This window comes from Nicotiana tabacum, chromosome 19 (assembly GCF_000715075.1).
Source record: "Nicotiana tabacum cultivar K326 chromosome 19, ASM71507v2, whole genome shotgun sequence".
Taxonomy (NCBI): Eukaryota; Viridiplantae; Streptophyta; class Magnoliopsida; order Solanales; family Solanaceae; genus Nicotiana; species Nicotiana tabacum.
The window spans coordinates 103,027,296-103,171,474 of NC_134098.1; the positions used below are offsets into that span (position 1 = coordinate 103,027,296).

General features: G+C 38.3%; 6 protein-coding genes across 10 annotated transcripts; 2 read left to right on the top strand and 4 right to left on the bottom strand.

The window, feature by feature from the left end:
• The first annotated feature begins 51,248 nt into the window (after nt 1-51,248).
• On the top strand, nt 51,249-61,612 carry LOC107789439 (uncharacterized). 2 transcript variants are annotated; one of them, XM_016611252.2, is made up of 3 exons: nt 51,249-51,820; nt 58,388-58,792; nt 60,497-61,612. In XM_016611252.2, the coding sequence occupies exons 2-3, from the start codon at nt 58,510-58,512 to the stop codon at nt 60,763-60,765; spliced, it is 552 nt and encodes a 183-aa protein (XP_016466738.1). In that variant the 5' UTR covers nt 51,249-51,820; nt 58,388-58,509; the 3' UTR covers nt 60,766-61,612. The 2 variants fall into 2 exon arrangements, with proteins under 2 accessions (XP_016466738.1, XP_075094425.1); XM_075238324.1 differs by having other exon boundaries at nt 51,253-51,820; nt 58,382-58,792.
• On the bottom strand, nt 54,576-56,428 carry LOC107789427 (uncharacterized). The gene is made up of 3 exons (XM_075239248.1): nt 55,649-56,428; nt 55,390-55,549; nt 54,576-55,288 (listed from the first exon to the last, which is right to left on the bottom strand). Exons 1-3 carry the CDS (start codon nt 56,426-56,428, stop codon nt 54,576-54,578), a joined length of 1,653 nt encoding a protein of 550 aa, XP_075095349.1.
• Nucleotides 61,613-61,948: 336 nt separating the features above from the next.
• LOC107789419 (F-box/kelch-repeat protein SKIP4-like) lies at nt 61,949-64,606 on the bottom strand. Its single transcript, XM_016611228.2, has 3 exons — nt 64,449-64,606; nt 62,984-63,549; nt 61,949-62,621 (listed from the first exon to the last, which is right to left on the bottom strand). The coding sequence occupies exons 1-3, from the start codon at nt 64,470-64,472 to the stop codon at nt 62,024-62,026; spliced, it is 1,188 nt and encodes a 395-aa protein (XP_016466714.1). The 5' UTR covers nt 64,473-64,606; the 3' UTR covers nt 61,949-62,023.
• Nucleotides 64,607-65,720: 1,114 nt separating this feature from the next.
• Nucleotides 65,721-84,931, bottom strand: LOC107789411 (acyl-CoA hydrolase 2). Of its 4 annotated transcripts, XM_016611208.2 has the most exons (17): nt 84,684-84,931; nt 84,384-84,476; nt 83,656-83,723; nt 83,475-83,556; nt 83,114-83,160; nt 82,878-83,003; nt 74,670-74,747; nt 74,455-74,542; nt 72,970-73,082; nt 72,183-72,245; nt 72,045-72,100; nt 69,303-69,407; nt 69,113-69,169; nt 68,447-68,548; nt 66,433-66,481; nt 66,255-66,323; nt 65,721-66,183 (listed from the first exon to the last, which is right to left on the bottom strand). In XM_016611208.2, exons 1-17 carry the CDS (start codon nt 84,697-84,699, stop codon nt 66,109-66,111), a joined length of 1,287 nt encoding a protein of 428 aa, XP_016466694.1. In that variant the 5' UTR covers nt 84,700-84,931; the 3' UTR covers nt 65,721-66,108. The 4 variants fall into 4 exon arrangements, with proteins under 4 accessions (XP_016466694.1, XP_075094423.1, XP_075094424.1 ...); XM_075238322.1 differs by lacking the exon at nt 68,447-68,548; XM_075238323.1 differs by lacking the exons at nt 65,721-66,183; nt 66,255-66,323; nt 66,433-66,481 and adding an exon at nt 66,853-67,047.
• Nucleotides 84,932-106,602: 21,671 nt separating this feature from the next.
• On the top strand, nt 106,603-110,216 carry LOC107825164 (uncharacterized). The gene is made up of 2 exons (XM_016651992.2): nt 106,603-107,580; nt 109,912-110,216. Exon 1 carries the CDS (start codon nt 106,751-106,753, stop codon nt 107,570-107,572), a length of 822 nt encoding a protein of 273 aa, XP_016507478.1. The 5' UTR covers nt 106,603-106,750; the 3' UTR covers nt 107,573-107,580; nt 109,912-110,216.
• Nucleotides 110,217-114,680: 4,464 nt separating this feature from the next.
• On the bottom strand, nt 114,681-116,403 carry LOC107825165 (large ribosomal subunit protein eL36y). The gene is made up of 4 exons (XM_016651993.2): nt 116,278-116,403; nt 115,396-115,499; nt 115,041-115,240; nt 114,681-114,903 (listed from the first exon to the last, which is right to left on the bottom strand). The coding sequence occupies exons 2-4, from the start codon at nt 115,495-115,497 to the stop codon at nt 114,873-114,875; spliced, it is 333 nt and encodes a 110-aa protein (XP_016507479.1). The 5' UTR covers nt 115,498-115,499; nt 116,278-116,403; the 3' UTR covers nt 114,681-114,872.
• Nucleotides 116,404-144,179: the final 27,776 nt, after the last annotated feature.

Sequence of the window (144,179 nt, forward strand, 5' to 3'; positions counted from 1 at the left end):
TAAATGTTAAGCTTACCTAGTACCTAAGACTAGGTGCCATCGCGACGTCCCACGGAGAGAGATTTGGGGCGTGACAGTTAGCTAATAATGTTATATGTACTTATTGTTTTAGAATATAAAATGTGGTCATATCTTATATACCTAAGCTATTTTTGTAAATAATATCTTTTGTGTATATTCCATTATGACGCTTTAAATGCTCTATCATGACCAGAATCTTATTGTCGATATTGATATTCCTCTTGAAAGTATAATACATAGTTGATCGTGTGAAAACATATGCTATAACAAAATACAATCATTTTTCTCTTATAAATAAGGTATCCATCCTTTCCTTACATTGACTAATTACTAACTGGTCGAGGATAATGACTTACATTGGCTATGTTTATGCACAAATATGTTGGACGATAATTTTCACATGGATCTTGCATTATATTCTTGTCAACCAACTCATGCAAAAAATAGATATTCCGCTTTATCAAAAAGGTACGTTATGGTGTAATAAACGTTTCATAGTAATTTGTTGATGTTATCTTATGTCTCTTTTTTAAGTATTATTAAAAGGTGTATATTGTATAGGTTTTTTTTTTTAATTCAATCACAAATACATGTGTTGTAACTCCCTTAATCTTTGTTTCTTGAATATTTAATCCTTTAAATCTTGCAATTTTACTTTAGTATATCATACTCTTTAATTTTTTTAGTGTCACGATCCGGAATTTCCACTGTCGGGACCGTGATTGCGCCTAATATTCCACTTGCTAGGCAAGCCGACATTAGAGAATTATTAAGGCAATCCTTATTCAATTCAGTAAATAACAGCAAATAAGCTAAAATGGAATACGACAAGTGCGGAATAATTTAAAAGCTTCATTAATTACTACCACCCGGATCTGGAGTTACAACTCACGAGCTACATTGATTTACTACAAACAAAGTCTGAAAAGGAAAAATACATTGTTTTGAAGTTAGAAACAGTAAATGATAAAACTAGGAAGAGACTCCAGGGTCTGCGGACACCAGCAGATCTACCTTGGGTCTCCTGATAGTAAAATCCAAGCTGCTAAGCCTCACAATCATCTAGGACCGATACCAAAATCTACACAAGAAGTGCAGAGTGCAGTATCAGTACAACCGACTCCATATACTGATAAGTGTCGAGCCTAATCTCGACGAAGTAGTGACGGGGCTATGACAAGACACTCACATAATAAACCTAAGCAGATAACAATATATGTACAAGAAAACAACAATAACAGTTAAACATGTATTATTAGTAGGGGCATGCTAAAGGGGCACATGATATAGGAGATACAACGGAAATGATAACCAGAACAATCAACATGCTTTTAAAAAGTGAAAACAACTAAACACAATGAAGAAAATTGCACGGCATCACCCTTCGTGCTATTACTCTCAGCCTCACAATATAAATCAATAGATACGACACGGCATCACCCTTCGTGCATTAACTCTCATAACGTGGCACAGTATCAGCCTTCGTACATTAACACTCACAATATGGCACGACATCACCCTTCGTGCATTAACACTCACAATATGGCACGACATCACCCTTCGTGCATTAACACTCACAAAATGTCACGACATCATCCTTCGTGCATTAACACTCTCCCTTACCATAATGCAATGAACAAATAACAACATGGAGATAGAATAACAAGTACAAGCCTTACTTCAACATTTGGTTCCACAATACCAACCTCAACTTCGAAATCAATACTCAATTATCACCAGAAAATCCGTAAACATGATAAGAACGATCAATTTAACAATACTAGTCTAAACATGGATAACATGAACAAAGGAATCTATAATCGAAAGAAACCAAGCCCCCACCCGCATGCTTTAACCCGACTATAACGCATAAGTACTCGTCACCTCACATATACGTTGTTCCCCAACACCTAAACATGTAGCAAATAGACAAATAAGTCTTATTCCCTCAAGTCAGGGTTAGACACAACACTTACCTTGCTCCAAAGGCCACTCAATGCTCAATTACCGTTTTTCCTCTAGAATTCACCTCCAAACTACTCGTATCTATCCACAAACTACTCAATAATATCAAATATTGCTAAAGAAATCAATTACAATGCATACATTTAGATTCCCCAAACTTTTCCCCAAAAGTCAAAAATCGACCCCGGGCCCGCTTGGTCAACACCCGAGGTCCGGAACAAAATTCATTCACCCCCAAGTCCGATTATATAATTTATTTCGAAATCCGACCTCAATTCGAGGTCTAAATTTCAATTATGCAAAAATTCCTAATTCTACCCAAAACCCCCCAATTTCCACCATGAAAATCCTAGATTTTAGGTTGAAAACTCATGAAATGAAATGGGTAATTGAAATAAAGTAGGTTAAAATCACTTACCAACAAATTAGGGAAGAAAATCTTTTAGGAAAATTGCCTATAGGTCTTCTAGTTTTGAAATTTTTGAAAGAATGGCAAAACCACGTAATTGGGAATGTTTTAAGTCACTGGTGTCAGGTGTTCATCGCGTTCGCGTGAAACCTGACGCGTTCGCGAAGAGCATGGCCCACCTAGCTTATGCGATCGCGAGTAACTCCACGTGTTCGTGAAGGTCTAGCCCGCCTCACCTCCGTGTTCGCAAGACTGGGCTCGCGTTCGCGTAGAGTTACCTCTACTCCCCTGCCCCGGCTATCTAACGCTACGTGTTCGCGTGTGGATGGTCGCGTTCACGTAGAGCAGGCCCCCCAATGTTCCGCATTCGCGTACAACAAAACCTCCCCCAACCCATTTTACCCTTCGCGATCGCGGGAGTATATTCGCGACCGCGAAGAAGGAAATACCAGAAACCAGCAGAAGTGAAAACCAGCAAACTTTCTAAGTTCAAATTATCCCGTAGCCTATCCGAAACTCATCCGAGCCTCGGGGCTCTAAACCAAAAGTGCACACAAGTCCAAAAAATATCATAAGAACTTGCCCGCGCGATCAAATTGCCAAAATAACACCTAGAACTACGAATCAGACACCAAATTAAATGAAAATTTTCAAGAAAACTTTAAAACTTCTATTTTCACAACAGAACATCTGAATCACGTCAAATCAACTCCGTTTCTCACCAAATTCGACAGACAAGTCATAAATATTATAGTGGACCTGTATCGGGCTCTGAAAGCAAAATACGGACCCTATATCAATAAAACCAAACATCAGTAAATTCTTAAAATCATTAAACTTTCAACTTTTAATTTTCTATCAAAATTCCATATCTCGAGCTAGGGACCTCGGAATTCGAATCCGGGTATACACCCAGGTCCCAAAATACGATACGGACCTACCGGGACCATCAAAATACAGATCCGGGTCTGTTTACTCAAACCACTGACCAAAGTCAACTCAAATGGTTTTCAAAGCAACATTTCATATTTTTCATAGTTTTTAATATAAAAGTTTTCCGGAAATACGCTCGGACCGCGCACGCAACTCGAGGAGGATAAAAGTGAGATTTTTAAGGCTACGGATCACAGAATTAGGTTTTAAAATATAAGATGACCTATCGGGTCATCACATTCTCTACCTCTAAAATAATCGTTCGTCATCGAACGGACATAGAAAAGTACCTGGGCTGGTGAAAAGATGTGGATATCTACTCCGCATGTCTGACTCGGACTCCCAAGTAGCCGCCTCAATGGGCTGACCTCTCCACTGTACTTGAACTGAAGGATAACTCTTAGACCTCAGTTGTCGAACCTGCCAGACTAGAATAGCCACTGGCTCCTCCTCGTAAGTCAAATCCTTATCTAACTGGACAGAGCTAAAATCTAACACATGGGACGGATCTCCGTGATACTTCCAGAGCATAGACACATGGAATACCGTATGAACAGCTGCTAAACTAGGTGGCAATGCAAGTCTGTAAGCCACCTCGCCCACTCTCTCCAGAATCTTAAAGGGCCCGATATACCTAAGGCTCAATTTGCCCTTCTTTTCGAATCTCATTACACCCTTCATGGGTGATAACCGAAGCAACACTCTCTCTCCGTCCATGAATGCAACATCAGGAACTCTACGGTCGACATAACTCTTCTGCCTGGACTGAGTTGTGCGAAGTCGATCCTGAATAATCTTGACCTTATCCAAGGCATTCTGTACTAAGTTTGTACCCAACAACCGAGCCTTCCCCGGCTCGAACCACCCAACTGGCGACCGACACCTCCTACCGTATATTGCTTCATAGGGAGCCATCTGAATGCTCGACTGGTAGTTATTTTTGTAGGCGAACTCTGCAAAGGGAAAGAACTGATCCCACGATCCTCCGAAGTCTATAACACATGCGCGGGGCATATCCTCCAAGATCTGAATAGTGCGCTCAGACTACCCGTCCGTCTGAAGATGAAACATTGTGCTCAACTCAATCCGCGTGCCCAACTCACATTGTACTGCTCTCCAAAGGTGCGAGGTGAACTGTGTACCTCAATCAGAAATGATAGACACAAGCACACCGTGGAGACGGACGATCTCGCGGATGTAAATCTCTGCCAACCGCTCCAAAAAATAGGTAACTACCACAAGAATGAAATGCGCTGACTTAGTCAGCCTATCCACAATGACCCAAACTGCGTCGAACTTCCTCTAAGTCTGTGGGAGTCCAACAACAAAATCCATAGTGATACGCTCCCACTTCCACCCAGGAATATCTATCTTCTGAAGCAAATCACCAGGTCTCTGATGCTCATACTTTACTTGCTGACAATTTAGACACCGGGCTTCATAAGCAACTATATCCTTCTTCATCCTCATCCACCAATAATATTGTCGCAAGTCCTGATATATCTTGGATGTGCCCGGATGAATAGAATATCGGAAACTGTGAGCCTCCTAAAGAATCATCTCACGAAGTCCATCCACATTAGGCACATAAACTCGACCCTGCATCCTCAAAACTCCATCATCTCCAATAGTAACCTGCTTGGCACCACCGTGACGCACTATGTCCCTAAGGACTAACAAATGAGGGTTGTCATACTATCGATCTCTGATACAATCAAACAAGGAAGACCGACCAACTGTACAAGCTAGAACACGGCAGGGCTCTGAAATATCCAACCTCACAAACTGGTTGGCCAAAGTCTGAGCATATGATGCAAGCGGCCTCTCACCGACTAGAATGAATGCAAGGCTGCCCATACTCGCTGCATTTCTACTCAAGGCGTCGGCCACCACATTGGCCTTCCCGGGGTGTTACAAAATAGTGATATCATAGTCTTTCAATAGCTCTAACCACCTTCTCTGACTCAAATTGAGATCCCTTTGCTTGAACAAATACTGAAAGCTCCGATGATCCGTGAAAACCTCACACGACATACCGTAAAGATAGTGCCTCCAAATCTTCAGCGCATGAACAATGGCTGCCGACTCCAAGTCATGGACAGGGTAATTCTTCTCATGAATCTTCAACTGCCGCGACGCATACGCAATCACCCTGCCATTCTGCATCAATACCGTACTGAGCCCAACACGGGACGCATCACAATATACTGTATAAGATCCTGAACCTGTGGGCAACACCAACACCGGGGCACCCTTCTGGGTCAACCTGGTCAACGGGGCTACTATAGATGAAAATCCCTCCACAAATTGACGGTAATAGCCCGCCAAACCCAAGAAAACTCATGATATCCGTAGCTGAAGTGGGTCTAGGCAAGTTCTGAACTGCCTCAATCTTCTTAGGATCTACCTGAATGCCCTCTGCTGATACATTGTGCCCCAAGAAAGCGATTGAATCCAACCAAAACTCGCACTTTGAAAATTTAGCATACAACTTGCTGGCTCTCAGAGTCTGAAGTACAATCCTGAGATGCTGCTCATACTCCTCTCGACTGCGGGAGTAGATCAAGATATCATCAATAAATACAATCACAAAGGAATCCAGATAGGGCTTGAACACCTGGTTCATCAAATCCATAAACGTTGCTGGGGCATTTGTCAGCCCAAATGACATCACTAGAAACTCATAATGTCTGTACCGAGTCCGAAAAGTTGTCTTAGGGACATCGGATGCCCTAATCCTCAACTGATGGTAGCCAGATCTCAAATCAATCTTCGAAAATACCTTGGTACCCTGAAGCTGATCAAATAAATCATCAATCCTCATCAATGGAACTTGTTCTTGATGGTGACTTTGTTTAACTGCCGATAATCTACGCACATCCTCATCGATCCATCCTTCTTCTTCACAAACAACACAGGTGCACCCCAGGGTAAGACACTAGGTCTAATGAAGCCCTTATCAAGCAAGTCTTGCAACTATTCCTTCAATTCTTTCAACTCTGGTGGGGTCATACGGTATGGCAGAATAGAAATGGGCTGAGTGCCCGAAGCCAAGTCAATACAAAAATCAATATCCCTGTCGGGTGGCATCCCCGGCAGGTCTGCAGGAAACACCTCTGTAAACTCACGAACAACTGGCACCCGACAGGTCTGCAGGAAACACCTCTGTAAACTCACGAACAACTGGCACTGAATCTATGGAAAGAACCTCCGCACTAGAATCGCGGACATAAGCCAACTAAGCTAGACACCCCTTCTCGACCACATGCCGAGCCTTCACACAAGAGATAACCCTGCTGGTAGAATGGCCAGAAGTCCCTCTCCACTCTAATCGAGGCAACCCTGGCAAGGCTAAGGTCACCGTCTTGGCGTGACAATCTAATATAGCATGATAATGCGACAGCCAATCCATACCCAAAATGACATCAAAATCGACCATATCGAGAAGTAGAAGATCTACACGAGTCTCAAGACTCCTAATAGTGACCGCACACGAACGATAAACACGATCTACAATAATAGAATCTCCCACAGGTGTGGACACATACACAGGAAAACTCAAGGAATCACGAGGTGCAACCAAATATGAAGCAAAATAGGGTGACACAAAGGAGTAAGTAGATCCCGGATCAAATAGAACTAAAGCATCTCTACTGCAAACTCAAACAGTACCTGTAATAACAGCATCAGATGACTCAGCCTCAGGCCTTGCTGGAAAAGCATAACATCGGGGTTGGGCCCTACCACCCTGAACTACGTCCCTGGGACGGCCTCCTAGTGCTCTAATACCAATATGTCACAACCCGGAATTCCCACCGTCGGGACCGTGATGGCGCCTAGCATTCCACTTGCTAGGCAAGCCAACATTAGAGAATTATTAAGCCAATCCTTATTCAATTCAGTAAATAACAGCAAATAAGCTAAAATGGAATACGACGAGTGCAGAATAATATAAAACTTCATTAATTACTACCACCCGGATCTGGAGTCACAACTCACGAGCTACTATGATTAACTACAAACAGAGTCTGAAAAGGAACAATATACTGTTTTGAAGTAAGAAACAGTAAATTATAAAACTAGGAAGAGACTCCAGGGTCTGCGGACGCCAGCAGATCTACCTTGGGTCTCCTGATAGTAAAATCCAAGCTGCTAAGCCTCACAATCATCTAGGACCGGTACCAAAATCTATACAAGAAGTGCAGAGTGCAGTATCAGTACAAACGACTCCATATACTGATAAGTGTCGAGCCTAATCTCGACGAAGTAGTGATGGGGCTATGACAAGACACTCACATAATAAACCTAAGCAGATAACAATATATGTACAAGAAAACAACAATAACAGTTAAACATGTATTATTGGTAGGGGCATGCTAAAGGGGCACATGATATAGGAGATACAACGGAAATGATAACCAGAACAATCAACATGCTTTTAAAAAGTGAAAACAACTAAACACAATGAAGAAAATTGCACGGCATCACCCTTCGTGCTATTACTCTCAGCCTCACAATATAAATCAATAGATACGACACGGCATCACCCTTCGTGCATTAACTCTCATAACGTGGCACAGCATCAGCCTTCGTACATTAACACTCACAATATGGCACGACATCACCCTTCGTGCATTAACACTCACAATATGGCACGACATCACCCTTCGTGCATTAACACTCACAATATGGTTGCGGCATTATCCTTCGTGCATTAACACTCTCCCTTACCATAATGCAATGAACAAATAACAACAGGGAGATAGAATAACAAGTACAAGCCTTACTTCAATATTTGGTTCCACAATACCAACCTCAACTTCGAAATCAATACTCAATTATCACCAGAAAATCCGTAAACATGATAAGAACGATCAATTTAACAATACTAGTCTAAACATGGATAACATGAACAAAGGAATCTATAATCGAAAGAAACCAAGCCCCCACCCCCATGCTTTAACCCGACTATAACGCATAAGTACTCGTCACCTCACATATACGTTGTTCCCTAACACCTAAACATGTAGCAAATAGACAAACAAGTCATATTCCCTCAAGTCAGGGTTAGACACAACACTTACCTCGCTCCAAAGGCCACTCAATGCTCAATTACCACTTTTCCTCTAGAATTCAGCTCCAAACCACTCGTATCTATCCATAAACGACTCAATAATATCAAATATTGCTAAAGAAATCAATTACAATGCATAAATTTAGATTCCCCAAACTTTCCCCCTAAAGTCAAAAATCGCCCCCGGGCCCGCTTGGTCAAAACCCGAGGTCTGGACCAAAATCCATTCACCCATTCACCCCCGAGCCCGATTATATAATTTATTTCGAAATCCGACCTCAATTCGAGGTCTAAATTCCAATTATATAAAAATCCCTAATTCTACCCAAACCCCCAATTTCCACCATGAAAATCCTAGATTTTAGGTTGAAAACTCATGAAATAAAATGGGTAATTGAAATAAAGTAGGTTAAAATCACTTACCAACAAATTGGGGAAAAAAATCTTTTAGGAAAATCGCCTCTAGATCTTCTAGTTTTGAAATTTTTGAAAAAATGGCAAAATCCCGTAATTGGGATAGTTTTAAGTCACTGGCGTGAGGTGTTCATCGTGTTCGCGTGAAACCTGATGCGTTCGCTAAGAGCATGGCCCAACTGGCTTACGCGATGCGAGTAACTCCATGCGTTCGCGAAGGTCTAGCCCGCCTCACCTCCGCGTTCGCGAGACTGGGCTCGCGTTCGCGTAGAGTTACCTCAACTCCCCTGCCCCGGCTATCTAACGCTACGCGTGTGGCTGGTCGCATTCGCGTAGAGAAGGCCCCCCAATGCTCCGCATTCGCGTACAACAAAACCTCCCCCAGACCATTTTACCCTTCGCGATCGCGGGAGTATATTCGCGACCGCGAAGAAGGAAACACCAGAAACCAGCAGAAGTGAAAACCAACAAACTTTCTAAGTTCAAATCATCTCGTAGCCTATTCGAAACTCACCCGAGCCCTCGGGTCATCACATTTAGTGTTTCCCGCATTAAAAAAGTAGCTGAAATTGTAGCTACTGTAATTATTTTTTAATAGGAATTTGATATTCAAAACCTTATATCAAACGCACTAAATAATATAACCAATTGAATTTAGAAATAATAATACAGGTGTCGTGATGGCACTTAGTCTCTAAGACTAGGTACGCCAATTACAATTACAATTCAAACCATTTTTTTTAAACATATAATTTAATACACGTGTTGAAACCAACAGCGGAAATAATTATTACAGTTTTCCAAGACTGGTAATACTGAGTCATGAACTCTAACTAAATACATGCAATGAATCTCAAAGATCGAATATACAATATTGTTCGAATAAGAGTTGACAATATAATAAAATGGAAAGACTCCAAGGGACTGCGACAATCAAGCAGCTCTACCTTGAATCCTTGCGATCAACACACTAACTCTACCTGAGTCTGATATCTCCAATACCTGGCTCTACACAAAAATGTGCAGAAGTTAGTATGAGTACACCACAGACGGTACCCAGTAAGTATCAAGACTAACCTCGGTAAAATAGTGACGAGGTACAGTCAAGACACTCACTAGTCAAATAACTTGTGCAATATAGCAGTATACAATAGTACTGAAAAATAACTAGCAATGATAACAACAAAATCAACCAGTGATATAACAGCAAGGCAACAAGAACATCATAATTATTGCTCAGACGAATAAGGAACACAAGTACAACCAATTAAACATGTCCTTCAAATATAAATCTTTCACATATAATTCTTTCGAATAAATACCTTCCGAATATAATTCTTTGAAATAATATTTTTGAATATAATTCTTTCAAATAAAAGTCACCTTGTGACACCTCATTTCAAAATCATAAACATACGGGTCTCAGCCCACTTTTATATTTTCACAGTACCTCGTGCCCATATTTCTATCACCACTGCACGGACAACTCACGTGCCAATAATATCAATGTATATAAGATCCACATGATCAATTTATTTCCGCTAAAGTAAGTATAAAACTTTTAAATCAAGTAAGAAATCAACAAAGAAATAAATTTATTTTAGAAATTATTTGGGTAAAGAAAATAACATTGCACTTAAATTAAAGCATCAGATAAACTACTAACTTGAATGTAAAACTATTTAAATTAAAAAATAATAATAATTTCTTTTATTTAAATCAACTCAATAATCGAAAATCAGCAAGAAAAACCAGAAATATACTTTTTCAGAGTCTCGTGCTAAAACTCCAAAGCCAACACAATACAACTAGGAGCACAAAACACATAATAATAAAGTCAACTAGTACATCACGGAAGAAGACAAAAATTTACATATTAAATGAAACAAAATCACCCAAGACAAGAACATAAATAAAGAAATATCAATAGTGCACTAATGAGGTACCGCCTCGTAGTCCCAAATCATAAATAAATTCACAATATCTCATTTTCTTATATCACCGCGAGAGCCTTCATATTTAATTTTTTTAAAGAAATTATTTTTTCCGAAATAGCATCCAGCATTTTAGCCACCCTTATCACACCGCATGACTTCTAGTAATTCCCCTACTAGCCACGCGTTTCAAGCCACCCTTATCTCACCGCATGCGTTTCAACACTCTGACCTTATATCATCGCATGTGTATCAATATCACAATATTTCATAAATCGCACCTCAAGTGCCAAATATCATAGCATAATACAACTTGCACCTCAAGTGCTCACATACCACAACATATCACAAATTGCACATCAAGGGCTCAAATATTACAACATATCACAAATTGCACATCAAGTGCTCAAATATTATAACATATCACAGAAATCAACAATACATTATTTTTTCACAATAAGGAGCTCACGACTCGATCATAATGCGTACAAAATCTTAATAAAATATTCGGGAGTGAACAACTCAACCGAATAATATTTCTCAATTTGGCACTTTGCCTCAATATGATTCACGACCTTTATAATTCAATTTCAAATTTTCAACAACGTGAACCGAAAAGTAATTCATCAAGGAACAACGCCTCTTTTAAATCACAACTTCAAGAAATAAATAGATTTATTCATCTTATTAACTAAAATTTTCCATTTAAATTATTTGTAAGTAAAAATCAATAATGAAAGTGTTTTTCATAAAAATGGCAACTCAAACAAACACAGAGTTCACATAAAAGTCAAGTGGCAATCACACCAAATTATCATATAAAAACAACTTCGGCAAATAAGGAATGAGGCATGACAAATAAGGGATTTAATAAGTTACAACAATTTTTCAATTTAATACTTAAGGGCGTCTACGAATTTCAACCGATATAATATGCACATATAAACCAAGTACGTACTCGTCACCTCTCGTACATGATTTCAATTACACAATTTTCACATAAGACTCAATGCCCAAGGGGAAATTCCCCCACTCAAGGTTAGACAAGATACTTATCTTTTTGAAGTTAGGCCGATATTCCAAAATCGCCTTCTTGCTTGAATTGACCTCCGGACAGCTCAAATCTAAACAAATTAAATTCTATTCAATGAATACTAATTATAGGAATTAATTCCATTTGAAAATACTAATTTTCCAACAAAATTCGAAATTTAACTCAAAAATCGCCGTGGGGACCACGTCTCGAAATCCGACGAAACTCACAAAATCCGATAACCCATTCAATTACGAGTCCAACCATACCAGTTTCACTCAAATCCGACTCCGAATCGACACCGAAATCTTAAAAATTCATTTCTATGATATTTCTAAAATTTTCCCAAATTTTAATCTCAAAACACTAATTAAATGGTAAAAACAAATGATGGATTCGGGTAATCTAAACCATAATTGAGTTGAGAACACTTACCCCAATGTTTTTTCTGAAAATCTCTCAAAAAACCGCCTCTCCGGAAGCTCTAATTTGTCAAAAATAAAAAATGGGACGAAGTCCCCTGCTTTATAACTCACAATTCTGTCAGGCTGCCCTCGGTCCTCGGCCTTCGACCCTGGCCCTCGATCCTAAGCCTTGATCCTCAGCCTCGATCCTGGACCTCGGTCCTCGGCCTTCGACCCTGGCCCTTGATCCTCGGCCTCGATCTTCTTCCTTCGACCCTGCCCCTAAATTTCCAGCAGAATAAAAATTGCAGCAACTGTTTAAGTCCAACTTTTGATCCGTTAACCATCCGAAACTCATCCGAGGCCCTCGGGACCTTAACCAAATATACCAACAAGTCCTAATTTAACTACGGACTTCCAAATAAAATTTCAAACACGCTCCTAAGTCCAAAATCACCATACGGAGCTATTGGAATCATCAAAATTCCATTCCAGGGTTGTTTGCTCAAAAGTCAACTTTAAGCTTCAAAAATGAGAATTGTTCTTTAAATTAAATTCCGAATCTTCCGAAAACCAAACTCGACAATACACACGAGTCATAATACATATTACGAAATTGCTCGAGACCTTATGTAGCTGAATGGGGCATAGATTCTTAAAATGACAAGTCGGGTCGTTACATTCTCCCCATCTTAAACATACGTTCATCCTCGAATGTGCCAAGAATTATTCTGATGACATTAAATTACAGAGTGCATTATTTCACACATACTCACGGGTGATTCTACCTCATCGTAAATTTAACAAGGGTCCAACAACATCATCTCTGTGGAGATTATTTCTTTTATTCACACTTATAAGCTTTAAAGCCAATTCCTTCCACTCCAATTAATTTCAAATTCCTTACATCAACACACGGTATTAGTCTCAATTAGCTATAGCAACTCGTGCCTACGCACACATCAACTTTCTTGATAGTGTTGAAGTACTTCAAAAAACTTTCGGGGTGTTACATTCTCCCCCACTTAGGATCATTCGCCCTCAAACTCATAACATAACTTATCTCTTCTTTCGCACGTCTCAATCCCCCAAATTTTACTAACTCCCAAATTTTTCAGAAAATTTGGCAGAGTCTCTCCTATAATTGGGCCTATCTACCTGTCAGAGTAACACCAAAACAACTCCTAACAACACATCCACAACCCAACAAAGCACCACAATGTATATATTAATAACATTAATCTCAGTATTACAAGTATTGCATTATCATAATGATATCTGGACACGAAACACATCATATGTATGTCCATAACCACATCTCTGGTCATAATAGTTGTTTATAATTAACTTCAGCATCCTCAATTAATCTTCTCTTAACCAAAATCTCATATCTAATTTTTCACAATACTGACGGCAACACGCGAGACATGAAGACCTCATAATTATTTACTCGGGTTAACGAGTCACATTTAAAGCTACCTGGGCGGGCACCTACCTCGTAGGTTAAAACTCAATAATTACAACACGAATTTGGCAAGTATGCACAGAGAATTTCATATAAGAATTTTTAAATAAGCCTAACAGACATGATTCCCTATTAGTACTATAGTACAAATTTAATTTCATAAGGGAGAACTTAAACACAAGAATTTTTCTCACAAGGATCTCGTCCTTATATAACTTCCACCGCAGCTCGTAGCCCGATTTAAACATATCAATTTATATTAAAATGTGAGAATCTCGTCCTCAGTTCTGAATCACAAGTATTTTGCACATCATGCCAACAGAAGTTTTTTCAATTTCCTTTCTTTCTTCTTTTCAATATATTCCGTAAATAGTTTTCACAAACATAATGAACCCACATATCGGTAGGGCATATAATTCATAAAACTGAACTCAATTATTCTGAAATCACATCAAAATCCATTGTATAGAGTAATAGAAAGTCATTTTTGGACTTATAGTCATCAATGGTGTACAAAATAAAAACGATAGACACGGGCTAACCTCATCGAATCTCCCAACAGGGATAACATATAAATGATTCACAAAATTATGAAGCTCACCCATAAGCGGAGCATAATAGGAGGACTCGCCTCAATATTCAGAACCGAATCAAATTAAGAAAAAATATTCTTTTATAACAGATCAAGATCATACCTGTAACGATACCATCTGATATAGTGGCTTCAGCCACACCATAGCAAATATATCAACGGGCTGGGCCTCCCCTTTTAGGGCGCCCTTTACCCGCATGTCCTCCACCTCTAACTGGTTGTGCACATGGAGTATTAACTGGAATAAAGCTTGTAGCTTGAGTGCTCTGATGAAATTCACCCCTCCCAAGTCTGGGATAATTTCTCTTGATGTGTCTAGTATCACCACACTCATAACAACCCATATGCGGGTTCGACTACTCATACTGAGTCTGTGCTGGATAACTGGAATAACGATTATAGGAACCCCATGCAGGTGGTGCATTAAAAGAACTTACTGGAACACCCCGAGTATTCCGAAATTGTTTCCATGACCCCGTTGATACTGAAATGTAGAATTATTAAGGACGCAGGAATACCGCAAGTCCTAGCATCATCCCATACAAATCTTAGCTCTTAATCATATACAAGTTTCGGAGAACCTTTCAATACCACATAAATACATCTCAGGCCAAAAGTCATATAACACATGACCCCGTAATCTGATCGTTGATAGTGGACTCCCTTCACTTGGCGCGAAGCCATAGGACACAGTCTGATGATCCACAATACTAACCTTCACCATTCATACGACACCAGTCATAACTCATAAGAAACCTCATACCATTTATTTGGCGCATGTCATCCTCGTAACAGTTAAACTCGCTTCCTCCAGTGCCTTGACTGCTAGTATGTACCCTTCACTAAATGGAAATCCCATACGAACCACATAGTCTCTAATACCACCAACTATCTTCAGAATTACATCCACCTCGTGACCCTACCACAATTGTGACGATTAGGCAACTAATTAAACCTTCTTAAGATCGTACTTATCAACCAGATGTCAGAACCTGCTGCACCCCCAAGTGCACAACTAAATCATCTCTCAATACTTCCGCATCCTCGATCTGGACGACACGTGGTAACAATGGTTGAGCAACCCCGGCTCCCTTATAACCCCTTTGTAGTATCATAAACCATTGGCGCATAGTTGATACCGAGTGCGTAATTTCATACACAAGTGGATGCAAAAGAACATAACATATATGCTTCAAGCTCAATAAATGTCATACGATAAGGAATGAAAGAAGTGGAAATTTTTCCTACTAGCTCTGTAGCCTCTCGAAGATAAGTACAGACGTCTCCGTACTGATCCGCAAGACTCTACTAAACTTGTTCGTGACTCGTAGAACCTATGAACCTAGAGCTCTGATACCAACTTATCACGACCCAAAATCCCACCACATGCGTCTTGATGGCACTTAGTCTCTAAGACTAGGTAAGCCAATTACAATTACAATTCAAGCCATTTTTTTAAACATATAATTTAATACACGTGTCGAAACCAACATCGAAAATAATTATAACACCTTCCCAAGACTGGTAATACTGAGTCACGAACTCTAACTGAATACATGCAATGAATCTCAAAGATCGAATATACAATATTGTTCGAATAAAAGTTGACAGTACAATAAAATGGAAAGACTCCAAGGGACTGCGACGACCAAGCAACTCTACCTTGAATCTTTGCGATCAACACACTAACTCTGCCTGAGTCCGATATCTCCAAAACCTGGCTCGGCACAAAAATGTGCAGAAGTGTAGTATGAGTACACCACAGTCGGTACCCAGTAAGTATCAAGACTAACCTCGGTGGAGTAGTGACGAGGTACAGTCAATACACTTACTAGTCAAATAACCTGTGCAATATAGAAATACACAATAATACCAGAAAATAACTAACAATGATAACAACAAAATCAACCAGTGATATAACAGCAAGGCAACAAGAACATCATAATTATTACTCAAACGAATAAGGAACATAAGTACAACCAATTAAACATGTCCTTCAAATATAAATCATTCACATATAATTCTTTCGAATAAATACCTTCCGAATATAATTCTTTGAAATAATATTTTTGAATATAATTCTTTCAAATAAAAGTCACCTTGTGACACCTCATTTCAAAATCATAAACATACGGGTCTCAGCCCACTTCTATATTTTCACGGTACCTCGTGCCCATATTTCTATCACCACTGCACGGACAACTCACGTGCCAATAATATCAATGTATATAAGATCCATATGATCAATTTATTTCCGCTAAAGTGATTTTACAATTTTTAAATCAAGTAAGAAATCAACAAAGAAATGAATTTATTTTAGAAATCATTTGGGTGAAGAAAATAACATTGCACTTAAATTAAAGCATCATATAAACTACTGACTTAGATGTAAAACTATTTAATTTAAAATATAATAATAATTTCTTTTATTTAAATCAACTCAATCATCGAAAATCAGTAAGAAAAACCAGAAATATACTTCTTCAGAGTCTCGTGCTAAAACGCCGAAGCCAACACAATACAACTAGGAGCACAAAACACATAATAATAAATTCACAATACAACTAGGTACTGCCTCGTAGTCCCAAATCATAAATAAATTCACAATATCTCATTTCTTTATATCACCGCGTCAGCCTTCACATTTTATTTTTTTAAAGAAATTATTTTTCCTGAAAAAGCATCCCGCGTTTTAGCCACCCTTATCACATCGCATGGCTTCTAGTAGTTGCCCTATTAGCCACGCGTTTCAAGCCACCCTTATCTCACCGCATGCGTTTCAACACCCTGACCTTATATCACCGCATGCGTATCAATATCACAATATTTCACAAATCGCACCTCAAGTGCCCAAATATCATAGCTGTAATGACCCGGCCGGTTGTTTTGAGAATTAGATCCCCGATCCCCTAATATCCGATTTCCCCGCATTTGTTTCTGCTTTTGGTATTTGCCGGAGTGATTGGTTATGGAATTCGGGGAGTTTTGGGACACTTAGTCCCTAGTTGTGAGTTTAAGCCTTAGAAATTGGACCGTAGTCGGAACTGTGTGAAGACGGATCCAGAATAGAATTCTGTTGACTCCGTTAGCTATGTTGAGTGATTTTGAGCTTAGGAGCACGTCCTGATTGTGTTTTGGAGGTCTGTAGTAGATTTAGGCTTGAATTGGCGAAAGTTAGATTTTCGGCGATTTCGGCCGATAATGTAATTTTTGATATCGAGCTCGGAATGGATTTACAAAAGTGGTTGTAGGTTTGTAGTGTCATTTGTGACCTGTGTGAAAAATTTGAGGTCATTCGGACTAGATTTGACGTGGTTCAGCGTCGTTTGTAGAATTTAGAAAATTCTAAGTTCTTAGGCTTGAATCCGTGCTTAATTCATGTATTTGGTGTTGTTCGATGTGATTTAAAGGCTCGACTAAGTTTGAATGATATTTTAGAAAGTATTGGTAGGTTTGGTTGAGGTCTCGGGGGCCTCGCGAGTGTTTCAAATGCTTAACGGAAGGAAATGAGACTTAGGAAAAACAAGTCTGGTGCATTGCTGGTTCTAGTGTTTTGCACTTGCGGAGGGGAGGTTCGCAGGTGCAGACTCGCAGGTGCGCATAGGAAGATCGTAGATGCGGAAATAGGCTTGTCAAGCTGGGCTCGCAGTTACGGCTGGTTGTCCGCAGATGCGGCCCAGGGGTCGCAGGTGCGGACCCAGCCCAAGTAAGTGAACTTCGCACATGCGATGTGTTTGTCCGCAGGTCCGTGACCGCAAGTGCGGTCCTAGGTCCGTAGGTGCGGAAATCGCTGGGTTGAAGAGGCAGATTCGAGGGTTCATTCCTCATTTTTCACCAATTCGAATTTTAGCTGAGAAGGCGATTTTGCAAGGGTTTTGAAGAGGAAATCAGTGGGTAACAATTCTTAACTCTAATTCGGGTATATTTCATTAATCTATAGCAATTTTCCTCATTTAATCAAGGGATTTAAGTGAAAGAGTGTGAATTTAGGGGAAAAGTTCCCCAATTGAATTTTTGGGTTTTGATCAAGTTCTAGGTGTCGGAATTGGATAATTTTTGGACGAGTGAACTCGTGAGTGAATGGGTGTTCATAATTTGTGATTTTTACCAGATTCCGAGATGTGGGCCCGGGGAGACTTTTTGGGTGTTTTTACCAAATTTCACGCTTTAGCTTCTTGTTAATTAGTTAAATTAGTTACTTGTAGTTATATTTACATTATGCAATTAATTTAAATAGTTTCGGTCATTTGGAGTCGGATACTCGTGGCAAGAACGTGATAACAAGTTGATTTGAGCGGTCGAAGTAAGTGGCTTGCCTAACCTTGTGTTGGGGAACTTCCCCTTAGGATGTTTGATATTAATTGATGTGTGGGCGATGTGTACGTGAGGTGACGAGTACGTACACGGGCATTTATTGCAAAAAAAATCTTGTTTTCCTTTCTAAGTCATGAAATTGTTTTCCCTTATTAAATTGCACTAATAGGTTTAAATTGTTTAGTTTAGATTAGGGAAGCATGCTTACGTGTTTAAACTGCCTATTTGTCATTCTGTGCGCCATGCTTAGTTAGACCCCTATTTTCCTTATCTGTGTTAGTCTAAATTGTATAACTGGATGCCATACCTGTCATATTATCTTGCGTTGCATATTTAAATTGGGACTACGGAAGTATTCCGGGAGATCCCCCTGTCTTGCATATTGCAGAATTATTCAGAACTTCGGGACGGTATCCCAGGAGATTCCCCATTGTGCTTACCCTGTTCTGAGCCGAGGGCTCCCTTAAGTGTTAAATTTTCGAGAATTTCTTTAACTGTGTTACCGTAAACTTTACTTATATCTTTTACTGTTTAATTTATTATATTAACTCCGGTAGGGCCTTGACCTGACCTCGTCACTACTCGATCGAGGTTAGGCTTGGCACTTGCTGGGTACCATTGTGGTGCACTCATGCCCTTTCCTGCACATGTTTTCGTGTGCAGATCCAGGTACGAGCTATCAGCCTCGGGGTTAGTGCGTGCTGCTGATTCTAGGAGACTTCAAGATACTTCTGCTTGCATCCGCAGATCCTTGGAGTCCCCTTCTACTCCCTCGCCTAGAGACTTTCTTTATTATCTTCAGACTTTTGTATAGAGCTACATAGATTATAGCAGCTTGTGACTTAGTGATATTCCGGGTCTTGGGAAATTATTTTGTATATGCCGAGTGGTACTACTTTTGGTTATTCACAATATGCTGTTTTTCTTTAAAATGTTGTGTTTTCTTTACATTTTTCGTAATATTAGGCTTACCTAGTCGTAAAGACTAGGTGCCGTCACGACACCTTACGGAGGGTTAATTTGGATCGTGACAAGTTGGTATCAGAGCACTAGGTTCATAGGAGTTGCGAGTCACAAGCCGGTTTATTAGAGTCTCGCGTATCGGTGCGGAGACATCTGTACTTATCTTCGGGAGGCTATGTAACTATTAAGAACAAACATATTTCTTTGATTTCCTTGTTGTGCGTTCTATTCTATTCTATTCTTTCTCACAGATGGTGAGGAACCGTACTGGGAGGACCGACAATCAGGCACCCGAGCCCCCTGCCAGAGCCGCCAAAGGCCGGGTCGGGGTAGAGGATGACCATGCGGTGTAGCCCGAGCACCTGCGATAGTTGCGTCAGAGGAGCCCCCAGCAGCTCCAGCTGGAGGGCCAGCACCGGAGATCCCTATTGCTACTCCAGCCCTCCAGGATACTTTAGCTCAGTTCATGAGCATGTTCAACACTCTGGCTCAGGCTGGACTATTTTCGATAGCTCCCGCTACATCTCAGGCCGGGGGAGGGGCACAGACTCCCGCAACCCGCACTCCTGAGCAGAGGGTCCAGGTTGATCAGGCGCCAGAGTGTATTCCTATGCCCCCAGTGGCTCCGGTTCAGCATGAGACCAGGGTAGCTGCTTCTAAGGTAGAGCAGCTCAGACTTGAGAGGTACAAGAATTACCACCCACCTACTTTCAGCGGACTAGCTTCAGATGATGTTGTGGGTTTTCTTGAGGAGTGTCATCGTATTCTCCGCACTATGGGCATTATGGAGACGAGTGGGGTTTCTTTCACCGCTTTCCAACTGAGGGGAGCGGCATATTAGTGGTGGCGTGCCGATGAGATGAATAGTTCGGACGAGGCAGCCTCACTCACTTGGACTAAGTTTTCAAAAATATTCTTGCGTGAGTATATTCCTCAGAGCCTCAGGGATGCTTGGCGCGCAGAGTTTGAGCATCTGCGTTAGGGTGCTATGACTGTGTCGGAGTATGCAGTCCGTTTCAGTGAGTTAGCTTGCCATGAACCGGCTCTGGTTGCTACAGTCAGAGAGAGGGTTCGTCGCTTCATTGAGGGACTCCACCCCAATATTCGGACCAGTATGGCCAGGGAGTTAGAGATGGACATCACTTATCAGCATGCAGTGAACATTGCTAGGAGAGTGGAGGGAATGTTCGTCCGGGACAGAGAGGAGAGAGAGGCCAAGAGGTCTTGAGAGACTGGTCATTATTCAGGAGCTCATGCACCAGCAGCACGCTATGATAGGGGTTTTGTGAGTCGCCCTGTTCATTCAGCTCTTCCAGCAGCCAGTGGTGTTCCAGCTCCTCCTAGACCTCAGGAGCCCTATTATGTACCGCCAGTATCCAGTATGCCTCCTACTCGAGGTGCTATTACCGGCCAGTCCAGCAGGCCAGGTCCGAGTCAGTCTCAGCCGCCGCGTCCTCCGAGGGGTTGTTTTGAGTGTGGTGACACTCCTCACATGGTTAGAGATTGCCCCAGAGCCAGGAGGGGTGCACCTCCACAGACTTATCAGCCTCCACGTGCTCCGCCGGGTCCTCCGGCCATTCTTCCAGCCCCAGCTGCCACTCCACCTTCTCAGACAGCTCGAGGCAGAGGTCGGGGAGGTAGATGTCGCCCTAGAGGGGGAGGCTAGGCCAGGTACTATGCCCTTCCAGCCCGTTCAGAGGTCGTCACTTCAGATTCAGTCATCATAGGTATCGTCCCTGTCTATCATAGGGATGCATCAATATTATTTGACCCAGGCTCTACGTATTCATATGTGTCTTCTTATTTTGCTCCACATTTGGGGATATATCGGGATTCTTTGAGTTCCCTTGTTTATGTATCTACTCTTGTGGGAGATTCTCTCATTGTGGACCGCATATATCGGCCGTGTTTGATTACTCTTAGTGGTTTTGAGTCCAGAGCTGATTTGTTATTACTCAGTATGGTAGATTTTGATGTTATCTTGGGCATAGACTGGTTGTCGCGCTATTATGCTATTCTTGATTATCACGCTAAGACCGTGACGCTGGCTATGCCAGGCTTGCCGAGATTAGAGTGGAGAGGTACCTTAGAGTATACTCCTCGCATGGTCATTTCATTTCTTAAGGCTCAGCGAATGGTTGAGAAGGGGTGTGATGCGTATTTGGCCTATGTGAGAGATGTCAATATTGATACCCCTACAATTGAGTTAGTACCAGTAGTGAGGGACTTCCCTGATGTGTTTCCAGCTGATCTTCCGGGTATGTCGCCCAATAGAGATATTGATTTCGGCATTGATTTGTTGTCGGGCACTCAACCCATATCTATTCTTCCTTACCGTATGGCTCCTCCTGAGCTGAAGGAGTTGAAGAAGCAGTTGTAGAAGTTTCTTGATAGGGGTTTCATCAGGCCTAGTGTATCACCTTGGGGTGCTCCGGTCTTATTTGTGAAGAAGAAGGATGGTTTTATACGTATGTGTATTGATTATCGACAATTGAATAAGGTTATAGTGAAGAACAAGTATCCTTTACCTCGCATCGATTATTTATTTGATTAGTTACAGGGTGTCAGGGTGTTTTCCAAGATTGACTTGCGTTCTGGCTATCATCAGTTGAAGATTCGGGAGTCGGATATCCCGAAGACTACTTTCAGGACCAGATATAGTTACTATGAGTTTCTTGTCATGTTATTTGGGCTGACCAATGCCCCAACAGCCATTATGCATTTGATGCACAGTGTGTTTCGGCCTTATCTTGATTCCTTCGTCATTGTGTTTATTGATGACATCCTGGTATATTCCCGGTCTCGGGAATATCATGAGCAGCACCTGAGGACCGTGCTTCAGACTTTGAGGGAGAAGAGGTTGTATGCAAAATTTTCTAAGCATGAATTTTGGCTTGATTCAGTGGCATTCTTGGGCCACATAGTGTCTTGTGATGGGATCAAGGTAGATCCGAAGAAGGTGGAGGCAGTGCAGAGTTGGCCTAGACCGTCATCAGCTACGGAGATCCGCAGTTTCCTTAGTTTGGTGGGGTATTACCATCGCTTTGTGGAGGGATTTTCATCCATTGCAACATCTATAACTAGGCTGACCCAGAAGGGTGCTCCGTTCAGGTAAACCGAGGAGTATGAGGAGAGCTTTCAGAAGCTCAAGACAGCTTTGACTACAGCCCCAGTATTAGTATTGCCTACAGGTTCGGGGTCCTACACTGTCTATTGTGATGCCTCGAGGATTGGCCTTGGAGCGATATTGATGTAAGACGGTAGGGTGATTGCCTACGCATCTAGACAGTTGAAGGTGCATGAGAATAATTATCTGGTCCATGATCTCGAGTTAGCAGTTATTGTTCACGCCCTGAAGATCTGGCGTCATTATTTGTACGGTGTTCCTTGTGAGATCTACACTGATCACCGTAGTTTGCAGCATTTGTTCAGGCAGAAGGACCTTAATTTGCGTCAGCGTAGGTGGTTGGAGCTACTTAAAGACTATGATATCACTATATTGTACCACTCGGGTAAGGCCAATGTAGTGACCGATGCCTTGAGTCGCCGGGCAGAGAGTTTGGGGAGTTTGGCATATCTTCCGGCAGCTGAGAGGCCCTTAGCCTTGGATGTACAGGCCTTAGCCAGCCAGTTCGTGAGATTGGATATTTCAAAGCCTAGCCGAGTATTAGCTTGTGTGTTTACTCGGTCTTCTCTTTATGACCGTATCAGGGAGCACCAGTATAATGATCCTCTTCTTCTAGTTCTTCAGGACAGGGTTCAGCGAGGTGATGCCAGAGATGTGACTATTGGTGGTTATGGCGTGATGAGGATGCAGGGCCGGATCTGTGTGCCCAATGTAGATGGGCTTCGAGAGTTGATTCTCTAGGAGGCCCACAGCTCGCGGTACTCCATTCATCCCGATGCCGTGAAGATGTACCAGGATTTGAGACAGCACTACTGGTGGAGGAGGATGAAGAAGGAAATAATTGGGTTTGTGGCCAAGTGTCTCAACTGTCAGCAGGTCAAATATGAGCACTAGAGGACGGGTGGATTACTTCAGAGGTTAGAGATCCCAGAGTGGAAGTGGGAGCGGATCACCATGGACTTTGTAGTTGGACTTCCACGGAATTTGAGAAAGTTCGATGCTATTTGGGTGATCATGGATCGGCTGACCAAGTCAGCTCATTTTATTCCAGTGTTGACCACTTATTCTTCTGAGAGGTTGGCTGAGATTTATATCAGAGAGATTGTCTGCCTTCATGGTATTCCAGTATCCATCATTTCAGACAGAGGTACACAGTTCACATCACGGTTTTGGAGAGCCGTACAACAGGAGTTGGGTACTAGGGTGGAGTTGAGCACAACCTTTCACCCTCAGACGGACGGGCAGTCTGAGCGCACGATTCAGATTCTTGAGGATATTCTCCGTGCTTGTGTGATGGAGTTCGGAGGGTCATGGGACCAATACTTGCCACTTGCAGAGTTTGCTTACAACAACAGTTACCAGTCCAGCATTCAGATGGCACCGTATGAGGCTTTGTATGGTAGGCGGTGTCGGTCCCCAGTAGGATGGTTTGAGCTAGGCGAGGCCCGATTGTTAGATACAGATTTGGTCCAGGATGCCCTGGATAAGGTGAAGGTGATTCAGGAGAGACTTCGCACAACCCAATCCAGGCAGAAGAGTTGTGCGGACTGGAAGGTTCGTGATTTGGCATTTATGGTTGGTGAGCGGGTCTTGCTTCGGGTATCGCCTATGAAGGGCGTCATGAGATTCGGGAAGAAGGGCAAGCTGAGCCCGAGGTTCATTGGTCCTTTTGAGATATTACGGCGAGTTGGGAAGGTTGTTTATGAGCTTGCCTTGCCTCCCAGCCTAGCAGGAGTTCACCCGGTATTCCATGTGTCTATGCTCCGGAAGTATCACGGTGATCCGACTCATGTATTGGATTTTAGCTCAGTCTAGTTAGACAAGGATCTATCTTATGTTGAGGAGCCAGTAGCCATTTTGGACAGGCAGGTCAGAAAGCTCAGGTCAAAGAATATTGCTTCAGTAAAGGTCCAGTGGAGGGGTCAGCCGGTCGAGGAGGCGACTTGGGAGACCGAGCAGGATATGCACAGCCAGTACCCTCATCTTTTCACAGTTTCAGGTATGTCTTTATACTCGTTTGAGGATAAACGATTATTTTAAGAGGGGGAGGATGTAATGACCCGGCCGGTCAGTTTGAGAATTAGATCCCCCGATCCCCTAATATTTGCTTTCCCCACATTTGTTTCTGCTTTTGGGATTTGCCGGAGTGATTGGTTATGGAATTCGGGGATTTTTGGGACACTTAGTCCCTAGTTGTGAGTTTAGGCCTTAGAAATTAGACCGTAGTCGGAACTGTGTGAAGATGGATCCGGAATGGAATTCAGTCAACTCTGTTAGCTCCGTTGAGTGATTTTGAGCTTAGGAGCGCGTCCGAAATGTGTTTTGGAGTTGTGTAGTAGATTTAGGCTTGAATTAGTGAAAGTTAGATTTTCGGCGATTTCGGCCGATAGTGGAATTTTTTATATCGAGCTCGGAATGGATTTCCAAAAGTGGTTGTAGGTTCGTAGTGTCATTTGTGACCTGTGTGTAAAATTCGAGGTTATTCGGGCTAGATTTGACGTGGTTCGGCATCGTTTGTAGAATTTGAAAAATTCTAAGTTCTTAGGCTTGAATCCGTGATTAATTCATGTATTTGGTGTTGTTCGATGTAGTTTGAAAGCTCGACTAAGTTTGAATGATATTTTAGGAGGGGTTGGTAGGTTTGGTTGAGGTCCTGGGGCCTCGGGAGTGTTTCGGATGCTTAACGGAAGGAAATGAGACTTAGGAAAAAAAATAGGGTGCATTGATGGTTTTGGTGTTTCGCACCTACGGAGGGGAGGTCCGCAGGTGCGGACTCACAAGTGCGCATGGGAAACTCGCAGATGCGGGAAATGGGCTTGTCAAGTTGGGCTCACAAGTGCGGATGGTTGTCCGCAGAAGCGGAACCGCAGATGCGGCCCAGGGGTCGCAGGTGCGGACCCAGCCCAAGTAAGTGGACTTCGCACCTGCGATGTGTTTGTCCGTAGGTGCGGAAATCGCTGGGTCGAAGAGGCAGATTCGAGGGTTCATTCCTTATTTTTCACCAATCCAAATTTTAGCTCGGGAGAAGGCGATTTTGCAAGGGTTTTGAAGAGGAAATCAGTGGGTAACAATTCTTAACTCTAATTCATGTATATTTCATTAATCTATAGCAATTTTCCTCATTTAATCAAGGGATTTAAGTAAAAGAGTGAGAATTTTGGGGAAAAGTTCCCCAATTGAATTTTTGGGTTTTGATCGAGTTCTAGGTATCAGAATTGGATAATTTTTGGATGAGTGAACTCGTGAGTGAATGGGTGTTCATAATTTGTGATTTTTACCAGATTCCGAGACGTGGGCTCGAGGAGACGTTTTGGACGTTTTTACCAAATTTCACGCTTTAGCTTCTTGTTAATTAGTTAAATTAGTTACTTGTAGTTATATTTACATTATGCAATTAATTTAAATAGTTTCGGTCATTTGGAGTCGGATACTCGTGGCAAGAACGTGATAACAAGTTGATTTGAGCGGTCGAAGTAAGTGGCTTGCCTAACCTTGTGTTGGGGAACTTCCCCTTAGGATGTTTGATATTAATTGATGTGTGGGCGATGTGTACGTGAGGTGACGAGTACGTACACGGGCATTTATTGCAAAAAAAATCTTGTTTTCCTTTCTAAGTCATAAAATTGTTTTCCCTTATTAAATTTCACTAATACGTTTAAATTGTTTAGTTTAGATTAGGGAAGCATGCTTACGTGTTTTAACTGCCTATTTGCCATTCTGTGTGCCATGCTTAGTTAGACCCCTATTTTCCTTATCTGTGTTAGTCTAAATTGTATAACTCGATGTCATACCTGTCATATTATCTTGTGTTGCATATTTAAATTGGGATTACGGAAGTATTCCGGGAGATCCCCCTGTCTTGCATATGTAAATTGGGACTACGGACGTATTCCGGGAGATCCCCCAGCATTGCATATTTACTTTTGGCACTACTGACGTATTTTCGGAGATCCTCTTGTACTGCATAATTATTCGGAACTTCGGGACAGTATCCCGGGAGATTCCCCATTGTGTTTACCTTGTTCTGAGCCGAGGGCTCCCTTAAATGTTAAATTTTCGAGAATTTCTTTAACTGTGTTACCTAAACTTTACTTATATCTTTTACTGTTTAATTTATTATATTTACTCCGATAGGGCCTTAACCTGACCTCGTCATTACTCGACCGAGGTTAGACTTGGCACTTACTGGGTACCATTATGGTGTACTCATGCCCTTTCCTGCACATGTTTTCGTGTGCAGATCCAGGTACGAGCTATCAGCCTCGGGGTTAGTGCGTGCTGCTGATTCAAGGAGACTTCAAGATACTTCTGCTTGCGTCCGCAGATCCTCGGAGTCCCCTTCTACTCCCTCGCCTAGAGACTTTCTTTATTATTTTCAGACTTTTGTATAGAGCTACATAGATTATAGCAGCTTGTGACTTAGTGATATTCCGGGTCTTGGAAAATTATTTTGTATATGTCGAGTGGTACTACTTTTGGCTATTCACAATATGTTGTTTATCTTTAAAATGTTGTATTTTTTTTATATTTTTCGTAATATTAGGCTTACCTAGTCGTAAAGACTAGGTGCCGTCACGACACCTTACGGAGGGTTAATTTGGGTCATGACAATAGCATAATACAACTTGCACCTCAAGTGGTCACATATCACAAATCGCACATCAAGTGCTCAAATATTACAATATATCACAAATTGCACATCAAATGCACAAATATTACAACATATTACAAATTGCACATCAAGTGCTCAAATATTATAACATATCGCAAATTGCACATCAAGTGCTCAAATATTATAACATATCACAGAAATCAACAATACATTATTTTTTCACAATAAGGAGCCCACGACTTGATCATAATGTGTACAACATCTTAACAAAATGCTCGGGAGTGAACAACTCAACCGAATAATATTTCACAATTTAACATTTTGCCTCAATATGATTCACGGCCTTTATAATTCAATTTCAAATTTTTAACAACGTGAACCGAAAAGTAATTCATCAAGGAACAACACCTTTTTAAATCACAACTTCAAGAAATAAATAGATTTATTCATCTTATTAACTAAAAATTTCCATTTAAATTATCTGTAGGTAAAAATCAATAATGAAAGTGTTTTCCATAAAAATGGCAACTCAAACAAACACAAAGTTGACATAAACGTCAAGTGGCAATCACACCAAATTATCATATAAAAACAACATCGGCAAACAAGGAATGAGGAATGACAAATAAGGGATTTAATAAGTGTCACGACCCAAATTTTCCCTCCGTATGACGTCGTGACGGCACCTAGTCTCTATGACTACGTAAGCCTAACATTTGCGGAATAATAAAATGAAAATATAATTTTAACAACTAACTGTTCAAAAATACACAGCAATCCCCAAACCCGGATTGCTATCAAAGTCTATCAAAAGAAAATACAGAAGATAATGGACATGGGGAAGAGTAGAAGGGGACTCTGAGGTCTGCGGACGTGACAGATATACCTTGAAATCTCCATAGCTATCCCGGCTCACTGATAGTGCGGCTGATAAGGAGTACCTGGATTTGCACATGAAAACATGTGCAGAAGAGTAGCATGAGTATACCACAATCGGTACCCAGTAAGTGCCAAGCCTAACCCCGGTAGAGTAGTGACGAGGTCAGGTCCGGGCCCTACTGGAATATGATAATAAAGCAAGGCAAGAATGAGATATCGCAGTAAAATAAAGACTGAAAGTTAACAAGAAAGAATTCATAGAAGGTAACAGCTCAATACATAGGAATACAAAAGGGGATCTCCCAAGATACCCTCTCATAGTCCCAAACGTAAATATGCAGGAAGATCTCCCGGAATACCGTTACGTAGTCCCAAAGTAAATATGCAAGACATGGGGGATCTCCCAAAATACTGTTTCGTAGCCCCAAAGTAAATATGCAAGACAGGGGGATCTCCCGGAATACCGTTTCGTAGTCCCAAAGTAAATATGCAATACATGGGCGATCTCCCGTAATACCGTTCCGTAGTCCAAAAGTAAATATGCAAGACAGGGGGATCTCCTGGAATACCGTTCCATAGTCCCAAAGTAAATATGCAGCTAAACAATAGAATTCAATAGTCACGACACGAAATTCTATAATTCAACCTAAGTACCAGTTAAGGAAAGACAAGTAAATTCACTAAACATGTTGCACGTAGTTCAAGTAAACAGTTAAGGCAAGTAGACATGCTATTCTAATCTAGCAGGATACTACATATGCTGAGGAAACTCGAATAAGAAAGAAATCAGGTTATTACTTAGTAGAAAAATCGGGTTTTTACACAATTAGCCAATGTACGTACTTGTCACCTCACGTACACGACGCTCATATATCAAAAACAGTACAAATCCTACGGGGAGTTCCCCCACACAAAGTTAGACAAGCCACTTACCTCGAACCAAGCTCAATCAATCGGTCACAATGCCCTTTACGCGAATATTCAACTTTGAATGGCCCAAATCTAACCAAAAATAATTATATATCATAAATACAATTATAATAGACTAGTCTAATTAATGAAATCAAGATTTTTAATAAAAATTCCGAAATCCGTCCTAAAAAGTTGACCTAGGCCCACGTCTCAGAATCGGGTAAAAGTCATAAAATACGAATACCCATTCACTCACGAGTCTAACCATATAAAAATTACTCAAATCCGACCACAAATACCCTTTCAAAACTCGAAATCTTTGTTGAAGAAGTTCTTCCAAATTTTTCCCAATTTCAACCCCTAAATTCGAAATTAAATGATGAAATCAACCCTAGATTAGTGGAATATAACCATAAAAGAGTTAAGAATCGTTACCCAATCGATATCTCTGAAAATCCCTCAATACCTCGTCCAAAATTCGAGCTCCCAACTCAAGTTTTTGATAAAATGGCAAAACCCTTGATTTTGAAATGTTTAAGTACTGCCCAGGTAATCCTTCTTCGCGAACGCAGCCATCTCCTCGCGTCCGCGTAGAACAAAAATCCACTGATCGAAATTCCTCTTTCGCGAACGCGAGAGTCCTCTCGCGAACGCGTAGGTCACGACCCAACTGGAGGGTCATGACTAGCACCCGGGCCATACTTGCCGAGCACCAACGTACATTTTATCTAACCTTCCTTATTATCTTTAAGGGCCGACAAGATCAATATAAATGGTAGACATGGATCATGAACATCCAACAATGAAAGATAATGTCATGAACATACATAACATGGGACGACAAGACTGTCAAGAAACTATATATAAGGTACGAGCTACCATGAGTCGACACCTGTCTATGAGCCTCTAAAAGAACATAAGTGCTACAACATTGCCGGAACAGGGCCCCGACATACCCATAAGGTCTATAACAAAAATGCATACCAAGACCACGGCAAGTCCGGAGAAAGGATCTTGCCAATAACGCTGAACCGGATAGCCTACTGTGATGGGGGAGCTGTGTCTACCCATCTATCAGGACCTGCAGCACGACATGCAGCGTCCACAAATAAAAAGGACGTCAGTACGAATAAAGTACTGAGTATGTAAGGCAGAATAGCATAAGTAAGAACAATAATGTAAACAGTGATAGGGAATATACAACCTGTGACATCTGGGTACCTCTGAGGGCTACTGACATGAAATACATGATACATACATATATATATACATAAACGTTTAAAACATATGCCTTTGTGGGCATCATCATCATCATATCGTACCCGGCCATAATAGGCTCGGTAAAACGTACCCGGCCATCATAGGGCTCGGTAGAATCGTACCCGGCCACGTGGAGCTCGGTAAAACCCAACTGATCAGTGGTTGCACAATAGGTGCCATACCCGGCCAACTATAGCGCGGCTCGGTAGAGTAAAATAGATACATATATATGATGCATGCTGGACTCATTGGAATCACATTTTGAACCTTTCGGAGTGACGTAAGGTCGGTATCCTTCGTACACGTTATTAGGATTAACTCTTCATCAAGAATCTTATAAGAATCAGGAACTACCAACAACATTGATAATATAAGAATAAGAGAAGTAACATCAATATCAATCGTTTCATAAGAAAGGCAGCAATGTAAGTACTGCTAGCTTCTAAGAGTAGAGTATCTTTGGGAGCTCGTCATTACATTATGTACAATCGGAGTCGTGCAAAAGAATGAAGGGGATAGACTCACATACCTTGTATATACTGCCCAACCTCAAGCTATGCAAATATCACGACTCCTTAGTCTACAATAAGACAAATGACACTATCATTATCGTTTAAGCGTCGTAACTATTATGTATCGACCACAACCTATTTTACGATGAAACGGACAGCACCTCCCCTATTTATATGACTTCCCACAAGTCAATACAATCACCAAACAGCCCAAACAACATCATTAATAATCATATTGAGCCTCCAAAACAGTCCACCAACCAACAACATTACTACCAAGCTTTTCGATATATATTTCACAAGTTCTAGCTTCAACGACTTAGCTGCAACTTGGATAATCTTAAATATATATAGAGTAAGAGGTTACTTACCTTTAAACAGAAAGAACAACTCCAATTTGACCTTAATTTTCCACGAAATATCCCTTCAATTCTGCCACAAGAACAAGGAAGCGAAACTAGCAATTAATTCGGGTTTTTCGGCACTAGAATTACTTTAGAAGACTTGAAATCACCTAGGGTTGATATTAAAAACTTGAAGGTGTATTTACAGGACATAAAACACTTAAAACAACCTCCCACACGAGCTGGAACAACACAAAAATCAGCAACAACAAGAAGAACAAGAAACTTACTAGCACCACGGGATTCCCGACATTTGATTTGTGTTGTTTGCCCTTTGTTTGGGTCTTGGATCATGAGAGAACCTTGAGAGAATATTTTTAGGGTTATAAGGTCTGAATATACTGAAAAATAATGACTTAAAACGGGGTTGAGTTATCTTATATATGTCCAAATGTCTTAAACCGCCTTTGTGGGCCCCATAGAGAGCAGCTTGGCGCACTCTCGCGAAAATGCCAATATCTCTCTATTCCGAGATCGTATCGACGAACGGTTTAACGCGTTGGAAACTAGACTCATAGATCTTCAATTTGATAGGTAGATCACCCCATAATTCCAAGCACATTGGGAGAAAAATGCAATAACATTTGACCTAAAGTTTAAGTAAAATTATAAACCTAAGTTGCGACAACTTTTATCAACTTTTGTTTCATAACTCGCTTGACTTCAAGACTTATGATGCGGATATTATATGATTCAAATACATTAAAACAAGACCTCTTGGGACAGTTAATCACCTCTAGTGTTATCCAAAAATACGGGTTACAACATCCTTGATTAGCTTAACTTCTAATATTTGTTAACCACTCTTATACACCCTTGTATCGTTTAAGACCAATAGGATTAACTTCTTATCATCTCAAAGATAATCTCTTCTTGGATTTACGTCGACTAACTTACGGCGTGATCTAAGGTACGCGAATTTGGGTTGTAACATCCTCTCCCCCTTAGGAACATTCGTCCTCGAATGTAAGGGTTTATGGGGTGTCTAACTCATCGTGGATTCCGACGGAGATTTCTGGCTGTGTTTCCCCCATAAAATGGACACTAGCCAAACTTGCAAGCAGTTAAACCCAACCTATGGCCTTACAAGACTATACAAAGCATTATGGATATGTACATTATCTGCATATCACCATTTTGTATTAAAAAAGAGTATTCACAAGCTATTGCTTATCTCATAGAGCCGTTTCACCTTATAATGCGTCCTTCTTTCCCCCGGCATCCTCGTTATCTTCACTCTGGAATAGGTAAGGGTATTTAGACTTCATCTCCTCTTCTGCTTCCCATGTCATTTCTTCTATATTCTTGTTCCTCCATAATACTTTGACGGAAGCTACATCCTTTATTCTTAGCTTGCAGACTTGTCGATCTAATATAGCCACTGGCACTTCATCATATGATAGATCCTCTGTAACTTGTACATCTTTGATAGGGACGACCCGAGAAGGGTCTCCAATACATTTCCTCAACATAGATACATGGAATACCGGGTGTACAAATTCCAATTCGGATGGCAATTCTAACTCATAAGCAACCTGTCCAATTCGTCAAAGAATTTTGTACGGCCCAATATACCGCGGACTCAACTTACCCTTTTTCCCAAAACGCATAACACCCTTCATTGGCGAGATCTTCAGGAAAACCCAATCACCAACCTCAAATTCCAGATCACGACGTCGGACATCGGAATAAGACTTTTGCCTACTTTGTGCCGTCCTCAGTCGCTCTTGTATCACTTTCACCTTCTCAATGGCTTGGTGAATCAAATCTGGCCCATATAATTCTGTCTCACCGACTTCGAACCATCCAACTGGTGATCTACATCTCCTCCCATACAGTGCCTCATACGGGGCCATTTTAATACTGAAATGGTAGCTATTATTGTAGGCAAATTCTATAAGTGCCAGATGGTCATCCCAATTCCCCTTGAAATCTAGAACACATGCTCATAGCATATCTTAAAGCGTCTGGATGGTACGTTCAGCCTGTCCGTCAGTCTGCGGATGGAATGCAGTGCTGAGATTTACTTGTATGCCTAAACCTTTTTGAAAAGACCTCCAAAAGTTAGACGTAAATTGAGCTCCTCGGTCTGATATAATAGATACCGGCACACCATGAAGCCTAACAATCTCCTTGATATACAACTTCGCATAATCTTCAGCCGTGTAAGTTGTCTTAACTGGTAGAAAATGGGCAAATTTTGTAAGTCGATCAACTATCACCCAAATGGAGTCAAACTTATGATAAGAGCGAGGTAATCCAATAATGAAGTCCATATTAATCACCTCCCATTTCAAGGTCGGAATCTCTATATTCTGAATCAATCCACTGGGTTTCTGATGCTCGATATTTACTTGTTGACAATTAGGACACTGGGCTACAAATTCTGCAATAGACTTCTTCATGTTATCCCACCAATATTGCTCCTTAACGTCATGATACATCTTTGTCGAGCCAGGATGGATAGAATATCGGGACTGGTGAATCTCAATCATAATCTTCTCTCGCAACCCTGCCACACTAGGCACACATAATCGGCCCTGGTATCTCAGTGTCCCATCTCCTCCGATCTTGAAAGCTGTAATCTTACACTGCTGAATTCCCTCTCTCAATCTTACTAAGGTAGGATCTTCATATTGCCGTGCTTTTACCTCGGCTACCAAAGATGATTCTGCTGTATTCTGTACAGTAACACCTCCATCATCAGAGTCCAACAATCTGATTCTCATATTGGCCAGCTGGTGAAGCTCTTTGGTCAACCCTTGTCTACCTGCCTCAATATGTATTAAGCTTCCCATTGACTTACGGCTGAGAGCGTCTGCCACAACATTGGCTTTACCAGGATGGTACAATATCTCGACGTCATAGTCTTTCAGTAATTCAAGCCACCTACGCTGCCTCAAATTCAACTCCTTCTGCTTGAAGATGTATTGTAAACTCTTGTAATCTGTGTAGATGTCAACATGGATGCCGTATAAGTAGTGCCGCCATATCTTCAAAGCATATATTACTGCAGCCAATTCCAAATCATGAGTCGGGTAATTCTTTTCATGCTTCTTCAATTGTCGTGATGCATAAGCAATCACCTTCCCACGTTGCATCAATACGCACCCCAAACCTATACCTGAGGCATCACAATATACCACATAACCTTCTGTTCCTTCTGGGAGAGTGAGCACTGGCGCAGATGTCAATCGATTCTTTAGCTCCTGAAAACTATGTTCACAAGAATCAGACCACTGGAACTTGGTAGTTTTCTATGTTAACTTAGTCAATGGTGCTGATATAGAGGAAAACCCTTCTATAAACCGCCTATAATATCCTGTTAGCCCCAGGAAGCTGCGGACTTCTGACGGTGTTGTAGGTCTCGGCCAATTCTTCACTGCATCGATCTTCTGAGTGTCGACACTAATAACCTCATCAGATATCACATGGCCAAGGAATGCTACTGAGTTCAGCAAGAATTCACATTTAGAGAGCTTAGCATATAACTTATGATCCTGAAGGGTCTGGGCATAAGCCTGAATACGGGAAATATCCATGCCCTCTACCAAGGAGGCTGTTGTGCACTCATTTATCAGATGTGGTCCCAACCCGTTCACGAACAGATGCACCCTATCACTCATCTCGGCCACCATATGGGGAGCATACCTTGCTAAAGAATCAAACTGTATACTATACTCTCGTACACTCATATTACCCTGTCGAATGTTCAAGAACTTATCAGCTCTAGCTCGTCGTATCTCAACTGGCAAGTAGTGACGAAGAAAGGCCTCAGAAAATTCCTTCTACACGGCTGGAGGAGCGTTCGGACCCCTAGATCTCTCCCAACTATCATACCAAAAAACCGCTAAATCTCGTAACCGATAAGAAGCCAACTCTACTACCTCCGTATCACTAGCATGCATAACCCGTAATGTACGATGAATCTGATCAATAAATGTTTGTGGGTCCTCCTTGGGGTCTGATCCGGTAAACACTGGAAGGTCTAGATTAATAAAATCACGAACTCTCGCACTAACCGGTTTATCAGCAGCACCGGTATTCTGCCTCTGAGCCTGAGCAGCTACCAAGATAGTCAACAATTGCACCGCACTGCGCATATCATGGTCTGTAGTGCTAGACGGAGGAACTGGATGTACTGGGTGCCTCCTAATATCCTCTGGAGGAGACGGAGAGGTATGAGACGGCATCTCACTCTGAGCCTCACTTTGGCCTGCTCTGGCTGGAGGCACCTGAATGTTACCCTCTCCCACAGTTGTATCAAGCCGTTTAATAATCGCTTGCTTCCTAGTCGAAGGCATCGCTAAAAGAAAACAAGGTGAATATTAGATATGAACACATACGACTCAACTCTACGCACGATCTAGATTCAGGAAGAAGGTAACAACCCTAGATGTCACGTAGCCTCCTGATTATAAATGTGGCGCGCTACACATCCATAATCAAAACTCTACTAGACACGGCTCATAGACAACCCCTAGGACAGACTTGCTCTGATACCAAGTTTGTCACGACCCAACTGGAGGGTCATGACTAGCACCCGGGCCATACTTGCCGAGCACCAACGTACATTTTATCTAACCTTCCTTATTATCTTTAAGGGCCGACAAGATCAATATAAATGGTAGACATGGATCATGAACATCCAACAATGAAAGATAATGTCATGAACATACATAACATGGGACGACAAGACTGTCAAGAAACTGTATATAAGGTACGAGCTACCATGAGTCGACACCTGTCTATGAGCCTCTAAAAGAACATAAGTGCTACAACATTGCCGGAACAGGGCCCCGACATACCCATAAGGTCTATAACAAAAATGCATACCAAGACCACGGCAAGTCCGGAGAAAGGATCTTGCCAATAACGCTGAACCGGATAGCCTACTGTGATGGGGGAGCTGCGTCTACCCGTCTATCAGGACCTGCAGCACGACATGCAGTGTCCACAAATAAAAAGGACGTCAGTACGAATAAAGTACTGAGTATGTAAGGCAGAATAGCATAAGTAAGAACAATAATGTAAACAGTGATAGGGAATATACAACCTGTGACATCTGGGTACCTCTGAGGGCTACTGACATGAAATACATGATACATACATATATATATATATATATATATATATATATATATATATACATAAACGTTTAAAACATATGCCTTTGTGGGCATCATCATCATCATATCGTACCCGGCCATAATAGGCTCGGTAAAACGTACCCGGCCATCATAGGGCTCGGTAGAATCGTACCCGGCCACGTGGAGCTCGGTAAAACCCAACTGATCAGTGGTTGCACAATAGGTGCCATACCCGGCCAACTATAGCGCGGCTCGGTAGAGTAAAATAGATACATATATATGATGCATGCTGGACTCATTGGAATCACATTTTGAACCTTTCGGAGTGACGTAAGGTCGGTATCCTTCGTACACGTTATTAGGATTAACTCTTCATCAAGAATCTTATAAGAATCAGGAACTACCAACAACATTGATAATATAAGAATAAGAGAAGTAACATCAATATCAATCGTTTCATAAGAAAGGCAGCAATGTAAGTACTGCTAGCTTCTAAGAGTAGAGTATCTTTGGGAGCTCGTCATTACATTATGTACAATCGGAGTCGTGCAAAAGAATGAAGGGGATAGACTCACATACCTTGTATATACTGCCCAACCTCAAGCTATGCAAATATCACGACTCCTTAGTCTACAATAAGACAAATGACACTATCATTATCGTTTAAGCGTCGTAACTATTATGTATCGACCACAACCTATTTTACGATGAAACGGACAGCACCTCCCCTATTTATATGACTTCCCACAAGTCAATACAATCACCAAACAGCCCAAACAACATCATTAATAATCATATTGAGCCTCCAAAACAGTCCACCAACCAACAACATTACTACCAAGCTTTTCGATATATATTTCACAAGTTCTAGCTTCAACGACTTAGCTGCAACTTGGATAATCTTAAATATATATAGAGTAAGAGGTTACTTACCTTTAAACAGAAAGAACAACTCCAATTTGACCTTAATTTTCCACGAAATATCCCTTCAATTCTGCCACAAGAACAAGGAAGCGAAACTAGCAATTAATTCGGGTTTTTCGGCACTAGAATTACTTTAGAAGACTTGAAATCACCTAGGGTTGATATTAAAAACTTGAAGGTGTATTTACAGGACATAAAACACTTAAAACAACCTCCCACACGAGCTGGAACAACACAAAAATCAGCAACAACAAGAAGAACAAGAAACTTACTAGCACCACGGGATTCCCGACATTTGATTTGTGTTGTTTGCCCTTTGTTTGGGTCTTGGATCATGAGAGAACCTTGAGAGAATGTTTTTAGGGTTATAAGGTCTGAATATACTGAAAAATAATGACTTAAAACGGGGTTGAGTTATCTTATATATGTCCAAATGTCTTAAACCGCCTTTGTGGGCCCCATAGAGAGCAGCTTGGCGCACTCTCGCGAAAACGCGAATATCTCTCTATTCCGAGATCGTATCGACGAACGGTTTAACGCGTTGGAAACTAGACTCATAGATCTTCAATTTGATAGGTAGATCACCCCATAATTCCAAGCACATTGGGAGAAAAATGCAATAACATTTGACCTAAAGTTTAAGTAAAATTATAAACCTAAGTTGCGACAACTTTTATCAACTTTTGTTTCATAACTCGCTTGACTTCAAGACTTATGATGCGGATATTATATGATTCAAATACATTAAAACAAGACCTCTTGGGACAGTTAATCACCTCTAGTGTTATCCAAAAATACGGGTTACAACATCCTTGATTAGCTTAACTTCTAATATTTGTTAACCACTCTTATACACCCTTGTATCGTTTAAGACCAATAGGATTAACTTCTTATCATCTCAAAGATAATCTCTTCTTGGATTTACGTCGACTAACTTACGGCGTGATCTAAGGTACGCGAATTTGGGTTGTAACAACGTAGCTCCACTTGCCAGACCCTTCGCGGACGCGTTCTCCTCTACGCGAATACGTAGAACAAAACCTTGGGGTCCCAGCTGTTCCATTTTTCCTCTATGCAAACACGTCCTACTCCTCGCGTTCGCGATGCTTCCACTGGCCACACCTTCGCGAACGCAAAGAACAAACTTCTGCAACAAAAACCAGAAAAATCTACTATCTTTCCAAAGTCCAAAATGATCCGTTGAGCATCCGAAACACACCCGAGGCCCCCGGGACCTCAACCAAACATACCGACAAGTCCTAAAACACCATACAAACTTAGTCGAGCCCTCAAATTACATCAAACAACGCTAAAATCACGAATCACCCTCCAATTCAAACTTAAAAAAACTTGAAACTTCCGAATTCGACAATCGATGCCGAAACCAACCAAACCACGTCCGATTGACCTCAAATTATGCACACAAGTCATATTCAACACTACGGACCTACTCCAACTTCCGGAATCGGAATCTGACCCCGATATCAAAAATTTCACTACCGGCCCAAAACTCCAAAAATTCGACTTTCGCCATTTCAAGCCTAAATGAGCTACGGACCTCTAAAACACAATCCGGACATGCCCCTAAGCCCAAAATCACTCAACAAAGCTAATGGAATTGACGGAATTCCATTTCGGAGTCGTCTTTACAGAGTTCTGACTACGGTGCCAGTCCTAAGGCTTAAACCTCCATTTAGGGACTAAGTGTCCCAAACACTTCCAAAAACCAAAATGAAGCCTCCCTCCCGGCAAGTCACAATAGCAGAAAAAGATACGAGGGAAGCAGTTAATAGGGGATCGGGATCTAACTCTCAAAATAACCGGTCGGGTCGTTACAATAAGTTACAACAATTTTCCAATTTAATACTTAAGGGCGTCTACGAATTTCAACTAATATAATATGCACATTTAAACCAAGTACGTACTCGTCACCTCTCGTACATGGTTTCAATTACATAATTTTCACATAAGACTCCATGCCTAAGGGAAAATTCCCTCACTCAAGATTAGGCAAGATACTTACCTTTTTGAAGTTAGGCCGATATTCCAAAATCGCCTTCTTGCTTGAATTAACCTCCGGACAGCTCAAATCTAACCAAATTAAATTCAATTCAGTGAATACTAATTATAAGAATTAATTCCATTTGAAAATACTAATTTTCCAACAAAATCCGAAATTTAACTCAAAAATTATCGTGGGGTCCACGTCTCGGAATCCGACGAAACTCAAAATCCGATAACCCATTCAATTACGAGTCCAACCATACCAGTTTCACTCAAATCCGACTCTGAATCGACACCGAAATCTCAAAAATTCGTTTCTATGAGATTTTTAAAAATTTTCCAAATTTCAATCTCAAAACACTAATTAAATGGTGAAAACAAATGATGGATTCGAGTAATCTAACCATAATTGAGTTAAGAACACTTACCCCGATGTTTTTCTGAAAATCTCTCAAAAAATCTCCTCTCCCCAAGCTCCAATTTATCAAAAATGGAAAATGGGATGTAATCCCCTGCTTTATAACTTAGAGTTCTGTCAGGCTGCCCTTGGTCCTCGGCCTTCGACCCCGGCCCTCGATCCTCGGCCTCGATCATGGGTCTCGGTCCTCGGCCTTCGACTCTGGCCCTCGATCATCTGCCTCGATCCTCGATCCTCGACCTCAGTCCTCGGTCCTCGGCCTTCGACCCTGGACCTCGATCCTCGGTCTCGATCCTGGCCTCGGTCTTCGGCCTTCGACCCTGCCCCTAAATTTCCAGCAGAATAAAAATTGCAGCAGCTGTTTAAGTCCAACTTTTGATCCGTTAACCATTCGAAACTCACCCGAAGCCCTCGGGACCTCAACCAAATACACCAACAAGTCCTAAAATATCATACGAACTTATTTGAAACCTCAAATCACATAAAACAACGCTAAAACCACGAATCATACCCAATTCAAGTTTAAGGAAACTTAAAAATTTCCAACTTCTACATTCGATGCCGGAACCTATCAAATCAAGTCCGATTGACCTCAAATTTTGCATACATGTCATAAATGACATAACGGAGCTATAAAAATTTCGGAACTGGATTCCTACCCCGATATCAAAAAGTCAACTCCCCGGTCAAACTTCCAAACTTAAATTCCTATTTTAGCCATTTCAAGCCTAATTTAACTACGAACTTTCAAATAAAATTTCGAACACGCTCCTAAGTCCAAAATTACCATACGGAGCTATTGGAATCATCAAAATTCCATTCCGGGGTTGTTTGTTCAAAAATCAACTCTCCGGTCAACTCTTTCCATTTAAGTTTTAAAAATGAGAATTGTTCTTTAAATTAAATTCCGAATCTTCCGAAAACCAAACTCGACAATACACGCGGGTCATAATACATATTACGAAGTTGCTCGAGACCTTATATAGCTGAATGGAGCATAAATTCTTAAAATGACAAGTCGGGTCGTTACATTTTCATTCGTCCAGGAAACTCCACGAAACCAAGAACATATAGGAAATCCAATTGAGAAAATAGACGTACCATAAGATCAAGCTAAACAGTTATGTAACCATTTTATACGATTCACTAAAAACATAAAAGGAGAAAAGAAAATTCGTAGATAGGTAAATCACAAAACAAAAAGGAGATCGATTCACTGAAATGTTCTTAACTTTCAGTGTAAAAGTCCTAGACTTAGAGCCGTTTGGACATAAGAAATTATTTCTTTTTTAAAAATTTTTTTTTACTTTTTTCGAAATCGGCGTTTGTTCATAAAATTTTCAATTTTCACTTGAAGATGTATTTTGAAAATTTTCGAAAATTTGAAAAACTCCAAAAAGTTATTTTTCAAAATTTTCACTCAAATCACTCACAAAACTTAAAAAACAACTCAAATTATATTCATGTCCAAACACAACTCTAAATTTCAAATATCATTATCACATTGAAAAAATAATTCCCCCTATTTTAAAATTTTACAATTCTTATGTGCAAACGCGCACTTAGTATCATACTAGATATATATAGAAATAATAGAATATAATTATACTGTATATAATATAATTCTAGTAACCTCGCAGGTCATGCGTGGCACTATCATGGGAACCTCCAGAATGATGCGATGAGCGCATCTTAGAATATGCAAATTAAATAGTTAAATCATAAATGTAACCTTGAAAGTTGGCGTACAGATATTGCAGGAGAAAGATTATAGGCTTTCAGCAAAGACAAGGTAATGTTTGTGAATTTTTGCTTTAAACCTAGTAGCGAAAGAATGAAAAATATTTGACGATGAATCATTTAATCCTATTCAAACTAAAACTCTTTAGGAGGAGATAGAACGCATTCTTGTAAAAAAAAAAAAAATGTAGTTAGAACTCATTACAAATTAGGCATGTCTTTTCAATAAAAGTCTTAGTCGAATTGAAAATCCTAACATATGGGGTAAAATCTTAAATACCAACTACAATTTTTATTACTGACTCTTTTACCTTAACGTGTAGTATTTCCAGTTGTATCCCTTTCTTATGACTGATTGTGGAAATTAATGTAAATTATTAAGGGTGTAAAAGCCGATTAATATTTTAGGGATATTTTTGTTGTCCAACGTTTAATGTTGTTTTCGTGATATATATATATATATATATATATATATATATATATATATATATATATATAATTATAAAAACACGAATAATTTATGTTAAATGTTGAACGACTAAAATATCCTCAAAATGTTGATAGACTTTTATAACCTTAAATATTTATATAACTTGAGAATACAATATCACCAATAGTTGAAATTTTTTTCCCATTTAAACTACACTTCACAAGCCTACAAAGTAGATTTTTGGTCAAACTAACTTGGAATTTATTTGAATATGTGCTTCAACTTGGATATTGAGCACAATTATGGAAGAATAAGAAAAATTGACATAAATTGAGAATTCACTATTATGACCACTTTGAGAATATCCTGCTCACGAATATTCAAGTGCTGCTGCTACCTTTTTTTTTTAAATTGTTATTAAGTTTTATACATAGCGAGTAACAATTTAGAATATCTATACAATTGAAATTTTATAACTTTCGATACACACTTCGTAATATTTCACACCTCTTCACTTGAATTTTCTTTTATGTCAATGGAATTTAACAACTTATACATAATTAAAAAAATTAGTTTTTCTCTGTTTGTAAATATAATTTTCAAACGAAGGAGATTTACTTGAGTCTCCATTCTTTAACCTTGCTCCGCCACTAAAGATATTCGTGTGTTGCAAGAACATAGAGAATAATTATATTAAAAGTACAAACAATAATGTTGGTTGATAAAAATATACTTTAATAATTAAGTTCATATGGGATAAAATTGCAATAATATAAACTTTGACTTCAATTGAAATTTCACCTACTATTTTGAAATGAAATGTCATCAACGAATTCAAGTATGCAAAGGAAACTTTATGCTAAATCATAATTAAATTAGTAAGCATTACACTCTTTGGTTGGAAATCGAAATAAACCATAATAGCCAATACATTTATGATAGAATTAGATTAGATAAAAAAGAGAACAAGGCATGCTGGAAATATTAGATTACGTGAAGATTATCTATGGACAATATATCCTCCTGTTCTTCTATGATCTGGAATTTGAATATAAGCTATCATATTTGATTTTTTCTTCTGCTTCAAATTATGTACGAGTTCAATTACAAGGCCTTTTAACGTGAAAACAATTCTAGAGTTACTTAAATTCTAAGACTTTATTCTCTCCAAATAAAAAGATCTCCTCCTAACTCCATGCTAAAATGTTGCTAGTTATTTTGGTGTCCGCAAAATAGTTTACAACTAAACAAATTGCTAAAATATGATCCATGTTATACGAAAAATCAAATTATGGTGGATGTCTACTCTTCCTCCATGATCTTCTCAAATGCTTAATGACATATTCAATGACATATTTCTATGCTTAATGACATATTCAATGACATATTTTTCTTCACTTTTTATGCCTATATAAAGGCCTTATAATAGATAGGAAAATATACACAATTGAAGAAGAAAATCTCTTCTTCCTCTCTATCTTCATTTCTTGTTCATGTTTTACTAAATTGCTTTTATTTCATAACAACATGTCTTGTTCATGTTTTACTAAGTTGCTTTTATTTTATAACACGTTATCTGCACGAATTTCTCATTTCATGATCTTCTACGTCAAGACTATGTAAATTATAAGCAGGCAATGAGATCAAGTACAATGAAAAATGTCTTGGATGATAATACAAAGATAAGTTTTACATCCATCTAAACCCATTCATATTTTCATATCTTTGCATTAACTTTATGTGCAGTGTTTAGTAAAAATATTTTTTTCAATTGTATCCAGTGAAATAAAGAACTGGAAAGGTATGTCTTTATTTGCTACATCTCTTATAGGACAAAGATAATATTCTAACGTATATATATGTTCTGACCTTTTACATACTATGATAGATAATTATTAAGGTAATTTAGTAATAATATTTTTACCATCACATGATGTATTTCATTGAAAGCAAAATTATCAAATATGTAGGCGATTTTACAGTACCTTGCAAACGCATTATCTATCAACGCATTATGGCCTAGCATGCCTTTATATGGGTAAAGCATTGGGTTTGAGTCCTAATGCACCATATTAATAATAATAATAATAATAAATAAAGAAAAAATAATATAATTTTCATGAAAAAACATTAAGCTTGTCCCACTTGATTTGCTCCATTCTTGAAGTGAATGTGATAGCAGTGCATGATAAGTCTAAATAAAGACAAAGTGGTTGACCAATGAATGCGGGCGTGCGAAAGGCCAAAATAATAATAGTTATCACTATGATAATTATAAAAAGGGAGAAATTCTTTGAAGAGAATGTGACTTGTGATAAACATTGAGATTGCATACTCATTCGTGAAAGCGAATGTGAAAATATATATATGATAAATATTATGCATAATAATGTACTTGTGCATAGTTGGATAAATACTACAGCTCACCTCTAAGGGAGGTTTGAGACAAAGAAAGATAATGAATATTATTGTGTAGTTACATAAATATATCATAGGTCGCATGCATGTGATACGCCAAAAAATATTTTGTCATGCCTTATGAAAATTATTAAAAGCAAAATTAAAGCAAGAAATTATTTTGCTTGTGATGATTTTGAACATGACAATTATTATGATATGATTCTCTTTCTGAAGGAGACATTCATTATATGGATGGTGTGACAAAAGATCTTGTAGTACAAAAGCAGTTAAGAGTTCTGAAATAACTAATTTGTTACTACCCGGATGAATGAAATTGTTCATGACATTAATATTGTAGTAAGTATCAAAAGAAATATTTTGATTTACAAATATATTAGCCAAAGTGGTTGGCATATTGAGACTATAAATGAAAAGAATATTGAATATCTTTATATTACTATAATCATACCGGGTAAATATGAAAGGTTACCTGACTTTTCTTCTATTTGTACTACACAAGTATAAGCATGATGATGCAATCACAAGCCACAAGTAAACTAGAGGTTTACTGAAATAAATATTAGTTGGCATGACCGGTTGACCATCTCGGTTCAATTATGATGCGAAAAAATTAATTGAGAATTATATTGGCATATATGGAAGAAATATAAGATTCTTCAAGAATTTTCTTATGCTGCTTATTCTCATGATATACCAGTTAAGGTTGGGATTGAATCCTTTGATTTCTGGAACGAATAAAAGGTGATAAATATATGGGCCCAGTCACCTTTCATGTGGACCGTTTACTATTATATAATTTTAATAGATGCATCTATTATATGGTCACATGTGCATTTGTTATCAACTTGTAGTTTGGCTTTTGCAAGATTGGTTGATCAAATGATTAGAGCACAGTTCCATAATATAAATTATGATGATTTATCTTGATAATACTGGTTTAAATCCAAGTTGGTTTAGCAGAAATTGTATGCCTCCAATTATATCTAAACCATTGGTTATGAGAACAAAATTGCCAAAATAAAATTTGGTATGTGATGTATTATTTAATATACAACAGCACTTGTACGCATCTAGCCAAGTTATGATAAGTTTTCCCTATCATAATCGGTTCAGGGTCAGGAACCAAATAATTTCCATCTAGAAATATGAATATGCTATATGATTTAATTATTCCACCACAATGCACAAAGATGGATCCCCAAATAAGGCTAGGGATATGTGTTGGTGATCTCAACAATAGGGGGAGAAAATGGGAAGCTGAAAAAGTAATGCATGTAATGAATTATTATGAGTACATCGAGATCCTCGTACGAGAAAATGTGAACTTGAAGTTCAAGTGATAATTCATTTGCAAAATATTGCCAGACATATTTGCTGACCCAAAGCTAAATGTCATATTCAGCTGCTAATGCTCCAAATAAAATAAAGTTCATAATGAATAGAGTCCATGGCATGCATAAAGCATAATGGACTAATCAGTTCCAAAGATAAAACTCCTTGAAGAAGGAGAGGAGCAAATGTTCAAGATGGTCATAATAAGGAGGTAAGTGCTCTAGAAGAGTACCACGACATAACACTGCATAAGACCTCATGTGAGAGGCTCAGGTACCTGAAAATAATAAGATAAAGAGATCTCAATAAGTTATGTTTTTATTGGGTAATAGTAGAACCGATATAAAATGATCGTCGACGATATTGTTAATATAATATAGCGTTCAATATTATTAATATTGACGAGGATCTTGAACTCAAATCTGTCATGAAGTTTGGACAGGTAAATGATTGGCCAAATAAAAAATACGCAATGAAAATTGATTTCACCTGAAAAATATGAAGTTGGACGGGTAGTCCCAACACCTGAAAGTATAAAGTCAGTGGAGGTATAAATGTGTTCTTGTGCGAAAAAAAAAGGTCAAGTCGATAGACATAAATACGACTTGTGTCACAAGAAGATTTGTAAATATCCTGGCATTGATTATATAGAGACATGTTCTCTTGTGGTGGATGTTGCCATTTCAGATTTTAATCTGGCAATACAAGAAAAACGTGATATGCGTATAATGGAAATCATTGAATGATTTAAATTGTTCTGAAGCATATTAAGGTTTCCAAGAAATTTATTAAATAAAGCTTCAAAAATCCTTATACGGATTGAAACAATCAGGGCGCATATGGTATAATCGCTTGAGTGAGTACCTGTTGAAAGAAGGGTACAAGAATGATTCAATTTGTCCTTGTGTCTTTATAAAAAGATCTGGATCTAAATTTGTTATAATCACCGTGTATGTTGATGATTTAAATATCATTGGAACTCCTAGGGAGCTTCCTAAAGCAGTAGAGCTACCTAAAGTAGTAGACTATTTAAAGAAAGAATTTGAAATGAAAGATCTTGGAAAGACAAATTTTGTCTTGGTCTACAAATTGAGTATATGAAAGATAAAATTTTTGTCTATCAATCAACATACACTAAAATAATTTTAAAGCGATTTTATATGGATAAAGCACATCCATTCCGACCTCATGAAAATAATGAAGAGCTTCTTGGTCCCGATATACCATATCTTAGTACAATTGGTGCACTAATGTATCTTTCTAACATTACAAGGTCTGACATAACTTTTTCAGTTAATGTCTTAACAAGATATAGCTCTGCTCCCACAAGGAGACATTGGAATGGAATCAAACACATATTGTAGTATCTAAAAGGGACTACTGATATGAAATTATTTTATGGCAACGATTGCAGTCCTGATCTTGTTGGTTATGCCGATGATGGGTATTTATATGACCCACAAAAGGTTCGATCTCAAACAGGCTATGTATTTACATATGGAGGCACTGTCATATCTTGGCGGTCGACTAAGCAATCAATCGTGGATACTTCATCTAATCATGCTGAGATAATTGCTATTCATGAAGCAAGTCGAGAATGTGTATAGTTGAGGTCTATAATACACCTTATTCGAGACAAATGTGATTTGAAGTGTGACAAACTACCTACAATTTTGTATGAAGACAATGTTGCATGCATAGCCCAGTTGAAGGGAGGATTCATAAAAGGGGATATGACAAAGCACATTTCACTAAAGTTATTTTTCACACATGATCTTCAAAAGAATGGTGATATCAATGTGCAACAGATCCGTTCAAGTGATAATATGGCTGATTTGTTCACCAAATCTCTACCGACATCAACCTTCAAGAAACTAGTGTACAAGATTGGGATACGAAGGTTCAAGGATATTAATTGATACTCTCATCAGGGGGAGTTAATACGCGTTGTATTATTTTTCCGTACAAGGTTTTGTCCCACTGGGTTTTCCTTGCAAGGTTTTTAACGAGGCAACCAAAAGGCGTATTTCTAAACATGTGTACTCTTTTTCCTTCACTAGAATTTTTTTGCCATAGGGTTTTTTCCTAATAAGGTTTTAACGAGGCACATTATCTATGGACATCCAAGGGAGAGTGTTATAAGAAAAATCAAATTATGGTGGATGTCTACTCTTCCTCCATGATCTTCTCAAATGCTTAATGACATATTCAATGATATATTTCTATACTTAATAACATATTCAATGATATCTTTTCTTCACTTTTCATGCCTATATAAAGGCCTTGTAATAGATAGGAAAATATACACAATTGAAGAAGAAAATCTCTTCTTTCTCTCTATCTCCATTTCTTGTTCATGTTTTACTAAATTGCTTTTATTTCATAACAACATATCTTGTTCATGTTTTACTAAGTTGCTTTTATTTTATAACAATCCAAACAATGAACGACCACATCACTTATTTTAGGGGGGAAAAGAAGGAAAACAGTATATATAGGTACACATGTCATACTCATATCTGAACATAGTACACCATCTTATGCATGGGGAAATATACTAGTGGATGAGGCACATGATTTTGAGTTAAATTAATCAAATTTAGAGTTGAATCTAGAAACAACAATAACCCAATATAATCTCATTAGTGGGGTTAGGGGAGGGTAGTGTGTACGCAGACCTTACCCCTATACTGGGATAGAGAAGCTGTTTCCGATAGACCCTCGGCTCCCTCCCTCCAAGAACTCCCCACCTTGCTCTTGGGGTGATTCGAACTCACAACCTCTTGGTTGGAAGTGGATGGTGCTCACTACTAGAGCAACCCACCCTTGTCAAATGGAGTTGAATCTAGAAAATGGAGTAATATCTAAATGACCTTTTTTATCTTAGTCTAATGAATATGACTTCCATATACCTTAATCGTTAAGGCTTAACTAAATTAAAAAAAATCAGTGAATATCACGAAAATAATATTAAGTATTGTTGAATTCTTTAAATGTTTACAACTTTAATCGCGTAACTGTGTGATTGTAGAATGTTTAGTTCCATATTGACCTTTGATTGTGTCAAAACATTATTAATGAGTTGGTTTGAATTATATGCTATATTTTAAGGAATTAATTGTTGAACGCCGTACATGTTATTAGTTTTATAATATCTATGCAATTGAAAGTTTATTACTTTGGAACATGCATGATAAAATTTGTCACAGGATCTTCGTGCATCGCACAAACATAGATACTAGTTATATTAAAAGTACGAAGGCCTTTAGCAAAATGCCGTTCGCCTTTTTTACTTCTTAAAATAGATTTTACATTGGACAAAATTATAATTTAAATTATTTTCCAAATATTTAGAAATCTGAGATTATCTAAAATTGTGGTTATTAAATATTTCTTTATTTGAGTTAAATGAAAGCTCCTAATATTTAGGACCATAAGTTCTATTAAGATTTTACCTTATATAATATCTTTCATATTAATTAACTTAATATTTATGCCCAACTTTTTGTTTCTTTATAAAGAAACAAGTAGCGACTTCACAAATCAAAGTACAAGTGGTTGGCTTCAAATTTTGGATTTTAAGTCCTTGATACTAACGGGAAAAAATTTCTTGACTTTTGGTATAATATTTCTCTAGAGATATTGTTTTTAAAAAATCATACTAATTACCATTTTATCTAATCTAATATAAGAATGAAAAATTAATCAAACATTTTGTTTAGAACGTCCTATATTGATAATACATTTTAATATAATATTGGGACTATTTTTATACTTATTCAATATTTTCTGTTTATTAATATTTTTATAATATACAAAAATTACACTTAATAAAAGACAAATAACCTTTTTAAAGAAACATTTAGCGAATTCACAAATCAAAGTACAAGTGGTTGGCTTCAAATTTTGGATTTTAAGTCCTTGATACTAACATGAAAAAATTTCTTGACTTTTGGTATAATATTTCTCTAATGATATATTGTTTTAAAAAAATCATACTAATTACCATTTTATCCAACATAAGAATAAAAAATTAATCAAACATTTTGTTTAGAACGTCCTATATTGATAATATATTTTAACATAATATTGGGACTATTTTTATACTTATACAATATATGTTGTTTAATAATATTTTAATAATATACAAAAATTATACTTAATAAAAGACAAATAACCGATAAATTCTTATTGAATAAAGAATAATTATGATTAAATATTTAAAATAAAGGATAAGCTAATAGTAAGAATTTGAATCCAAAAATGTTAAACTATATTTAATATCGAGAAAAAAATTAGTTAAACTCTATTTAATATTGAGAAGAAAATTAAGTGTTTACATAAACTAAATAAAAAATCTTTTTTAATTATTTTTCAAATTCATCATACAAGTAAGAATATATTTCGGGTTGATAAAACCCTAGGATACATAAATTTATCTCCATAAGAAGAACGATGAAAAGAACTAGAAGATAGAGCAAAACTAGTTATAGTATAATATTAAGAGTCATTGATAAAAAGGTAAACTTGAAGCAATAAGCATAAAATAGAAGAAAAAATATATTCTAAATGAGTTGTCATTAGTTTGTTTTCCTTTTTGCATTATTCCAACAAATGACATGTCCCAATGTTTTCATTTCACATTTCTAAAAGGCCAAAAGATTCATTTTTTAATTTGTTTTATTTAATAAATCTTTGAATACTTGTGATAAAAGTACTTTTATGTTATTTCTTTGTGTTTAGTATTAGGTACCAGGAACAATAACAATTTTCATAAAATAATTCTCTTAAGTCCAAAGAAATATTTTGGATAACTTTTTTTTTGTTGTTTTAGATGATAGCAATAACAACAAATTGGTATTTATAAAAATTATTTATGTGATTTCTTAAAATTACATACTTATTGAAATGAGGTACACACAAAAAAACGTACCTGAAACTAATTACTATAAAAGTGGAAGGATCTAATGTAAAAAAAAATGATAGACCAAAATGCATGCATATATAGAGTTGAACGATTTTTTTTATCTTTTAATTAAACACTCATTCTATAATATTTGTGTACAAAAATATTAGTACATATTCTAATAAATACTACTCCCTAGATACAAATTCTCTCACTACCTTTTGGTAAACTCTTTAACTCAACATCAACTTATAGAAGAACTTATGAAAGGACATCACGTCAAGTTCGGACAACATAATTTTAGGGAATAAGAATAGATTATGTTATAATTTGTTATTGATTTTTTTATCAAGTATATTTTATTAATTAATACCACAAGAAAGAAGAAAATCAGATAACTTCAATAATTGGAGACAAAGCTTGAAGTTACTATGAGGCATCTGAAGTATGAGGGGTTGGAGCAAGACTTATTCATTTATTAAGTTAGCTAAATCGGATCAATTCAACATTTTTCAGGAACCTATAATTTTTTATTTTGATATTTATTTTATAAGTTATATATATTATTTAATAACGTTATATGTAATTTCTTAAAACCGATGTACTCAACAGTATGAGGTACATATGCAATTTATTCTTTTTATATATACTTTATATTAATTAATACTATACACACGTTGTCAATACTAGTAGATATAAATATATATATATATATATATATATATATATAACCAATACAAGTTCCTACTAGTATACACCCATCACACATTTAGGGGGGAGCACGAGAAGGGGGCTGGGGCACGAAAAATAAGAGAGAGAACGAGAGGAAAAGAAAAAGGAGTTGGGGTTGTCGTCTTCCTCCTCACAAAATCAGCCGCCTAAAACTCACCAAAACCACCGAGAAAACGACCTCAAAATCCCAGCACCAAATTTCAGCCTTTCCATTGATTAAACTCATCCAAAGCCCGATTGTTTTTCCCCACAGAAATAAGCTCAACAGTAGCTCCCCAAAACTTCACCTTGTACAGCTGCAAAACCCACCTCCATTAACACCAAAATTCTCCTCCCCAAACCAGTCATGGAATGCAGCTCCAAATCAACCTTAAACTACCCCTAAACACCCACAAAACGCAGCAGTTCTCCTCACGAAATAGCTCCATTAACTTCGCTAAAAATTGAGGTTCAGTCAAGTCGAGTTCGCCGACGAGGTTTCCGTTCAGCAGCTTCGGTTTAGTTCGTGAGAGTTTCCTTTTTGTACATTTGAAGCCATGTCGATTTGTTCGTAAGCTTCTCATTTTCAAAGTAATAAAGGAATCTCTGGCTAAAAGGTCCATTTCTACTTTAGTCCTTACTTCCCTCTGTGCTTTAATTATTCTCTGTTAATTGTTTATTTAGTAATTAGTTGGTCTGTGTCATTCACAATTGGTTTGATGAATACTGATGTTTGAGGTTGTTTGTTCGTCGGGTTCCTATGGTATTGTCGAGGTGAGGCCGTCTACTCACAAGAATGAACTGATAGTTAAGCAAAGATATAAACTAATAAAGGGTCGAGAGGATCAAAAGGCCATTGTTTGGTCGTTTCTTTAATTAGCATTTTTGTGTTGTTTCACGTTAGTTGATTATGTGGATTCATTTATGGCTATAACTTGTTTTTTTGGTTAAATTGAAGTAACAGATGTTATTAATTGGTTTCATTGATTTCTTTTGTTATAGTTGAAAATGGTAGTGAGAGAGGAAGACTACAATCTGTTTAAGCAAAACCGACCATGCTCATAGATAAAGTGACTTTTGGGTTTGAGAATAGTGGATTTGGGCCAAAAAAAATCTTGCTAGCAGCTCATCGCAAATGAAGCCAGATCTAGGTCACCTCTTCCACAACAAATTTTCATAACTCATGACCCACACATTTGAATCTTAGTTTAGGACAATAATTCAAGAATATTCGTAGTCTGTTTTAGGCGCGATTAATAATGAATCATCGTGACTACAGGTACGGTTCCCGTGGCATAGTCATGATACGTAATTCCAAATTCAAGTGCACTCCCGTGTGACTTGACCCTAACTTCAAAGTAATAATAAAAATAAACATGTCGTAAATTGCGGGTGCGTTTCACGTAGCGCGATTTGCGATGTGTATAAAACGACAAGTGTACGATATCGTAACTTGTTCAAATAAATTCCATAAACACTTAAAATGGCCGAAATACAATAAAAGTGGGAAAAAGGTAAAGATGCATAATAGGTCTAAAACAGATAAATAATCGGATAATTAAGCCAGATGTAATTGTAAAGCGACCGTGCTAAAACCACTGAATCCGGGAGTGCATCACACCTTCTCACGGGTTAACAGAATTCCTTACCCGGTCTTATGTGTTCGCAGACTTTAAATAGAGTCAATTTTCCTTGATTTGGGATTTAAAATAAATGGCGACTTGGGACGCCGTAAATAATTATTCCAAGTGGCGACTCTCTTCAATAAATAAATAAAATTAATCCCATTTCTAATAATGTCACTTTAATTGAAAAAACTCCTTATCTTCGCAAAAAGGAGGTGTGGCACATGTATTAGTTTATTCATCAATTTAAGTATAATTTTATACCACCTACAAGGTGGAATAACAATAAGTATTGCCTATACCCGGATTAAATTTCCATAAAAACAAAAATAACCATGATTTAACACATCATGTTACTTTTGTACTTTGAACTGGTGCTGGAATTCGTTTCATAATGTAATTAATGCTGGAGTTAGGAAACAGTGGCCGTCTAACTAATCTGACGGGAGTTGGAAGTGAAAGGAAAACTTCTACACGCAATCTCCTAATTTCAAATAGAGTTAGATTTTACATGACCTCGTATCGGTGTTAGAGAAGATAAAATTGGTACCCGTCTTGAGATTTACTTGGGTGTAAACCAACTTTAATCTCTTTTGGGATGACTATTTAACAAAAAACAATTCATGAAGCTAGCACCTCAATTCGTGGACACTGGCTCATGCACGTTTTAAGGCTTTAATTATCCTAAGCTAACACCTTAAACATCTTTTGACTTACTTAAACAATGTTATTTGATATATACTTCTTATTTCTTGGGTTTAGTTTGTTTAATTGAGAATTGAGATAGAGCAGTCACAGTATTTTGGATAACGTGCGGCGACAAATAGCGACGAGGGCCCGCTTCACTGAGGCGAGAGGCGCGCAGCGAAGCGCTCGCCTTTTTGATGTGAAGCGACAATTTATACAAAAACATAAAATATTATATACATATAACTAAAAACTCAATAACAATAATATATTAATAAATATATCATTCAAAAATTAAAGACTCAATAGATAGTCATAGACTCATAGTAGATTCATAAACTAAAGTCTAATAATCTAAAACAAGCAACATCTATTCTTCTTCAAGATTTTCAAATTCTACAACTTCATGAATGTTAGCATTATATTGGCTATCATCTTCTTCATCCTCGGAGTCTTCATCAATTAGGGACCGGCTTGAACTTGCTACTCCCTTTCCCTTGTAACTTGAAGAACTCCCTCTAAGACCATAGATATTCTCCTCAACTCCAGCCACCATAGAAACAGTACCCCAATCAAGATCATCTCCTTCATACACTTGTTCATATGATTTTGGGGGGCTCCAGTTAACCATTCATTTGCCTCGTCAATGTTGTCCAACAAAATTGGATCAATGGTATTGCGAGCTTCATAACGTCGCCTCAATGTTCTATTGTATTTAATATACACTAGATCATTGAGACGCGATAGCTCAAGCCTATTCCTTTTCTTGGAGTGAATCTGCGCATAAGTTGTTTAGATTAATTAATCGATACTAATAATAATACAATATAAAATATATTAATATAATAAATCTACTTCTTACATGCTCAAATACGCTCCAATTTCTCTCGCATCCAGATGCACTACAAGTTAGGCTTAGTACTTTGATGGCAAACTTTTGCAAGTTTGGAGTTTGATGTCCAAATTGCTTCCACCATTCAACTATAGAAAAATATTTTAAAAGTTAATAAGTATAAATCAAATAAATTAATTTAAAGTTATAAGGATATCTATATTAAAGTTAGTTACCTGACGACCTTATGTCTCTGGCTCTAATGGCCGCTTGTAAACCAAATAGGCCCTCTGCTTGTGAGTACCTACCAAACTCCTCCCCTATTTGATCTATCGTCGCTGAATTAGGGACCAACTTCTCAAGACATGCATGGTATCCAATCCACACCTCTGAAGTCAAAGTTTCATCTCTAGTGTTCTTGTAAAATAATCCCGGGTTCACAAGATGGCCTGCTGCATGCAAAGGTCGATGGAGTTGATTCTCCCACCTGGTATCAATTATCTCAAAAACTTTCTCATATTTCCTAACATCTCCCTCAAATGACGCTGCAATAGTCTCTTTGGCTCTATCCATAGCTTCATAAAGATAGCCCATTGGTGATTTTTTCTCCCCATCCACCATACGAAGCACCCTAATCAAAGGACCACCAACTTTAAGAGCTCGAACGACGTCATTCCAGAATGATGGAGAAATAAGAACTTTGGCAGTTTCTTTCCCCACAGCTTCCTTTGCATATCTATTATCTTTCCATTCATTTGAAAGAACTAGCTTTCTCAAGTTTTTCTTTTGCAAGTAAAAACTATGCAAAGTTAAGAAAGCCGTTGCAAATCTAGTCTTGACCGGTCTCACCAAATTTCTTTCATTTGTGAATTTCCTCATCAAATTCAACATCGGCGGCCTCTGACTGATGTAAGAATATACCCTGACGGCCTTAGTGAAAACTGTAAAAGTAACAATAACAATTTTATAGTTAATACTTAATAGGATAGGACATAAGTATAAATAAAGTTAAAGGCTTTAAAGATAACTATATTAAAGTTACCTGAAGCATATGGGTTTTCCTTGAATATGTCACCAAACATCAAGTTGATACAATCGGCAGCACATGGAGTCCAATAAATGTGTGGATACATTGCTTCCATCATCCTATCCGCACTAACATTCTCACTAGCATTATCTGTAACAATTTGTACAGCATTTTCCTTTCAGATTTTATCAATAGTTTTTCTAAACAAGCTGTACATTTTGCTTCCATCCGTAGAAGAGTTGCTAGCATCGTGAGATTCAAGAAAAATACTTACTCTTGGAGAGTTCACCAACACATTTATGATTATTTTTCCATTCCGTACTGTCCATTTATCCATCATAATGGAACATCCAAACTTGTTCCATTGCACTTTATGCTCCTTAATAATTTGGTCTATCTTCTTCACCTCTTTTTTAAGATGAGTTACTCTAACTTCATGATAGTTAGGAGGCTTCATTCCTGGGCCATATTGTCCTACGGTCTCAATGAATTTATCAAAAGTTTTGTAGTTAACACAGTTGAAAGGAAGCCCTGCATCATATATCCATGCTGCAAAGGCACTTACGGCGCGGTCCCTCAAAATCTTCTTGGCTTCTATACCTAGACCTTCTTCACCTTTTCCGTTTTCTTGTTGTTTTGCCGAGAAATAAAGATTGAGAGGACCTTTTGTCGTACGTGCCGTCGTGGACGACCCACTAGAACTATTTGAAGATATCTTATGAGTTTTCTTTTTGGGGGGGGGAGGTCTCATTTCACCATCTTCATCCATTTTATCATCTTCATCAATTGGATTCACCGATGCTTCAAAATTCATTTGAGTTCTTGTCACATTTTTCTTATCAACAAACGCTTTTACTTCCTCCCTAACCTCGGGCGGACAAAGGGGACATTGTACTATATTTTTAAATCCACCTATCAAATGTTGCTTGTGACGAGTTATCCCACCATGATATGTTTTTTCACAAAACACACATTTAATTGCGGATCTTGATGAGCCTTGTATAGCATAATTCCAAGCTATATCATTTCGTTTATTACTATCGGATGACGCCATTTCAACGCTGTTTTATAGAAAAAAAATTATCAAGTCAATATGCAATTAATTCTACTCTATAAGACTATAAGTCAATAATTGAAAAAAAGGCAAACAAAACAGGGCCTGAAAAAAACAGAGCGTTTGTTAAGAGAAGAAGCAGCCTCTGTTATTTTGCCAAAACAGAACCAAAAAAAATAGAGCACAAAAACAGACCTCTGTTTCTGTTAAGAGAAGAAGAAAGACCTCTGTTTTTGCTCGAAAAATAGAGCACAAAACAGACCTCTGTTTCTGTTCTTTTCGACAAAAAACAGAGGAAAAAAAATAGAAAGAAGAAGAGAAGAAGAAGGAGAAAGGAGAAAGAAGAAAGAAGAAAGAAGAAAGAAGAAGAAGCATACTTGGTTTTTCAATGGCAGGAACCTCAAGCTTCTGAAAGAAGAAGATGATGGCAGAACCCTAATCGCGAGTTCAGAACGTCAAAGAAGCTCTGTTGTTTTGTTTAAGTTGAAGAAGCTTTGTTGTCAAGCCCTAATCGCGACCCTTTTTGTTAAGTCTTTGCCTTTTTTTTTTTTTTTTTAAAACAAAAGGCGACGCTACGGTCGCTTCTCGCGACACTGTCGCCTCTCGCCACACAGGCATAGGTGAGTGTTATTTTGAAACGCAACGCAACAGATGGTCTGTAACGACACTGTCTCGCCTCGCCTCACGCTATTAGCGCTGAGGCGAGTGCTATTTATAACACTGAGCAGTCATACAAATTTTCTAGTTCTAGTATAGAGTTGTGAAGAAATGGTTGTACAGTTTTAAACTAAATATAAGTTTTAAGTTATATATTCAATACTTAATTTTTAATACAATGAACCAAACACTTGATAAAAAAATAATATCTGTATTATATCCTTGAAGAGCTAATCTTTGCATAAATTGTTTCTAAACCAAACGATCAGTAAAACTTATCCGCATCGGATGTTTATATCAAACTATGTTAATTCATCATGCTTAAGTGATTTAATAAGGCGAGAATGCATATAATTTACCATGGTTAAGTGCTTGAAGTTCATGGGCAAGACACATGTTATGTATCTATTGGTTTAGAGTAAGCACCCGATACGAATAAATTTTTACCTCAACCCTTAAAAGTATTAGTTCATTGCGTAATAATTGGGTTGGTTCATTGAGATATATGATTTACATGTGCTTGACTACCATTGCCGCAATTGTTCACTACCCGTATACCTCTCTTCTCACCACTTTAAAGAGGTGAATAAAAATTTTGCCACTTAGGGACACGTGGCAGCGCCGAAGGCTAATCCTTTTTTTGCTAATCAACGTAATTAGGAAATAAGTTGAACAAAATAATACTTCATCCGTCTATAAAGGGCATAGATAAGCTCTTTTGATAACGGTGGGAACTTATTTGATCCCAATTATAACCGAGAGCAAAAGTCATTTCAATTAAGTTGACGTTGAGGAAGGGTGAAGTAAGACAAGAGTGGGTTGCTCTAGTGGTGAGCACTCTCCACTTCCAACCAAGAGGTTGTGAGTTCGAGTCACCCCAAGAGCAAGGTGGGGAGTTCTTGGAGGCAGGGAGCCGAGGGTCTATCGGAAACAACCTCTCTACCCCAGGGTAGAGGTAAGGTCTGCGTACACATTACCCTCCCCAGACCCCACTAGTGGGATTATACTGGGTTGTTGTTGTTGTTGAGGAAGGGTGAAGTAGAACTTCTGTTCATACTTAGGGACCATTTCGGTTAAAATTTTGAAATGCCTTAGGACTATAATTGCAAAAACTAAAAAAAGTTATATTATCTAGGTTAATTTGTGTGTCTTACTTATAGTTTTGATGTGCTTTAAAAAATAATTATTTTTATAATATTTTCATTTTATCTTTAATGATACACAAGATTCCAAAAGTATATTTGGAATGTTAAATTTAAGAGAACAAGATTGATAGTGTTTGTTACATTCTTAAAGTTACAGAAAAGAAACGGAAGGAGGAGGAGGAGGAGGAGGAGGAGGAGGAGGAGGAGTAACAATTACTTAAAATGCGGTCCTCAAAATTCATTTAAAAATTTTCAAACTCGACCAATCCCCGCTCTAGAATGTTGGGTCAAGCTCAGCAGCAAACTGTAGAGCAAAACGATGACGTACCAGAGCTGGAAGAAGCAGGAATACTGGAGGAAGAAGCAGGAATACTGGAGGAAGAAGTAGGATTACTGGAGGAAGAAGTTAAGCAAAAGGCTGAGAGAATAGCGGAGTACAGGGGCATAATTCTTGGTCAGCTTAAAACTGATATCTCTTCCATTTTTGCTGCTCAAAGACCCGTTTTGGGGACCCGTTTTGGCGATGGATCCGAATCTCAATCCGGTGATCCATGCAGCTCCGGTACGTTTATTATCAGAAGAATGATGTTTTAATTGTATATATTTTGCTCATTAACGTTCTAGAACTACTAGTTCTATAATTTATTGTAGTTTTCTTTATCTGGAGGTGAAATTATTGAATATCTGTTGTAATTTATAAGCTCATTCTGCTGTTTCTGGTACAATGTTAGTGTAGAAAAAGACAAAACAGGTGAATAGAGGCTCAAATTTTGGTTGATTTATTAAGCCGAAAAGAGCAGAATGAACCCTAACTAGTTTGGGATTGCAGCAGAGTTGTTTGACAAAACCTAAGAACACCATTGTGTTTATTTCAAGTCATTTTGTGGTGTTTGACTAGAATTTGGTGGAATATAATATTAGTGGAATTATAATGGAACAAAATCATGGAAATCTATATAGGCAATACCAATTAATTGAACAAAAAATAAGGCGTAATGGAACAAAAAGATCTATATAGGCAATACCAATTAATTGAGATTAAGTTTTAGTCATACTAGCACGTTTCTTCAGGTTCTATGTTTGTGGTGAGAGCCGAATCCTCTCGTCCCAAATTTTTCAAAGCACATCGGGGAGAATGGCGTCATGAATGAGTTTGAAAGGATATCAGGTGTCTCTGTCTGTATACAAAATTGTCTCCTTATTCTTCTGTCTATAGTTAAATTCTTCAGTTAGCATGTACCCATTATAAGAATAGTTAACCTGGAAAGAGGGTTGGTTAAAGCTTTGATCTTCAGGAATCTAGTAAATCACTGTATGAACGTGCCACACTGAATTGGAGGAAAATATAGTTGGCGAGGAATCTTGGATTAACATCATTGTTTTGAAACTTTCCATCTGTTTTTTCTCCAATTTGTTGAATCATTGTACTCCCCACATGTGGGAATATACTGGGTATGTTGTTGTTGTTGTTGTTGAATCATTGTGCAGATGGTATCATAATTATCCCTTACACTGCTTTTTGGATAACTGCGGAATCCCCGAGGGCGAGCTACTTACACGGTTCGAAACTCGATCGTGAATGGCTCAGCCTCTCTACACTTGTCCACTTAAATAATCAGGTTTTTATCCATGGCAGGGTTCGAACTTGTGGCGTGCCATTAACCCACATATTGTGAACCAAAGCCCTCTGGACTGCACCTTTAGGAATAATGAATGGTTGCTCGATATCTCTCTTAGGTTGTTCACTACTTTCACATAGCAAGTTCTTCCATGTTCATAATTGTATGATTGATTGTTCAAAGCTAACTAGAAAACCTGAGTATGTAAGAGGTAACTTCTTGAGACTAATGAAAAATGTCAAAAACAGCATTTACTGTGGCAATAATGATTTGGGAAAAAAATGAATACAGTCTGGTTCCACCTACTGTCCCAAATAAATTGATACATTTTTCGACCACTCACAGAAAAGGGCATTGAGCGCAAGGGGTAGTATTATAGTATTATTTCCAATTTGGAATGATCAAGTCCATCGTATATTTGAGAATTAAAAGGCTTGAAATATACACATAGTGTGATGAGTGCTAAATGCACCCTAGTCAAATCTTCTCATTAGGTTTTAATATTGACATTATTAGGAGCCTCACCTTTTCTGTATAAAGTTTTAATATGACAGTCTAAGATTATCTACCTTCAAGTTAAAAGCTCACTAAATTATTTTTAGGAACTCTTTGTTTTGTTTGTAATTGTTATCCTGGTCTCTTTGCAGATGTTGGAGGACCAACTGAATCTGGTAATATTGCCATGTTAGCTGGAGAGGAGCAGAAAGAAGCTGAGAAAGTACAGCTCCTTAAAAAGAAGAATTTGGAGAGTGCTTCTGCTATACCTGTTGTATTGAATAGGATGAAGGAATGTATGGCAAGGATTGATAAACTACAATCATGCAACGGAGTCATACATCCTGCCTTTAAAAGGAAAAGGACTAGCTTACAAGCCCCTGCTAAATCTGCTTGGTATGGTATTGACTATTTCGCTTAGACTATCCTAAACAGCACAGGACGCTGCAAAATTCATGGAGAATTATTCTAAAGAAATGGAGTTCTAACCAAGAGCGACCACAGTTAAGGAACACATTCTATTGTAAGGGTGCGTTTAGCTAATGGAAGTCCTTTTTCCGTGTGTGGTATATACAGTGGAAGTCAATTTCCAAGGGAAACATTTTCCATCAGAATGGGAAAAATGACTTCCCTAATCTGACAGCCAGAGTTTATTAAATATTTGACGGATAAAAAGTGCTCAACTTTGGCAAACTTAAAGGACCGAAATTACTTTTCTCTAAGCTGTTTTATTAAGGTTATGATTTTTGCTATGCTATCTGCCAAAATCTTTTCTACCTCTTGACATTGTTGTACATAGGCCGTGTTTGGTTGTCGTCAGGCATGTGGTTGGCTGATCACTAATTCACTATACTCCTTGTTTGCAAATGGTCCAATATTGATGCCAATGATTGTAATTAACAAGGTTACAAGGACAACTGAATTTCAAGGGTTCTGTTATTCATGAAGGTAAATCTGCCCGTGTGAGTTTCCTGAAGCAAAGTCGTAATAAAAGATTGCAGTGGGCTGATGGTCAGCATATAAAAAGATCAAAACCTGGAATACCTACAGGTATGATTAGCATGGAATGGTTACAATGGATTTTTGCTGTCAGCTTTAATTAGTTTGAGATTAAGGCATAGTTGATTGATTGATATGATTTTAGCTCACAATCTGGAAGATTTTCAAGATCTGCATTCGGCGTAACAGTATAAAACTGTGAAGCTGACATGAGCATAAACTGACTGTGTAATTCTTGAAAAGGATGAAGTGTTTGGTTTGTTTTTGGCTATCCGAGTCGTACACTTATTTTAGCACCAAATGGCCATATATTGCATTCATGCTATTCTTTTCCTTCGTTTATTTCACCTTTGTTTTTTCTTCTATCATGCTCGCAAGTTGCCACCCTAAAGAGAGCCCTTGATATCGATCTTCTTCTCATGTAGCCATGCCAAATGGTGCGAAGTTAACATGTCATCTGCTAGATTCTTTCAGTCAATTGCTAAACCATTTTAGATAAGCAAGTATGATCATAACGAAGATTCCACACCAAATCTTAAATGCTTTCAATGGAAATTCATTGTATGAAGAGATACTAGTCGACCCAACACAATGTGTACAATAACTACAATTTATGAAAATCCATTAAACCAAGAACGTAACAAGTCACAGCAAGCTGTTACACTTCAATATTCCTAGACTTAGATTGTGATTGCTTTACAACTTATTACATCATCATCAGATATTGACTTGGGAATGGAAGTGCTCATCAAAACCCCATCCATGTTCCTTGCATTTTCAACATTAAATACCACAGTGCTAAGCCCCTTTCCAATAATAAATATGTTATTCCCAACGGCCACCAGCCGACAGGGAGGCTTTGTCAATAGGGGTGACAATCTCCCCACTGCCACCCACTGCCTTATATCCTTTTGCCACATCATCAACCTGGTACCTGAAGACTGATCTAGCACATAAAGCATTCCATCTACAACGACTGCTGGACCATGCCAACCTGATGCTAAGTCAAAAGCTGCCGGCTGCCACGTGGTGCTGGATGGTTCAAAGAAAAATGCAGGCACTGCAGGTGTTAGAGGTGAAGAAACACCGCAAATGTAAATTTTCCCATCCAAGACTATGGAATCTTCAATATCAGGAAAAATGTTGGAATTTTCACGCAAAGTCCAATTCAGTGTTTCCGGGTTATAAGTCTCCCAGGAAGGTACATTACTGGAATTAGGCCCTATGCCCCCAATTGCAAAGATTTTTCCATCGAACACTTCAGACACACAGTAGCACCTGAAGATAATAGAATCAGATGAGCTCTGACATATTTCGCCAAACAGTGATGAAATGACAGAAGGCTAACTTGAATGAATACAACAGTATGAAAAATGCTTAAATGGTAGATTCTTCTTATCAGTAGGATAAGGGTGAGGCGACTTGGCAATAACCATGAAAACTTATAGAACAATATAAATGCACCAAAAGAGAGAGACCCCTGCATCGGAGGAAACAATAATCACAACAGTGCTCTCAGGAAAAAGAACATACAAGCATTTAGAAATTTGAAGTCATAAAAGATTCGATTGGCAAGTGAATATTAATAGATTGACTCTACAAAACTCAAAATACTCCCAAGCAAAACAAGGATAAAATACCTTGGAACCACCAAGGAAGCAGCTTGATTCCACTTATTCATGGCAGCATCATAGCAATAGACTTCATTTGTAGCATCTTCGATCCAGCCACATCCACCGAATAGGAATAGTTTCTTCCCTAACACTTCAAATCCCACACCTTTTCTCCTTATGCAGCGATGCGGAAGTCCTAGAATAGGCTTCCATCCCCTTTTTAAGCGAGCCGGGTCCAATACATAACAGCACAGCTGTTCAGACTTGTCTCTACCTAAGGCATATATCCAACTCTCCTGGAGATGATGTTTCTTTCTGTAGGAGTACCACTCTTCACCACAAACTAAGTCTCTCCATTTTCTTGACACACACTTGAGAAGCGCATGATACCTTCTAGGAACCCTTGCCAAGCAGAAAAGCGCAATGTCGTCAGGAAGCCCAGGAATTAATGGTGATACCTCTGGATCCGATTCACTATTTCTCCCCGGCCCACTGTTCTCAACCTCCACCGACTGGTCATTATCCAGCGTATTTTCTGTCTGAACAAAATTCTCCGACTCGGAATAAAATCCTTCCATGTTTGTTTTTGTGCCCTATAAATCAAAGATCCACAAGCTAATCAATATCAGTAAAATCGCTCAATCTTTTGCACGAGCCGAAACCAATCATCTTATTAGATCCAAAGAATATTAGGAGTATGTTAAGACCAAAGAAATATAATTCTTTTTCTCCTGGCAATCAAGAACTCGAAAAATATTGTAACTACAAATACCAGAAGCACACTGCATCCCTTTCCCCGAAAAAGAAGAGTAAAGGTCATTGCAAATATCAGATTAAATCAATCAATCAACTAAGCGCCAATCCCAAACTAGTTGGATCCTTAATATTGATTCAGCCCTTTTCAAACTCATTTCTCTCCAATGCTCAATAGTCAATAATGTAGTAGCTTTAAGACTAGGCATTCTCTAACAATACGAGTAGTCTAAATCTCACACTTATCTTTACACTGACAGCCCAATTATCTTGGGTGGAATTAAGGTACAGGAAATTCAGATATTGTAAAATCTCTAGCATACCAATATAACTTGTATTCAGAATAGAATCAAACGAAAAAACTTAAGAAAACAGGATAACCTAAATTTTGATCACAATATTCAGTATAACTTTTTAAAAAAATTAAAACATAATAGAAAAAGAAAATCTTGAATGATTCGCAATTATCTCAGATATGCTCAAAAGAAGGTCCAAAGTTCAGATCCCTCAAATTCAGAGATCCAGAATTATATTAAAAAAAAAAAAACATTCAATAAAAAGTTAAGCTAATTCGAAGACCTTTTGAGTAATTGCACAAAAATCAACAGATCAGGTGAAGTAATTATATTTACATCATATTTTCTTCCAAGACTATGCACAAATTCACCTCTGAGTAATTCAAATTTCCAGCAAAAAAGAAAAAGAAAAAGAAAGAGAAAAATGAATAGCAAGAACTGACCTTTGGATTACTGCATGACTGCATTTGACAATCTCAGATGAAATACGGAATGATGAAAGTACGAAAAGGAAAAATTTACAATTTGTTCAGGAGGAAGGTACGTAATTTGCAAGTCTTCTGGGGTAGAAAATAGAAACTATAAAGTTGTAGAAGTTGTATGTTGCTTGGGCTGAACCAAATATAGAGGGCCTTAAATTACGAAATTACATCAATGACCTTAAAATGGATAATCTTTATTGTTTAACTCTCACTTGCCCAATGGCCAAACCTTTAATGTCAAAACCCAAAAGTGTTGCCCATAGGCCAAGCCAGAGAGACGACAATTATTAACTTTGAAATTCTGCACATTCTTCAAGCATGGTCAAAAAATCAATAGTGGCATCGAAATGTTCTATTTATGCATATCACCCAAAGAGAAATATTTAACTTTAGCCGCTTCAAAAAAATAGCCGACAAAATATTCTTTATATATATATATATATATATATATATATATATATATATATGTATATGTGTGTGTGTGTGTGTGTGTGTGTCATATACATATTTTATATATTTTTCTGCTAGCAAATGCGATTAATTTCGGTGGGCCGATTTAATTTTATATTTTGCCCCACTCCATTAGATTATTCTTGGAGTAACTACTAAAAACCGAAAATTAGTTCTTAAAAAGTATTTTTGAAAAATAATTTTGGGGGGATAGATAATTTGTGCGTTTGGATTAGTATTGAGATACTTCTTTCGAAAAATATTTGTGCTTAGATTATGATAGCTAAAGAAATGAAAACTACAATTGCAACCCACAAATTATGAACTATTTCTATTTCACAGTACTTGGAAGATGAATTATTTCAAATAATTCTTTTTTTTCAGTATTCAACTTCCAGTTATAGAACTCCTACAATATTTTTCCAAGTAAACTTCATAACTAAAAGCTATTTGGACTTGTATACTCCTTTTCAACTTCAACTCAGATTTGTCCAAACGCCTACTTAGTTTTCCAACAGTTGTGTGAAGTGTGTACTGTGAAACAAAATGCCAAAAAAGAAAAACCGAACAATCTAGTGTTGTTTTCAGGCTATTAAAATATTCAACATCATCTCAATTCCAAATTAAATAGATCCCACTACACAAAGCTCGTTCTATGGCTTTGAAATGGTAAATAAATCTACATCTAATATAAGTTGACAAAACTTCCGAATCTTGTTTGACACTTAAATGTCAATAAACGAGTGAACTAAAGAAATTTAACCAATGACATGAACTAACCTCTTTGAAACCAAAGCATTATTTGCAAACCTTTTATTTCTAATGGTGAATGTAGAACAGTATATACCCTGAGATACATCGAGAGTTTCTTTGGTGGAACTTGTAAAAACAATAATTTTAACAATCGTAGGTTGATCAATATAATAATTTCAATGCCTCTTTTGGCGGCTCAGTAATATATAAAGGTGAGGTGAGAGGTATAGAAACAATGGCGGACCATTTTGTATAATAACATGTAGATACAGTCATGTCTCATTTTCTGGACTCGTCCACAACTTAAGTAGCTGTCTTCACTCGCAACCTCTGTCGGACTTATTTGAGCAGTTCTGCAGCTAAACTGTTAATCAACCTGTAGTAACTAATCCTCTTTTCTCATTCAACTTGGCATGAATTAGAGCTTTGGTCGGACAGAAAGTGGTTTTCTGAACGGTCTCAATAAGCCCTCTTGAGTCAATGACACTACAAGCTGGAGATCAACAATCATTAAAAATAAGTACATTAACAAAAGCAAGACACGTTACAGATCAAGCGCTTTACCTCTCCCTTCCTATTAAACAATTCGCCCGACACAAAGCCACGTGCATTATAAGCAGCAGGACTGGTGATCTATAAAATGATAAACAGTTAGAACTCCAGCTGCAAATAATGGAAACCACTAGTAGAAGGATGACCTTTCTTAAATAACATCATAAGTACTTTAGTTTTTCCTTCTTACCACAAACAATATCCAATCATCAGCTCTAAAAGGTCTGTGGAACCACATCCTGGGAAAAGGAAACAAATGTGAAAATATAAGTACAGTTGCATATTAAAAGCTCTGCTTTTAACAAGTCCAATGAAAGACACTCACAACTCAAGTAAGAATATCAACCCTGAACTCTATTGAACTTCAAACTCCACGTAAACAATACGGAAGCCCCACTTTTCAACAATTGGTTTTTGAGTAGCAGGTCATGGGAAATTCCATCAAACTCATTTCAGAATCTGAAAGATCTGATTTGCAGATCTTTCATGTCGATCACAGAAATCACTACTTTGGATGCATTAATTTTTCCTCATAAAGACTATCCGCTGGCAGCTGTAATTAGCAAAAAAGAGTCCAACTGACACCATCTGGGAAAGGTTAACCCCATTGCGGATGACTCATCACCACTTCAATGTCACTCCAGCAACTCTTCCCACCGGTAAAAGTAAAGCTAGTTTTGGACCTCCATTACCAACATCACTCTGCCATCTCCCTCCACTGCCACCTTATGTTGTCTTTCTACCTTTCTATTTCTTTTCCCAACCGAAGGCAGGGATCAGCCATGGGTGTGTCAGGTGGGGGCAGCTGTACCATCAGAGGGCAATGGCAATTGCTTCAAAAGACCATAGTTCATGGCTGAGGAATCAATGGAAGAAGGCATGTATAGGCATATATGTAGTATAGAATAAATATGCTTTCCACCCTTCTCAAAAACAAATAAATAAATATGCCTTCCACTACCCTCTCCTGTTCTTCTCATTAACTCCCTGTGCTATTCCATTATGTGTGCTGCAATTTGACTAGGCATGGAGTTTTAAGGTGACTTAGAGCTGTGCTCTATACTTGTATGAGTAAAATAAAATATAAAATAATAGTTAAGTGTGATAGCAAAAACACCATAATACTGTTTTGAATTAAAATTACTAATCAGAATTGAATTCTTAAAAGAAGTGAGTGGTATCTTTTAACGATTTTCTCACACACCACCAAATTTTAAAATCTCTAGATCAATTTAGCTCTAGTAAAAGGTGAAATAGCCGATGTGGTGGCTTTATTTCCCTTTTCTTTTTTAGATAAGGTATGTGGTGGCTTCATTTCCTCTACCTGTTTCTTGGCATGCATCTTGTTACAATAAAACTAGCCAAATTTTTTCAAAAGCAGGTTCTTGGTAATTTATTTTCTCTTTAATTTCCTTGACAATTCAGTTTTGTTTGCTTAAGGCTCAAATATTTTATTTCTTTATATTCACATTGATATTTGTACCTAAATGTTTAAATATTGGACTGATACGGGTCTAAATAGAGTAACATAGCTGGTGAGAAATTACATAGCCGACCTCAATTAGCTTGAGATTGAGGCGTATTTGTTTTTATTATAATTTATACTCAAATTGATTTTTGTGCTCTCTTATTCTTCATTAAGTTGTGCATTTATCCATAGCTGATGCAATGGTTTCACGGACTCATGGCGGGCTGCTTAGAATAGATTTTCTCACCTGATTTAATAATTTTTCTGATTAAATGTGACTGGTTATCGCCCTTTTAACTAATAATAATAACTACATATTTCTCATATAAGAAATAAGAATCAGCTTTATAATCCAGACCAGACATACCCAAAGAAAAAGGAGAAAAGGAAGATGAAAAGGAAGTGAGAGATAAGATGGTATGAAAGTTCTCTCTGTGGTTAGGCATGCCCGAGGTGATCAGAAAGAACAGAAATGGGAGGTAAAGAGAACCAGCTGTGAGAGGGAAAGGATGCGGCTATTGGACTTTGACATTTGAGGGGCCAAAAGGAATCATGGAAGCTTGATGTTTAAGAGTTGGGAATCATTTCCCGAAGAACTTCATTAAGCTGTCTTAGAACAGCATGTATCAGTGTATCCATATAAGCTCGCTTAGGCAAACAATGACATATTCCCCATAAATATAAAGCTGGTACATAAAATAAAAAACAAAAAGGTCTAAAAATTGTCGGAACTCACGAATGATCCAGACTAACAGAACTTGTCTTGAAATCCTTCTTCCGATGAGGATTCAGACTGACAGTAAGAAAGATTAGATCTGATGCAAATGCTGCAACACATCTGCAACCGGCATAAATATTGCATTAAAAAGATGCAGATAGCATTATGGCCTCATTCCACTTAGATGTAGAAACTTCTGTGTGCTAACTGCTAAGAAATTACATGTTCCCAATTTCAATTTCTTTTTATGGTAAATATGCACCGATAGGGAAGAAATACTGATTTTTCTTTTAAAATAAAAATAAAAATAATTTTTGAACTGATATTAGTAATACACCATCCCAAGAGGGAGTCTACATAGAAGTGCAGATACACAAATTCGTGTTCATTTGTGTACCTCAAGTGTCCTTTAGAACTCTTTCATTTTACAACTAGAGCTATTCTAGTACAATGACAGATCTAACTCACGAGAGTCTCTAAATGAGATACGTTAAAAGAATATTCTATTTGAACAATTTCAGAATAATAATTTTGTGGGAAATAGATTGTGCAATAATTTTCAAAACAATAATTTTGTGGGAAATAATTGTACATAAGATGAGGCTGCTAAACAGCCTGCTTTACTCCTTGTCATAACAAGCTCAGCTAATTAGATGAAAGAACTGATAAAGAGGAATCACTTACCTATGTAAAGCTTGGTCATCTGAAAGTTTTCCTTTTGCTCTGAACCAATATCTCAAACTGCATTACATTGAAAAGAGATGATGCAAACATGAAGAGGATACACTACTAAATACAAGCTAACATGAACTGTCCAGTTGAGTTAATTACAGTCCCTCGGAAGGGAAATTAATAGCTGAAAGCAATGACTAACCTTGGAGGAGACTTGGTCTGATTAGTGGCATTACTAGGTTCACAAAACCTTATTTCTATTGGCCAGGGTACAAAATTTGCAGTAGCAACCTTATTACGGTATGTCCTGTCAAAACTCACTGTTAGCATTACCTAACCAAAGATCCCATAAATAAGTAACCACAAAATGAATAAAAAAGCTTTATGCAGCTCCTAATTTACAAATCTTAAGATATAGTAGGAAAATATGCAACTCACTGAATCCTGATATATGTTGTCCCTCACATTAATTAAATCTAGAGTTGTCAAAAATAATTTGAGGCTTAAGTTAGTGTGCTAAGATCAAGAATGACATGTCTATTCTCAATTAAACCTTGCTAAAGACAAGATAATTATTGTCATGCCAAGGCCTAAACAGTTACTTCCACCACTTCATGATGCCTTCCATAAGATGGCAGCTAATGAACGATTTGAATTCAAAGAGGAAAAAAAGGTCAAGTTCCAACTTGTTCTGTTTTCTTTTTGAAGGAACAATCAATACAAGAAAAAAAAAAAAACTAATTCTCTCACAGTAATCCCAAATCGATTCCCTAAAAAAAAATCCAATTGCTTACGAAAAAACAAAAGAAAACAAATGCGTTCCTTTGTTCACATGGAATGAGCTCAGGCAGTTGAATTACATATCTTAACAGCTAAATAAGCCATAGCTCGGTGGTTGGACTGGGAGCCAGAATGATACCACAGAAGGATGCTCCTATTAACAAGAGACTTCCAGCAGCATCCTTACTCATATTGCTAAATTGTGCATGCAGATCTAGCATATCCCAACCTCCTTCTCTTATGATGTTTCTTTTCTTTTTCTTTTTCTTTTTCTTTTTTCTTTTTTCTTTTTTTTTCGGGTGGGGGGGGATGGGACTGAAATGAGTTTAAATGGAGCGACATGGTCAGTGAGGTTTCTATACCTGAACCCAAATTACTTAGGATTGAGGCGTATTAGTAGTCTAATAGCCTGTTTGGCCAAGCTTATTTTTGGGCCAAAAGCACTTTTGGCCAAAAACTGAGGTGTTTGGCCAAGCTTTTGGAAGGAAAAAAAGTGCTTTTGAGGAGAAGCAGAAGCAGTTTTTGAGAAGCAGAAAAAAGTAGCATCTCTCCAAAAGCACTTTTCTGAGAAGCACTTTTGAGAAAAATACACTTAGAAGCAGTTTTCAAAAGCTTGGCCAAAGACTAATTAGTGCTCAAAAGTGCTTTTCAAATTAATTAGCCAAACACAAACTGCTTCTCACCAAAAGTAAAAGCACTTCTCAAAATAAGTTGATTTTATAAGCTTGGCCAAACAGGCTATAATTTTTGTGATTTTCTCCAGGGTTTTTATCCTTTGTAGTAACTTTTTTGGTTAAGATTCTTTCCTAGGTGCTAAGCATGAAAGTCCGAGTAGAAGTAGCATAAAGTGAATTAGGCCAGAAAGGATTGGAAAGTGTAACTATGACGTATTTGTCACAAGAGGTACCATCTTGCTATACCAAAGTATCTTAGATTCACTATAGAACATTATTATTAGTTTTTGTGTCCATCCCTGTCAGTTGCTTCTATCTACAAAGAAACAATTTATAGGTGTTCCATTATATTTAGCTTACATCTTTGAAAGCAGCAGAAAGGAGCTGATTCTTTGAAGCCTTGCATTAATGGCCTTAGCTAAAGGCATTTTCCTCCAAAATGGGAGTTAAACTACCTCGTTTAAGGATGAGATGAGCAATGTCAGCGCACAAATTTGTGGAACCATGTTGCAGATATTTCCTCCCTCTTGTTATTCCCTTCTCTTGTCCAATTCACTTCTTCTCTCCTCCGCCTGTACCCTTTTTTCTTATCTGTTTTCATCCAAAACTGCAGCATCTATACTAATGGATACATAGTATGGATCTCATGGTTTTAATGTGTCGAACCGTGTTACATATATCTTCTCCTCCCTCCATCATCCCACTTGAGGGCTCCTCCCAATGCTGCAGCATCTATTCTCCTCTTTCGTCATCTCATTCTCCTTTTTCCTGTTATTCCTTTTCTGTCACAAGTCCAGTTTCACTTCTTCCTCCTCTGCTAGTACCCAGCCCTATTTCTCATCTCTTTTCATCCAACACCGCCACATCTTTTATACACCTCTTTCTTTATCTCCCTCCAGCTCCAAGTAATTCTGCATTATTTCCATTTCTTTACATCTGGACAGATTTTTCCCCAGGTCTTTTCTCTTCTATCTAAACTGAAGCAGCTCTGCTCCATCAAGTCATTCATTATTTGGTACTCGGTCTTCATTCAATTTCAGACTCACAGGTTCTAACTAAACCTTAGCACTTCCGATTTGAGAAAGAACCCATGCAACCCCAACTGAATGTCATTATTATTTCATTTCTTCTAAAAGTGAAGATGTGGTTAGTCAGGCTTGCCGTGAGAAATGTGTAATAAGATTCATGACTAACCAAAAACTTGTACTACAACATCCACTTTGAAGCCAAAGTATTCAAGAGATATAAGACAGTTCAAGCTGGAGAAACTACACTTCCAAAGGCATACATTCAGATTCAGTAATGTATCCCATACGATTTGGTAAATTACTTCCTCTTCCACCAGATAATTTTAAATGGTTTTCTCGAAGCAAGCCTAGCCACCACACTAATTTACAAGAAGTTCCCAGAGAGTATACGTGCACACCAAATTATAATAAATACTTAAAACATTATAGTGACATAACAGCACTTAGTAGGCAGAGTCCAACCTGGGAAGCCGAGGATCAGTCTTGCGCATTTCTCTCAAATCTTCCATTGATAAAAGCTGTAATTCGGTTTCAATAGAAGTGTAAGAAGAAGAGGTTCCGAACAAGGTTGCAGAGATAACAGAACTATAAGCACGTTACCGTTTCTGGATCAGGCACATCAGGCATTTGTGCTTGCTGGTGATCAAATCCATCTTCATCTTTCTGTCACATTATTTTACCAATAGTACATGCAGTTTCAAAAACAATATTACAAACATAACAGCCAATCAAAAATAATGGTGTAATGAAAACATAAAAGTGCATCACATAAAGTTGCACCTAACCAGAAAGTTACTGCAATATTCCAGGCAAAACAAGTGATCCATCAAAGTACCCGTTCATCATTGTAAAGTGTGGGGGTTTTGTGGGAGGGCAGCAGTTGAATCAAGAAGAAATTAGAATAGTTATTCCGTGGTAGGACTTCAAAATGAGCAGAACAAGCATTTGAGAAATGACTGAAATTTGAAGAGCTGATCCAATAGTCTTCCCTAGTGAAGCTTGCTAATTTTCTTGAAACTTTCTCCGTTATAATGTGAGATTAGAAGGTTAGAAATTAATGTCAACATGTGATGCCAACATGATATCCACAGATGACGAATAGGAACAACGATGCAACAGAAATCCAAGTTATGTCGAATTCACTCACAACTATGCTTTCTAAGCTGATACTTCTCCTGAATGCATTTTCTTCAGGGTTTGTTTTTTTACCACAAATCCTCGTTACATAGCATGCACGTTTATGCCTTCACATGAATGTATGCTGAATAATCAACTTGCTATATACAATCATATTAATTAGGTTACATATTTATGCTGAATTACAAAACCGAACCATAAAAATGGGTATCCTAAGATGTGACCAATTTGAAGAAAAGTTGATCATCACCTGAAATGAAGCTAGCAATGTGAATACGACATTCCCTTTCTGAATCGCATCCACCCTCCGTGTAGCAAAGCTCTTTCCATCACGTACACGGTAAACTTGATATATGATTGGAACTACAGTCATAAGTGTGGGACGGGTAAGATACGAGTTTTTAGACAACTGGATTTACATTGGCAAACGAAAAAAGAGGTCTATATAGATACTTCTGATTGGGATTAAATACTCTTTACCCCACTGAGCTGACTCCTCAGTCTGGAACACATGAGAAAGACCAGAACAACTAGCCATGAAATTAGTGAACTGTCCTCAATCTAACGGCAATCATTTAGAAAGTCAATAAACAAAACATATTTCATAAATAGTTGACGACTTTAAATCCTAAGACTTCCGGAAGGAACAGCACATGCAGCAAGTTAGCAACAGAAGACGTTTGTTTGAAATGAGCGTATGATCACAGCAAAAGAATCACAGCATATTATACGAGCCTTCACCAAAACACCTTCAATCCTAAGAAAAGTTAGCAAGGTGGTTCATTTTAAATTGCGTAAAATCCTACAAATAAGCAGAACTTGGAGCTTCTGAAAAATACCTAATGCCTGCAGATTGGATGTTTATCATTCTCCTGGCCCCACACTGGGCCTCTCATCCTCTTTCATTGGCTTCTCTTTGGGGGTTGGGTGCAGGGAAATCATTCTAGTTTCTAACATCCACCTTAGCACACAATAAGTGGACAAAGGAAAATAAAACCGGCTAAATGATTTAACTGGATAAGAAACTTTATGTAATTGTTGAGTGCACTAAAAAGCTTTATCATTGCAAGTTGATTCTTTTCTTCAGTAGTCTTAATCCAACCTCTGCTCCAAATGTTTAGGGTGTTCAAATTTTAAAGAATACTGACAAACTGAAAGTCGTAATACGTTTATCTTTTACTTAAAAAGTTAAGGTTATTAACATAGACAAATCTCTCTTTTCAGTTCCGCATTATGCAAACCCGTAATTGTGCACACATTGTACCTCTTGGAACCTGAACGCAAGCAGACATAAAATATTTCATGCACATCCACTCATAAATAGGGAAGAATATCCGATTCTCCAAAACAACACTAGATGAATGGTTAGCTTAAATTTCTCTAACTTTATAGGGAGGGGAAATCCTCAACATTAGGATGAATCCTTAAATTTGAAAGTCATACGACTGTTCTCTTAAACAATGAAAAACTGAAAAGCTTAATATTACTGTTGCATCCACACCCCATAATGAAATGACTGCATGTGAGAATTATCTTAAGCAGAAATACGGATAAGTTTCATCAAATCATACAGCTGTGCGCTTTGGCAATGATTCCCAAGGAATACAAAGAAACGAGTATTAGCTTAAATTGGCTGTTTATTTCAGATGTAGCATAGCAGTTATGCATCATTAAACATTAGAAAGGTTAAAAAAGAGGTGCTTAAAGTATCAAATAATAAAGAGAAGTTACTTACTGTCAAGATCCCCAACGAGAAGGAAATAGGCATGCAAACTATGAACAATCTTGAGAAAATCAACAGTTTTTGATGCTGCAGCCAATGCCTGCATATTAGAGTATAGAGAATGAAGCATAATTATTCACAAAGAGGTCTTCGGTCATATGAAGCTAAACCACAATAGAAGTGGGTGATCTACGGTGTGGTGGAGAAAGAGAACATTTCAATTTTACCTGCCCAAGAAACTGGCCTCCAAACACTTTCCCAAATTTGGGGGCATCTGGCAATGTTATACCTTGGAAAATGTTCACCTTCAACAAAACATTTTGTTAGAATTCCCAAATATTCCTCATTTGGAGGGGGACACTGAACTGGGAATACAGTGAAACATCAAAACTTCAGAAAAGAAATGTTCCGAAGGCAAACAATTAGCAAGTGCATGGTGATAGAATAGCAATTATCCTGATCTACCAAATAATCTTGAATAACACATTCAAACATGCTTTATCAAAAAACACATTCAAGCAGTCATAAGAACAAGTATCTACTTTCTTAAGAAAATCGAGCCTTTAACAGATCTAGCTAAAGGAAGCATTTGAAATAAATGGAACCATGATCTCACAAAAGAAAGACAAGTGACTAGGAGTTCAATGTGCAATGGTAAAGAATGAAATAATATCACCAGCTATCCCCCAGGAAGTTCCTTTTTTGGATACTGCCAACAATATGTTAGGCAAAAATCACTGATGCTTCAATTTAAACTATTGGAAGGAGGTCAAATGTTGTAAATGATATAGAAATTGCATTGGACTTCATTGACTCCTTGCCCACATAAAGGAGTCAAGTCCTGTGAGATTTTCTGTATACACTCATTACCTCCTTGGTGCTGCAGTTATTTTTGAATAAAATTGTTTCTTAGAAAAATAATATAAAAAGAAACTTAGTAGTTTTTTCCTAGTAGTTAGAAGTCCATAATGGAACATCTAGAGAGAGATGCTCTAACCTCTCACTAGAAATTTTTCCTCTAACCTAATATACCAACTCCTTTCTTCTTCAACAGCACCATGACAGATATTCCTCCAATAACCAACCCAGAACCCCCAGATCTGAGTCTCATGAATATAGATGACTCAACCACCAATAACAACCACCCTTCATTTATGCAGACACTATTAAATAACCATACTATGTCACTACCACCAATTTCTAATACCCAATCACACATTAACATGTCTGACGAAGTTTTACAAGAACCGACGGACAATTTTATACCCATCTCCAGTACAGACAAATCCAGACTTTATCATCCTTGGAAATACTCTACTATAGTTAAAGTTTTTGGACGCAAAGTGGGTCACTTATCTCTCAAGCAAAAACTGCAAACTATGTGGAAACCTACTGAAACACTATCACTCATTGACCTAGGAAATGAATTTTTCTTAATAAAATATCAACATGAGGAAAACATGAACAAAGCACTGCACAATGGACCGTGGTTTGTATTAAACCACTTCCTTTCAGTACGACGATGGGAACCTAAATTCCTAGCATCAACAACGCATCTCACATATACAGCAATTTGGACTTGACTCCCTGAGCTTCCAACAGAGTTCTATGACCTTGAAATCTTACAAAAAGTAGGAAACAAACTCGGCAAACTATTGAAAATTGATACATGCACATCGGCTACTTCTCGTGGCCGTTATGCTCGAATTTGCATCGAAGTGCCACTAGAGCAACCATTAAAGTCCCATGTCTTTATTGGGACATACCGTCAACAAATACTATATGAAGGTTTAAACATGTTATGTGTTAGTTGTGGAAGACTAGGTCACACACGGATTATTTGTCCCCATAGTCCAGTACACCCCCCTTCAAATACCATACTACCACACCAATCGTCAACTCCCAAGCTTACATCTGAAAATCCACAAAATGACTCAGAATGGAAAACTGTAGTCTTCCCTCGAAGATCCACCAACCAACAAGGGAGACACCAACATATACAAAACAGGAACACCGCAGCACGCACATCACCACAGCGTCTAGACCCTAATGGGAACACTACCACAAGGTCGAAGTCAGAGGAGACATACGAGACACTCCCAGGTATGCTTCCTAAATCTTTCTCCCCAAAACCTAATGCCCCATCAACTACTAAACAATCGGTTAAGCCAACTGGATTAGTGCTTAATAACAACTTTAATATTCTAAACGAACACACTACCTTAATAGAGATGACTAATAACGAGCATCAGAATAGCCCAGACCTTGAATTAGAGGCCCAAGCTGAAGCAGCCCACACAGACTCTAGCCAGCCCAAAGAATCACCACAATTGTCTTACTCACCCAAAGAAACCCATATACAAACAAACCCTAATTCACACGTTACCACTATGAACAGTGACTACATGGACATTATGCACACGCCACAAACTGCCACGTTAACACCACCTCCACGCACCACCAATCCCATTCCGTTAAACAACCACCCTCTACCGGATCACACAAGCCGGCAAACATTACTAGTAGGCAATCATGACCTAGAAATGGTAGATCAAAAGCCCAACACACCACTCCATCTACAATCTACTGCCTCTATGCAAATAATATCCCACAAAAGCAGCCCACGTGAACAGCCCAAAACACAAGAACAATATACTCCACCGCCTTCCTCCACCTCCATCCACTACTAATACTGCCACAAAATCATTATTCTCCTCTTCTCACACGCAACAATTCTCTTCTTCTATTTCAAACACTCTCCATACAATGCACCAACATTCCCACTCAGAACTCATCATCAACGTCCCTCCCAACTCCCATACAGACCACTCAATCTTCAGTTCCTCTCTCCACCAACAATGGCCAACCAAACTCCACCACCCCAGAATTACCCGGTAATCTACACCTCTCAAACTCCAAATCCCTTCACTCCACCCCAATCTTGGCTCGAGATTGGGTTACAAAATCACGCATTGACCTTCTCAATGATAGTGAACAACCAAGAAGTGATCATTCGTCTCCAAAATCCCCAGGACCTAGCACAGAGAGTAACGAAAGGAATGACGGCTGCCATGAACCTATATGAACAGTACCAGTGGGCAAACACACAAACGAATCCTTCACCCATATGGGGGATACACCATCAACCCCAGCCATACCACTACACATGGAACACCCCTCCACTTCAAAGCAGCCACTATCAGATGAACATTTACGAGGAGTTACCATTCTACCCGACAACACAATTTCCCATCCCATGGATACATGACTACGCTTACATGCAGCAACCATTGATACCACTGTCACCAATGAGCCCATTCGAACCACTTACCCCCACACCAAGCTCCATGAGCCCACAACCACCAACTCCAAACGACCAAGAAATTCTCACACCCCAGAAAATCGTAGCAGTTATGGACGAGATGAGGGAAACAAGAACGGAACCAGTGTGGCTAGGGGCTTGCCATATCTCCGTTCTAAAGGAGCAATACGACAAAAAATACTACTCAATTGCCCTTCAGAAGTGATCCAAATGCTTGATCAAGCTACGTCCAACAGTAAACCCGGAGACAGGGAAATTTGTTGTAGTGATAACCCCAACGCTCAGGGAATTGACCCCATCACACATGGAGGAGACACCAACTCTGGAGGAGCCTCATCAGACTCTACTAGCACCACCCACACGCACTAAGTCTATGAATTTGTCATCTGGAACTGCCGAGGGGCACAGTCTTCGGAATTTAGGCAAAACTTTAGATCGATGCTCAATTATTATAAGCCACCACTGGTAGTTCTCTTAGAAACACACCTTGCTGATCATGCCATGCTACGAGACGATTTCGATTTTCACAAGCTCCAGCGAAGGGCCAAGCAGGAGGTATAGTGGTTTTGTGGAATAACAATATTGTGCATGTCACTGAAACTGCCCTCACTAATCAGGAGATCCACTGCATGGTGCAGGTATGTCCTCAAGGCCACTCCTTTATGTTATCAGGCATATATGCTAGTAACATCTTAAATAATAAGAAATTACTATGGCAAAATCTAATGTTTATAGCAGATACTTATAAGGGTCATTGGTTAGTGGGGGGTGATTTTAATGAGATACTATACTCTAATGAAAAATTTGGTGGTTGTCCTATAAACAACCCTAGGGCAGACTTAATATTAAATTGCTTTAATTATTGTAACCTACTAGACCTAGGTTTTAGAGGTAGTAAATATACGTGGACTAATAAACGTAGAAAGGGTGCCTTAATTCTTGAAAGATTAGATAGAATAGTAGCCAATTATGAATGGCTTAATATTTTTCCGGAGGCACAAGTGCAACACTTACCTAGAATTCACTCTGACCATAGTCCGTTATTATTAACACTCCAAAAAATGCTCCGCCAAGAACTAGTACCATTAGGTTCGAAACGATGTGGTTATCCCATCATGATTTTCCTCAACTAATCAACCATGTGTGGAATAAAAAACCTCCCTTGATAGAAATTATTGAGGAGTTTATTGACCTTGTACAATTCTGGAACAAAGATACTTTTGGGAATATTTTTCACCAAAAAAAGCATATTCAAGCACGTTTAGCGGGCATACAAAAATCAAATAAATACCCTACCAGTAACTTTTTACAAATGCTCGAGCAGGACCTTCAAATGCAATTCAACAATATCTTGAAACTTGAAGAAGATTTTTGGAATTTGAAATCTAGAGTGAACTGGCTTAATGATGGCGACGCAAATACTAGATTCTTCCATTTATCAACCTTAAAACGTAGGAGACGCAATCACATAACTGCTCTATAAGACAATATGGGTAATTAGATTACAGATCATGTCGAATTAAAAAATTTAGTAGTGGACTATTACCAAGCATTATACACTACGTCTCATACTAAGGCTAAATATAAGCACCCAAGAGCTTCTTTTAATACAATTCCCCAGGAAAAAGCTAACTCTCTAGTAACTCCAGTAGCTGACAAAGAAATCATTGACGCTATTTTTTCATTCCAACCTTTAAAATCGCCAGGCCCAGACGGACTACACCCACTAACTATTCTTCCAAAAATATTGGTCTCAAATTAAGCACTCTGTACTTCCTTTCTGTAAAGACATCTTTCAAAATGGACACATTACTCAACAATTAAATAAAACTTATATTTGCTTAATTCCTAAGATTAAAAGCCCATCCACCACTGCCCACTTTAGACCAATTAGTTTATGTAATACCATTTATAAGGTCATTACAAAAACTATAGTTAATCGTATTAAGCCTTTACTCGATAACATTATTCACCCAACTCAGTCTAGTTTCCAAAAAAATCGTAGAGCTGCAGACAATGCAATCATCGTGCAAGAATTGCTTCATCACTTCCGTAACTCGAAATCAAAAGGCTCTAACATGCTTTTAAAAATTGACCTTGAAAAAGCTTTTGATAGATTTGAATGGACTTTTATCCGTCAGACCCTAACCTACTTTAACTTCCCTGACCATTTAATTACACTCATCATGTCGTGTGTAACCACACCAACAACTTCGATAACTATCAATGGCACCCCAACACATTTCTTCACTCCCACCAGAAGTATTAGGCAAGGAGACCCCCTCTCACCATATCTCTTCATAATGTGCATGGAGATGCTTTCACGCAACATTAACATGGCTGTCGATTACAATCAATGGAAGCCAGTCTCTCAAACCAAAGTCCCCCCTTATATCACACTTATTTTTTGCAGACGACATTATATTAGCCTCAAAAATTACTAACACCAGTTGCCATGCTATTATCGACCAACTTGAACACTTTACTCATATTTCAAGCCAAAAACTTAATTTTGAAAAGTCAAAAGTTTTCTTCTCCAAATATGTAAAACCTGCAGAAAATTATTTGGTCCTTACATCTTTTAACATGGTGGAAGGCAAGTCTTTTGGAAAATATCTAGGATTCCCAATCTTCAATGCCAAACCAACCAAGCAGGATTTTCAATTTATTATCGACAATTTCAAAAACAGACTAGCAGGTTGGAAAACAAACCATCTATCATTGGCAGGGCGTACGACTCTTATCAAAGCAACCCTTAATTCCATCCCAAACCATATAATACAATTCATAGCTCTCCCAAATTATATAATCAATCGATTAGAATCATTTCAAAAGAATTTTCTTTGGGGCACAACAGCTCAAAAAAAACGACTTCACTTACTAAAATGGGACTATGTTACTAACCCAAAAGATCATGGGGACTAGGAATCCAAAAACTTAGGGGAAAAAATAAAGCACTACTTGCGAGTACAGCCTGAAGATTATTTCATAACCCCCAAACACTTTGGGCTTCGATACTTTTGTCCAAATATATACACAATAATAAGAGGCCATTGGCAAAATCATCAACACTTTGGAAGCACCTCACCACTGGATGGCAAGCGTGCCAAAAAGGACTAGTGTGGCATGTCACACAAGGCACCCACATAAAGTTTTGGACAGAAAATTGATTAGCCTCAAATATGATATTCGTACACTTATTGAGGGCCCTCTACAACACAACGAGGACCAATTAACCATCCAAGAGGTACTCAATAATGGCCATGACACATCCCTAGCCACCTCCTTTGAGCTACCACCAGCCTTAATAGAAAAGATCAATAGTGTTTATTTACCGTTCAATTCAATTCGCCCAGATTGCATCATTTGGGGCCTTAGCCCAATAGGCCAATTCACAGTTAGTTCTTGCTATAAAGTGCTCACACACTCCACTCAATTTCCAAATCTTCATGGATGGATATGGAGGCTAAACTTACCACCAAAAATTAAATCATTCCTTTGGTTAATAAGCCATAACCGTCTTCCAACCAACTCCTACCTACATAGACTCGGAATCCTCTCTTCCAACCTATGTACTCTATGCCAAGTACACAAAGAACAATTAGCCATATTCTATTCAACTGCCCTAACGCAAGACACTGTTGGCAGGCCATGAAATTGGGAAGTTTCATACAAAATATTAAGTATGCAACACTTCCCAACTATGAGCGGCTCAAAAAAATTATCTGACCACATAGTTTCACCACTAGAGCTTCAATACCTCATCATATAATTTTTCCATTCACTTTATGGCATTTGTGGAATATTAGAAATAAAAACATCTTCGAACATTCCAAATGTACACCCAACATTACTTCTATAACTCAACTTGCAACCGAGTTTTATTATCTAACCAATAGTTCCACATAAAAAACAATCATTACCAATGTATATTAAATGGGAACCCCCTCCAATGGGCTATTTCAAATTAAACAATGATGGGGCACTCAAAGCGTCTAATAATAATGCTGGGTTTGGGGGTGTTCAGAGATACAAATGGGGATTGGGTGATGGGCTATGCTAGAAACTATCCCGCAACTAACGTCATTAATATAGAACTCATGGCACTGTTTCGAGAATTACAACTAGCAGCAGCTCACAACCTCACACCACTTCAAATCCACACGGACGCCACAGAGGTAGTTACCATGCTTACCAGTACATCCACAATACACTCACATTTGCTTAATGATTGCAGATCCCTGATCCAGTCAATGAGTGATACGTCCATAGTTCACACTTACAGGGAGCTGTACACAGTAGCAGATAGACTAGCACATTTTGGAATGGAAATGATGGGCAGCAACATCACCTTTTTGCCAACTCCACCAAACTTTCTACTGGAAGACATGCTTGAAGATAAATGGGGATGCCGCAGACGTAGGCACATTCCTACAACCACTCCTACAACACCATGCTCAACAGTTCCTTTTTGTAACCCTTTTTTGGTAGCTTCTGTAGTAACAACAAAAACCATCTTTTTGTAATAGAGCAGTAGCTCAACATGGCGCTGACCATCCACATGCAAACAGCAACAGTAGTGTCGTTCAAACTTTTTGTACAACTGCTTCTAAGCAGATGCTCCCTGTATTACCTCGTTAATTAATAGAATGTAGTCTTTTAAACCAAAAAAAAAAAAGGATCCTCTATTAGTTCCAAGTAGTTAAGAACTCAAAGCCACTTATTAGCAGTATCTTCTGGATACAAGTCAATGAAGTCTCTTTTTTCTAACATGCAGGGAAACCCATTTGCCTTTACAATCCGAACTACTCGCTAGTTAACACCATCAGCTAACAGGTGCAGGCCCATATCTCTAGATGGGGAGGAAAGGGGAGAGAAAGCTTAAGCATTGAGAATCATGCGTACAGGTTCCAAAGCCAGAAACATGATGGAGATTAAACTCCAAAATTTTGTTAAAGGCCATAGCATCTCATAGGAGGCTAACTTAGGTACATAAATTGGCATAGATAAGTAAGTTTAACAAATAGAAATAAGGAAAGAATACAAAAACTTCATGGCCAACATATTAAGTAAAAGGAACGGGAGGTCAATGATTAGGTTATGAATAACATACTTCTATAGAATCCAAGTGCAATATGCGCTCCACAAGTGGGCACTTATCTCTTTCTTTGTCTGCGTTCCAGATTGATTTGGGCTGGAGCAGATTATTATGCTCATGAGGCAGCACAAAGCATGTCAGCTGCCATTAGAGAAAGTTTAACATAACTACAACATTAGATGCAGAATGCTTTGGACATCATGAAGTAAATACGGAAAGAAAACTGTTGCATAGTTGGAAAGAGACAGTACCTTAGACAATGCGATCACCTCGGCTTGCTGTCTAGATGTCGCTAAACCTGCCATAACATCGGAACCGTGTTATCACCCACCACTTTTGATTTAACCAAACATTAAGATTGAAAGTCTAAAAGTGCTAGAACATCACTGTACTACTAAGAGAGGCCAAAAAGGAGACCTGCAGAGGGATAGTAACTGAATCTGAACTCTAAAGAGACATATAAAATATTATACAGCAAATAGTTATTACACTTGAGTAGCGGCCATAACAGGGCAAGATAGTCAATTTAAAAATTCCTCGAATTTGGAAGTTGGGATTGAGAGAAAATCAAGAGACACAAAATATATATGAAGATGAGAAAGTGCATCTCACCATGACCAAAATAATCAAGTTTTTTCAGCTGGAATTCAGGACGATTTTCATCATCAGCCTGGCTGAAACCCCGGACTTCAGCCTGGAAATAGTATTACCATAATAATAGAAAAGTTCAATCTCATGACTTATATTCATATACATCCAGAACAACTACAGCAAAAATAACACTCAGATATACCTCTCCATCCCATATGAAGTAAACTCCATCCCCAGCTTCCCCTTCGCGGATTACATAATCTCCACGATCTGCAATGAAAACACAAAATGAATTGGAAAAAAAAAAAAAGAGATGTGTCAATCATGATCTTATATCTTTTATCAGACTTATTGAATTGCAATATCTATGTCTTGCTCCAGCCTAGCAATATGGCCAGAAGACAACCCGAAAAAATGGATTCTCCAACTGGTATAGGCCACATGACCAGAAGCAAATGCCCCAAGTCTTTCTGTTACCCCCTAAAGGAACAGCAACCATTCCACTTCCAAGAAGTAGAAATAAGAGCTAAAATGTGTTAACTCTCCAAAAAGAGAAATAAAATAGCTATAAATTGGCAGATAAAGAATCTTCATTGTCTTGTTATAGTTATAAGGAAAATAAATCCACTATAAACTATAATTATTTCATTTTAGGTAGAAGATTCCTGTATAACAAGAGAGATTATTAGACTTTATCAAACATTGAGCAACCTAGTAGAGAAGTACTATAGCTGAAACTCTGATACTATCACGCTGTGTCATTAACTATACACTGATTAGTCAAATATTAAATCCTTCACTGTTATGTTAATACAACAAACATAAAATTCAGTTCCTGATAACTTCTGAAGGTCATACCTATATAGGACAGTATAAAAAGTACTAAGTTCAAAGTTATGGGAGACTCGGGAAAAATAAGAACGAAATTACCATAATGTTTAACCTTGACGAGTTGGGCAATTTTTCTGAGGGAAGAACTAGGCAGCCTCTGCAACAATGGCACGTCACCCAAGAACTCAATCACTACACAAAACCCAAATCCATCAGAAATTTTTACATGTGTTTTTCTTACAGAATTCTAATAATTACAAAGAAAATAACAAAAACAAGACCAAGAAAGAACTCTAATTAATCAATTAGATCAAGTGAGTTCCAAATACCGAACTAGTTCGAGAGGCTAATGAATAATTTAACGTGGAACAATTTCACAGAAATAAGACAAGGATTTACCCGATTCAGTATCCATGTTTGAATCACCAGAGGGATAAACCAAGAAACTGTCGAAAAGGGTTAACACTCAAGAATTTCAGTGGAAAAAAGAAAGTCAATATAAAGAGTGATTTTAATACAGTAACGGTTGTTGCCAATGGAGCACTGCCAGTTATTTAGGCTGAATTTAGAAAGGATGTTAATACGAAGGCCTACATATACCAGATGCGGCGGAAAAGACACGGTAAATTTAAATTTGCCACACGTTTTTGCATTCCTAATTAGAGTACCAATTTTAAACGTGTCCCAATTTGGAAAATTATTTACAAATAGGACAATTACAACAAATATGTTTTCACTTCTGGCTTTTTTGAATTCTGTGCCCATTTTTTATCTTTTGGATGAGGGCGATGTGGGGTATGGTTTTTTTAAAAAAAATAAAAACTTATTACCCCAGAGGTGAGGAAGGATGGAAAGGGAAAAGGAATACTACTACTTACTATGTTATCGATGGTGTTTAAGCATTTCACTTCACTAGTGAAAGACGGGAAACTCACGAAATAAGCTAGACTTTAATTTCGGATGTTAGTAAAATAGGACGATAAAAATTTTAGTAAGTTATGCACATAATAATATAGCATACAAGAAAAAAAAAATTTACTCCAAACCTATAAGATACGTGTTATTTGTATGAATTTTAATGTGTAATAATCTCTTTCAAAAATTGAAGTTGTCAGGGAGTGCATAGTATCTTGAACAATTAACTCAAATAATTGTCCATCTAATTTGTTAAACTCAAAATAGCTGACGAATAATTTATGAGCCCGTTTGGACATAAGAAATTTTTTCCTTTTTTAAAAAAAAAAAAAAAATTCACTTTTTTTCGAAATCAACATTTGTTAATAAAATTTTCAATTTTCACTTGAAGATGCATTTGGAATTTTTAAAAAATTTCAAAAAGCTGTTTTTCAAAATTTTCACTCAGATTACTCACAAAACTTCAAAAACAACCCAAAATTATATTCATGTCCAAACACAACTCTAATTTTCAAATATCATTTTCACTTGAAATTTTTTTCACTTTTTTGGAATTTTACAGTTCTTATGTCCAAACGCACAATATATATACCTACTACAAAAAATAAACAGTAAATATGATTTGCTATTTGTGTAACAACCCCAAAGATAAAGACGTGTAAATTACTTTTGATAAAGAGTAGATTTAGATTTATGACCTAATAATATGTTGAATTGTATTATCATCACATGTAAGAAATTAAAATCTTAGAGAAGGTATAATTTTTATTTACTCGATGATTTCCTTAATATTCTTTTTCGGTCATGATCCTTTTCCATTTACTACTTAATTGTGATTAACTGGTAGTATATATTTTCACTTTAATTTACAACTTTTAACTTTCAGAAGTAAATTATTTGATATCAAACATCCAATATTGGGAACACACCTATTTTGGATCTGTATGCGTGGATTGAATGTACCCATTATTTTTCTCTTATATTAGAAGCAACAGTTTGGGTCCTGCATGTATTTTATTGACCAAGTTTCAAGAATTTACCCACAAAACTCGATGATTCAGTGATACGTGGAAGAAGTCAGGCACCTTTTCCCTAAAGCATATGTTACACCCTATATTTTTTTATTTTTTTTTTTATGTAAAACTGCATCGTGAGCAAACTAATGTAGGATCCAAAAATGAGATCATTTTTAAAAATATATAAAGCAAGTTAATCATGTTACTTCGAAAGTTAATAATATTGAATATCATGAACAATAAGTACAAAGAGAGTTGGAAGGTTTAGAAACTAAAGGAATTGAAGAAAATAATGTTTCGTCGAAAGCCGACAAATTGAGAATGTTATAGCATATACTTTTGGGATGAGACCAGAGTGTTTTACATGATAAGGAGGTTATGTTACGAGTTATGTTATTAGTATGATAGTCGTGTGTTATGTTTTGAAGTCAAACGAGTGGTGGAACAAAAGTCGATGAAAGTCATCACAAGTTACGTTCATAAGTTTTACTGAAACTTTAGGTCAAATGTAACTGCGATTTTCTCCCAATATACTTAGATTTATGGGGTGTTCCACCTATCAAATTAAAGATCTATGAGTCTACTTTCCAACGCATTAAACCGTTTGTCAATACGAAATCGGAGTAGAGAGATATGTGCATTTTTGCGAGACTGCACAGACTGTCACCTACTTGCTTAAACGAGAATCCAAAACTGGGTCAGTTCGGGTCGTCCAAAACTGGGCCAGTTCAGCTCGCTCAAAGAGGCCTTTTTAAAGGCTTATCCCCTTCATATATTAGGATGATAATAGGGCAAAATAACCAGACTTAATTTCTGCAAAAATCCTCCTAAAGATTTCTCACAAACCCCAATTGATTTTCTCTCCCTTTCAAGTTCTAATTGGAGGTAAAGCCTAGAGTTTGAAGAACCAAGATAGGAACTGAGTTATCCCACAAATAAGGTAAGTTTACTGCTCTCTTTCATTCATTCTTTACAGTTGTAGATGCATGGAAAGTTATTCTATATTTGTAAGAACTCACGGGACGGTAATCGGAAGCCGTGAGTTTGAGTTATTCACTTGTAGCGGACTGTTTTGTGGACTATTTTGTGGACTGTTTTGTGGTGCTGTTGGACTGCGTGTTTTACTACTGTTTTGTGGAGTTTTGGAGGAGGAAGGGTGTGGAGAAACACCACATAAATGCAGGATGTTGGGCTGGTCGTTCGTCGTAACATTTTCGGGTTGTTGACACTACTACGGTGGTCGTTTTGTGTATGAAGAGATTGGGGTGTGTTGGGCTATTTTGTAGTATTGTGTGGTGTACATAAGGTTGGAAAATAATGTATATATGTTGTTATTGTTATTTTTGGTGTTGTTGGTATTATCTTGAATTTGGAGGAAGTAAGGATTATAGGGGAGATGTTGTCCGTTTTAATACAAAATAAGCATGTCGTTCGTTGTGCGATAGTTGTACTTTTCGTAACTTAATGATAGTATTATTATCGTTGTTGTAGATTAAGGTGAGAAGTATTATTATCGTTGTTGTAGATTAAGGTAAGAAGAGGCGAGTTCAACTTGGTGATTGAAAAGAGTGTGATAAGGTATGTTAAGGCTAAGCCTTCCTTCATTTTGGCATGATCTCGTAGCTACATGTGTTAGTAATGAGACATAAAGAGTAGTTCGTATTCATGAATTTATTCACATTATTCTAGTCTCATAAGTTACAATATTATTCCTTATCGAGACTCTATATTCAATTTAGTATTGTCTTCTTCCAATCAAGAGAGCAGCAAGCCTATATATACAGTATTACAGTATTTTCATTACCATCGAGCTATAATCGATGGGCAGGCCCCTATTGGGCAACCTCTGATCAGATGGAAAGTTATATACCGAGCCTACTGTGGCCGAGCGCCTATGAGCGAGCCCAGCATGGTCGAGATACATAGCCTAGTATGGCCGAGTGCCTATGAGCGAGCCTACTATGGCAGAGCAGTTATATATACCGAGCCTTATAAGGCCGTACAATTATTTTACTTACTATATTGAAGGAGCTGAGTCAGTATCAACAAGTAAGTATATCTCCAGATCATCTTTGACTCTCAATTACTTTCAATTATTAAATTATCAGTTCAGTTTTAACTTTCAGTTATGGTATTGCCTTATATACTCGGTACATTATTTTATACTAACGTCCCTTTTCTGGGAACGCTGTATTTCATGCGTGCAGGTTCAGATAGACAGACGGGTAGACCTTCTTAGTAGGTGTTTTCAGAGTTCAGCCTGATCGGTAAGCTCCAAGTCCTTCGGAGTTATCGGGTCTAAGTTTTCGTCTACATCTTTTGTATGTATGTATATATGTTATGGGTAGGTCGGGGCCATGTTCCGATCATAATATATCCATCAGTAGAGGCTTGTAGACATATCTTGTCAGTTAGTGCACTATGTTGGGATTCTAGGCCTGGTATGTATATTTTGGTGGTTTGTCAGTTGTAGTAGTTATGACGGCCTTGTCGGGCAAACTTTATATTGATGTTTAGTCAGTACTAGTTTCCATTCAGTTTTATATTTTGCTTCGCAGATTATCTTGCAAGGTGGCCCCATGGCCAAATTATGACATTATATGTTTAGAGTCCCTTAGTCGCAATTTGGTACACTAGGTTAGTTGAGGCACCGGGTGCCAGTCTCGCTCCCAGGTCGGGGCGTGACAAACTTGGTATCAAAGCAGTTCTGTCCTAGGGAGTCTACAAGCCGTGTCTAGTAGGATCTTGTTTATAGATGTGTTGCGCACCACATTATATAAGCATGGAGCTACAGGACATTTAGGAGTTGGTTACCCTTCTTTCAAATCTAAATCGTGCTGTAGAACTGAGTTATAGGAAATTTGAGTTAAACTTACGTGTTGGTGTTTTCATACACAGATGACAGTGACTAGGAAGACTACGGCTAGCCAGAGGGGAGATACAACAACAGGTGAGGGGACCAGCAGGGTACCCCCAGTAGATGGGTCCCAGTCTGAGGCCCAAGGCAAGACCCTTACTCAGCCATTACCGGTTCCTCCACCACCTGAGGAGATTCCTAGGGATACCGCACATCCAGTTCCCCCTCCACTTTCACCAGATCAGGACTTGAGGAGTGCGGTGCATTTGTTGACATAATTGGTAGCTACCCAGCAGCAAGCTAGGGCATCAGCTAGTGGAGGATCTTCTGAGGGGTCTGGGAGTTCAAGGGTCCGAGAGTTTATTGCTTTGAGTCCCCCAGATTTTACGGGGTCAGATCAGAGGGAGGACCCGCAGGATTTCATAGATCAGCTTCACAGGATCTTTCGGGTTATGCATGCCACAGAGAAAGAAGCAGTTGAGCTAGCAGCTTTTTGACTCCGAGATATAGCCATCCTTTGGTACGAGGGATGGGAGAGGTCCAGGGCACGTGATGCACCTCCATCTAGTTGGGAGAATTTTTCAGATGCTTTTCTTGACCAGTACTTATCGAGGGAGATCCGACAGGCTCGGGTCGATCAGCTTCTAGCCCTTAAGCAGGGCAATATGAGTGTTCGAGAGTATAGTCTCTATTTTGACTCATTAGCCAGATATGCACCATCCATAGTTGTTACTATGCGTGATAGGATCCACAGGTTTATAGCAGGGTTAGCCCCAGAGTTGACCGAGGCATGTGCCACCGCTGCATTGCATGATAATATGGATATCTCCCGGATTCAGGCATTCGCTCAGAATATAGAAAGGGGTAGGCGTCGACAGCAGGGTACAGAGAGGACTGAGCAAGGGCAGCGTAAGAGGATGAGATTTCCTAGGTATCAGGAGCAGTCTCAGGGTAGTTATAGGCCCCAGTACTTCGGACGGCCACCTAGGCCTCCGCTACCTCAGTTACAGGGTTACAGGTATGACCGCTATACTCAGTCAGGACCAAGTGAGAGCTCACGGGCGTCGGTTTTGCAACGACAACGAGGTTCAAGGCAGACATGGTCATTTCCACCGCGGTGTGACATCTGTGGTAGAGGACACTTGGGCCAATGCTGAGCAGGTTCTGATGTTTGTTATACATGTGGGCGTCCGGGGCATATGATGCGAGATTGCCCAAATAGAGATTCTGGGGGTATGGCACAACCAGCAAGTTCAGCGACAGGATCATCTATGTCTGTGCATCCTTCTGGGCGCGAGTCTCAATCTTCGGCTGGTAGAGGTCGAGGCAGAGGTAGAGGTTCCATTTCAGGTGTTAATCAGAATCGTATTTATGCTTTAGCGGGTCGACAGGACCAGGAGTCTTCACCAGACATTGTGACAGGTATATTGACCATTTGCTCTCACGATGCTTATGCCTTGATAGACCCAGGATCTACTTTATCATATATTACCCCATTTGTCGTGGGGAAATTTGGTATAGTGCCTGAAATACTAAGTGATCCTTTTGCGGTATCTACACCGGTCGGAGAATCGATTATTGCTAGACGGGTTTACCGAGGTTGTACGGTGACAGTTTGTAGTCGTCAGACCTCAACTGACCTAGTTGAGCTAGAGATGATGGATTTTGATGCTATCATGGGCATGGACTGGTTATCAGCTTGCTATGCCATAGTTGATTGCCGAGCAAAGGCAGCCAGATTTCATTTTCCAGGTGAGGCAGTCCTTGAATGGGTAGGTAATACAGCGGCACCCAGAGGTAGGTTTATTTCTTATATGAAGGCGATGAAAATGATTGCAAAAGGGTGCATTTATCATATTGTGTGAGTTAGAGATGCAGATGCTGAGATATCTACACTTCAGTCTATTCCCGTAGTCAATGAGTATGCAGATGTGTTTCCAGATGAGCTTCCAGGTATTCCTCCAGAGCGAGAGATTAATTTTAGCATCGATTTGCTTCCAGGAACTCAACCAATATCCATCCCTCCGTATAGAATGGCACCTGCCGAATTAAAGGAGTTGAAGGAGCAGTTAAAAGATTTGCTGGAGAAAGGTTTCATCAGGCCCAGTACCTCACCTTGAGGTGCACCGGTACTCTTTGTGCGAAAGAAAGACGGCTCGTTGAGGATGTGTATCAATTATAGGCAGCTGAACAAGGTAACTATTAAGAATAAGTATCCACTTCCAAGGATTGATGACTTGTTTGATCAGTTGCAGGAGGCTAAATTCTTTTCAAAGATAGATTTGAGATCGGGATACCACCAGCTCAGAGTTCGGGAGAAAGATATTCCGAAGACAGCCTTCAGGACCCGATATGGCCACTTTGAGTTCCTTGTCATGTCCTTCGGGTTGACGAATGCACCCGCTGTATTTATGGACTTGATGAATAGCCTATTCCGGCCATTTGTAGATCTGTTCGTGATAGTATTTATTGATGATATTCTGGTCTATTCAAGTTCAGAGGATGAGCATGTGGACCACTTGCGAGCGGTACTCCAAACCCTCCGTGATCGTAAGTTGTATGCTAAGTTTTCTAAATATGAGTTCTGGTTGAAGTCTGTAGCATTCTTGGGGCATATTGTATCCGATGAAAGTATAAAGGTAGACACTCAGAAGATTGAGGCCGTGAAATCTTGGCCTAGACCTACCACTCCGACAGAGGTTCGTAGCTTTCTAGGCTTAGCAAGATACTACCGGAGGTTCGTAGAGGGTTTTTCTTCCCTTTCGGCACCATTGACGAAGTTGATGTAGAAATCAACTAAGTTTCAGTGGACGGAGTCTTGCTAGCGGAGTTTCCAAGAGCTTAAGAACATGTTGACCTCAACGCCAGTTCTAACACTTCTAGAGGATCCAGAGGGTTATGTCGTGTATTGTGATGCCTCAGGTGTCGGGTTAGGATGTGTCCTGATGCAACATGGGAAGGTAATTGCGTATGCTTTAAGGCAGTTAAGGAAGCACGAGAAGAATTATCCAACCCACGATCTCGAGTTAGCTGCGGTTGTCCATGCACTTAAGATATGGCGGCATTATTTATATGGTGTTCATGTTGATGTATTTACAGATCATAAAAGTCTGCAATATATATTCAAGCAAAAAGAGTTGAATTTGCGACAGAGGCGATGGCTTGAGTTATTGAAATATTATGATGTTAACATTCTCTATCATCCAGGGAAAGCTAATGTTGTAGCAGACGCCTTAAGCCGCCGATCTATGGGTAGCTTAGCACATGTAAAGGCCGAGAAAAGACAATTAACTAGAGAGATTCATCAAATGGCTTGTTTGGGGGTTCGGCTAGTAGATTCCAACGATGATGGAGTTGTACTCCAAAACACTACAAAATCATCTCTCACAGCTGAAGTCAAGGAAAGGCAGTACAAGGACCTAGAGTTGGTCGAGTTGGGAGAGCGAGTTCTGCAGCAGAAGAATCCATTGTTAGAGCTCAAGGGAGATGGTTTCTCAGATACATGGGTCGTTTGTGTGTTCCAAATGTAGCAGGGCTACGAGACAGGATTATGTCAGAGGCACATTATTCGTGGTACTCCATTCATCCTGGGTCGACGAAGATGTATCATAACATTAATGATGTGTACTGGTGGAACGATATGAAGAAGAACATTATAGAGTTTGTCGCCCAGTGTCCTAGTTTCCAGCAGGTGAAAATAGAGCATCAGAAGCCCGGAGAGCTAATGCAGACTATAGAGATCCCGACATGGAAATGGGAGGCGATAAACATGGACTTTGTTACGGGTTTACCTCGTTTTCATCGTAAGTTCGATTCTATATGGGTGATAGTCGATAGGCTCACTAAATCAGCTCATTTTCTACCGGTCAGATCTACATATACAGTAGAAGATTATGCAAAGTTATATATTAAGGAGATAGTGCGGCTACACGGAGTACCAATATCTATTATATCTGACCGTGAGGCTCAATTTACAGCACATTTTTGGAGGTCATTTCAGAGAGGTCTAGGGACTCAGGTGAATCTCAACACATCTTTTCATCCACTGACTGATGGACAAGCTGAGTGCACAATTCAGATGCTCGAGGATATGTTACGAGCATGTGTGTTGGATTTTAAAAGAAGTTGGGATGAACATCTACCTCTTGTCGAGTTTGCATATAATAACAGTTACCACTCTAGTATCTGGATGGCTCCGTATGAGGCTTTGTATGGGCGTAAGTGCAGATCTCCTATAGGGTGGTTTGATGTTGGAGAATCTGGGTTACATGGGCCAAACCTAGTTCAGCAGGCCGTAGAGAAAGTAAAGCTTATCCGGGAGCGACTGTTGACAGCTCAGAGTCGCCAGAAGTCATATTCTGACGTGCGGCGACGAGACTTAGAGTTTGAGGTTAATGACTGGGTATTCTTAAAGGTATCCCCTATGAAGGGCGTGATGAGGTTTGGCAAGAAAGGCAAGCTTAGCCCACGGTATATTGGGCCTTACAGGATTATTCGGAGAGTGGGCCAAGTAGCTTATGAGTTAGAATTTTCCTCAGAATTGGAGTCAGTCCATCCGATTTTTCATGTATCTATGCTACGGAAGTGCATTGGCGATCCTACCAGAGTGGTGTCCACAGATGATGTACAAATTACTGAGGACTTGTCATAAAAGGAAATTCCAGTTGCCATCTTAGACCGACAAATTCGCAAGCTACGAAATAAGGAGGTAGTCTCCGTGAAGGTTTTATGGAGAAGCAATAATGTGGAAGAGATGACATGGGAAGCGGAGGAAGAAATGAAGTATAAATACCCCCACCTATTTCAAACTGAAGATATGGCTCGAGATGGGATGCTACAACATAACTCTATTCAGGCTAGTAGGTCATCAAGTAAGCTCTTATTTTCTCACTTTCAGTATTTATGATTTACGACTCTTTGAGGCAAAGTGTTGTTATTTATAGACATTGGCCATGTGTGGCATGCATAGTATATTTTCTGGCTGCATGCAAGTTGGTTATAGTCTAGTGTACGAAGGAAACTCTGGCAAATTTTTTCCAAAGTCTCTAAAAGTAAACATTCGAGGACGAATGTTCCCAAGGGGAGAATGATGTTACACCCTATATTTTTTTGTACGTAAAACTTCATCGTGAGCAAACTAATATAGGATCCAATAATGAGATCATCTTTGAAAATATATAAAGCAAGTTAATCATGTTACCTCAGAAGTTAATAATATTAAATACCATGAACAACAAGTACAAAGAGGGTTGGAAGGTTTAGAAGCTAAAGGAATTGAAGAAAATAATATTTCGTCGAAAGCCGACAAATTGAGAATGTTATAGCATGTACTTTTGGGATGAGATCAGGGTGTTTTACATGATAAGGAGGTTATGTTACGAGTTATGTTATTCGTATGATAGTCGTGTGTTATGTTTTGAAGTCAAACGAGTGGTGGAACAAAAGTCGATGAAAGTCATCACAAGTTACGTTCATAAGTTTTACTGAAACTTTAGGTCAAATGTAATTGCGATTTTCTCCCAATATACTTAGATTTATGGGGTGTTCCACCCATCAAATTAAAGATCTATGAGTCTACTTTCCAACTCATTAAACCGTTTGTCAATATGATATCGGAGTAGAGAGATATGGGCATTTCTAAGAGACTGCGCAGACTGTCACCTACTTGCTTAAACGAGAATCCAAAACTGGGCTAGTTCGGGTCGCTCAAAGAGGCCTTTTTAAAGGCCTATCCCCTTCATATATTAGAATGATAATAGGGCAAAATAACCAGACTTAATCTCTGAAAAAATCCTCCCAAAAATTTCTCACAAACCCCAATTGATTTTCTCTCCCTTTCAAGTTCTAATTGGAGGTAAAGCCTAGAGTTTGAAGAACCAAGATAGGAGCTGAGTTATTCCATAAATAAGGTAAGTTTACTGCTCTCTTTCATCCATTCTTTACAGTTGTAGATGCATGGTAAGTTATTCTATATTTGTAAGAACTCACGGGACGGTGATCGGAAGCCGTGAGTTCAAGTTATTCACTTGTAGCGGACTGTTTTATGGATTGTTTTGTGGATTGTTTGGTGTTGCTGTTGGGCTGCGTGATTTACTACTATTTTGTGGAGTTTTGGAGGAGGAAAGGGTGTGGAGAAATACCACATAAATACAGGATGTTGGGCTGGTCTTTCGTCGTAACATTTTCGGGGTTGTTGACACTACTACGATGGTCGTTTTGTGTATGAAGAGATTGGGGTGTGTTGGGCTATTTTGTAGTATTGTGTGGTGTACATAAGGCTGGAAAATAATGTATATATGCTGTTATTGTTATTTTTGGTGTTGTTGGTGTTATCTTAAATTTGGAGGAAGTAAGAATTATAGGGGAGATGCTGTCCTTTTTAATACAAAATAAGCATATCGTTCGTTATGCGATAGTTATACGTTTCATAACTTAATGATAGTATTATTATCGTTGTTGTAGATTAAGGTGAGAAGAGGCGAGTTCAACTTGGTGATTGGAAAGAGTGTGATAAGGTATGTTAAGGCTAAGCCTTCCTTCATTTTGGCATGATCTCGTAGCTACATGTGTTAGTAATGAGACATAAAGAGAAGTTCGTATTCATGAATTTATTCACATTATTCTAGTCTCATAAGTTATAATATTATTCCTTATCGAGACTCTATATTCAATTTAGTATTGTCTTCTTCCAGACAAGAGAGCAGCAAGCCTATATATACAGTATTACAATATTTTCATTACCATCGAGCTATAATCGATGGGCAGGCCCCTATTGGGCAACCTCTGATCAGATGGAAAGTTATATACCGAGCCTACTGTGGCCGAGCGCCTATGAGCGAGCCCAGCATGGTCGAGATACATAGCCTAGTATGGCCGAGCACCTATGAGCGAGCCTACTACGGCAGAGCAGTTATATATACCGAGCCTTATAAGGCCGGACAATTATTTTACTTACTATATTGAAGGAGTTGAGTCAGTATCAACAAGTAAGTATATCTCCAGATCATCTTTGACTCTCAATTACTTTCAATTATTATATTATCAGTTCAGTTTTAACTTTCAGTTATGTTATTGCCTTATATACTCGGTACATTATTTTATACTGACGTCCCTTTTCTGAGGATGCTGCATTTCATGCGTGCAGGTTCAGATAGACAGATGAGTAGACCTCCTCAGTAGGTGTTTTCAGAGTTCAGCCTGATCGGTAAGCTCCAAGTCCTTCGGAGTTATCGGGTCTAGGTTTTTGTGTACATCTTCTGTATGTATGTATATATGTTATGGGTAGGTCGGGGCCTTGTTCCGATCACAATATATCCATTAGTAGAGGCTTGTAGACATATCCTGTCAGTTAGTGCACTATGTTGGGATTCTAGGCCTGGTATACATATTTTGGTGGTTTGTCAGTTGTAGTAGTTATGACGGCCTTGTCGGCCCAACTTTATATTGATGTTTAGTCAGTGCTAGTTTTCATTCAGTTTTATATTTTGCTTCGCAAATTATCTTGCAAGGTGGCCCCATGGCCAAATTATGACATTATATATTCAGAGTCCCTTAGTCACAATTTGGTACACCAGGTTAGTTGAGGTACCGGGTGCTAGTCTCGCTCCCAGGCAGGGGCGTGACAGCATATGGGGTCCAGAGCCAACTTTTAATGACACACATAAGGTTCCATCAACTACTGAACCTCCTTCTTTCTAAGGACCCAAACTGTTGCTTGTTTCTAAGGGTCCAAACTGTTGCTTCTAATATAAGAGAACTAGATTACACAACAAATAAGAGATTGCACCCACTCCAATACTCAAAAAAACAGAAAAAGGAATAGCTTTGGATCATCATTCATGGTGCTAGCAAAAAAATAAAGAGCTCTGGGTTATCATCCATGGCTTTTCAATCTATACCTAAGTGTGTTATATGCACATTATAGATACAAATTAAAAGTAAATGGACGGCATAAATATTTTGAGTAGGAAAATAATTGAAAAAAAGGGAGAAACGCTATAGAGATGATATAACAAGAAAATACTCCCAACATTTAATATCATGAGAAGAGTAGCCAGTGAAGGAGCAGAGTCAAAAGCAAAGTAAAAGCACTCCTTCTGTGAGCAGCTTGTTCGGGTTAATTTGACGAGATGGATAACGGAAAGGATTAAGGGGGATTGTCGTTCATTTATAATAACTATGTAATTTTTGCTTAAAGTTATTTGAGGTGACAAAATGGGAAAAACACAATGCAATCTCAGCTCTTAAATTTTGAATGTACATGTGGCTCACATCAAGATGTCTATTGATGATTACTGGATGAATACATTATTGGAGCGAATCGGAACCCTATTTACATGGTGCATATACGTTTATGGTCCTTTTAATTATTGAAGATAAATGGACTGCACCTTCAATTCTTGTATTTTTAATCTATGTACCTTGAGTTTTTCCACTATTTCATTAGTAGCGTGATCACCTTTACTCATTTTTACTCAATAAAAATGGTAGACAAATAAACTCACTTTCATCAGTCACGATCAACAAATTGAATTTCTTTCTATTTTGGCTTTTATAATTTTGTGTGAATTTATAAGGATTCAATTGAAAACGCGGTGGTGTTTAAAAGAAAATAGCATTTTAAAATAATAAAAACAGAATAGTATTGGAATCCTACAGGATAACATCCTTATTTTTAGTAGAACTCAAATTTGTTACACTAAGTTTCAACATTAATATTAATATTCCATAACATAAAACTTTTTAAGATACCATAATAAGACAAAATACGTGAACATCACTAAATAGGAAAATCAGAGTACCAAAACTAATCATAATGTATTTGTTTACTTTATTTTTGTGTTTTTTTCTTCAAAATTTTAAATTAATTTTGGATATTAAATTAACATTTTATTTTGGAAAAGTAAACCTTGAATGGCCATTATTTCGAAATTTTGTTATATTCCTATATTTAGATGGTATATTAATAAGTTAATAAATAACTGAATAATTTAACACGTTAGCAAATTTACTTTTCTAAACCTTAATAATTGATTTTTTCCCATAAATATGGTGAATGTAAATTCTAAAAACTATAGCTTCATTTGGGTTTTAGGAAAATTTTCTGATATTCCATTTGTCTGAAAACTTTGATAAAATCAACAGGTACAAAAACAAACAAGAGTTGTTTTGTTTCTTGCCTTACATATATACCTTGTGCAGGTACGAGATTTTTTCTGATAGACCCTCAACTCAGGGTCTCATGGGTTAGCAACTTCAAGTAATATTCTAGATGTTGTTTTTCTTTATTAGAGTTTTAGCATTTAACATTAATTAGGTGTATAAAAAAGCACAGTCCGGTGCACTAAGCTCCTGCTATGCACGAATATTAATTATGTGTATATTTATATTAAACTTGATTTTAATTATTTAGCAAAATATAAATGTATACCAATTTATTTTATGAAAAGTATTTTTTTAATAATTGAGAAGTTCATCTATAAAAAAATATAAAACAAAAAAACTACTCTTTTTTGAATTGCAGAGAAACTACCTTACGAATAAAATTAATTTTATTGAAAAGGAATTGGCGAGAATATTACACATAAAACTGCGGTGTGTCAAAGGAATTTGCATACAGATTAAGGGGGCAAAGTATGTATTAGGCCAAAATTATTTTACCTTCTAATATGTATTTAAGTTAAATAAAACTAGACAAAAATACAAACTAAATATTAGCAACATTTATGAGTTTATGATAAGGTTTGATTATATTATTGAGAGTTGTCTTTTATGATAAGGTTTGATTATATTATTGAGAGCTGTCATTCGTAAAGTTGTGTATAGAGAATGATCATTAATTAATGAGAATTCCATATATGCAATATTTGAAAATATGAATAAATATTATTTGAAGTTTGAGTCAATTATCCGCTCGGATCTGAAGTAGTTCAATCTCTTTAATGCAACTTCATAAATCAAATCTGAAGTTCTTTTATCTTTCAAATGCAACTTTAGAAATTCGAATCTTAAGTAGTTTACTTTATTGATTGCAACTTCAGAAATTCGAATCTTAAGTAGTTCACTCTATTGAATGCAACTTCGGATTTCGAATCTAAAATTCTGAATGGAACTTCGGATTTCGAATCTTAAATTCTGAAACATAAACTTGTTTTTCGATTTTCAACAATCCAATACACGATTCAATACCAAAATTTACTTTAAATGGGCTCAAATTTAAAGCATAACTTTTAAATATCATAAATAACAAATCTCGATCATCAGATTATTGAAATAACAACAAATTTAACAAACCCAATAAGAAAACAAAATTAAAGAAAAAGAGAAAAGCGTATGTATCTGAAGTTATCTAAAAATTGGGTATCAGTTAAATTTTTTTTTAAAAGTAGATATAAATTCAACGGATAACGCAAAATTTGGCTCCGCATAAAAATTTTGCCTTTCACTATGGTTGTTGGCCCGGGCACAACCGAGGCTAATCTTAACTAGTAATAGCTATGTTAGAGAGTACTTTCTCACTTCTATTTTCACCTATAGTCGAGCCAGCCAATCCTAATCGATTGAGTTCGAGCTTCAGTTGATCATTGATCAAACTAAACTTTGTCCAAAATCGAGCCGCAAATAAGATAAGTTGTGACGTTAACTCAATCAACATAAAATGCGAGTGCCAAGCTAAAATACAAGTGCCAAACTAAACCTCCATACATTTCAGCCTAGTAAGCATATCTTGAGTATTACATAAATTTTGACAAATTTAATAAGTTTTCTCGTAAAATAAGAAATGAGAGTACGAAGAATACGTTTTTTCAAACATAAAAAGTAGTACCCACATGATTTTATATTCAAAAGAGTTTTTCAATTTACAAAATATTGTAAATGGAAGGTGTTTCCCAAGCCCATGTATGGGATTGCACTGGGTTTCAAAATTTTATTAATTGAAAGTTAAATGTGATGTTGAATAGCACAAAGACCAAATTTGGTGTATTTGTGAAACAAACTGGATATTACATCCAAAGTAACTTATTGTATTAACTCACCAAACGAAATTACAATAAAAAAATGTTCATAGAACAATAGAAACAACACCGAAGGAAATAGAGGCGAGATGAGAAAAGAAACTACAACAGGAAGCTAAGAAGAAAGGAGATGAGATATAGATTCGGAAGAGGAGATGAGAAGCACAGACTTGAACCGAAGCTTCAAGATAATTCGCATGCCCTGTATTCCCCGGGATCCCAAATATAATGTCCTAGCATTCTATTTAGTTATTTAGTCAATGAGCCTTTTCTCAATTTAACTCTAGTCCCAATGCTCCCAACTGGATCAGCTTTGTTGCACACTTCTGACCCATAATCCCATACTGAGTCACGCGGGTTCACAACAATACCTCCCGCCTCGAAAAGAACCTTGTTCTCAAGGTTCTGGGTAAAACAGAAAATGCAACAATATCCGCTTAACCTTGTCAACAACAAACATTAAATTCAAAGCAACAGTAGGATGGTTGGTTTTCTCTTCCCATAGTTCCGCCTGACATCTAGATAGTATAAGCATAACAGTACAACAATTAGGATCACCATCTAGCCGCGATGAGATCAATCTAGCTAAGTGAAGTTGCACCATGTATTTTATCTTGAAGTAAAAACAATGTTATCCAATTAAAGGAGCCCTCAAACTTCAGAATACTAGCCTGCATGAGTTGCTGGACTTTAGCTTCTGAAAGTTTTGAAGCAAGCCCAGCCAATCCAGATTTTATTCTTTCATATGTGATTGTTCCACTATCGTTGGTATCCATACTCGCGAACACATATTTCAGATACTTGATTTCTTCTTCTGATAAATCTGTTGCAGTGACCTTTAATGCTGGTTTCATGAGATTGCCTATTACCCTGAACTGCTTCAGTTTGGACAGCACTACATGGTCTATTGGCTTGTCTGATGCTTCCTCCCATTGAAGCTATGGTTGTTCAATAACTTTTGATGAAGTACTTCTCTGTTTCATATCCTCTGGTAGCATTGTTGGAACTAGGTCCTTTGCATTATTTGTTATGAATGGCCATGGACCAGTGAGAAAGTCATTTACTCCATCGGTGAAGATATGAAATCCAAAATTAGTCGCTTGTATTGCATATCATCCTTGCTAGCCAGCAAGAAATTCTCTAGCTTAAGATCCTTATGCATAACACCCATGAAATAGCTATTGTGGACTACATTTGGAAGCTATCTAAAATTATCAGCAAGATCTTTCTCTAACGAATATCCTCGGGTGATGGTTCCATCAAACAACTTCCCTCCAGCACACAGTACCATCAGAAGGTGCATATAATACTTGTCCTTATAAAATGATGTAGGTAAAGCAGTCGAGCGATTCAGTACTATGCAACTCAGAAATAAACACTGCAAAATTCTGTCGCAAAGACTGTTTAATGATTAACACGAACTCTTCCAACAAAACTGGGCTTGCAGACTCAAGCAACAAAATATCATCAGGAACATATGTCTCAATATTAGGGACCTCATTAGCCAACATGAACTTTTTATCATGTGGCAGAACAGACACATGACTAAGAAAAAGATTCAGCCATGACTCCTTATGTGAAACTGGACTTAGCAGAAAACTAATTGGAACCCTTTGAGGAATGTTGTCAAATACTAAGACTATACTGGTTCGTGATTTTTCCTCCTCCGCAATAGTAGTTCCGCTTAGGGTTTCCACATTCCAATTGAAACCAAAGGAAACCACTAAGGAATTAAAATTATTAAGTGAACTTTCTTGTAACGATCCGGCCAGTCGTTCCAGGAGTTATAGCCTTGTTTCCCCATTCCTGCTTCTTTATGTGTTGTTCAGCGGTGTTGAGTTATATCGAGTTGGTAGGTTTGGGTCCGGAGTAGTTTTGGAGTGAAATGAACACTTAGTCTCTTAGTTAGAAAGTTAAGTTAGACAAGTCAACCGAAAGTTGACTTATGAGTAAACGAATTCGGATGTGGATTTTTATGATTCGATTAGCTTCGTGGGGTGATTTTAGACTTAGGAGTGTGTCCGGAATGTAATTTGGAGGTTCGTGGTAGAATTAGGCTTGAATTGGCGAAAGTTGAAAGTTTAGAAGTTCTTAAGCTTGAATTCGAGGTTGATTTGGTGTTTGGGTGTTGTTTTGGGTGTTCCGGAGGTTCAACTAAGTTCAGGTAGTGATATATGACTTGTTGGAATTATTGGTTGAGGTTCTGAGGGCCTCGTGTGAGTTTCGGATAGGTTTGGGTTGTGTTGCGCTCGTTTTTCTTATGTTTCGACGTCGTTTCTTCAAGTATAAATGATATTATATTGAACAAATGAGCTTCGATTTCTTTTTTGATTGAAGAATTAGATCCATATTGTAATTAAGGACCCGTAGCAAAAAAAATCGTCGAATTTGGACATCGTATGAGAATTTTATGGTCATTTTACTAAGAATTAGGTTGCTAGATTTTTCAGCTTAATTACGAAATTGTCACTAACGGCATATTTACTAACGGCATATTTAAAAATCTGTACTATTTGCAAATATTAAAACCTACATATCTCCTTTATTATAAGGTCAAATTGAGTGATTCAAAAGCCTAACTTGACTAAAATTTCACAAGGAATCCATTGGAGGTATAAAAAGCGAGTTTAAGGATCGTTTATCATGAGAAACGAGGTAGAATAACTGGCGGGAAAATATATAAAACGAGGATTTGTTCATTCAGTCATATTTTGAGTTGGGGAGCTCGAATTTGGGCGATTTTGGGGGCGATTTTCACCATAAGGATTGGGTAAGTGTTCTCTACTCAGTTTTGGTTATATTTCATGAATCCATCTTCGTTTTTGAGATTTGATTGATGATTTCAAAGTGAAATTGAGGGAATTAGGGTTTGAGTTTTGGAGAGTTTAAGTGAGGATTTGAGGGACCAAACGGAGTCCTATTTTGATGAATTTTATATGGTTAGACTCAAGAGAGGATGAGGTTTATTATTCTGCCATTTTTGACTGATTTCGAGACGTGGGCTCGGGGGGCGGGTTTTGGCCGGTTTCGGATTTTTGGCATATTTTGTAGTTTTTATTGTGGAATTCAATTCGTTAGCCTATGTTGATGATATTAATCTGATTATGGTTAGATTTGGAGCTTCTGGAGACCAAGTCCAGAGACGACGACATCCCGGAGTAGGATTTTACGCTGTTAAGGTAAGTAACAATTTTAACTCTAGCTTTGAGGGTATAAACCCGGAGAATTTGATATCGTGTGACTGTTTGAAGGTGATACCCACGCTAGGTGACGAGCGTGTGGGTGTATACCTCGAGGGATTGAGACTTGGTCCGTCCCATGAGGCCTCATGACCATCATCTGTGTTTACGTAGTTACTTGTTGTTGAACTTGTCTGTCTTCATGTTAGAGATCATGCTTAGGCTTTATTCATGCTCACATTATTTGTACTCAGTCATAGAAATTATTGTACATGTTTACCTCAGTCTCTATTATTTGCTAATATGCAGTGATACTTGATGTGGGCTGTGTTCCCTTTTTTGTTGATGATGGTGAGACTAGTGAGGTACATGATTGAGTGAGGTCGAGGGCCTGGTTGTGAAGATATTAATACCATAGCGCGTGAGTTGTCCGCGTAGCACGTGAGTTGACCGTGCGGGTCCAGGGATTGATACCATAGCGCGTGAGTTGTCCGCGTAGTACATGAGTTGACCGTGCGGATCCAGGTATTGATATGATGGCACCTGAGTTGTCCGTGCTTAGAGCTTGGGCTTTGGGTGCCCCTCCGGAGTCTGTACACACCCTCAGTGAGCGCAGAGTGTTGAGTGTTTTGAGTGCTGAGTGCGAGTGATGAGTGATGGAGTGACACTACTGTGAGGTTGTATTTATTAGTGTTGTTGCTGCATTCATCTGTTAAACTTCTTTGTGGCATTTACTGAGTTATGGAATTTACCTGTTTATTTTTATTTATTTTTAAATTGTGAAAATAAATAATTGGACTGTTTTACTTAGCTCGTCACTACTACTCAGTTCCTTAGTTATTTCTGTTACTACTGAGTTGGTTGTACTCATATTACACCCTGCACTTTATGTGCAGATCCAGGTGAGTTAGAGCGCGGCGATCGTTGAGTTCAGGCCGGCTATCTGTGGAGATTGTAAGGTAGCTGCTAGCGTTCGCAAGACCTTGTTACTCCTTTTGTCATTTCTTCTTTTGGACAGTTAGACAATATATATATATATCTTAGTTTATAATTTTAGACACTCATGACTTAGTGACACCCTGATGTTTGGGGCTCGTTTTCGTATTTTCTATAATTATATTTAGAGTTGATTTAGTTTACGAGAAATTCAAATGTTGGTATTATTTTATTAAATTCTTATAATCGATTTAATAGTAATATTTTGGGAAATAGGCTTGCCTTATAACACGATAGGCGTCATCACAATCATGGTTAGATTTTGGGTCGTGACACTAACAACTCAGCAACTATCTCGAAATTGTCCTTGAGGCTAAATACACCAAAATGCAGTGTAATTGGAAAGTACCGTGATTTATCCAAATGTACATACAAGTGCTCAAATAAAATGCGTGGAGGAACAGACTCACCGGGATCAAATGGAAGGTATATAGATATATGCTCATGAATCAATCTGATTCCATCCAAAATCAATAGGCCATTCCTGTCCCCGAGTGATTCGACCACTTCATTGTCAACCAAAGATTGGCCGGCATGGTGAGAAAAATTATCAAACGGCTGACTCACATCAGTTCTAGAGTGCTCGTCATCTTCATATGTAACTATGATACCTTCTCCATTGCAAATGATAAAAGGAAGTCTATAGATAGGGAGAATGAGATGGTAATTTCCACAAACTTCACTCTCTGACTCCAACTTTTTGCTGAGAACCAGGCAAATAATCTCAAAGTCATCTACCATAGGTGAGAACTCTTGAAAAGTTTGCCCAGCTCCTTGAGAAAAGTTATCAAACACCTCGCCTTCGCGCGTTGTTGAGGAGCCCTTAATCAATTGATACTTGCCGAAACTAGATCTTCATAAATAAGTGTAGATTGCGTAACAGAAACACTAACCTCATCTTTGTGAGAGCTTTCATCAAACACATGGACATCCTCTGATTTTGCATAATCAGATTCTATTGTATGAGTAAGGACACTAACACCTGATCTCTCTGTAGCAAACACCTTGGAACAACAACATTCATGTGACATATTGTCGAACACCTAGGCTTTAGTTTCTATAAAATATTCCTTGATTGTGGCCATGTGACCTCCCAACAATGCGAGATGCTGTTTACGAAAACGAATTCGCACCTTTGCAGCAAAGTGTTCCCAATCCGTCAATTGCTTGTTCCGAAGAAGCCATTGGAACCACTCCAACGCCTCACCATCTAGGTAAATAGATGCGCGTAACAATTTGTTATTTTTCCCATGTGCCATAAAATTTAAAGTAGCGTTCAGCCTGAGAAATCCGTAACTCTAGATCCTCGCCACTAAATCGTCAGAATTCCACCAGAGTAGACTTACTCGTTGTAAGGTTTTCAACCAACTCATGTAACAGTGAACGATTTTGAGCGATATCCTTCGACCACGAATCCTTCACGACCTTAATTGAATCATCGATAGTTCGAAATATTTGATCCTCCATTGAAGACCTCCGGATAAAAGCACCAATGAAACAAACTGGATATCACACTCAAAGCAACTAATTGTATTAACTCACCAAACTAAATTACAATAACCAAATGTCCATAGAACAATAGAAACAACACTGAAGGAAATAGGGACGAGATGAGAAAAGGAACTGCAACATGAAGCTAAGAAGAAAGGGGATGAGATACAGATTCAGAAGAGGATATGAGAAGCACAAACTTGAGCCGAATCTTCAACATAATTCGCATCCTGTATTCTCCTGCATCCCAAATATCACGTCATAGCATTCTATTTGGTTGTTTAGCCATTGAGTCTCTTTTCTATTTAGCTTCAGGCCCAATAATCCCAATTGGATCAGCTTTGTTGCACACTTCTAACCTATAATCCCATACGTTACGCCGGTTCACAACAATTTACTACTCCCTCCTGTCCTTTTTTTGTTGTTGTCATATTTCTCTTTTATAAGAAAACTATTAATGAGAAAGACTTTTATTATTATACTCGTTTAAATTTTTTATGTTATGTTATCAATATCTTTTACGTTAAAAAATAATTAATACTAAAAATAAAATAAAAAATAATTATATCTTAATTTTTTAAAATTAAAAAATATTTTGAATCAATTATTTATAATAATATGATAGTTAAAATGGATCGGAGAAAATAATAATTAAGGACCAAAATCAGATGTCCAAAGGGACCGAAATTCTCCCAGAAAGAAAAAAAAAAAACGAAACAAGAATGAGCCAACTTTGAAAAGACCCAGAATTTTTTTTGGAAAAGACCGACATGAAAAAAACAAACATGAAAAGACCAAGAGAACCCCGCCATTTTCAACATATATCAATGACTACCCCCATAAAACCCTAATTCTCAAACCCCTTCAAAACTACACTTCCCTTTAGCGGAGCCTCTCCTCCGTGCCACCCCTTCACCGTCGTCTATCGTTTCCTCCTTTTCTCAAATCTACCCAAAACCCAGAACCCCATTTTTGTTTCTGCCTCAAATTAGCCAAAATGTCGATGTCAAAGAGTTCCAAAATGCTTCAATACATCAATTACCGTATGCGTGTAACAATCCAAGACGGCCGTCAATTGATCGGAAAATTCATGGCTTTCGACCGACACATGAACCTCGTGCTCGGAGACTGTGAAGAGTTCCGCAAACTCCCTCCGACAAAAGGATCCAAAGAAGAACGTGAAGATCGGCGTACACTTGGTCTTGTACTTCTCCGTGGTGAAGAGGTTATTTCCATGACTGTTGAGGGCCCACCTCCTCCCGATGAATCCCGGGTCAAGTCTACTGCTGCTGGTTCTGCTGTACCTGGCCCGGGGCTCGGTCGGGCTGCTGGTCGTGGTGTTCCTACCGGGCCTTTAGTTCATGCTCAGCCTGGACTTGCTGGGCCTGTTCGTGGTGTTGGTGGGCCTGCTCCTGGTATGATGCAGCCTCAAATTTCTCGGCCTCCGATGCCGAATGTCTCTGCTCCCCCAATGAATTACCCGCCGCCGGTGATGAGGCCGCCTGGTGGTGGCCCACCAATGCAAATGCAGATGCAGAGACCTGGGGGCCCACCACCGCCTATGGCGCCACCACCACAGTTCAGGCCTGGTGGTGGCCCACCACAGTTCCCGCCGCAGTTTGGTCAGCGGCCAATGGTTCCGCCGCCTCCCATGATGAGGGGCCCACCTCCACCTGGTGCTCCACCTAGACCAGGAATGCCTGGTGGTCCTCCTGGTCAACCGCCTCGCCCGGGTATGCCACCCCCGCCTCCTGGCGGTCAGGTTCCTGTTTATGGACCTCCTCGTCCTGGTATGCCTCCACCACCTAATCAGCAGTAATATAACCGGTAAGTACTGCCAACTGACTTCAAATGTCTATGCTTTACACTCCTTCATTATGTATGAATATATTTTACTATGTTTTAATTTGATATGCTAATTTGAGTTATTATGATGTTAGTGGCAGTTGACCTTTTTTCTTAATTGAAGTAATAGTTGAAATTATAGAGAAGTGCATCTAAGTTCAAAATATATAAAGCTTAATGAATCTGAGTTCTAGGAAATTACACGAGCTGTAGGTGTGACGTTATTAATGGAATAGTGTCAAAATTTAGTATTATATAAAAATTGAAGTGAAGGGAGTTGATACGACATTTGACATGCTCAAGAAGTATGAGTTTCATTTACTGCTGTCTAGCTTCAAACTTCAAATGTAGTTCTATAAATCTAATCTTACGTTCAGAGTTTACAGACTCAGATGTCGGAGTAGGAATTTACTAACTCGCGTAATTTCTTTTCGGCGATTGAACTTGGGCTTACTGAAGAAATGGCTAGTATGATATACTCTATGTTGCTGTCTAGCACGAATCTTTAAGTTTAGCTCTATAATGCTTATCTTAGCTCAAATTCTAGTAATTCGTTGATGAGAAATTTATTTCTAGAGTATATTTTGCAACTAAATTTCGAATGTTAAACTAAACACAGCTATCTCAAGGTTGAGCTAGAGTATGGGAAAAAATTGGATGGTAGGTGCTCATAATATTTGTTACTACTTTTATGGTTATAGCGCATAGTTTTAGCTCTAGCATCAGGTGTTATTTGATAGGGCTCTTTTTCGATAAAGTTGATTAGAGGCTCTTTTAGTTTTCATTACCAATATCATATGTGTAGCGCTTTTTCGTCTTATGGATTGGGCCAGAAAAGAATAATTTACGTGATCTGTTTAACTAGCTCTCATGTCCATGATTCTTCTGAAGGTTTTAAGTAGAATTTCTTTGTTATCGAATTGAGAAGGAAGTACTCAAGCATTAATTCTTATATAAAGTCATTTGAGGACATTTTCTTTTTCGGATGTGTGATTCTAGGACATATGCTGAACTACTATCCAACCGCTAATAATTAACATCTTTTGGAAAGACACTTCTTATCATTTGCTTGTTGCAGTTAGGTTTTATATGGTTTCTCTTGTGTTCAATTGTGTGGTGATCTGCAATAAGATTGGTTCTATGTCAACTGAACGGGATCTCTTCTTTGATTTGGTTTCCGTTTTATGTTAGATAGCAGGTTTGTCAGAGATGAAATCATGTGTGTTGTGCATATTGTAGGCATATATATGTTGATGGATTTATGATATTTGATGTAGTGTGTGTCCTTTTGGAAAGACAACTAGACTAAACATTCTTTTTCAGGATCTTCCACCTTTTAAGGTCATAGCACACGTAGTTGAACACTTATTATACTTGTCATGTTAGCCTTTTCTTGGATGCCCTAGGTTCTTGTTTGAAGCCAGTTGTTTAACACAGAACAAGCGCCATAGCTGACCTTTGGTATTAAATAATTTTGGTTCGTTTTGTTTGTGTAAAACTTTTTTTGTTTTTTGTTGTTGCAAAAAGTGAATTTATTTTTTGGAAACAAGCTGTGTGTTTCAAAGTTATAATCTTTTTTCTTGTGTAGAAAGATGAAAATTTATTTTGAAGTTGAAGTGTCAAGGAGTTGTTTTTCACCAAATAAACACACTCTTCTTCCACTCGCATTCTCATTACTAAAAGGACTACTACTACTACAGAACACATCAACTTCCATAAACTTTTTTTGAGAAGGAAACTTCCATAAACTTTCCTTCCAATCAAATTCATCAAAAATCTTTTTTCCAAATGTCATCCAATGGGCTTCTTAGTCCCGATTGCATTTGCTAGTAACTTGTATAATTATGTGAGAAGCTGAAATCCTTAACTATTTTTTTTTCTGGCTGAGAAATCCATATGAAATGTAGAACTAATGTGAGTTCTTTCCATCATTTTTCTTCTTTCTTCATCTTTTAGGTTGTTTACTGGTTCCTATTTCCTATTGCACTAATGATCTTCGAGCATGGCCAAGATTTTGAGTAATTTGTGGGATATCACTTCAGAGGCTCATTTTTTTCCTTTGTTATGTGTACACGACAAACTTATGGTTACTTTGCGAATTGAAAGTGTGCTACTACTGCCTAGATATACAGCAAATGCGTGTGAATCATTTTTCTTGCATTACTAGAAAAAACTCGGTTTTCTAAGAATGCTCCAGTCATTTAATCAATGAATTCTCTGGAAGAATTGTTCTCTCTTTCCCCTCCCGTTCCTTGGCTCTGTTCCTGGTCCATCTTGAATGATGACTCATTTGTATTGTTTTTCTGGGAGCAGTGTAGGGCTTACTGTAAAGGTCAACTAGTCATATCTTCTCCTGCATGCGTGAATGGTGGTGTTACAAGTATCACTGGGCTAAGGCGGTTTCTATTATGTTGAGCTGGTCAGATGATCTAATCTTCATGCTGTATGCACCCAATGTTCGTCGAGTTCTGTAACTTTGCGATATAGGAGATTTCAAACGGATGTAGTTAACAGTATTTGTCTTTTCTCTTCTTCTGAATATTAAAACTGTTTACTATTTTGATGTGACTGAATGAGAACTTAAGTGGTACTAGACGGAGCTGGAATGTGCGTCTTGCATCTTTTTTTTCTTCCATTCCCTGGATGGCAAGAATAATTGCAGATGCTCAGTACTAGGTTATTTCTTCAACTAGTCTTAGGAGTACGCGAACCTCGTCTGAAAAAACAAAAGTTTTAAAAAAATCTCATAAGCATTATATTAAAGTTTTGAGTTATATAAAAGATAACAAAAAAATAATATAAAATCGTGAGAATGATGATTGTCGATTTTATTCAACAATCTCAATAAAGGAAGAAGCTTTGTCCCTATAGAAGTGCACAAAGTTTTAAATTTTAGTTATGTCAAAACATAATTATTAATTATAATTATGATTTTATCTTACATGAATTCATTATGAATTAGCAAGTTTTACGCTGGCTGGCTGCCTACCGTAATTGTCCTCCTTTATGCTAGCTTGGGACAGCCAATGTAAGCGATCTCACAGAGGCGGAGTTAGGACTGAGTCATAATTATTGTTGTTGACATAAAATGCATTTATGAAGGGTTAAAAATTAATATCAACTCATATTATAATTTCGTATTTTTATAATATATATATTATCAAATTCTTTTAATGCAAATGTATGATCCATAAATCACATTCCATCAAAATTATGGTAGAATTTAATTTGTTTAATAGATCTAAATATTAGAAAAAAAATTAAGTATTAATTTTAATTTTTAACATGGATTTATTTGTTGAAGGAATAATTTAGTTTTTTAAATGTATAAAAGTGGATATGTCAACCAATTTCAACTCTATGGGCAATTAATTTCACATAATTACTCCATAAATTTTTATGTTTTTAGGTACTTTAAATATTATTACTTTTTATTAGATTTAATCTAAAACGTTAATAGTATTTCTCTACTTTCAGAATATATATTTAATTTAAAAATTGACATATAGTAGATAACCAAATCAATAGTTTTCAAAAGTAATTCTATGTGTCCAAAGACAAATAAAATCCCCGTCGATTTTCAATAAATAAAATTGTTGGCATTATTTCTATTTTTAAGTTTTATAAATGTCGAGTTGTGTCTTGAGATAGAAACATAGTCATATTTATAAAATAAATTATATGTCTATAATTTGACGTGAGGGGATTAAATTTTTAAAAGTTAAAGATCACTTTTCTATATGGAAGAAACATATTGATAGCGGTAATGGTATGCTAATAGTTAGTTCTCCTAAATTGAAATAAGTAATGTATTTATATAAGTTAAATCACTTTTTCTTATGGAAGAAACATATTGATAACGGTAATGACACGCTAATAATTAATTCTCCTAAATTGAAATAAGTAATGTATTTATATAAGTTAAATTTTTCTTGACTTGAAATTCCTAAATATTAGGAGCTTTTATATAGTTCAAATATGGAATGATATAATATCCAAAAATTTATTTAATTTTATGTCCTAAATGTTAGGAAAATGAGTAAATGACAATTTTGTCTAATGTAAAATCAAATTTTAAAAGATAAAAAAGATGAACCATATTTCGTTAAGGGTATTCATGTTTTTAATATAGTATAGATTCATTTGAAATTTTCTGTCAAATATGAGTGTCGAGCTTTTAGTGTGAGGGAAAGGGATGGGTGATGCTTCAGTGAATGGGAAAGATTAGGGGGGCAAACATGCGGGTCGGATCGGATATGAGCAAGTTGAAATGGGTAATTTAAAAACGGATAAATTATCCGACTTGACCCATAACTAATATGGATAAAAAATGGGTTATCCAGCAGATAATATGGATATCCATGACTTTTTGAATATGATTACTTTTGGAAGAATTTTTAATCTCCCAAACTTGAGGAACCCCTAATTTGAGTCTTTACAAATGTAAAAGTTAACCCATTAGTTATCCATGAGTTATCCATTTTCTAATCGGATAATATAATTTTTATCTATATTTGACCTGTTGTTAAAAACTTTATTTTCCAACCTATATTTTAATGGATAATATGGATAAATAACTGTTTTCTTTTAACTATTTTGCCACCTCTAGAAAAGATATAAGGCGTCTCAAGTAGAAGAGGATTTTGTAGGTGTTTATATCTGGTGGGGGAGTATGAATTAGTAGATTATTTTGTGGAAAAGGACCGTGGATTTGTGGCTCGGGTTTGGGGAAAAATTAGGGATCTGTGCTGGCCATAGTCAGCTGAACTTCAGCCATCCTAAAGGTTACCATAATTGAGAAATATGGGAATATCTCATGTTATTTCGGTTTATATGGCATCCGCTAGTGTGATATTGACAATGGCTACACTATATTAAACCAGAAAATAAAATAAAAAAGAACTGTGAAGGACTAGTTACAATGTTTGCTTACATAATTAGAAACTTGGAAGAAAGGCCTTAAGCCTACTGATACTCCTCTACTATCCCTTGTCTTTACCCTCCAAAGGCCCTAACAACAGTTAAAGAATTTTTTGTTATAATAGCATTTCGTGGTTCTGATGTTGCCACAAAAGGTGGTTCCAGTATTATTTTGTTGCCACAAAAGGTTGTTCCAATGTTATTTTGGTTATGTTGAGCTGCTCAATCTTAACGACGTATACATCCAATCCAATGTCGTCGGTTTTAATACATGTAAAATCGTTTTGCTATTCTCATTTTCTTTCGAATATCAAAGCAGCTCTTTGATATGATTAAAGGGGGATTTCAGTGAGTTTGCATCTGCTATTCCTTACATCAATGGAAACTAAAATAATTGCATATTATTCATTAATTAAGTCATTTCTTGGTTCCACTTGTCTACAGCAAATTTCTGCCTACAAAGGTCTGTGTTTTCATTAAGGAATGATGACTTACTCTGAAATGGCTTTAGTTACAGAGGCATAAATAGCTTAAATCCTTTACTTCTCAAAGGAGGTCTATTGAAATTTTGCATTTCTTATTGAGTTCTTGGCCAAAATTATCCTTTCTATTCTGGGATTCGCCTTACTTTATCCCATAAATATGATTATGAGCACCATTTGTCTTCTAGGTTTGCAAAAAATGAGCATATATTATCCAATTACCAGAAGACACCCACAAAACTGTTAAAACTAACCCAAACTCATTAGCATTGATATTTCAAAAAGAAAAACAGAGAAACCAGCTTTGTGTCAAGTAAAATCCCACACCATCTCTTGATCTTATTTTTTCAGCTTTACTAAATTGACAAATTCATGAGTACTACAAGATAAACTTTGACACCCTCAGAAAGAATTATTGAGACAATATATTCCATATGTGCTCATGTTTAAGAAATTAATAAGACAATGGTGCTCAGGATAATATTTGGAGAATAAAGTCTAATCTGCCCTTAAAGATAAGGGATAATTTTGGCCAAAAGTTCTCCCTTATTCTCTTTGTTCCAAGGATGGAGGGGAGTTATCAACTACTCTAATATATGCTTTTCTAATATATGATGAGGAAAATAAATATTTCAACAGGACCAGTTGCACTTGAGTCCTAATTTAAAAGAGACGATCAAGCTGAACAGCAAACTATCTTCAAACATTTCAAATAATATCAAGCTGAAAAACCAAAGATTTCAACATGAAGCTGGCGTAAGGCCAAGTTTAACATATCAAAATTAGAGCAAACACAGAGAACCATCAAGTGCCGCTCAGAAAATCCTTTGCAATTTGATTGAATCAGATTCTGGATTGCCCAGAATCATAGTTTTAGGACTTCATCATAGCGGGAAAATATACATCATTGACTTGACCAGCCATTATTGGCAATTCTCCAAGAGTCTAGACAACCTATATATCAATTGGCATTGAGTCCTAATTAAAAAGAGACTATCAAGCTGAATGGCAAAAAATCTTCGAACATTTCAAATAATATCGAGCTGAAAAAACAAAGATTTCAACATGAAACTGGCATTTAGAAAAGGATAAGGCCTGGTTTAACATTTAAAAACTAGAGGAAACATTGAGAACCATTAAGTGCCACTCAGAAAATCCTTTGCAATTTCACTGAATCAGATTCAGGATTCCCCCAAATCATAGTTTAGGACTTCATCATTGCGGAAGAAGATATACATTCATTGCCTTAACCAGCCATTATTGGCAAATCTCTAGAGTCTAGACTACCTATATATCAATTGCATTTGATTCCTAATTACAAAGAGATTATCAAGCTGAAAGGCAAACAATCTTCAAATAATATCAAGCTGAACTACCAAATGTTTCAATATGAATTTATAGTTTAGAAAAGGATAAGACCTGGTTCAACATTTCAAAACTATAGCAAACATTGAGAACCATTAAAAGTACTGCTCAGAAAATCCTTTGCAATTTCACTGAATCAGGTTCAGGGTTCCCCCAAATCATAGTTTTAGGACTTCATCATAGCGGGAAGAAGATATTTGTCATTGCCTTGACCAGCCATTATTGGTGAATCTCTAGAGTCTAGAGAACCTATATATCAGTAATATGTGCTTAAAATACATTTTAATTCACCTGGTACAAATGAGTTGCAAAATCTAAACCTTAGAAATTTCCAACCATTCTCATTCTGAGACAACAAATTACAAAAAGCTCAGGGTTAGGTGCTTCAACATCCAAACAAAAATAAAAATGATATCAAAATTTTCAATTCAAAAAAGACACCAAAATAAATCTTTTCTAAGCAGTTTTTTGGACCTAAAATTTCATGAAGAGGTCTTAACATGCAACTCATTTCTTCTTTTCACCACCTCCAGCAGCCCTGGATCACAAAAAAACAAAGATAAGCACCTAGTCAGACACACAATGGGTATGAGAACGCAGGGGCAGGAGAAACAAGGAAAACAATGATCGAGAATCCTAAAGTATAATATTCTAGTTGAAAATGATGCCGATTACCTCATTTTACGGAGAGCATTAGACATCTCCTCACGCTTCTTCTTTGCTCTCTTGTGAGTGCCCAGCTTCCTCTTGGCTACTTTAAGAGCACGTTTGTCCTTTCCAACTTTAAGAAGTTCAGTAATTCTCTTCTCATAAGGTGCAAAACCAGCTACTTCCCTGATAAGGCTTCTAACAAAATGTACTCTTTTGCTGGTTTTCTAAACAAGAGACAAAGAGAAACAAAACTATTACAAGTGACGTGGAGTTAGTTATTGGAGAATCTCTTTTTCTTTTTGGTCAGTTAGATATCCAGAATGTCTAACATCCAAAACATTAAAAGACAGAGATCAAGTATGAAAAAAGAACGACTTACCCCTTTCCTATCAGAAGGGCGGGGCGCCAACTCTTTCTTAGTAACAACATGTCCTTTGTTAAGGCCCACAGAAAGGCCTGTATTTGGCTGCTTCGGAGCCATTCCTACAAATACCCAAGGCATATTAAAAAAACCAGACTACTGATTGTAAGCAGCAATTATTCAACTATGACAGACACGCTGGTTCTGGTCATACACACTTCTTTAACACTATACATGCATCAATGACTCATACTTAACTAGTAGAACATATGGAGTAGAAAATGTATCAAACTAACTTTATTTCTTCCCGCAATGCTCTTTAAGTAAATATAACCAAGTAATTTCATCCACAACATAATCACCAAAATGGAGATTGAACTGCCCTTTCGAGTCAAACCGATTAAAAATGGAAACTTAAATCTCTATTCTGTTTTATATCGAAAATTACATCTGTACTCGTCAAAACAATCCAGGCCTTGACAAACTAAGCAATTTCATCTCCAATAAAATCACCAAATTAGATATTCAACTACCCTTTATGTCAAATAGCTAAATACTACAAAAATAGCATCTCTCTTCATCAAGTACTATATGTCTATTCTGACTTAACTTTAATACTCACTAGCTTATCTTTAATATAGCAAGAAAGAATAAAAGAAAACTGCAGAAGCTGAACAAGCTCGTTTTCAAAGGATCACTTTGATAATATCTAAAATACTATATGTCTATTCTAATATAGTAAAAGAAGCACAGAATTTCTAATTAAGCAGATAATATCACACACTAACCCAATCAGCTCAAATTGAACTATACTAATTAAGCAGATAATAGAAAAAACAGAATTGGAAAAGAAAATAAACTTCAAAGATCTTAGATTTTCAGTTTAATTAAGGTTCTGACCTTAGAAATAATAAAAAGTTGCCCGGAAGCGGCCAGAAGAGAGCTAGGGTTTTTCCGATTGCAATATATACAGCATTTATATATAGTCTGCATGTTGACGGGAAGAAAGATAGTTTTGATATTTGGTATTAATGAAATAAGTACAATCAGTGTTTTAATAGTGTTTTAAGAGTCGTGCGAGACGTTTTATATATGCCTTAACGAAACGTAAGTTCCGAGGTACGGGGCGTAAGCCTCATACGTATTTAATTTTTAATATTTTATTAAATAATATAATTACAGTAAAATATTTATAAACAGATAAAATTACATAAAAATGAAAAAAACTATAAATATGTGAAATATATATATATATATATATATATATATATATATATATATATATATATATATAGATGTGTTTCAACCCCACAAAAAACTAATCAAAATAATCTATTATATGCTACTTAGAAGCTCAAGTAACCTGAGTCGAAAAGAATAAAGTTTTCTACATTGAGAAACAAAAAAGATGACTAACCTACAATTTGAACTTTGAACTTGCTGCTATGAAAGAGAATATAGTTCTCTTTGTATTTGTAAAAAAAATTAAATATTCGTTGCTTTTGGGAGATATTAGTAGACTATCGGACAAGATAAAGAATTGAGAAATACTATGAATTGGTGCTACAATTAATAAAAAATGTCTTGACTTTTAAATTTAATACATTTCAATTCCTTTTTAAAATTTTTGAGTAATTATCAAGTTGAATTTTGAGAATTTGAGTATTATATGAATGACTTATTCAACAAATTTTATTTTAATTTGAAAAAATATCTAGGGCTTACGCCTCACTAAAAAAACGCGTCTCAAATGCACGGCGTACGCCCCAAACGTCCGGGCGTACGCCTCTTGAGACTTTCGCCCCACACCGTCGACTCAGGGCATTTTTGGTGCGCCTCGCCCCAAGGCTCGCCCCGAAAACGCCTTTTAAAACACTGAGTACGACAATATTTTGATGATAAAGCCCACGCGTTTTCTATTTGTAGAGATAGCACCTTCAAAACTTGTAAATGTAGCAAAGGCACTCTTTCTGAGAAAATGTGGAGTTGTATTATTGTTATAAATATTACTTCTTTAATCCGTTTTATAAGACTAGTCTTAGGGTACGCGTATTGCGCGTGTAACCAACTCTCTATACTATATTGTAATTAATGTTGCTCTAATTTTTTATTTATTTCATATTCAATGCTCTTCTTAAGGAAATATATTTATGTACGCTAAAAGTTTTGCAATTACTTCTATGATGAATTTGTAAAAGAATTGAATTTATGTACACTATGAGTAGTTGGTTCAGAGAGTTATTTTGTTAAATCAGTTAAAACATTAATTACCTTTTCTCAAAATTAGAGGATAAAAATTAATCATTATTAAAATTCTTAATATTTAGCTCATTCTAAGTTTTTAAGGTTTAACTATAACAATATTTCTAAATAATAAAACTTATATGTTCAAAGGATAACAAAAAATTGATCTACATTTCACTTAAAAAATTTAGTTAATTTTTAAGTCTTAAATAATAAAAAGAGAATTAAATTACAATTTTTTTTCGATATCAAAATTATTTTTAATGGATAAAAGATTGACCAGCATGTCATTGTAATAAATTCAAAAATTTAATTATTTTTAACCACTGTATTAGAGTGTAAAATTTCAAATCCTTGATATATTTAAGAAAATGTCACGACCCAAAGTCTCACATGTTGTGATTACGCCTATCTCAATACTAGGCAAGCTGACAACATCAATAAAACACAAAATTCTTTAAGTTTGAAAACGTAATAAATAAAGTTAAGAGAAAATTTCACAAATACTAGTACAAGATATTGTGTCTCTATACAATACGCTCCCAAAACTCGGTGTCACTGAGTACATGAGCATCTAAATGATGGCAAAGTCTGGTACACTGGCTAGAAAGTAAAACTGAATAAATAAACTGAAAGATAAGGGAGGAGAGTCAAGGTTTGCGAACGCCAAGCAGCTACCCCGATGATCTCCGAAGGTTCGGGACTCCTGCAAATCAGCAATCGCCGTGACCGAAAGCACTTGGATCTGCACACGAGGTGCAGGGTGTAACGTGAGTACAACCAACTCATTAAGTAACAAACCTAACATGTGGTCTGAAGACAGTGACGAGCTCAAACAATGTAGTAAATATACAGAGTTTAACAATACATAAAGTAGGCATGCTTCTACGTTCAACAGTTAAATTTAGCATAGAGGAAATACGCCAAGTTTGATTGATAAGAAGAGTACGGCGTCTCTATAGCTATATGCCAATGTGAGAACCGTATGTGATGCAACACAGTGAAATCTCAAGTACTTACACTCTTAGAGCATTCAATCTGCCCGTCTCAATTCTCGTTCGTCATGCTCCGTCACTCAGCATTGTACGATACCTAATGCGGCGTGTAACCCGATCTACATATAGCCATAAGGCCCGTTGTGGCGTGCAACCCACTCTCTCTCTATATATATATATATATATATATATATATATATATATATATATATATATATACACACACACACACACACACACACACACACACACACACACACACACACATTAGGCTTGTTACGGCGTGCAACCCTGTAACGATCTGACTTGTCGTTTTAAGAATTTAAGCCCCTTCTGGCGGCATAAGGCCTTGAGAAGCTTCTTATTATGTGTATTGACTAGCGTGCGTGGTTGAATTCAGTTACCGGATGATTCAAAGTGAATTGGGACACTTGGTCTCTAAAAAGGGAGCTTAAGTCTTAGGATTTTGACCGTAGTCGGAACCATGTGAAGAAGACTCTGGAATGGAATTTTGATGATGTCAATAGCTCCGTATTGTAATTTTGGACTTAGGAGCGTGTCTGAAAAATTATTTGGAGGTCCGTAGTGGAATTAAGCTTGAAATGGTAAAACTCAAAATTTTGGAAACTTTGACCCCGGGGGTTGACTTTTTGATATCGGGGTCGGAATACGATTCTGAGAGTTGGAACAACTCCGTTAAGTTATTTGGGACTTGCATGCGAAATTTGACATCATTCCGGGTTGGTTTGATAGGTTTCGGCACGAGTTTTAGAAGTTGGAAGTTTTGGATGTTCATAAGTTCGATTCATGGTGCGATTCGTAGTTTCGACGTTGTTTGATGTGATTTGAGACCTCGAGCGAGTCCGTGTTAGGTTATGGAACTTATTGGTATGTTTGGACGGGGTCCCGGGGGCCTCGGGTGAGTTTCGGATGGGCTACGAGTCATTTTCCTCCTATTTTGAACTGTTGTTCTGTCTTCTGGTGTTCTTCCTGACCACCCCATATTTCTTCTTCGCGTTAAACCTCTTGCATTCGCGAAGGTTTGCCTTTTTCCTTTGTCGCGTTCGTGATTAGCCACTCGCGTTCGCGGAGCTCTTCATGGCAACCTCATATTTCTTCTTCGCGTTCAACGTCTTGCGTTTGCGTAGGTTCCGTCCCTTGTTCTTCGCGTTCGCACTCCTTCCCTCGCGTTCGTGAAGGGTTTTTATGGAAAACCTTACCTTCCTTCTTCGCTAACGCGAGCCTTTCTCCGCGTTCGCGATGCTTTCAGACCTGGACAGATTATAAGATTTCCAAATCGAGGGTTAGGCCATTCTTATCACATTTTTGACTTGTAGAGCTCGGTTTTGAGCGATTCCTTGTGGTTTTTCAAGCAAATCGATTGGGTAGGTGTTCTTCACCTAGAATCTATTTATTTCCATGATTCTATCTTTATGTTTATCATTTAAATTGTGTTTTGAGTTGAGGAAAATGGTGATTTTTGAAGAAAATTTTCAAAATAAAAAATCACGATTTGAGGGACGAAATGGTATCGGAATTTGATAAAATTGGTATGGTTGAACTCGTATCGGAATGGGTGTTAGAATTTCATGAAAATTATGCTGGGTTCCGAGGGGCGGGTCCCGCGTTGACTTTTTGGAATAAAATTTTAAGTCAACATATTATTATCCGAAATTATTTCCGATGAATTTTAATGAAGTTATACAATTAATTTGGATAGATTTGAGCGGTCCAGAGGTCAATTCAAGCAAGAAGGCGATTTTGGAATATCGACATAACTTCAAAGAGGTAAGTGTCTTGCTTAACCTCGAGTGGGGGAATTTCCCCTTAGGCATTGAGTCTTATGTGCAATTTGTGTAATTGAAAACCATATACGCGAGGTGACGAGTACGTACTTGGTTTATATATGCAAATTTTATTGAGTTAAAGTCTTGAGCATATTGTGTAGTAAATTGAATAATTATTGGCATATATTTAATCATCTACTTGTCGTGCCTAAATCCTAGTTGTTGACTCTGTTGTTATACGACAATGTGATGTGATTGTTATTTGATTATTTATGAAAATTCGTGAATTTGCTGGTTTGATAATTATTGTAATTTAATTTCATTTTGGATTTTCCCCTCTGCAAATAATTAATTATATGAGTTTAAGAAGAGGTGTTTATATAATTATTGAAAATTTGATTTTTTATGAAGACTTTGTTTTATGTTTAGTAATTTCTATCTCTATTGATTGTTTTTGGGTGTTGTACAGATTGTGTGGAGTATTTGGCTATGTATTGTAAAATTAATTGACTTGGTTGTAGCTTTGGAATTTGGTTGTGGCCATTGGGCAAATTGTGATATGAATTGATTTTTGTTATGTCGCTGTGATAATTTCCCGTGTAAATTATTGTGTTGTGTGAGTTGTTATTTTGGGAAGATAAGGGTGGCATTTCACCGTTGATATTATGTGGTTATAAGGGTGGCATTTCAATGTTGTTGTGTTTGTCAGAATATTGTCTGGGCGGAGCGATAAGGGTGGCCATAAGAGCGATAAGGGTGGCAATATGAGCAATAAGGGTGGCTATTGATATTGTCTGGGCGGAACGATAAGGGTGGCTATAGGAGTGATAAGGGTGGCTATTGTCAGGGACGATATGTGATGATGTGGGATTGTGGTGTTCATAATTTTCATGTGATGTTATGATTTTCTTGTGTTTATTTTTATACCTTGTGCAATTTGTCTTGTTGTTGGTAAATTGATAACAATCTGATTTATGTTGAAATTGAGAGCTTGTGGCTATTGCCAGGCGGATTATAAAATAAAATGTGGGCACGAGGTGCCGTGAGTAAATAATGAGGATATTTGGCACGTGAATTGTCCGTGCAATTGTGATATGAAATGTGGGCACGAGGTGCTGTGAAGAAATGATAATGATAATTGGCACGTGAATTGTCCGTTCAGTTATGATATGAAATGAGGACACGAGGTGCTGGGAAAATATGATGATTTAATTATGGGCACAAGGTGCCGTGAAAATATGAAAATGGGCTGAGACCCATATTTTTATGATTATGAAATGAGGTGTCATATGGTGACTTTTTAATTGAAAGAATTATATTCAAAATATTTATTTGGAAGAATTTTTACTTAGAAAGTATTATATGAAAGAATTGTATTTGAAAGATATTTATTTGAGGAAATTATATTTGAAAAAATTTATTGAAAGAATTATATTTGAAAAATAATTAATTGAGAAAATTATATTTGAAAGAGAATTATTTGGAAGATTTATATGTGAAAGACATTTATTTGAAGGACTTGATTTATTGGGTGTAATTGTACTTATTAATTTTTAAGTGATTTTAATGGTATTCTTGTTGTCTACTGTGCATATCACTGGTTGTTTCATGTTGCCCTGTTGTTATTTGTTTTCTATTATCTTGTATATTATATTGCACCGGTTATTAGATTAGTGAGTGTCTTGACTGTACCTCGTCTCTACTCCATTGAGGTTAGTCTTGATACTTACTGGGTACCAACCGTGGCGTACTCATACTACACTTCTGCACATTTTTGTGCAGAGCCAAGTATAGAAGATAACGGACTTGAGCAGAGTTAAAGCGTGATCGTAAGGATTCAAGGTAGAGCTGCTTGGTCGTCGCAGTCCCTTGGAGTCTTTTCATTTCATTGTACTGTTAACTTGTAATCAAACAGTAATGTATATTCGGTCCTCGTGATCATTCTATGTATTCAGTTAGAGTTCGTGACTCAGTACTACCAATCTTGGGAGGTTGTATATTGTAATTATTTTCGCTGTTAGTTTTAAAAAAATGGCTTCAAAAGGTAATTAAAATTGACTTACCTAGTCTTAGAGACTAGGTGCCATCACGACGCCTATGGTGGGATTTTGGGTCGTGACAAGTTGGTATCAGAGCTCTAGGTTCATAGGTTCTACGAGTCACGAACGAGTGTAGTAGAGACTTGTGGATCGGTACGGAGACGTCTGTACTTATCTTCGAGAGGCTACTGAACTGTTAGGAAATTTCCATTTCTTTCATTCTTGTCGTGCGGAATTTGTTGAATTTTGAATTCGAACCTTTGTATCTCCATTATCTCACAGATGGTGAGGACACATGCTACTGGATTAGCTGAGTAGTCATCTGCACATACTGCTAGGACTGCAAGAGGCAGGGGCCGAGGAAGGGCACGTGCTGCGACTAGAGCACCTGTCAGAACAACAGTTGAGGAGCCACTAGTAGCTCCAGTTAGGGGACGGGTACCAGAAGCACCTGTTGTTACCCCCTGACTTCAGGAGACTTTAGCATAGTTTCTGAGTATGTTTGGCACATTAACTCAGGCGGGATTGATTTCTGTTGCACCAAATATTCCACAGATTGAGGGAGTAGCTCCGACTCCTACCACAACTCCAGAACAGCAGGTTCACGTTGGTCAGGTTCCTGGTGTAGCACCGGTACAACTTGTTATTCCGGTTCGGACTGAGGTCAGGCCCGAGGCATCAAAAGAAGAACAAAAGAGACTTGAAAGGTTTAAGAGGTATAGTCCACCTACTTTCAGTGGCACAGCTATAGAGGATGCCCAAGAATTTCTAGAAAATTGTCACCGTATTCTCCGTATCATGGGTATTGTGGAAGTGAGCGGAGTTGCCTTTACTAAATTTCAACTATCAGGCGCAGCGTACCGGTGGTGGCAAATCTTTGAAGAAGGTAGACTAACCGATGCAACACCAACAACTTGGACTCAATTTTCGAAAATATTCTTGAAAGAGTTTGTTCCCTAGACTCTCCGAGATGCGTGGTGCACGGTGTTTGAACGGTTGCGTCAAGGCACTATGACAGTGTCAGAATATGTTATCACGCTTAGTAAGTTAGCCCGTCATGCACCTATCTTAGTTCCTACAATCAGAGAACGGGTCCGCAGATTCATTGGGGGGCTCAATTATGATATTAAAATATGCATGGCTAGAGAGTTGCAAACTGATGCTCCATTTCAACAAGTAGTGGAGATTGCAAGGAAGATTGAGGGTGTTTTAGGCGAGGAAAGGGAGTCTAAGGAGGCCAAAAGGTCTCGAAGATCTGGAGGATTCAGTGGATTTTACTCTTCAGCTAGAATCTATTATAGCGGAGGCTCGAGCAGTCGGTCCGCTCAGTCCGCACATCAGATTACTCGGGGTAGTCCAGTTGATAGTGCACCACCGACACAAAATTCTTACAGTGGTTATTCATGTTATCCGGCACAGACTCAGTACGAGCAGTCGCGACCTCAGAGGGGTTGTTATGAGTGTGGTGATACTAGGCATATCATGAGAGATTGTCCCAGACTTGGGAGGGGTGGATTTCATCAGAACACTCCAGCTACAAGCTTTATTCCAGTTGATACTCCACGTGCACAGTCGGCTAGAGGTGGAGGACAGGCGGGTAGCGGACGCCTAAGAGGTGGAGGCCCGACCCGTTGATATAATCGCTATATTTTGGCTGAGGCCAATACACGAGATGGTATTGTTACAGGTACGATCCTGATTTTATTATAAAAGGATATTTTCCTTAATTTGATTCGGTTCTGAATATTGAGGTGAGTCCTCCTATTATGCTCCACTTATGGGTGAACTTCATAAATTTGTGACTCACATATATGTTTATCCCTGTTGGGAGATTTAAAGGTGTGAGCCCGTGTCTGTCATTTATTTTTGTACACCATTGAGGGCTATAAGTCCAAAAGTAATTTTTATTATTCATTACAGTGGGTTTAATGTGTTTCAGAATAATTGATTTCGATTTTTATGAATTATATGCCCTACCGGTAGGAGGGTTCATTATATGATGTGAAAATTATTTATGAAATATATTGAAAAGAAGAAAGAAAGGAAATTAAAATTTTCAGTTGACACAATGTGCAACATACATGTGATTCAGAGTTGAGGACGAGATCCTCGCATTTTTACATGATGTGAAATATTTAAACCGGGCTGCAAGTCGCGATGGAAGTTATGTAAGGACGAGGTCCTTGCGGTGAAATATTTATGAGTTTAAAATTTTTCCTTTGTGAAATTTAATTGTACAATAGTATTAATAGGGAGTCTTGCCTGTTAGGCTTATTTGATAATTCTTGTATATTTTTTTATGCATATTCAGCCATTTTGGTGCTGTAAACATTGAGTTTTAACCTATGAGATGAGTGCCCAAGTGGCGCTAAATGTGACTCATTAATCCGAGTAAGAAATCATGAGGTCTTCATGCCTCACATTCTGTTGTAAGTATTGTAAAAATTTGAAATGAGGTGGTGTTTAATATGAAATTAATTGATGATGCTGGAATTAATTATGAATAACTTTTAAGACCAGAGATGTGGTGATGAGCATACATATGATGTGCTTCATGTTCTGATATCATTATGATAATGGAGTGCTTGTAATGCTGAGATTGGTATTATTGATATATATCTTGTGGTGTTTTGTTGGGTTGTGGATGTATTGTTAAGAGTTGTTTTGGTGTTACTCTGGCAGGTGGATAGGCCCAATTACAGGGGAGACTCTGCCGAAATTTCTGAAAAATTTGGGAGTTAGTAAAATTTGGAGGATTGAGATTTGCAAAGGAAGAGATAAGTTATGTTGTGTGTTTGAGGGCGAATGATCCTAAGCGGGGGAGAATGAAACACCCCAGAAATTTTTTGAAGTACTTCAACACTATCAAGATAGTTTATGTGTGCATAGGCACGAGTTGCTATAGCCAGTTGAGACTAATATTGTGCGTTGTTGTGAGAAATCAGGCCTTTTGAAAATATTGAAGCGTAAGAAAATGGCCTTAAAGTTTTCAAGTATGGATAAAAGAAATAATCTCAAATGAGATGATGTTGTCACGCTTATCTCAGATGCAGTAACGTGGGATCAACCGTGAGTATATGTGTAAAAGCAAAACCATCAATTTGGTAACCGCAGAATAATTCTTAGCACGTTCAAGGACGAACATTTGTTTAAGAGGTGGAGAATGTAACGACCCGACTTGTCATTTTAAGAATTTAATCCCCGTCTGGCGACATAAGGCCCTGAGCAGCTTCTTATTATGTGTATTGACTTGCGTGCGTGGTTGAATTCAGTTACCGAATGATTCAAAGTGAATTGGGACACTTGGTCCCTAAAAAGGAAGCTTAAGTCTTAGGATTTTGACCGTAGTCAGAACTGTGTGAAGAAGACTCCGGAATGGAATTTTGATGATGTCAATAGCTCCGTATGATAATTTTGGACTTATGAGCGTGTCCGGTAAATTATTTGGAGGTCCGTAGTGGAATTAAGCTTGAAATGACAAAACTCAAAATTTTGTAAAGTTTGACCTGGGGGTTGACTTTGTGATATCGGGATCGGAATGCGATTCCGAGAGTTGGAACAACTCCGTTATGTTATTTGGGACTTGCCTGCAAAATTTGACGTCATTCCGAGTTGGTTTGATAGGTTTCGGCATGAGTTTTAGAAGTTGGAAGTTTTGGAAGTTCATAAGTTTGATTCATGGTGCGATTCGTAGTTTCGACGTTGTTTGATGTGATTTGAAACCTCAAGCGAGTCCGTGTTAGGTTATGAAACTTGTTGGTATGTTTGGACGGGGTCCTGGGGGCCTCAGGTGAGTTTCGGATGGGCTACGGGTCATTTCCCTCCTATTTTGAACTGTTGTTCTGTCTTCTGGTGTTCTTCTTTGCGAATGCGAAGAGTATCTCGCGTTCGCGAAGTGTTACTACTGACCACCCCATATTTGTTCTTCGCGTTCGCGTTAAACCTCTCGCGTTCGCGAAGGTTTGCCTTTTTCCTCCATCGCGTTCGCGATTAGCCACTCGCGTTCGCGAAGCTCTTCATGGTAGCCTCATATTTCTTCTTCGCGTTCACGTTCAACGTCTCGCGTTCGCGTAGGTTTCGTCCCTTATTCTTCGTGTTCGCACTCCTTCCCTCGTGTTCGCGAAGGGTTTTTCTGGACAGCCTTACCTTCCTTCTTCGCGAACGCGAGCCTTTCTTCGCGTTCGCGATGCTTTTAGTCCTCGGCAGATTATAAGTTTTCCAAATCGTGGGTTAGGCCGTTCTTATCACATTTTGACTTGTAGTGCTCGGTTTTGAGAGATTCCTTGTGGGATTTTCAAGAAAATCGATTGGGTAAGTGTTCTTCACCTAGAATCTATTTATTTCCATGATTCTATCTTTATGTTTATCATTTAAATTGTGTTTTGAGTTGAGGAAAATGACGGTTTTTGAAGAACCTTTTCAAAATGAAAAATCACGATTTGAGGGACGAAATGGTATCGGAATTTGATAAAATTGATATTTTTAAACTCGTATCGGAATAGGTGTTAGAATTTCATGAAAATTATGCCGGGTTCCGAGGGGCGGATCCCGCGTTGACTTTTGTTGACTTTTTGGAATAAAATTTTTAGTCAACGTATTATTATCCGAAATTGTTTCCGATAAATTTTAATGAAGTTATACAATTAATTTGGATAGATTTGAATGGTCCGGAGGTCAATTCAAGCAAGAAGGCGATTTTGGAATATCGGCATAACTTCAAAGAGGTAAGTGTCTTTCTTAACCTCGAGTGGGAGAATTTCCCCTTAGGCATTGAGTCTTATGTGTAATTTGTGTAATTGAAAACCATGTACGCGAGATGACGAGCACGTACTTAAAGTCTTGAGCATATTGTGTAGTAAATTGGATAATTGTTGGCATATATTTAATTATCTACTTGTCGTGCCTAAATCCTTGTTGTTGATTCTGTTGTTATATGACAATGTGATGTAATTGTTATTTGATTATTTATGAAATTTCGTGAATTTGCTGGTTTGATAATTATTGCAATTTAATTTCATTTTGAATTTTTCCCTCTGCAAATAATTTATTATATGAGCTTAAGAAGAGGTATTTTTATATAATTATTGAAAATTTGATTTTTTTATGAAGGCTTTGTTTTATGTTGAGTAATTTCTATCTCTATTGATTGTTTTTGGGTGTTGTACACATTGTGTGGAGCATTTGGCTATTTGTTGTGAAATTAATTGACTTGGTTGTAGCTTTGGAATTTGGTTGTTGCCATTGAGCAAATTGTAATATGAATTGATTTTTGTTATGTCGCCGTGATAATTTCTCGTGTAAATTGTTGTGTTGTGTGAGTTGTTATTTTGGGGAGATAAGGGTGGCATTTCACTGTTGATATTATGTGGTTATAAGGGTGACATTTCATTATTGTTGTGTTTGTTGGAATATTATTTGGGCGGAGCGATAAGGGTGACTATAGGAGCGATAAGGGTGGCAATAAGAGCGATAAGAGTGGCTATTGATATTGTCTGGGCGGAGCGATAAGGGTGGCTATAGAAGTGATAAGGGCGTCAATAGGAGTTATAAGGGTGGCTATTGTCAGGGACGATATGTGATGATGTGGGATTGTGGTGTTCATAATTTTCATGTGATGTTATGATTTTTTTGTGTTTATTTTTATACCTTGTGCAATTTGTCTTGTTGTTGGTAAATTGATAACAATCTGATTTATGTTAAAATTGAGAGCTTGTGGCTATTGCCAGGCGGATTATAAAATAAAATGTGGGCACGAGGTGCCGTGAGTAAATAATGAGGATATTTGGCACGTGAATTGTCCGTGCAGTTGTGATATGAAATGTGGGCACGAGGTGCTGTGATGAAATGATAATGATAATTGGCACGTGAATTGTCCGTTCAGTTGTGATATGAAATGAGGGCACGAGGTGCTGGGGAAATATGATGATTTAATTATGGGCACAAGGTGCCGTGAAAATATGAAAATGGGGTGGGACCCGTGTTTATGAAAAATATAAAAATGGGCTGAGACCCGTATTTTTATGATTATGAAATGAGGTGTCACATGGTGACTTTTTAATTGAAAGAATTATATTCAAAATATTTATTTGGAAGAATTTTTACTTAGAAAGTATTATATGAAAATATTGTATTTGAAAGATATTTATTTGAGGAAATTATATTTGAAAAGATTTATTGAAAGAATTATATTTGAAAAATAATTAATTGAGAAAATTATATTTGAAAGAGAATTATTTGAAAGATTTATATGTGAAAGACATTTATTTGAAGGGCTTGATTTATTGGGTGTAATTGTACTTATTAATTTTTGAGCGATATTAATGGTATTCTTGTTGTCTGCTGTGAATATCACTGGTTGTTTCATGTTGCCTTGTTGTTATGTGTTTTCTATTATCTTGTATATTATATTGCACAAGTTATTAGACTAATGAGTGTTTTGACTGTACCTCGACAACCAATAAATGCTCAAAAAACATCAAAGTCTACCATACTGAGCAACAATAGATAAACTCTGGTCTCAAACCTGCCAATAATAACTAAAAACGATCGATACACATGGTCAACAATAATGGAATCTCCTACAGGTGTGGATACATAGATAGGAGAACTCAAAGAATCACTGAATATACCCAAATACAGAGCAAAGTAAGATGATAAATATAAATAAGTGGAGCCTGGATAAAATAAGACTGATGCATCTCTATTACAAACATGAATAATACCTCTGATAACTGAGTCTGATGCAACCGCCTCCGTCCTACTCGGGAGAGCATAACATCTGTCTTGGCCTCCCCATCTAGGGCGACCCCTACACACTCGACCTCCATCCCTAGCTGGCTGAGCAGGTGGAGTGACAACTGGTGCGGTAACCACGAGGACCCTGTGGAATAAGTGAAGCTTGAGTAGTATGTGGAGGTGCACCCATATTGAGTCCGGGGCAGTCCCTTACCAAATGACGATTATTACCACACTCAAAAGAAGCTATCGTAGGACATGGCTGCTGAAAGTACCCCGTGCATAATGGGAAACCTAAGACTTGGGAGTAGCCGGAATAGCACTGGAAGATAGAAGTGCTGAATGAACTGGACGACTCACATAGCCTCAACCATGACGAGCTGCAACTGGGGCACAAGCACCACGATATCCACCAGAATCTCGAGGCCTCTTGGCCTCCCTGTCCTCTCTCTCTCTCTCGGCCACGAAAATCCTCCAATCCCTGTGTGATCTCTATCACCTGATGGTATGGAGTATCAATCTCCAACTCTTGAGCCATGTTGAATCTAATACCATAGTTGAGCCCCTTGATAAATCGACGGACTCGATCTCTATTTGTGGAAACCAAGGCAGGTGCATACCTGGACAACTCATTGAACCTGAGAGCAAACTGTGATACGATCATATCACCATGGCGCAACTGCTCAAACTCCACGCGCAATGCATCCCAAAGGTTGTGGGAACATACTCTTTCAGGAATATCTTTGAAAACGGAGCCCATTATACGGAGAATTTGGTGGCACTTCTCCAGAAAGCCTTGTGCGTCCTCTGTAACTAGGCCACTGAAAGTAGGAGTATGGTACTTTTTGTACCACTCGAGCCTGAGCCCTCCTCTTTATATGTTATTTGCCTAACCTCGGTCTGAATTGGGATAACCGGCTGCACTGGTATAGCCTCTAGTACCTGCTCTACATGGAATCCCTGCTTTGGGGTATGGGTCGTGGTAGTTTGTGCTCCTCCCCCAGCCTGAGATTTTGCTGGTGCAAGTGGAATCAAACCCGCCTGAGCTAGAGTACCAAATATGCTCAAGAACTAGGCGAGAGTCTCCTGAAGTGCAGGGGTATCAACAGGCACCGCAAGTGCCTACCTCCCAACTAGATCTACTAGTGGCTCCTCTGTTGCATCTCGGGTAGGTGCTCTTGCTGAACTACATGCCCGTCCTCGACCTTTCCCCAGCCTCGGCCCCAGCCCTAGACCCGGCCTCTCGGGACTCTAGCAGGGGCAGGTATTTGATTATCGGATCTAGCGGTGCATGTCCTCACCATCTGTGAGAGAATAAAAGACATAGATACATAAATCTGAAGTCAACAAATTCACACGATAAAGGATCAAAGAAGTGAGGTTAGTCTTGATACTTACTAGGTACCGACCACGGCGTACTCATACTACACTTCTGCAAATTTTTGTGCAGAGTCACGTATTGAAGATAACGGACTTGAGCAGAGTTAAAGCAGGATCGTAAGGATTCAAGGTAGAGCTGCTTGGTCGTCGCAGTCCCTTGGAGTCTTTTCATTTCATTGTACTGTTAACTTGTAATCAAACAGTGTGTATATTCGGTCCTCGTGATCATTATATGTATTCAGTTAGAGTTCGTGACTCAGTATTCCCAATCTTGGGAGGTTGTATATTGTAATTATTTTTACTGTTAGTTTAAAAAAAATGGCTTCAAAAGGTAATTGAAATCGGCTTACCTAGTCTTAGAGATTAGGTGCCATCACGACGTCTATGGTGGGATTTTGGGTCGTGACAAGTTGGTATCAGAGCTCTAGGTTCATAGGTTCTAAGAGTTATGAACGAGTGTAGTAGAGTCTTGCGGATCGGTACGGAGACGTCTGTACTTATCTTCGAGAGACTACAGAACTGTTAGGAAATTTCCATTTCTTTCATTCCTGTCGTGCGGAATTTGTTGAATTTGGAATTTGAACCTTTGTATCTCCATTCTCTCATAGATGGTGAGGAGCATACATCCTCACAAACTGCTAGAACTGCAAGAGGCTGGGGCCGAGGTAGAGGCCGAGGTAGAGGATGAGGAAGGGCATGTGCTGCGACTAGAGCACCTATCAGAACAACAGTTGAGGAGCCACTAGAAGCTCCAGTTGGGGGATAGGTACCAGAAGCACCTATTGTTACCCTCGGACTTCAAGAGACTTTAGCACAGTTCCTGAGTATGTTTGGTACATTAACTCAGGCGGGATTGATTTCTGTTGCACCAAATATTCCCCAGATTGGAGGAGTAGCTCCGACTCCTACCACAACTCCAGAGCAACAGGTTCACGTTGGTCAGGTTCCGGGTGTAGCACCGCTACAACTTGTTATTACGGTTCGGACTGAGGTCAGGCCCGAGGCATCAGAAGAAGAACAAAAGAGACTTGAAAGGATTAAGAGGTATAGTCCACCTACTTTCAGTGGCACAACTACAGAGGATGCCCAAGAATTTCTAGAAAATTGTCACCGTATTCTCCGCACCATGGGTATTGTGGAAGTGAGCGGAGTTGCCTTTACTACATTTCAACTATCAGGCGCAGCGTATCTATGATGGCAAATCTATGAAGAAGGTAGACTAGCTGATGCAACACCAACAACTTGGACTCAATTTTCGGAAATGTTCTTGAAAGAGTTTGTTCCCAGACTCTCCGAGATGTGTGGCGCACGGAGTTTGAACGGTTGCGTCAGGGCACTATGACAATGTCAGAATATGCTATCGGGTTCAGTGAGTTATCCCGTCATACACCTATCTTAGTTCCTACAATCAGAGAACGGGTCTGCAGATCCAAAATGATGGAAATCACGAAATCCTCGATTTTAATACACTATCCAGTATTGTAGCACCTGCGGTCTCGCGGGTGCGAGAAATCTCTCGCTTCTGCAGTTTGCCAAGGCTCCACTGCCTTCGCTTTTGCGATCGAGCTTCCGCTTATGCAGACACTTGCGCTTCTGCGACCCCTCATCCACATCTACAATCACACAGGTGCGGAATTTCCCTCGCACATGCGACCACTGCCCCACTCTGCCCTTTCTGCTTCTACGCTGCCATGCTCGCTTCTGCGAGCTCGCACATGCGATCAAAAATCCGCATGTGCATTTACACCAGACCTAAAAAATTTTCTAGGATTGCTCCAAGTCTAATTTCGATCTGTTAACCATCCAAAATCCACCCGAGGCCCTCGAGACCTCAATCAAATATACCAATGAGTAGTAAAACATCATAAAAACTTAGTCAATGCCTCAAATTATATTAAACAACACTAAAAATATGAATCGCACCACAATTCAAGCCTATTGAAACTAAAAAATGCCAGCCTCTACCAACGATGTCAAAACCTATCAAATCACGTTCGATTGTTCTCAAATCTTGCACACAAGTCACGAATGACACCAAGGACCTACTCCAACTCCTGAAACCCAAATCCGAGCCCGGCAACCACAAAGTCCACTCTCAGTCAAACTTCTAAATTTCCAGGTTCTGCCATTTCGAGCCTAATTCAACTATAGACCTCCAATTTACAATTTGGATACGCTCCTAAGTCCAAAATCACCCAACGGAGCTAACAGAACCATCGAAACGCAACTCCGGAGTCGTTTACATATAAGTCAATATCCGATAAACATTTTTAACCTAAGCTTTCAAACTTGAGACTAAGTATATCAACTCATTACGAAACCTTTACGGACCCGAACCAACTACCCCGGCAAGTCACATAGTAGCTATAGAGCAAAAAATGAGTAGTAAATGGGGTAACAGGGCTACAACTCTCAAAACGACCGACCGGATCATTACAAAAAATGCCAAACATAAAATTATTAGTACTCTATAATATTTAGAATTCATATTAGATGTCTATAAAGATTTATATTATTCTATTAAAATTAATAAATCTTAATAAATTGTATAAATATTATCTCATCCATACCAATTTATTTTTCGGCTTGAACTTTGAATAATTTTGATTTAGGGTTTTAACTTTGTGAGTTAGGCAATTATCCTTTATAATAATGACATGCTTAATGGTTTAAATCATGAAGTAAAAAAATAGCTAATTCTTTTTTTTTTCTTTTCCCTTTTATGTCAAATAAAATTTAGGTCTTCAGATATTAGAAAATACAATTTCACCAACCAAATTTAGACAGTTAAAATCAAATTATTTTGCTAGTAAACTTTGTGAGTTTGTTGATTAGTATAATTTCAATACTAATAAATTCGTAGTTGTAGTCGTCCATCATTATTTACCAATGATGTAATTTCTGATATTGAGCAATTATTTGTTTGTTTGGAATTTTTGTTGTTAAATAAATATTTCATATCACGAATGAATTCACAGTCTTTCTACCAATTAGAAGGCTCTTCATTATTAATAAATAAAAATTAATTCTCTTATATTTATCAAATATTGGCTTATTATAACTCTTATTCTTCGTCTAGCTTCATATTTAGAATAATCAATAGTACTGGATCTAAAAATAAAAATAAGAATAAATAGTAGTAGTTCTTTTCGTTCAAGTAAAAAATAGTAGTAGTACTTCAATTTTTAGGGTTCATAATAAAATAACTATTTTATTCAATGTGAACTCTAATTTAAAAGGGTAATAGCACGTGTATCCCATATTTACACAACTTAACAAAATTATGTAAATATTATTAAATTATATATATGAGTTATAAATAATTAAAAAATATATAAATTTATAAAAATTAGGAATGTTAGTCTAATTTAGCTAGCTTAATAACTGTAACGACTCGGCCGGTCGTTTTGAGTATTACAATCCCGTTTTCCCATTTACTGCTCAATTTATACTTTATAATTATTTTATGACTTACCGGGTTAGTTGGTTCGGGTCCAGAAGGAATTCGGAGTGAAATGAGATACTTAGTCTCATAATTAAAAATTTAAGTTAAAAAAGTTGACCGGATGCTGACTTATGTGTAAACGACCTCGAATTTAAATTTTGATGATTCCGATAGCTTCGTATAGTGATTTTGGACTTAGAAGCGTGTCCAAAAAATTATTTGGAGGTCCGTAGTTGAATTAGGCTTAAAATAGAGAAAGTTGAATTTTTGGGAAGTTTGACCGGGGGTTGACTTTTTATATCGGGATCGAAATCCGATTCTAAAATTTTTAATAGGTCCGTTATGTCATTTATGACTTGTGTGCAAAATTTGAGGTCAATCAGACCTTGTTTGTAGAAATTGAAAGTTTCAAAGTTCATTAGGCTTGAATTGGAGTATGATTCGTGGTTTTAGTGTTGTTTGAGGTGATTGGAGGTTTCGACTAAGTTCGTATGATGTTTTAGGACTTGTTGATATATTTGGTTGAGGTCTCTAGGGGCTCGAGTGAGTTTCGGATGCTTAACGGATCATTTTTGGACTTAGCTTGATAGTTGATGTTTTGGTTTTACTAGGTTCTGGTTTCTTTGTATGCGATCGCAGGGATTCATTCGCGATCGCTTAAGCTTAATTGAGGCAGTGATGATTTTATGGTTCGCGATCGCGTAGCTATGCGAGTTTGTTATCCGCGAACGCATGAAGAAGGTCATGTTCGCATAGAGTAAGTAGAGATCACACGTTTTGTGCTTTGCAATCGCGTGGACGAGTCCGCGATCATGCAGATCTGTGATGTTGTGCATCGCGATCGCGTGGCAAAGTCCGAGATCGCGTAAGGTTAAATTTGGGTAGTGGAAAGCTATTCTTCGCGATTGCGTGGGAATATTCACGATCGCATAGAGCAAATGACTAGGCATAGAGTTTAAGTTATCCCATTTTCCATTTTTGACGGATTGGAGCTCGTGAAGAGGCAATTTTCGGGAGTTTTTCAAGGAAAACAATGGGATTCGAGGCATTTAGAGGCCAATTCACGAGGTAAACGGAATAAGAATTTCACAGTTTGAGGTAAGTAACAGTTATAAATCTGGTCTTGAGGGTATGAAACCCCGAATTTTTGTATCATGTGATCATTTTGGAGGTGACGCACATACTAGGTGACGGGCGTGTGGGCATGCACCGACCGAGGGGATTGTGACTTGGTCCGTCCCGTGAAACTGTATAGTTGAATAACTTGTTGTTAGCTATATGCTCTCTATGTGTTGAAGAATTTTGACTGTAAATCATGTTAGAAATCATGCTTAGTCTATGTGATGGTACTATTGGGACCCACAGAGGTCGCGTACTTGTTGAATTATTTGCTAATTGTTGTCTTGTACTCAGTCATGATTTTACTTGCGTATCATACCTCAGTCTTTCTTGATATTTGTTGATACACTATGTTATCTTTGTTTGGGCTGATCTTTGTGATTTCCGAGAGCCCGAGAGACTAGAGAGGTTGAGGACTGAGTAAGGCCGATGACATGTCGGTGAGGTAAGGATATTATGGCACTTGAGTTATCCGTGCAGAATATTATAGCACGTGAGTTGTCCGTGCAACACATGAGTTGTCCGTGCGCATTATGGCGCTTGGGCTGTAGGAGCCCTTCCGGAGTCTGTACACCCCCAGTGAGCACGGGTACCCATTAAGTGTGAGTGCAGAGGGCTGAGAGCCGAATGGTTGAGTTGTTGTGACGAGTTGAGTGACTGTTTCCTTGAGAGGCTGTACTTGCTTTTCATTTGTTGTTGCACTTACTTGCTATTTGTCATTGTTGTGAAATTCTCTGAAAGATTTTATATCCGAATTACATGAACTTGAATTGTATAAATTGATTTGACTTAAACTGCTGGATTTGAAAGCATGTCTATTCCGTGTTGGAATTATTAAAAATGAACTACAATTGTGTAGCTCGTCACTATCTTCAATTCCTTATTTATTATTGTTACTTGCTGAGTTGGTTGTACTCATACTGCCTGCACTTCGTGTGTAGATCCAGGTGCTTCTGGACATAGCAGATGTTGATTCTCTCGCACAGTTGATTTTTTGGAGATTCAGAGGTAGCTGCCATGTTTTGTAGACCTTGTCTCTCTTTCCCTATCTCCTTGTTTATTGTATTTGGTCTTAGACTATTATAGACCGTATTTTTCGAGACTTGTATTCATACTAGATGCTTATGTACTCAGTGACACCAGGTTTTGGGAGTATTTATATTTGTACTTGTGAGATTTCTTCCGCTGAATTTAATCATTCTATTTTCAAATTAAAAGAAATTGTGGTTTATTGAGAATGTCGGCTTGCCTAGTATCAAGATAGACGCCATCACGACAGGTTGGGAATTTGGGTCGTGAAAAGTTGGTATTAGATCCTAGGTTACATAGGTCTCACGGGTCATTAGGAGGTTGAGTAGAGTCTTGCGGATCGGTACGGAGATGTCTGTACTTATCTTCGAGAGGCTGCCGAACCCTTAGGAAAACTTCACTTTCTTGTATTCTGTCGTGCGAAATTGTTGATTCCGTAAACTAAATTTTTGTTATTCTATTCTCTCACAGATGGTGAGAACACACACTGCCGGATCGGACGGTCAGCCACCGGTGCCACCAGTTAGGGCCGGAGAGGCTGGGGCCGAGGTAGAGGTCGAGGTGTAGCTCGTACCACAGTTGGACCAGCACCTGTAGTACCACCAGTTGCTCCAGCTTAGGAGCAGATTCCGGATACAGTTGAGCCGGTGAGACCAGCTCAGGCACCAGCTACACCTATTGTGATTCCAGGCCTTCAGGAGGCTCTGGCCCATATATTGATAGTTTGTACTGGTCTTGCTCATGTGGTTTCGGCTCAGGCCGCACCTGCCACTTCTCAGGTCGGGGGAGTTACTCATACCCATGTTGTCCGTACTCCAAACCAGGTAGTACAAGGACTTCATATACCGGAGGAACTACCAGCCCAACCGGTTGCAGCTGCTTAGGCCTCGGTAGTTCCTGTTATGGAAGATGATGAGCAGATGAGACTTGAGATATTTGAGAGGCTTCGACCTCCACCATTTAGCGGTGTTGAGTCAGAGGATGCTCAGGGTTTTCTGGATAAGTGTCAACGGATGCTTCGGACATCGGGTATTCTAGAGACCAGTGGGGTCTTATTAAATACTTTTCAGTTTTCTGGGGCTGCCTTTAGATGGTGGGAGGCTTACGAGAGGTATCGGTCGGTCGGCGTAGCACCCCTTACCTGGCAACAGTTCTCCAGTCTATTCCTGGAGAAGTTCGTGCCTCAGTCCCGCAGAGAGGAGCTACGCAGGCAGTTTGAGCAACTTCGTTAGGGTGATATGTCCGTGACATAGTATGAGATGAGATTTTTAGAATTGGCTCATCATGCTATCTGGTTGATTCCCATAGATAGGGAGAGGATCAGGAGGTTCATAGATGGCCTAAGTTTTCAGTTGCGATTACTCATGACTAGAGAAAGAGTATCTGGTGCTACTTTTGACGAGGTTGTTGACGTTGCTCGTCAGATTGAGATGGTTTGCAGCCAGGAGAGGGTTGAGAGGGAGGCTAAGAGGCCTTATGGTTCATGTGATTTCAACGGTGTTCCTTCAGTGGGTCAGTTTTACCATGGTAGGGGTCGTTGTCGTCCAGCTCATCGTGCTGCATCAGCTAGCCACGCTTCTTACAGTGCTCACTCAAGCCAGTCTTCATTCAGTGCACTACCAGCGCTGAATTCTCATCATGCCTTGTCTTCTCAGGCTTCTGCAGATAATTCTTCAGGTTAACAGGAGCAACAGTTCCGTCAGAGGAGGGGTTGTTTCGAGTGCGGAGAATTGGGTCATTTCAAGAGAGATTGTCTTAGGCTGTTGAGTGGGGCTCCACAGCAGAGTTCTCGACCAACGGCACCAGTATTAGCAGTTACACCACCCACCCAGCCAGCTCGGGGTGGGGGTCAGGCAGCTAGGGGTCTCCCAAGAGGGGGAGGCCGGTCAGGTGGCGGTCAAGCTCGATTCTATGCTTTTCCTTCCAGGCCAGATGTTGTTGCCTCAGATGCAGTGATCACAAGTATTGTTTCAGTGTTCCACAGGGAGGCTTCTATATTATTTGACCCTGGTTCCACTTATTCATATGTATCATCATATTTTGTTCATTATCTGGATATGCCCTGTGAGTCCTTAGTTTCACCTGTTTGTGTATCTACACTGGTGGGTGATATTATTACTATGGACCGTGTGTATCGATCGTGTGTGGTAACTATTTGGGAACTGGAGACTAGAGTTGGTCTCTTATTACTCGGTATGGTTGATTTCGATATAATCCTAGGTATGGATTGGTTGTCTCCATGTCATGCTATTCTGGACTTTCACGCAAAAATTGTGACGTTGACGATGCCGGGTTTGCCAAAGGTTGAATGGAGAGGTTCTATAGATTTTGTTCCTAGCACGATAATTTCTTATTTGAAGGCCCAACGTATGGTTGAAAAGGGATGTTTGTCATATTTGGCCTTTGTGAGAGATGTTGATGGAGATACTCTTATTATTGATTCAATATCGGTCGTGCGAGACTTTTCGGATGTAGTTCCTCCAGACCTGCCGGGTATGCCACCCGACAGGGATATTGATTTCGGTATTGACTTGGTGCATGTCACTCAGCGCATTTCTATTCCTCTGTATCGTATCGCACCAGCTGAGTTAAAAGAATTGAAAGAGCAACTTCAGGAACTCCTTGAAAAAGGGTTTATTAGGCCTAGTGTGTCACCTTGGGGTGCACCGGGTCTATTTGTGAAAAAGAAAGATGGTACTATGCGGATGTGCATCGATTATAGGCAGTTGAACAAAGTTAAAATCAAGAATAAATATCCCTTGCCACGTATTGATGACTTATTTGATCAGCTTCAGGGAGCGAGGGTGTTCTCCAAAATTGATTTGAGATTTGGGTATCACTAGTTAATAATTCGGGATTCAGATATTCTAAAGACAACATTCAGAACTCGTTATGGCCACTACGAATTTCTTGTGATATCTTTTGGGCTAACTAATGCCCCAGCAACATTTATGCATTTGATGAATAATGTATTCCAGCATATCTTAATTTATTTATAGTAGTATTTATTGATGATATTCTGGTGTACTCACATAGCTAGGAGGAGCATGCACAACACTTGGGTATTGTATTACAGAGGCTGAGAGAGGAGAGACTTTATGCCAAATTCTCTAAGTATGAGTTCTGGCTTAGTTCGGTGGTATTCTTGGGACACATAGTATCCAATGAAGGAATTAAGGTTGATCCAAAGAAAATAGAGGCAGTTCAAAATTGGCCCAGGCCATCTTCAGTTACTGAGATTCGGAGTTTTCTCGGCTTGGCTGGTTATTATCATCGTTTCGTGGAGGGTTTCTCGTCTATTGCATCGCCTACGACTAAGTTAACCCAGAAATGTGCTCCGTTCAGGTGGTTGGATGAGTGTGAAAAGAGCTTTTAGAAGCTTAAAACAGCTTTGACTACAGCTCTAGTATTGGTGTTGCCTACAGGTTCAGAGTCTTATACTGTGTATTATGACGCGTCGCGTATTGGTCTCGGCGCAGTGCTGATGCAAGACGGTAGGGTGATTGCCTATGCGTCCAGACAGTTAAAGGTACATGAGAAGAATTATCTAGTCAACGATCTTGAGTTAACATCTATTGTTCATGCCTTGAAAATTTGGCGGCATTACTTGTACGGTGTCCAGTGTGAGGTATATACCGATCATCGGAGTTTACAACATTTGTTTAAACAGAAGGATCTTAATTTGCGGCAACGAAGGTGGTTGGAGTTGCTTAAGGATTATGATATCACCATTCTCTATCATCCCGAAAAGGCCAATGTAGTGGCCGATGCCTTGAGTCGTAAGGCGGAGAGTTTGGGCAGCTTAGCATACTTACCAGTAACAGAGAGGTCTTTAGCCTTGGATGTTTAGGCCTTGGCTAATCAGTTTGTTAGATTGGATGTTTCCGAGCCGAATCGAGTTTTGGCTTGTGTGGTTTCTCGGACTTCTTTATATGATCGCATCAGAGAGAGCCAATATGATGATCCACACCTGTTTGTTCTTAAAGACACGGTTAAGCACGATGATGCCAAGGAAGTCACTATTGGAGATGACAGTGTATTACGGATGCAGGGGAGGCTATGTGTTCCTAATGTATATGGTTTGCGTGAGCTAATTCTCCAGGAAGCTCACAGTTCGCGGTACTCTATATATCCAGGCGCCGCGAAGATGTATCAAGATTTGAGGCAGCACTATTCGTGGAGGCGAATGAAGAAAGATATAGTTCGATTTGTAGCTCGGTGTTTAAATTGCCAACATGTAAAGTACGAGCATAAGAGACCAGGAGGATTACTTCAAAGACTTGAAATTTCGGAGCGAAAATGGGAGCGTATTACCATGGACTTCATAGTTGGGCTCCCACAGACTTTGGGAAAGTTTGATGTTGTTTGGGTGATAGTAGATCGGTTGACCAAATCTACGCATTTTATTCCAGTTTGTACTAATTATTCTTCAGAGCGATTGACTGGGATTTATATTCGTGAGATTGTTCGCCTACACTGTGTACCAAGTGTCCATCATATCAGATCGGGGCACGCAGTTCACATCACATTTTTGGAGAGCGGTGCAGCGAGAATTGGGCACACAGGTTCAATTGAGTACACAATTTCACCCTCAGACGGACGGACAATCCGAGCGCACTATTCAGATAGTGGAGGATATGTTACACGCTTGTGTCATTGATTTTGGGGGTTCTTGGGATCAATTTCTGCCACTCGCGGAGTTTTCTTACAATAACAGCTACCAGTCGAGTATTCAGATGGCTCCGTATGAGGCTTTGTATGGGAGACGGTGCCGGTCTCCGGTGGGTTGGTTTGAGCCGGGTGAGGCTAGGCTATTGGGTACTGACTTGGTTCAGGATGCTTTAAAGAAGGTCAAAGTGATTGAGGAACGGTTTTGCACGGCATAGTCTAGACAGAAGAGTTATGCCGATAGGAAGGTTCGTGATATTGTTCACATGGTTGGGGAGAAGGTTCTACTCAATATTTCACCCATGAAGGGTGTGTTGAGGTTCGGGAAAAAGGGCAAGTTGAGCCCTCGATATATTGGGCCTTTTGAAATACTTAAGAAGATTAAAGAGATGGCTTATGAACTTGCTTTGCCACCTAGTCTATCAGGTGTTCATCCGGTGTTCCATGTATCCATGCTCGAAAATATGTCGGTGATCCGTCTCATATTCTGGATTTCAGTACAGTACAGCTGGACGGTAATCTGACTTATGATGTAGAGCCGGTGGCTATTTTAGACCGGCAGGTTCGAAAGCTGAGGTCAAAGAACATAATATCAGTGAAAGTACAATGGAAAGGACAGCCAGTCGGAGAAGCTACTTGGGAGACGGAGTAAATATCCACACTTATTTGAGGCTCCAGGTATGATTCTAAACTCGTTCGAGGACAAACGTTTGTTTAAGAGGGGGAGAATGTAACGACCCGGCCGGTCGTTTTGAGTATTATAACCCCGTTCCCCTATTTACTGCGCAATTTATATTTTATAGTTGTTTTTTGACTTACCGAGGTTAGTTGGTTCGGGTCCGGAAGGAATTTAGAGTGAAATGAGACACTTAGCCTCATAATTGAAAATTTAAGTTAGAAAAGTTGACCAGATGCGGACTTATGTGTAAACGACCTCGGATTTGAATTTTGATGATTCCGATAGCTCTGTATGGTGATTTTGGATTTAGGAGTGTGTCCGAAAAATTATTTGGAGGTCCGTAGTAGAATTAGGCTTAAAATGGCGAAAGTTGAATTTTTGGGAAGTTTGACCGGGGGGGGGGGTGACTTTTTGATATCGGGGCCAAAATCCAATTCTGAAATTTTTTAATAGGCCTATTATGTCATTTATGACTTGTGTGCAAAATTTGAGGTCAATCGGACGTGATTTGATAGGTTTCGGCGTTGTTTGTAGAAATTCAAAGTTTCAAAGTTCATTAGGCTTGAATTGGGGTATGATTCATGATTTTAGTGTTGTTTGAGGTGATTTGAGGGTTCGACTAAGTTCGTATGATGTTTTTGGACTTGTTGGTATATTTGGTTGAGGTCCCGAGGGGCTCGGGTGAGTTTCAGATGCTTAACGGATCATTTTTGGACTTGGCTTGATAGCTGAAGTTCTAGTTTCAGCAGGTTTTGGTTTCTTTGTACGCGATCGCAGGGATTCATTCGCGATCGCGTAAGCTTAATTGAGGCAGTGATGATTTTGTGCTTCGCGATCACGTAGCTATGCGAGTTTGTTATTTGCGAACGCGTGAAGAAGGTCGCGTTCGCATAGAGTAATTGGAGATCACGCGTTTTGTGTTTCGTGATCACGTGGACGAGTTCGTGATCACGTAGATCTGTGATGTTGTACATCGCAATCGCGTGGGAAAGTCCACGATCGCGTAGGGTTAAAGCTGGGCAGTGGAAAACTGTTCTTCGCGATTGCATAGAGCAAATGACTGGGCAGAGAGTTTAAGTTTTGAAAATGGGACTTAGTCCCATTTTTCATTTTTGACGGATTGGAGTTCGGGAAGAGGCGAATTTCAGGAGTTTTTCAAGTAAAACAACGGGATTAGAGGTGTTTGGAAGCCAATTCACGAGGTAAATGGAATAAGAATTTCACAGTTTGAGGTAAGTAACAGTTATAAATCTGGTCCTGAGGGTATGAAACTCCAGATTTTTGTATCATGTGATTATTTTGGAGGTGACGCAATGATAGGTGACGGGCGTGTGGGTGTGCACCGAGGGGATTTTGACTTGGTCCGTCCCGTGAAACTGTAAAGTTGAATAACTTGTTATTAGCTATATGCTCTCTATGTGTTAAAGAAATTTAACTGTAAATCATGTTAGAAATCATGCTTAGTCTATGTTATGGTACTGTTGGGACCCACAGAGGTCGCGTATTGTTAAATTATTTTCTAATTGTTGTCTTGTACTCAGTCATGAATTTACTTGCGTATCATACCTCAGTCTTTCTTGATATTTGTTGATACACTATGTTATCTTTGTTTGGGCTGATCTTTGTGATTTTCGAGAGCCCGAGAGACTAGAGAGGTTGAGGACTGAGTAAGGCCGAGGGCCTGTCGGTGAGGTAAGGATATTATGGCACGTGAGTTGCCCGTGCAAGATATTATAGCACGTGAGTTGTCCGTGTAGTACGTGAGTTGTCCGTGCAGCACGTGAGTTATCCGTGCGGATTATGGCGCTTGGGATGTAGGACCCCCTCCGGAGTCTGTACACCCCCAGTGAGCGCGGGTACCCATTGAGTGTGTGCGTTGAGGGCTGAGAGCCGAGTAGTTGAGTTGTTGTGACGAGTGAAGTGTCTGTTGCCCTGAGAGGCTGTACTTGCTTTTCATTTGTTGTTGCACTAAGTTGCTATTTGTCATTGTTGTGAAATTCTCTGAAAGATTTATATCCGGATTACATGAACTTGAACTGTATAAATTGATTTGACTTAAATTGCTGGATTTGAAAGCATGTCTATTCTCTGTTGGAATTATTGAAAATGAACTATTACTGTGTAGTTCGTCACTATCTTCAATTCCTTATTTATTATTGTTACTTGCTGAGTTGGTTGTACTCATACTACACTATGCACTTCGTGTGCAGATCCAGATGCTTCTGGATATAGCGGGTGTTGATTCTCTCACACAGTTGATTTTTCGGAGATTCAGAGGTAGCTGCCGTGTTTAGCAGACCTTGTCTCTCCTTCTCTATCTCCTTGTTTACTGTATTTGGTCTTAGACTATTATAGACCGTATTTTCGAGACTTGTATTCATACTAGATGCTCATGTACTCAATGACACCAGATTTTGGGAGTATTTATATTTGTACTTATGAGATTTCTTCCGCTGAATTTAATCATTCTGTTTTCAAATTAAAAGAAATTGTACTTTATTGTGAATGTCGACTTGCCTAGTATCGAGATAGGCGCCATCACGACAGATTGGGATTTTGGGTCGTGACAATAACACAAATATCAGATGCCTTATTGTGATTTCATGCCTTGCGTCCAATTATTAAAGTTATTCAATTCTCTTCTTTTATGTGGGATCAATTAGCAGAATATACTTGATATAA

Bases quoted from the DNA above. Each gene is read 5' to 3' on its own strand.
- LOC107789419 (XM_016611228.2), bottom strand. From the start codon at position 64,472: ATGCAGTCATGCAGTAATCCAAAG. The intron at 63,550-64,448 runs GTCAGTTCTTGC...TTTGATTTATAG, and splicing joins AGTCATGCAGTAATCCAAAG to GGCACAAAAACAAACATGGA. The intron at 62,622-62,983 runs GTATTTTATCCT...TATTATCTTCAG, and splicing joins GCTTCCTTGGTGGTTCCAAG to GTGCTACTGTGTGTCTGAAG.
- LOC107789411 (XM_016611208.2), bottom strand. The intron at 83,557-83,655 runs GTATATCTGAGT...TACTATTTCCAG, and splicing joins ACTTCATATGGGATGGAGAG to GCTGAAGTCCGGGGTTTCAG. The intron at 68,549-69,112 runs GTAAGTGATTCC...TGCCGGTTGCAG, and splicing joins GATGACCAAGCTTTACATAG to ATGTGTTGCAGCATTTGCAT.
- LOC107789439 (XM_016611252.2), top strand. From the start codon at position 58,510: ATGTTGGGTCAAGCTCAGCAGCAAACTGTAGAGCAAAACGATGACGTA. The intron at 58,793-60,496 runs GTACGTTTATTA...GTCTCTTTGCAG, and splicing joins CGGTGATCCATGCAGCTCCG to ATGTTGGAGGACCAACTGAA.
- LOC107825165 (XM_016651993.2), bottom strand. From the start codon at position 115,497: ATGGCTCCGAAGCAGCCAAATACAGGCCTTTCTGTGGGCCTTAACAAA. The intron at 115,241-115,395 runs GTAAGTCGTTCT...TCTCTTGTTTAG, and splicing joins GCCCTTCTGATAGGAAAGGG to AAAACCAGCAAAAGAGTACA. The intron at 114,904-115,040 runs GTAATCGGCATC...TTTGTGATCCAG, and splicing joins AATGCTCTCCGTAAAATGAG to GGCTGCTGGAGGTGGTGAAA.
- LOC107825164 (XM_016651992.2), top strand. From the start codon at position 106,751: ATGTCGATGTCAAAGAGTTCCAAAATGCTTCAATACATCAATTACCGT.
- LOC107789427 (XM_075239248.1), bottom strand. From the start codon at position 56,428: ATGGCGTCATCCGATAGTAATAAACGAAATGATATAGCTTGGAATTAT. The intron at 55,550-55,648 runs GTAAGTATTTTT...AAAATCTGAAAG, and splicing joins TGTTGGTGAACTCTCCAAGA to GAAAATGCTGTACAAATTGT. The intron at 55,289-55,389 runs GTAACTTTAATA...TTACTTTTACAG, and splicing joins GGAAAACCCATATGCTTCAG to TTTTCACTAAGGCCGTCAGG.